Source organism: Sarcophilus harrisii, chromosome 1 (genome assembly GCF_902635505.1).
Source record: "Sarcophilus harrisii chromosome 1, mSarHar1.11, whole genome shotgun sequence".
Taxonomy (NCBI): domain Eukaryota; kingdom Metazoa; phylum Chordata; class Mammalia; order Dasyuromorphia; family Dasyuridae; genus Sarcophilus; species Sarcophilus harrisii.
Genome location: NC_045426.1, coordinates 584,515,992 through 584,660,170, shown reverse-complemented (window position 1 = coordinate 584,660,170; position 144,179 = coordinate 584,515,992). Strand labels below are relative to the sequence as shown.

The 144,179-nt window shown below is 37.5% G+C and overlaps 1 protein-coding gene and 1 pseudogene across 3 annotated transcripts; both read left to right on the top strand.

The window, feature by feature from the left end:
- Positions 1–29,023: 29,023 nt before the first annotated feature.
- KLF10 (Kruppel like factor 10) lies at positions 29,024–36,249 on the top strand. Of its 3 annotated transcripts, none has more exons than XM_031947067.1 (4): positions 29,024–29,514; positions 32,910–33,140; positions 33,247–34,171; positions 34,602–36,249. In XM_031947067.1, the coding sequence occupies exons 1-4, from the start codon at positions 29,398–29,400 to the stop codon at positions 34,859–34,861; spliced, it is 1,533 nt and encodes a 510-aa protein (XP_031802927.1). In that variant the 5' UTR covers positions 29,024–29,397; the 3' UTR covers positions 34,862–36,249. The 3 variants fall into 3 exon arrangements, with proteins under 3 accessions (XP_031802927.1, XP_031802928.1, XP_031802929.1); XM_031947068.1 differs by lacking the exon at positions 29,024–29,514 and adding an exon at positions 30,926–31,500 and having other exon boundaries at positions 34,602–35,083; XM_031947069.1 differs by lacking the exon at positions 29,024–29,514 and adding an exon at positions 31,471–31,542 and having other exon boundaries at positions 34,602–35,083.
- Positions 36,250–41,505: 5,256 nt separating this feature from the next.
- LOC105749365 lies at positions 41,506–113,581 on the top strand (annotated as a pseudogene).
- Positions 113,582–144,179: the final 30,598 nt, after the last annotated feature.

The window sequence follows — 144,179 nt, the reverse complement described above, 5'->3', positions numbered from 1 at the left end:
TTTCCTGTCATCTTAGCCAATCTGACAGGTGTGTAGTGGTATCTTAGAGTTGTCTTAATTTGCATTTCTCTGATTAATAATGACTTGGAGCATCTTTTCATATGACTAGAAATAGTTTCAATTTCTTCATCTGAGAATTGTCTGTTCATATCCTTTGACCATTTTTCAATTGGAGAATGGCTTGATTTTTTATAAATTAGAGTTAATAGAGAGAATTATTTTAAAACTTAGAGGTTTGGCTCCCATCTGGGATTTCCCTAAAAGAGAGTAGAAGGATGTATAATGTACAATGAAATCAGGTGAAGAAGAAATATTTAATTCTTCCACATTAAAAAGAAAATCTTATCTTTTCAACTAAATTGATATAGGTCAATTCCAATAGACTTGTGATGGAGAGAGGCATCTGCATCCAGAGAGAGGACTAGGGGAATTGAATGGGATTCACAATATAGTGTTTCCACGTTTTTTGTTGTTCTTTGTTGTTGTTTTTTTCTTTCACATATTTTTTTCCTTTTTGATCTCATTTTTCTTGTGCAGCATAATAAACATAGAAATATATATAGAAGAATTGCATTTGTTTAACATATATTGAATCACTGTCTAGGGGAAAGGGTGGAGGGAAAGGAGGGAAAAAAATCTGAAACAAGAGATTTTGCAAGGGTGAATATTGAAAATTATCTTTGCATATGTATTTAAAATAAAAAGTGATTATTAAAAAGAAATGTTTAAAACATAACATAGCATTTATAAAAATTTAAAATGGAAATAACTTACAATTCTATTATGTTCTCTTAGGTTGCTGAAACTTAAAATATTATTAAAATAAAAATAATAAATAAGGAACATTTAGTGGGCTGCTGATGAACTGTCATTTCCCCATCTTAACTCTTTACTCTCAAAATAACTTTCTCCCAAATTCTATATGTTCTGGTATTCTAAGCTATGTTTGGGCTCATTCTTCTGCCTACCTATGGGGAACTTCTTGGAGAAAAAGTGGTATTATAGAAGCTACTATGTACCAGCTGAGAGACTCAAGAGCTCCTCACCTCTCAAACTCACAAGGTCACTTCCAAGGCTGAAAACAGCTGTTTTAGAATCATGGTTTGGTTACCCAGATTCAGGGAAAGAAACACAAAACAAGAAAAAGGAAGAGACCCAGACTTAGGCTTGCCTAGGAATACAGTGCAAAGTGCAGCCACAGGTCCTGGGAAAAGAATGAGCAGAAAGCAAGGTGCCCCTCCTCTTCAAAAAAGTTCCAGAGAAAGAAAATTACATCCCATCTGCTCCTGAGAAAGGAAGGAAGAAGAGATTACTAGGGTGCAATCACTCCTACTAAGCCTGGTTACTAACACTTCACAAGATCTCTCGCACACATTACCTTTTCTCTATTCACTCAGACACACTAGTGCCCACCCCATCCCCTCTGCTCTGGACCGCTCATTGGCTTTTCTGCCCAATAAACTTGAGCGTCTCTCTTTTACTTCCAAGATCAATACAAATTCTCTGGCATTGAGAGTTCTTCCTATATTTTTGGTCCAACTTTTCTCCCACATACTATATGACCTAGCAACATTTGGCTTGCTATTCCTCACATGACATCATATTTCCTATCTCCATGCAAAGGCATTTTTTGTGTGATTATAATTATGGTATAGACATTACATGTGTAGACATATCATGTGACATAAAGCCAGAGTGTTGTGTAATTATGATTACACTGATTCAGTAGGAAAAAACCTCTGACCTTGGAGTTGGAGGATCTTGGTTCACTGGTTACTTCTTTCATTTGTGATCAGTGTGATCTTGGGAAAGTCACACAATCTCCCTGGGACTCAGTTTCCTCATCTGTGTAACTCCTTGAGAGCAAGACCCATCCTTTGTCTTTCTGTGTAACCCCAGTCTTTGGCACAGTGCCTAGAGCATGGTAAGTACTTAATTAATAATTGTTTATTGGCTGACTATAAAATTAGGAGGTAGCACTCAGTGGCTTCTAAGCTTTCTTCCTTCGCTAAATCAATGGTGCTATGAATATTACACCCCAAAGCCAAATTTCTCTAACAATTAATTTCCCTAAATCCTTTAGTGAGAATAAATCTCATACTCATCAACTTTTACTATCACTGCAGAAGCCAAGAGAACATAAGGGAAAGTGGGTCTGCCAAATACTTGTCCCTTTAACTCATTTCTGACCAATGACCATGTTTGCTATATACCAGAAAGAAGGGACCCAACTCCAAATAGAATGTGTCTAACACTTGAAGGCATACAGCCTGAGATATATACCATAGGCTATCCTCTAGCCAGAGCTGATCAGTGGCTAAGAAGGGAGACCTGGATTATATCCATTACAATGGAATCAAAGAATTTCAGGAAGTTGAATTGGAAGAAAGTGAAGTTATAGTGCATGTGAGCCAGCAAATTCTTTTTTACAGATATAAAAACAGCCTCAGAGAAGTCAGGGGACTTGCCTAAGAACATACAGCTCCTGAAAAGCAATTTTGAATTTTATTCTCCTAACGATATTGTAAAAGGAATGTTTGTGCCAGCAGGGAAGGCAGTCTAAACCAGTTAATCAACTATTATTAAACCTACCATGTGCTAAGTGCTGGGGATAGAAGAAGGCAAAAGACAATCTGAACCATTAAGGAGCTAGTATTCTAATAGGGAGGGAGAAAAAAAAAAAGCAAAATAAGAATAAATAAGCTTAATATAAATCCAGACTCTACAGATTCTGATAAATTTGAAATATCTACTCAGAAGTCTTACAAAGTTGCCTATGTCCCAGGAAAATGCAATAGGAATGACTAGTCTATCAGTTTATGGGCTGAATATTGAATAAACTTTTGTTTGCTATATTTGTTAACACATGTTAACTATGTGTACTTTCATCTTTGAATCAGTCTCACATCTATTTTGTACATTGATTCCATATGCAAGATGGAACTCTATTAATCATTTTTAGGGAAGACTCTAGACATGAGTCACATGTCTAAATTTTGTTTAAAAAAACTCCAGGATGGAAACATAACAGAGTCAAAGAATATAAAAGAAAGCTGACTTCCTCCCTTTGTGCCAAGATCTACTAAAGATGAACTAATTGAGATTCTCCTGGGCCACAGGTTTCTCATGCATAAATTATATATATAGCACATATATAGCATGTATACATATATATGTATATGTTCATATACATGTAAATGTATAGATATGTGGGCAGCTAGGTGGCACAGTAGATAGAATACCAGGACTGGAGACAGGGGACTCATCTTCCCGAGTTCAAATCTGACCCCACTGGACAACTTGCTTCACTTTGCCTCAGTTTCCTCATCTGTAAGGAAACTGAGAAGGAGGAGAAGGAAACAGCAAACCACTCCAGGAATTTTATCAAGAAACCCCAAAAGGGGTCATGAAAAGTTAGACATGACTGAACGATAACAGTAATGTATATGTGTGTGTACACATATGATTGTGTATGTTTACATATACATGCCAGCATGCACTATATGTATATATGTATGGATCTATCTATCTTTCTATAAAAAATTTCCCCCTCTCATTTTGCAGAAGAGGAAACAAACTCAGACAGTTGAGGTGACTAGTGATGATCATACAACTAGCATCAGAACCAGACTTTGGATCCAGGTCCATCACTTAGGCTACTCTTTCATACTCTGCTATCTCTCAAAAGATGTGACAAAAGGAAAGTCTCTTTCAAATCATGCTCCGTCTTACACTCCTAAGGAAAGCATGTAGAGGAAAATTAAAAACATATATGAAAATTCATACACTATCCTAAGCATGTCATGAAATTAGTTTCAAGATGGGGTGCTTGCAAACAGTTTTAAATAAAGGATGATGTTCCTGTTTTTTTTTTTTTTTTCTAGTCACCAATGGAGTAAAGCAGAGCAGTGTGCTTGCTTACATGCTTTTTATCATGATGCTTTGAGCAGTCTTGTCAAGATGCCTCCAACAAGGTCAGCTATCACACTAAATTATTTCACTTTTAATTATTTAAATTATTCAACTTGAAAAGGCTACAAAGCAAAACTAAAGTGGAGGAGCAACTGCTGCATCATTTTTTGTTTGCAGATAATTCTGCACGCAATACAGCCCTTGAGGCTGAGATGCCCCAGAGTATAGATCAGTTTGTCTGTATCTTGTGACAATTGCGGTCTGACAATCTACACCAAGAAAACAGGGGTTCTCTACCAGCTGGCACTGCACCATCCATACATGGAACCATCCGAGCAAATGGAGACATTTTGAATGCTGTGGAAAGGTCCCTTACCTTGGCAGTATAGTTTCCAAGGATATCTGCGTAGATGATAAGGTTAATTCTAGCTCGGTCTTCAGGAGACTTCCAAGGATAGGAGAAAAGAGGTATGATTACACTGACCACCAAACTGAAGGTCCAGAGCCATAGCACTGGCCTCCTTGTGTCTGCCTGTGGGACAGTGTCCCAGAGCCATGGCAGGAATCGGATACGCTTACACTTGAACTGCCCTGGGAAGATTCTGAAGATCACCAGGATAAGGGAGCAGATATGAAGGTCCTTTTCTTGAGCTAAAGTGCAGAGCCTTCAAACCCTACTGCAGAGGGGTTTGGACTGGCCGGGTTATCTGAATGCCAAACAGAGCCTTCCTCCGAAGCTGTTTTACAGAGAGCTCCCACAAGACAAGTGACCGGTGGAGGGTAGAAGCAGCATTACAAGGACATTCTCAAGGTCTCTGTGAACAGCTAATTGTGTGACACAGGAGACACTGGCAAAGGACATATTGTGCTCTGTGGCTGAAGCAGAATTGCATTAATTCAAAAGAAATGAGATGTACAACTGTAGAGACCTCTCTGTTCCAAATGTTTATATGGACTATTTGTGCTCAACCTGTGGCGGAGCCTTCTGAGCTTCTATGGGTCTCATTAGCCACAGTCAGACACACTGTACCTTGACTCCAACATAGAGAAGTCATTTTGGTCCTCTTCAAGAATGAACCAATCAACCAACTATGAAATTAATAATAATGATTGTCAACAAGTATATATAATGCCTGCTATGTGCCAGTACTTGAAGGTACACTACCTAAAGTGCTAAGAGCTTTACAAATATAATCTTATTTGACCAACCCTAAGAGGTAAGTGCTATTCTTATTCCCATTTTACAGATGAGGAAACAAAGGCAATCAGAAGAAAGTGACTTGCCAAGGTCACACAGTTAGTTAAGTCTGATGGGGAGGGCAGATTTTGAGATCTTAGGATCATAGATCTAAAGCCAAAAAGAATCTCAGAAACCATTTAGTACAACTTATTTTACAAATAAGTAAACTGAGGCCTAGGGAAATTGAAGTGTCTTATCCCAGATCACATACATAGTTGTTTTTTGTTTTGTTTTGCATTGTTTGGGGGGTTTTTTGTTAGAAATTAAGATTTAAACCTACATACTTCCAGCTCCTAGGTACTCTTTCCATGGGGCACAAATTCATATCCTAGCACACAGATCTTCTAAGTGTGTGAACTTTCTGGTCTATTCGATTACATAAGCAAAATTCAGTAAAAAGTTCAAATCTTATTTTAAATTTCACCCATGGCTTAAATGAATTCCTAGAATTGTAACATTTTAGAAGTGGGAGACACCTGGTTCCAGTAACTAGCAATAGCCTAAAGTGATACCTGTCCACAGAAAATCCAAATTTGAAATTGTACTTTTAATCTAAAGCTAAAGGGCACGAAATTCTAAGCAAAGAGGTCGAAGCAGTAATCTGGGAGCTAGAGAAGGAGCATGAGGCCTTTCTTACCTCTTGAAACCTTAGGACAATGTGCATAAGGCTCTCATTCACCTACTATTGAAGGATAGGTAGCCTGAGCATATGGGCAAGGAGTTATTTTCAAATGGCAATTATCTAGAGTACTAATGCCACTTGAGCAGCTGCCCTCCCTCTGTTTTAAAAGGTTCTGATTGTACTGTGGAATCAATTCCCTGCGATGTTGCTTCCCCTTCTCATGTTGTCCCCCTTTTTTGAAGCTCAGGGCTTAGACAGTGATCACTGAAGCCTAGGAGAGTTCACTGTTCAGCCCACATCTCCATACTAATAGGACAATGGAGTAATGATAACATTACCAGTCCAACTGGATCAGTGAATCTGTTTTAACCTTATTAAAATATATTTTAAATATGTACTAGTATAGTATGGGAAAATGAGGGCATGCTTGGTCCTGGAACTCAAAAGGTGAAAACTCCATATTTGGAAATGATTAATAGTAGAAGAACAAGTCAACTTCAATAGTCTCTTGACCCATTTCTTCCTGATTTCTAGCCAGGAACTGGCCCAAGGATAGTACAGCCTGAATGACCTCTGAATGAGAGTAAAAGCAAAGTCACTAATAAGAAATATAACCTGCATGTTTTAACATTTCATAACAAGTTTATAAACAGATTAACTCCAGAGTAGAAGCTTAGAAGCTATGACAGAAGGTACTATGTGGTCAACTAATTAAAGTCAGATAGTAAGTCAGCATGCATTTATTATCATGTGTCCAGCAGAACATCAGGGAGGATTCAAAATACATAACAAATTACTAGTTCAAGCAAGCATACACACACACACACATATGTAGAAGAAATCATATGCATGAATGTCCTTTACTTACTTGTAAATTGTTCTTTTGTTCTCTGCTGTATACTTTGTTTACTTTATTCTTTTTTCCCCTTTCATCCCCACCTCATCCTTAAGCAAGCTATAGTTAAGATATATTTATGTGTAAATCTATATTCATACACAAACACATACATATATACTCACACACTCTGCCCCCAAAACACACACACACACATACACACACACACTTTTCCTATCCCTGCTGATTATTTGCTTTAATTTTGGGTTCCTTAACTTGTCTTGGTATTAAGATAACCTCCCCCTACCCACAGACAGATCCCCTCCCTTGTATTTTTCCCTCAACCTTTGCTTCCCGTCTGCCCATCTCCCCTTTTATTCCTTTATAGATTTTTAAGGGTGCTATGCCTTTCATGGTATATATACAGTGTTGCCTATTTATTAACTCATTCCAGATGTGAATAGGTTTTCAGAACTGTAAGTCTTCCTCCCCCCTCTAATGCCTCGTCTATTCTTCTTCTGTAACTCATTTATATAATTACTATTTTTACCTTAACTCTGCCCCAATCTTTCTTTTAAGTTATCCTATTGTTGATGTGAATCTTAAATAAGTGATATACATTTCCCATGTAAAAAAAAAATTGTACATATTGAGTTCTTTGAAATTGATCTTTGATATTGGCTCTTAATATGTTAAATTTTCTATTAATTTTGGGTTTGATAGAAAGTCCTGAAAATTTTAAAGTTTGTTGAATGCCCATTTTTTCTCATTTTTCATAATTTTGCTGGATATGATATATTTGGCCACAGTCCTAGTTCTTTTGATTGTCACTAGATACGATTGCAAGATCTGTGGCTTTTTATTGTGGCTGCTGCTAAGTCTTGTACAACTCTAATTGTAGCTCTAGCATATTTGAATTTTTTTCCTTGTTCCTTGCAAAATGTTCTTTGATCTGGGGATTTCAAAATTTGGCGATATTCCTATGTGTTTCCCACAAAGGATCTCTTTGAGGTGGTGATCAGTAAATTTTTTCTATTTCTACTTTTCCCTCATGTTCTATCACTCCAGGACAATTTTCTGGGATTATTTTTTGCATCACTGTATCAAAGTTCTTTTTTTGGTCACAATTTTCAGGCAATCTAATTATTCTTATATTTTCTCTTCATCTGTTCTCTGGACTTGTTGTTTTTCTTATAAGATTTTTCACATTCTGTTCTAATATTTCATTCTTTATATAATGTTTTGTTATTTTTTTGGTCTCCCATAGTTTCACTGGCTTCCCCTTGCCCAATTCTAATTTTCAAAGAATTATTTTCATTTCTAAGACTCTGTATCTCCTTTTCTAGTTGTTTAACTTTTTTTTAAAATAATCTTATTTTTCTTGGATGGTTTTTTTTTCTTTTTTTAGTTTTTCCTCAATGTATCTCATTTGATTTTTAAATTCTTTTTTGAGTTCTTCTATAAATTCTCTCTGGGCAGGGAGCCATTTCACATTACTCTTCAGGGTAAAAGCTTTTTTTATTTCAGTGTCCTCCTCTGCAGATGAGCACTTATCTTCCCTGTTCCCACAGTTAAGTCTCCATGGTTGGAGTCTTTCTTCTTAGCTGTTTTTTTTTTTTTTTTTAAATAAGAGGTATGAGTGTAAATACCTCTAATTGTGGGATGGGGGAATAATGATGCCTCTAGTTTCACCTCAGCTCCCCCCTCTGACCAGGAATCCCAAACCAAAAGCTCTCCCCTCCTGTAAGTGCATACTCATCTCTGCCCCCCTCCTGCTGCATTCACCAGATGTGCTGATTCCTTCTTGCCCAGGGCCATGTCCTTTCAGCACAGCTGGGCCTGGTATTCCTAACCAGGTTCCCTCAGTCTTCCTAGACCCAGACCGAGACTCCTCAAGCAGTCCAAAAGGTATGTATATATTAAAAAAAAGTCAAAACTGTATACAGTGCCTTGTAATTATGCTTTTCCAGGAGTCTGATTTAAATTATGAAAACATAAGGAATAAAAAAATAAAAAAAATTGGGATCACTAGGTGGCAAAGTGGCTAAAGCACCAGGCCTGCAGTCAGGGAGGACCTGAGTTCACATCTAACTTCAGACACAGTGACACTGGGCAAGTCACTTAACCCTGATTGCCTCCTTAAAAAAAAAAAAAAAAAAAAAATTAAGGCATTTTTCAAGATAGATGAATGGGCATTTTCATGTTTTATTTCATCTCTGACATTGAGATTGAGCATGTCCCCATATGAATGGCATCTTCTTTGATTCAATAACTCTCTTGGCTCCAATGAGTGGACCCAAGTTCTCTGGAGCTAAAAGCATTGTCTTGAATCCCAGAAAAATCAACATTAGATCACTATTCAATCACTTATGCCCAGGGAAGGAACACAAAGGAAGAGGCAGTTTGAACCTCCTCATTGCTTAAAGCTAGGGGCAATAGATAGTGCAGAGATCTGAGCTTGAGATCAGGAAGACTCCTTCTCCCCCTCCCCCCAGTTCAAATCTGGCCTCCTTTCCAGCTGGGTGACCCTGGGCTAGTCACTTGACCCTGTTTGTCTCAGCTTCCTCGTCCATCACATGAGCTGGAGAAGGAAATGCCAAAATACATCTGCATCTTTGCCAAGAAAACCCCAAATAGGGTCACATAGAGTTTACATGACCAAAAGGAGTAACATTTAGAGTTGCCTCGGGACACAATTGCCATGTTTCCAGGGTTAGGGGAAGGGCTCTCCTTCCTCCCTTCTCTCACAGGAGAACTACATACCACTCTTCCTGGAGCATCAAAGGAGAGGGGGGAGGCAGAAAGAGCAGGAAGCTCTCTCTCCTTTTTAATTGATATAGCATCCCAACCCCTGCTGTTCTCACTCCGGAGGAGGAGGATCAAGGGACCACCCGGGGTTGGCTTTCTCATACCAAAGTGCCAAGGTCTTTTTAGTGTTGAGCCATTGGTGGTTAGCCTGAAGCAAGCATAGTTGCTTTGTATGTGTTCCATTCCTGTAAAACAATTATTAATACAGCAGTATCTATATCATTTGGAAATAAATACACATTAATTGGAAATGGATGCTAAAAAATGTCCTGATAAGGATATGTGATCAAAAAAGTCTGGAGATCTCTTCTCTAAAAATGGGATACTAGGAAATAGCTAATATCTGGCTCCATAAAGCAGGTCAGACAAATTCCCAAGACAGGAGGCCACGAGGCAGAATTTCCAAGGTAAGTGAGTAGTAGGCCACAGTTCTCTCTTTCCCACTTCTCTAAAATAAGTGTAAGACAGACAAGTGGATTCCATAAGAAGGAGGTGATGTCTGTTTGTCTTCAGAGGTAATCTGAACCTGCTGTCTTTATGTCAGCCATACCTGATTACACAGACTAGAGCTTCAATTTTCCTGAAAGATGACCCACAACGGTGGTGGGGACCTGCTGTTTCCCTGTAAAAGCTGCAGTGTCCTACAAAACTCAGCTCCTGTTTATCCTACATCCCTGAGAGCCATGGGAATCAAAGCATCCATGCATCAAAGATAGCTAAGTTTTTTTTTTTCCTTTCCATCCAATTATGTCTGTAGCATTCCATACTACCTAAAACCAAGGGAAAGTAGGAATGATGGCAGGCATAGAAAGAATAATATTTGAGGTAGCCCAACATAGTACTTAGGGACATGCTTAGAAATAAATGTAATGATGACATAACTCTAATGACTATTATTATAGCTATATCTTCTACCAGTATAGGGCAGCTAGGTAGATAGTGGATAAAATGTTGAGCCTGACATTAGGAAGACCTGAGTTCAAATGCAGCCTCAGACACTATATGTATGACCCTGGGAAAATCACTTAACCCTGTTTGTCTCAGTTCTTTGTGTATAAAATGAGCTGGAAAAAGAAATGGTAAATCACTCTGTTATCTTTGTCAAAAAAAATCCCAAAAGATGTTGCAAAGAGTCGGATAAGACTGAAATGACTCAACAACAACAGTGCAACAGTGTAAAGTGTCCCCTTATGGTAGAAAGAGAAGGATATTTGAGGGTCAGTGACCTGAACTCTGTTACTAACCAGCAGTATAACCATGCATGTCTTTTGCCTTTTATCTTTTAGCCTGGGTTTCTTCATTTTCCTTTTTTATATTTGGTAAGTTTTACCTTTTCCATATGGTTCACAGAAAGAATACACTCTAAAAAAAAAAAAAAAAGCTTTATTGATATTTTGTTTCTTATATTACCATAGTTATCCTATGTATGTATCCTTCCTTCCTTTTCCAGAAAGCCATCCCATATGACAGAAAGTATTTTTAGAGGAAAAAAAAAGTTAGCACAATTGATTGATGCATAGAAAATATCAATAAGCATATAATGTGTAATACTTGTAGATCTTTTGCCTCTATGAGAGGTAAATTAGAGGTTACCATTCTTGAAGAACTTAGATATAATTATAATAAAATTCAAATTCTCTATACTGAATATAGTTGCAGTATGGCAGCTCAATCCACACTGCTTTCCTCAGATGAGGACAGTAGTAAAGTGATCTTACATTAAATGCAATTAGCAGCAATGAGCTTAATCTATAAAACTGGTTATACCCAAATGTTATTTCTTCTACATATTTATGTGTGGCAGGAGAGAACAGAACTATAGCCACTATGTTCTCATTATAAATCAAGTAAAACATTTCTAACTTAATTTTCATTAAGAAACTGAAGTTCTTTTCAGTTTCCAGAAGAAAATGAAATTTTCTGTAGGATCCATTAAACCTGATTTTGTGTATCTACTACCAAACACCACCAAACCGCACCACCACCAAACAACAGTACAACAAAGCAACTCAAAGCTTTCCTTATTAAAAAGTAAGCTTCTTGAGGGAAGTAGCTGGTTTTTGTCTTTCAATTGTCTGTCAATCAATGGGCAGATGATACCCATTTGTGCCAATAACTATGAAGGCAGCTAAAGCAGGCAGGGCAGAGTACTTAGAGCTTGTCAGACATTGAAGACTCCAGGATCATCCACTGCATCCCATCTCCAGTCATCCTAACTTTTGTCTTGTTACTGGACTTGGAAAGAGAGGGACAACTTTTTACACTCTTGTCTCTCTTAAATTCACTTCATACACAAGTCAAGACATTATCCTGTGAGGTCATGGGTCCTCTTCAAAAACAAAGGACAAACAACAATAATAACAACTAAGTACTAGGCGCTTTGCTAACTGCTTTACAAATATCTGACTTAATCCTGGTACTGACCCTGGGAGCTTGGTGGTACTATTATTCCTATTTTACAGTCCAGGAAATTGAGGCAGGCAGCAGTTAAGTGACTTGTTCAGGGTCACACTGCTAGTAATATCTGAGGCTACATTTACCCAAACTAACAATAAAAGTCTAGGAAGACTGAAATGATTCTCTAAATGTAGCAGATTTAAGAATGGCAACTTCCATTTGTAGCCTAAGTAAGGGTCAGCCAATACTGTACACCTACATCAGACCTCATGACTCTCTCCCTACTACTACTAGCTTTTTCCCTATAAATTTTCATCCCAGGTTTTAAGACAATCTAAGGAAGTGTTCTGCTGTTTCCTTATAAATTAATAGAACTATCAATCTCATTATTTAATCAATTAGCTCTGACTTTCCATGTATATAACTGTATAAATAAAATAAAAAATGTATAAATAAAAAAGAGCTCTTTTCCTATAAGCATTTGTTCTCTGATCTCCTTTGTTCACAACCCCCCCAGTGGCAGAGGTTTCAACAAGATCAGTTTTTACAGATTATATAATTTATTAACAATTTAGTCATTCAGAAACTTTAAAACATTTTAATAATATATTCACTGTGGCTATAACCTGTAGCTGCTGGCTTCTACAGATCCTGGAACCACACCCCCATCATTTAATTCTCTTGGATCAGTTAAAGTTTCCCAAGAATTTTCTTCTGGAAGCCTCATTGTTTCTCTTCTTTATAGGATAAAAGATCAACTCAATTCTCTCAAAATTTCTCCAGTCTTTTTCAAAGTCCCTAAATTTATTCAATCAGGAAAAGAAGTTTCTTTAGTTTTCACATATACTCTCTTAGCCATGACAATTAACCCTCTTAAGGTGACAGTTAAACTGCAATTTCCCCAAGGTTCTGTTCTCTTTTGAGGTTATGGTAACGGGATCCATATGCTCCATGAGCAGAGCTACTGGTTATTACATAACTAACCTAGAGAGGACACACATATATAGGGTCATTGGTAAAGAGACACAGTGAACAGGATTATGGGAAAGCTTCCAAAATGTATCGTCTTATTTTATACTTTGCTTTAAGGTAGAAATCAAAATCTAAGCCCATGTCAGACTGAAGGATAGTTGTTTCCCATTTCCCATTGGCTGGGGGAAGGGGGGGGGGATTATTCTGGAAATAACCTTCACTACCTAAGCCTGATTTATGGGCTCAGTTCCTCTAATTTTCCTTTTGACTAAAGGGAGTAGTGGGTGGTAATTAGATGTCATCTTTGTTTCCTTAAATGATACAGTAACTAGCAAGTCACCATGCCCTTTAAGGGTTCTATGACTGAGTAGCAAGGTGTGAGCTTTTACATTAAACTTCAATTGAAGGTTTAAGAATAGAAAGACTCCTGGTATCACCATGAACATTTCAAACTCCTTCCTTTCTCCCTTACTTTCTTTACCATATATTAAATCCAGGTAAATCCTAAATTTGCCAATAAATATCTATAGAATGTTTACAAAATCTCTTTTGGGAAGAATGAAGGTGTAGGTGAAGGATGAGAGGACATGTTACCATCCTTACAATAGATAATTTGCAGCTAAGCAAGGCAGTTCATAAGAGTATTGAATTTGTAGTCAGGAAGACCTGAGTTCAAAATCTGCCTCAGACACTGAACGCTTTAGTCACTTAGCTGCTGTTTCAGTTTCTTCATCCTACATTCCAGGGTTATTATGAAGATCAAATGAGAAAATATTGTAAAGCACTTAACACAACAATATCTGGAACATAGCAAACACTCCCTCCCTCCCTCCCTCCTTCCCTTCTCCTTTCCTCCCTTCTTTCCTTCCTTCCCTCCACATGCTCCTTGGTAACACCTAAAAAATGAGTCTTTTAGATTATATGTTAATTGATTGGCCTGGCTTTCTGTGGGACAGAATATTATAAAGAAGAGACACTCCTTTGTGTTTGCCAACGGAAGACTCAAAGACTTGGTCCTTTTCCCTTTTTGATCCCCTTTTTCTCCCTTCTTTGGAAACAGACTGGTTCACAGCAGAATGATTTGCTTCCCACCCCCATCTTCTACCCAATCTACTCCAGGAGTCGTAAAATCCATCCTAGGGCAGAAGAATTTGAGAGCTTTATGTGCTTTCACTCAGCCTGAGGGAAAAGTTCTAGACCCTAAGGCCCTAACACCATCTTTGGAGATACAAAGGCTTTACTTCTCAGTCAGCTTTAGAGATGGTAGCCATGGAAAGGAGAGCCACCCAGCTAAGAGGTTAGTCTCTTGAGTCCCAGTCTCTTGAATAAAGGAAGGTTTTCTAAATAACGTCAGGCTTCTGAAGCCCAGATATCTGGATAGAGTAGGGAAAAGTTTTTGAATCGGGTAATTCCAGAATCCAGAATTTTAGTGGTGTGATAAGGGGGATTTCTTTGATAGAATGAACCATAATCATACATTCAAAAGCCCCAGAGTATAGCCTTTAAGTGAGAGCAGGGGATTTTCCCATCTAGCAAAATACTCATAAAAGTGGATGAGACACAATTTCTCCCAAACTGAAGCATTGGCAAGAGACTAAAGCCATCAGTTGGTACACAAAGAGGACTAGACTTTGCTGTCCATTACCATTAGTTATTAGGATGGCATAGGTACAATGGAAAAAGGATTGTCTCCTTAGCAAGTCCTAAGCTTGGGAAGTCCAATTCCCTTCTGGTGGTACTGTAAAGCTAAATGCCTACATAGATTGCCAGAAATGAAAGTGAACTTTGACGAGATATGTGTGGCGGGGGAGGGAAGATGGGGTACTGCTTGCCTATCCCAAATTTGTTTCTTTTTCAGAAGAAAACCAAACAAATCACATGGTAATACCCCAAATGTGGATGCCTACAATGGGACTCAGTTTAAAGAGAATCTCATTCTACCCAACAAAAACTGATTAAAATAAATGCTTTATGGCAGGCATTGTACTAGCTATTGATAAAAATATATATAAAATAAGATACCTCCAAGGAATGTATATATATAGAGAGAATAAATACAAATAAATTTAAGGTAGTTAGGGAGGAAGAACAATAGCAATTAGAAATATGAAGGGGTAAGACGACACCTCCCTAGAAAATCCAAGTATATCTTTAGGTAAGAGTCCAAAACACAAAGTGGTCCTAGGAATTTGAAAGATTTTAAGACCATGAGGCAAAGTGGAATTTACCATAGAGGAAAAATATATCAACTATGTATGGTTTATTAAGAGTCCTGTAGGACCCTTAGTTAGGACAGTTAACACTTACTAGCTGTGTGACCCTGGGCAAGTCATTTTGGCAAAAAAACCAAAGATGGTAGATAGTTTGTTATCATATAAAACATTTCCATATGATTCTCTGTTGTCATCTTTGGAGCTGCATGGGGGTTAATCCTAGTGCTTTGGACTTTGCAAATACTAAATAAATGTTTGTTGGAATTCAAGATAAAAGTGTATGCATATTTGTTGAGGGTTGGGATAGATGACCCTATTCTTTTTTGCTAGGAACAGTTATGAAAGAAATAATTCAAAAGGAAAAAAAAAAAACTCACAAGAAAGATTAAAGTGGAAAAAAAAAAAGCTTCAATCTGCATTCTCAGTCCATCATTTCTTTATCTGATTATGGATTGCTCCACAGAATGATTAGATCAATTCACAACTCCACCAATAATGCATGAGTCTCCTAATTTTCCCACCATCCTCTTGAGCATTTATTACTTTCCTTTTTTGTCATATTGGCTAATCTGATAGGTGAGATGATATTGTGGGTTACAGAGTGCAATCAGACTCTTCCCATATCAGGTGACCAGACTGATGGGGTGGGTATGATGTGAGAACCCAAAAGCATATTGGGGTTATGGGCCAGTGTCTCGAGCCATCCCAAAAGAATTTGTAGACATAGACCTCCAAATCAAGGGGCAAAGATTTTGTTGTACTCAGAGTGTGCCAAATCCAAAAGGGGGTTAATGTGGAAAGGGATTTTAGCAATTAACAAGGGGAAGACAAGTTCCTTAGTGAAACTCATAATTAACCTGGGTGAAGATGCTACTAAAGGGAAAACCCCAAGAAGTGAAAGTAGTCAAATATAGAAGAGTTACATTCATAGAGAAGTTAACAGAGTAACTTCAAAAGGGGGTTAGTGGGAAAGGGGTTTACACCAATTTTGAGTTAACTCTAAAAAAGATTTAGCACCCTAAAAAGAGTTAACAAAGATTTACAATGAAAGCAGATCTTTTATTGAGGAAATATAATCTCAAGGAGTTTGACATCAAAACTTCATTTTCTGATTAGATTCAAAAAGGTGGGGTTTCAAAACAACAAACAATTTGAATAAAAGGCCTACTTCAGAACCTGCTTAAGGCCACAAAGAAAGAAAACTAGCAGAGAAGCCGGGGAAATTCACAAGAGAAAAACAAAACAAAACAAGAAAAAAGTAATAAAACCAATGGCTTAAAATGTTTATATACAAACATTCAGTTTAGGCAACAAACGGGAAATTAGAGGGCCTACTGCAAGGACATAAACTTGAATTCAGAGATATTACTGGGACTTGGAAAGATGAAACTCATCTGAGCTGGGTCATCTATCCCAACCCTCAACAAATATGCATACACTTTTATCTTGAATTCCAACAAACATTTATTTAGTATTTGCAAAGTCCAAAGCACTAGGATTAACTCCCATGCAGCTCCAAAGATGACAACAGAGAATCAGCAAATAATTATTCCATCTATCTCACAGCTGCCCAGTCTAATTATGTCATGTCCTGACTCAATAAATTCTGGTGGCTTCCTTTAACCACAGGAGCAAATATAAACTAGTGTGTCATTTAAAGCCCTTCAAAACCTGACCTTAACAAGCCTTTTCAACCTTATTACTAAATTGCCTTATGCTTTCTTTCTTGGGATTTACAGGCTAGATTTCTTTGGAAAAAACTGTACACTTTAAACTCAAATCACAGCCCCTCCCTATTGGCCAACAATAGGTCCCAGGCCAAGCCCCCTTGGTTTTAGCTTGGGTTCTGATTGCCCTAGATTGAATGCAAATAGCAATTGTTTGTGCTTTGGTCCGAAGCCCTGAGGGTCCTTCCCTCCCAAATTGATTACTTTTTTTTTTTTTTTTTTGATTAGGCGAAAAGGGGCATTTGCCTTATTTCTTTTTTGCCTCGCCTTAATCACTGAATGGGTGGATCCTTCAGTCAAACTGTGACCTGTTAAACACCTAAACTTAAAAAGCCTGGGTCTCCCTTGCTTCCAGGGCCTACTCCAGTCCTGCTAATCTCTATGTGGCCACTGGACCCAGATGACTCTGGAGGGAGCTGGTGACCTTGCACAGCCCTCCTTCTCAAATCCAATTCACTTGCATGTCACGTTGTCCTCTCCCTGTTTTCTTCCAGAATGAAGGACAAACTACAATGACCACCACTAAAGTACTCTGACCTCGTTCTTCCGTAATTATGGCATTCCATTTCCCATCTCTATAGTCAACCAGCATTTATTAAGCACCTAATACAGGCCGGGTGCTGCAGGGAGCATTCTACAAGAGATGATGGGAGCCTGGCCCCAAGTGCCAAGAGGGACTTAACGGTGTCAAAATGAAATATAAAATGCCTGATTAGCAGTCTAGCAAAACTGCTTTCTGTTCTAATCGGATTAAGTTTTAGCCTCCTAGCAAACATAGTGTTAAGTTAAATTATTCTGTTAATTCTATTAAAGTTTGTTGTTATTCTTCTATGTTTAAAATTTCTATGTAAGAATAAAGTATCAATCCAATACCCAATTTACCTTTATAAACTGAATACCTTTTTAACTTTCTTTTTTTATAGGAAAACTCTTGACTCATAGATCATTACTAAATTAGCATGGTCCCATTTGGGATGCTTGGAGTTGGCAACCAAATTTATCAGTTTAAGAAATAGGGCCTCTGTCACATTAGAGACAGCCTCTGCCTCCCCAATCATTGGACCCAGTCTGCCAGCCATAAATGTCTGTGTACAAGAAAGGAAGGGGCAAGTATTTCAGACTCTAGGGACTCAGTCACGGTTATCTGGCTCTCCAGGTAAGCAGATAGAAAATTAATTCAAGTTAATTTGGGGGTAGGATGGAAAAGTTAGTAACTATAGGGGAATCAGCCAACTAATAAAACATTGTGAAACAGAATAGCGGATATAATACATTTAATGCTACACTAAATGCCAAATGGATCCTTGTTGCCCAGTTGAGGAGGCTTTTATTCCCCTTGACGAGGTGTGAAATTGCAGGACAAGTTTCTGATAACTATGTATTTTTTGCTTTCTCCCAGGTACTGATTGGTACTTTAACGGCATATTGATGATGATTGACTCAATTCAATTCAAGTCTATTCAACAAACATCTTTTAAGCAGCTACAAATTTCAGTTACACTCAAAACTCAGAAGGCACCTGTGTTGTACTCTTAAGACAGATAAGACAGAAATTCTAAAAGATGGGGATTAAAAGGGAGTTCAATTCAGATATGGAGAACTATCTTTGAAAGCATAAAGGAAAGAGATGGAAATGCTGTGTATGAAGAATAAATAATAGTTCTGCTTGGTATGGAAAATGCATGAAGGGGAATAATATGAAATAAGAATGGAAAGTTAGGTATGTTATATAGTATAGTATAAAATACTAGGGTGAGAATTTTATAGTTTATCCCATACTAATGAAGTGTTTTGAGTATAGAAATAGCAAAACTGGGCCTGTATTTTAGGAATATTAATTTGGCAGATGCATAGACAATCATTAGAGAGGGACTCATAGGTAAAAGCTGTAGAGGGTCAGATTTCAGTGGAGAGAGAACAGGACATAAGAGGCAAGAACTGAGTTCATATCCTATCAGCCTCAGTTTCCATATCTATAAACTGGTGATAAATAACAGCACCTATCTTTTGGATCAATGTGAGAATCTTTGAGTTAACCTATACACAATGCTTTGCAAACCTTAAAGTACTGGCAAGCTGGCCATAAAGTTGTCGCTGGTATCATTGAATCCTTTGAGGAAACTGAGACAAACAGGGTTAAGCACTTGCCCAGGGACCATGAAGCTAGATTTGAATGCAGGACTAGGAGACCTCCTGATTCCAGGCCCAGTGCTCTATGCACTATATCACTTACACTTACCAGTTGTGTGACCTTGAGCAAGTCACTTAATTCTGTTTGCCTCAGTTTCCTCATCTATAAAATGGGCTGGAGAAGGAAATGGCAAACCATTGCAGTATCTTTGCTAAGAAAACCCAAAAGGGGTCAGGAGAAGTCAGGACAAAAACCATCCAAAGTAGAATTGGCTTCCACGGGAAGTAATATGTTACTTTTCACTGCAAAATCTCTCAGCAGAGGATATAGGTGATCACTTGTAGGAGGTGTGGAAGAAGTAATTTTTGTTAAGGTTGACATGACCTCTGATATCCTTTCCAGTCCTAACATTCTGAAATTTTATCACTAAAAGAAACGACTATATAGTAATGGAAAGAAGCTAGGCCAGAAGCCAGGAAATTGGAATTTCTCATTACCTAGATGAATGACCTTGGACAAGTCACCTTAAGGTGTCTGTTTATTCACCTCTAAAATGAAATGGTTGGGACTCAGGTCACTAGTATTAACAAAATATACCTATACTTCCACCCAGGCCTGGTGTGGTTTTTCTGTGGTTTGGCCAAGGGAAGGTGGGGCTTCCTATGAAGATGTGACTGCTTACTGAGAAAATGAATACTCTGCCTCAACACTGCTTATCTCTATGAGCAGAGAAGAGACTCCTGAGGTGGTTGTTGAACACTTTAAGAAGTATTTTAAGAAATACAGTGTGGAAAGCAAAGCACAAATTTGAAATTGTTTTTTTCCCCAGATTTCATCAGAGTTTATTTTAATATAAATCAGGAGCCCAAGGCAAAGATAGTTACCAGTCACATTTCTTTTACTCCTGTCTAGGAGAAAGAAGGGACCTAGCCCCAGACTTTGAGGTGGAGGTGAGAATGGAAAAAAGGGAGCAGCTCAGCTCTTCCCACCCAAGGAAAGTGTCATATGCTCTGTCATTCTATTCAAGCTACCACCCAGGCCAGGGGACTGAGGGACTCAAACACATTTGTACCAAAAGCAGACGGACATATATCTACCTTTAGCAGTAATGGTGTGCTAGCAATATTGAAAGTCAGGGTAGTTCTGCCAACGATTTGTGCTGTGGTTCTGATTGGCAAAGTGGCTCTCTTAGGAGTACAGTGATATGGTATATGAATGTTATGGAATGAATGAGACAAGGCGAGATCTCTCAAGGCAGTTGTGAAAATTGAGTAAGTCTTCATCTCCTTCAGTTTGAGTAGGCTTGAAGGTCCTTGAGCATTGACTCGAGGGCATACCTAAATCCCTTTCCTGCCATCTTCCCATGACATCATTTTCTCCCTACTTCAATCAAATATGGGCAACTATGTACTTATTGGCCAAAGTTCAATTTCCTGGATAGTTCTCTCATTTAGTATGTAAGACCCTCAGCCAGTGGGGATGATGGTCAGTAGTGGGAGGGGTGTTTGCTTACGAACAAATTAAAATGTAAAACCTGTCCCAAAAGGTGCCTCCTCCTTTCCAGTGCTTGTTCCAGAACCTACAATAAACTTTTGCTATGCTCCTAGAGATCTCTCCAGCTTTTTATTAGTGACCACTCAACAATTTGAGCCACACATGGGATATTATTGTTCTATAAGAAACGATCAGCAGGGGATTTCAGAGAGGCTTGGAGAGACTTAAAGGAACTGATGCTGAGTGAAATGAGCAGAACCAGGAGATCATTGTACACGGCAACAAGATTATATGATGATCAGTTCTGAGGGATGTGGCCCTTTTCAACAATGAGATGATTCAGGACAGTTATAATGATTTTGTGATGATGAGAGCCATCTGCACCCAGAGAAAGGAGAATGGGAACTGAGTGTGGATCACAACAAAACATTTTCACTCTTTTTGTTGTGGTTTGCTTGAATTTTATTTTCTCATTTTCTTTCCCTTTTTGATCTGATTTTTTTGGTGCAGCAAGATAATTATATAAATATGTATGCCCATATTAGATTTAACATATATTTTACCATGTTTAACATATATTGAATTACTTGCCATCTAGGGAGGGGATAGGGGGAAAGGGGGAAAATTGGAACACAGGATTTTTCAGTCAGTATTGAAAAATTATCCTTGCATATGTTTTGAAAATAAAAAACTTCAATTAAAAAAAATTACTGTTAGTCCTGGATCTTGGCCCTGATCCCTTCAAGCATGGTGCACCTTTCCTCTCCCACCCTACCCATTCAATGTGACCCTCCCAAAGCACAACTTTGAATAGCTGTAGGGAACCTTTCAGAGCTGGACTGATTGATATAAAGGCCAGTCCTCCAATGTATCCCTTGACAAAGTTTGCAAACTTCAAGACTGATGAAAGCAAGTTTCACCTCAGTGTTCTCATTCTTTCTCCTGGTTTGAATTGAAGAACACATTGACTCTTGCATATTCTTTGGTTTCTTCTAGTCTTTATAACTTTCCCCAGGATTTTTATTTATCGTTTTTCTAGGTTAAATGAGTTTATCTCCTATTCTGATGAACTTTTGTGAAGACAGGGTTGGTAGGAGGGAGCTTAACAGGAAGTTAGTATTGTCCCTTTTGTGAGTGGATTAGGGAGGGTGCCTTTTAATTTGAAACCCAGAGGAGCCTAGACTTTAAAATTTTGCTGTGTGGTAAGTATAATTCTAACCACTTAGAGTCAGTCTTGGGTGGAAAGGAGTTGGGATGTCCCCTGCTCCCTTCAGTGTCATAATATTGTTATTTTTCTTGGAGAGCGGGCCAGATCCCAGAACAGATAGATGTCTGTTAGATTTCTGATTCATGCATGTATCTTAAAGTAAACTTGGTTCTAGAGAAATACTTTGAGGTGCAGTATCAATAGTGTAGGATGTTGTTGCACATGCTGTCAGACATGTTTGTTTTGTGAAGCTGTTTTTCTTACAAGCAAAGATTCAATGGGAGGAGTTATTGAGAAATAACTATAAAAAAGGTAAGCAGGGGATAGAATTATGGGCCTGGAGTCAGGAAGATTCATTTCCAAGAGTTCAAATCTAACCTTACTAGTTGGTGACCCTGAACCACTTACCCATGTTTGTCTCAGTTTCCTCATCTGTAAAATGAGCTGGAGAAGGAAGTAGCAAAGCACTTCAGTATCTTTGCCAAGAAAAGTCCAAATGCTAAAGAGTTGGACACAACTGAATAATGACTCAACAACTATAAAATAGACATCAATAAAACATTAAAAAATAAACACACTAAATTCAGGAAAAAACAAAATAAAACAATACATCCAACTGAAAATATTCTATTATTAAAAACACACTAGATTCAGGAAAAAATAAAATGCAAATCCCAACGAAAGTATTACAGAATTTTAGTGTCCCTTTTTAGGAGGGACTTCAGTGGCCTAATCCACACTACTAAAAGAATCCCATCTAGTTTGCCTAGTAAATTATTATAGCAGTTGCTTTTGAAAATATCTAATGAAGAAATCCAGTAGTTATCTCATATCTTGACTTTCCCCATTGAAGTTTCAATGTATCTTGGATCTGCATAAGAAATTTAATGGGAATTTTTTTTGGGGGGGGGGGGCGTTTTATGGAAGCTACAGACACACAAAGGCCAATATATGACACAGAAAAACTTTACAAATTCATTAATGCCTAAATTATATGTATAGTTTACAAATTTTACAAATGAAGTATTTTAAATATGCCATAAAAGAAAACATTAGAATTCTTTACTATTATTAGTACAAAGAGAGGGTCAGAACATTTTTGCAGATTTTCCAGAGTAGGCGTGAGGAGAGAACCTCATTTATCTCCTGGGATGTAGAGGGATAAATACTTCCTAAATTCAAAAGCTTTTACTTTTTAATCAATCCAGAGATTTCTTTGAAGCTTATTTAGTTCTTAATTGGTCACAAGACCCAATGTTTCCTCACTTCCATTGCCAATATTATTGAGGTTCAGGGGTGATGCCCCCAAAGGATGTTGGAATTATAAACTGTTGTTGAGAGTTGCCTCAAAAAGAATTTGTAGACAGAACTCCAAATCAAGGGGCAAAGATTTTATTAAACTGCTAAGAGTGAGCCAAATTCCAAGAGAAGTTATCAAGGAGTTTTAACATTTAACAAGGGAAAGACAAGTTCCTAGTGGAACTTAAAATTAACCAGCAAGATACCCTTAAAGCTTGGCAAGTGGGAGAACTATTAGGAATCTAAATTATTATGATGCTTAGTAAGTGGACTAATGGCAAGAAGTTAGCTATAACAAGGAGAAAGTTGGATTCTGCCACTAGCTGGTGGGCTAAATTCCCAAAGAAGTTTAGCAAGGATCTACAGTGAGAGCGTATCTTTTATAGCGGGAATGGAGGGGAGGGAGCATGGGAAAGGGTTAACATGACTTGGCTTTTTGATTGGATAGAGTAAAGATGAGGTTTTGGAGACCTCCACTTGGGCTAGAACTGTAATCCAAAATCCACGTGCACAAAAGGCCTATTTAAGAACAAAAGGCCCTTTTCAGGCTGAGATAATCCTATCAGTGCTCTTCCCTGCTTGCCTCAGGGAATATTTTAATCTTATCAGTGCTTCCAGCTTTCTCTGCTACACCTACCTGGATACCCAGGTCTTTCATCCATGTCACTTTTGGGTTTCCAGAAGCTAGCTGTTAGACGAGTTCTCTATTTTTTGATTCTTAAACCCTAGAAGAAATTAGATCCTGTCCAAGAGCCCAGAGGTCCTAATCCAAGAATATCTCATGTAGGGTTCATCATATCGGGCTTGGTGCTCCCTCCAACCCTGCTTCATTTTATACTTCTGCTATTTTCTTGAAGTCAGCTGGTTATTGCTTCCCTCCAAACTCTGCATAACTGTTTCCTTCGCTAGCCTTCCTATTTGAACCTTAATTAAATCACTACCTCCACAGTTACAGGAAAGGGTGTGTCAATCTGCTCCTTTGGGCAGTCATTCCAAACTAAAATAGCCTTCCCTGGCCAGTCCTCTCCTAATACATTGTTTTCCAGTTGTAGTAGTGCAAGTCCATTGAGGGCAGGAACTGACTTTAATTTTGCTTGTGTTTCTTAGTGCTTAGTAGTGTGCTTAGCACATAATAAAATTTTAAATGTTTTTTTACTATTTTCATTCACTGAATGTAATCATTGATCAAATGTTGGCTATCAAGAGTGGGTTCACTGTCATATATTAGCAATGAGGCTAACTTGTTCAAAGTAAACTGTAATGTTTAGAAAAACGAAACAAACTAGAGGAAGGAATGAATTGTATAAGTCAGGCATCAATTAAAGATACTTTGGTGGGTCTTATTAGTGTAGGCATACTTTCCATTCGTGTCTTATGAAATCCTTGTCTTTCCCATAAATCACCCAAAGATTGGTATTTTCTTTCCACTCTTTACCTGAATTGCTTCAGTTCCCAGTTCAAATCTTACCTTCTGCCCCCCTCCCCAAAAAGTGGCTTTCCAGGTCCCACTTAGTGCTAGTCTTCGATCTGAGATTAGATCCAATTTATCCAGTTTGTATTTTGTTTATACATACAGAGTTGTTTTGTATGCGGGCAAGGAACTGTTTTCTGAGTATTCCCAGCATCTAGAAGGGTACTGAAGGAGAGGAGTGAGATCTCTAAAAGACAGGTGTGGAAATGGAGGAAGGTTTCATCTTCTACCCCAGAGTTGGAGTAGGCCTGAAAGACATACCTACTTCCCCTTCCTGCTATTCTTCCATGACATCATTTTCTTCCTACCTCCATCAAATATGGGCAGCTATGTACTTATTGGCCAAAGTTCAATCTCCCGGGTAGTTCCCTCATTTAGAATGTGAGACCCTCAGCCAATGAGGGTGAGGGTCAGTGGTGGGAGAGGTATTTGTATTAGGAACTATTTAAACTGTTGACCTGTCTCTAGAAGTGCCTCCTCTGCCTGCACTGGAGGGAAGCTTCTGGGGAGAATGGATAATAAGCCTTCATTTTCTCCTAGAGATATATCTCCAGCTTTTTTTATTACATGGTGGTCACTCACCATTCTGAGCCTCACAGCACCTGGCACATAGAAAGGGCTTGTTGATGTGACCTGACAGGTACCCACCAGATGCCAAGTACTGATTTCAGGAAGTTTACATTCTATAAGCAGAAATATCATATTTAGGAATAAGCAAATGCAATCTAGCTATGAAGTAAGTACAAAATAAATTGCAAGGAGGAGTGATGAGTACTACCTGGGAGAATTAAGAAAGGGTCTTGTGTAGGAGGTAGCACTAGAATTGAACCTTGAATGGAGATGGGGATTAGATAATCTGCCTAAACTCTGCAGACCTTCCTCTGTTGTATTTTTTTTTAGACCTTCTGTGGGTATCACCATCTGTTATCCCTCCCACAACCCTTGAAAGATATAACCATATAACTGGAGAGTCTTTCCTACTTCAAATGAATATTTCTGGCATCTTAATTTACATTGAATACTAGTCCCTTTCTTGGATTGTGAGATCTGTTATAACTTGGTTGGGTGGTTAACCAAATGGAGTGAGGACCTTAAAAAGCATCTAACCCAATCCCTTCAGTTTTAGAGTTGATGAAATTGAGTGCCAGAGAAGGTTACATGGACATTAAGTGTCAAAGCCAAAATTCAATCCAAAATTTTAAGACCCCCAAATCTGGTGCCATTGCATCAGATACTAAGCTTGTTACAGAGAAGTAGGGTTGCCAGTCAGTTGGCTAGCATTTATTAAGCACCTACTATATGTCAGGTCCTCTACTAAGTCCCTGTTTTCAAGTAACTCCCAATCTAATGGGTAAGATGACATGTGAACAGTGTGTATAAATAGGGCCTATATAGGGTAAATTGGAGGTAATCTCAAAGGAAAGATACTAAGATTAAGGAGGACTGGGAAAGCCTTCTTGGAGAAGGTAGGATTTTGCTTGAGACTTGAAGCTACAAAAGATAGGAAACAGGCATAAGGGAGCGTTCCAGGTATGGGGGAGTACAACTCTCTCTCAAATTTACTTATCTTGAAAATAACCTAAAACTAAAAGATAAGGGATTATCTTTTATGAAATTGTGTTCAGGTCTTCTTGGACAACCTGATTCTAAATTGTGATAATGACTGAACTATAATGTCTTAGGAATAAATTCAGTATAGACAAGTAAACATAATTCTTTTATGTGGACTTTTGCCTTACCTCTCATGCAATATTTCTTAATATTTTTCTTTTATATTATACAGAAATATTTGTATGTAAACACAATATGGCTCTGCCATGCTGAAGGAAAGAGGCTTTAGAAGCAGGGGGCCTAAGATTGTAGGAGGAGGAAAAACAGTTATCAGTCAGTTATCAGAGAGGAGGAAACTAAGTCACTCACTGGATAAGACTATTGGACCAGGAGTCAAGAAGACCCAAGTTCAAATCCAGTCTCAGACAGTTACTAGTTGTGTGATGCCGGACAAGTCACTTATCTTCACTAGAGAAAGAAATGGCAAAACACACTGATATCTTTGCCAAGAAAACCCTAGATGGGATCATGAAAAGTCAGACGAGTGAAAAACAAAAAAGGTCAGAAAACCAAATGGGTCTAAATTTAATGTTTAATCACAGATTAGAGATTAGTTCAGGTACAGGAATTGGTACAGGAGAAAGCCTTGGGGTCAAAGATTAGTTCTAAGGAAAAGCTGGCAGCATGGTTTATCTGCCTATAGATCAGGCTTAGAGCCAGCAACTTTGAAGATTTATCAGCATTAGGAAGGGAAGGTCCATCTTTTTAAATATTGTTCACCAAATACTAAGGGTTTTGTTTTGCTTTGTGTGTTGGATAAGTAACTCTATCTCTGAAGCAATCATTGGTCCAGATTAATGGGAAAACATGAGGTAAAAGTTATCACCTCGGTCTATCCCAAACTAGTGTTCTCCAAGGTCATTGTTAGAAGCAGCAACTTTTACCTCTTCTTTTTTTCTTTGAACCTAGGGGAGGAAGCTCACTTCCAGCTTGGATATGTCAGAATACTTTTGGATATCTCAGAATCTATACTGCTCCTGCTCATTCAACTCTAGCAGTTCTTCTTACTCCCCACACAGCATAGAATCTTGTCCTCATTTCCCCTGCTTAAATTGTATTTCTACAGCATACTTTGGTGCAGAGGAGAAGGCTTTGCATTCTCCCGAAATCTAATTGCATTTATCTCTTGCAGGACAACCTGATGCTAAACTGTGATGTGACTCAACTCTATGGAACAGCCCCTGACAGGAAATAGTTTCTAGTGTAGACAGAATGCTTCCTCTAACTGCAGCAGGTGCTAAAACCCAGCTGAGCTGCTTTAGCACAGCCTGCTTATATCAACAGGATGGGGCAGACAGCGGAAGGAAGCCTGGAATAAGGGACAACCCTGCAGACAGAAACAAGGGAAGGGGGAAGGAAGGAAAAATTGCCTGGCACCATTTAGCTGGAAACTTTCCAGCTGATTCGGGGGAGGCAATGATAGAAGCCCATTCAGGTTTCTTCTGCACAGTTCCCCAAGCATCTTTTGGCACTGAATAAATGTATTATATTTGACTTAACTCGCATACTTGCTATATTCAAAACAATTTATAGATTTTAAAAATCTAATTTTAAAAAACTTTTAAATACCTAAATATCCCAATTCCTCTTCTCTCCATAGGCAGAAAAGAAAGCATAACATTTTAATCAGGCAAGTGAAAATTTGAGAAACTCAGTGATGTAAGCCAGTTTTAGAGCTGGAAGTAGAATGTTTATTTTACATAATGTTAAAAAATTTAAATATTCTATTGTAATTGTGAAATTGTCAAGCATAAACATATTTAATAAAAAAAAAAAAACAGAAAAAGGATGGTAGAGCACTAAACATTTCTATTACATACAGCTTTTTGTTTTTTTTAAGTACATATTAAATTTAACTTGAGAGCTGGAATACTGCCAGGCTAGCCTGTATTCCTTCTGGTCTTCCTTCAGAACTGGATTTCAAGTCTCAGAATTTGTGTGTCTATAGTAGATGTGCGTCAATATAAGGTCAAAAGATCGCCAAAGTGAGGAAAAACTCTAGGTACCACGTTTCAGGAACAGAAGAGGACTCACTAATTCTACTTAATCAACTCGCATTTACTAAGTAAGGTTCTCCAACAGCTGGGCACTGTGCTAAGCTCAGAAAACCAAGATTGATGAGACGCCTGTCAAAATGTGTGGGTCTGAAACAAATCGGAGATTTCACATACATGGATCTGCAGGGGTTTGGCTGACCTGAGGTGCTGTAAAATTTACCAGGGAGTTATTGTCCGATCAACGTGATAAGCCATACCCCGCAACCAAACACTCCCCACCGGGCTAGAGGGTCCAGGGAACACCAAAGTGACAGCCCAGGCTCACACCCAGGCGACCCCTGGGAGGTGGGAAGTTAGTTTTGCTGGGTCGGAACTTAGGTTTACAACACAAGGAGATGGACCTAGGTCTTAAAATATTGCAGTGAGGAGAGTGCTGCTGAAAACTGGGTTCAGTATGGACACGGCTCGCGGCGTTCAAAAATGGCGAGACGTTTCCCGCCAGTCCCCTCTACTCCCATTCTAAAAAGCTAACATCTGATCACTCTCCGGTAGCGCCGCGCGCTTCACCCCCGAATTCCTCTCCCTAAAAACTCAGAAGTTTTAAAGGGACAGACAGCGTGGTCGCGGCCCCTCTTTGCCCCCAGAGGTAGCGGGATCCGCCGCGTCCGGGGCACGGGCAGCCCCTGCACCAGCGACACTCCCAGCCCCCTTCCTCCCCCTTTCCCGAGGAGGACACAACTCGGCAAGCAGAAAATGCTTTCTAAATGAAACAAACGAGATCCTGGGACCTGGTTTCTGCCCAGCTCCTCACTAATGTAGAGCCAAGGCGCCTCTAAATGCAAATCACTCGGCTCCGGCCCCCTCGGCCGCAGCACCGCCGCCGCCCGCTCGCCGCCAGCCGAGCCAAGCGGCCGCCTCCCCGCGCCCCTACCCCACCCCCCACCCCGGCCTGCCCGACAGAGGCGTGGCCGGGGGCGGCGGGAGAGGGAGCGGGCAAGGGCGGGGCGGGGCATGGAGGCGGGCGGCCCGGGGCGGACAGACGGGGGTGGGGGCGGCTGGGCCCGAACTGGGGAATTCCTTCTCCCCACCCACGTGGTCCCCGGGAGCCCCGCCGCGGCCCGGCTGGCCCACCTCTAGAGCGAGCCTCCTCCCGGAGGCGTTCCCCCGAGACCCCTAGGCGGAGAGGACGGAGAAGGGGCAGAGAAAGGCGGAGGGGGGTGACATCGCCCCAGGTGGGGCGACTGCAGGGAGTCCCCCCGGGTAGCGCCCGGGGAACACGCTGCCCGGGATTGTGTACACGCTCCACTGACACTGGCTTCACGCTGCCGGGCAGCCGCTGATCACGCGTGGTCCCCAGAGCCCATTGGTCGGCGGCTCACACACCTTTGCAGCTGATTGGGCCAGCGCAGGCTCCGCCTCCGCCCCCTCCCGCGGCGCTAGGCAGGCTGAGCGGCTACCTGAATGGGGGGGTGGACAGACGGCGAGGAGCGCTGTAGCGGCGGGAGCAGTAAGCGTGTCTCCGAGGCGGGTTACCAGCCAGCCATGCTCAACTTCGGCTCTTCCCTGCAGCAGCCTTCGGTGAGTCGCCTTTGCAGCTACCACTTCTCCAGAGGACCTCAAGGGTGTACGGCCCTCGGACGAGCCCTTACTCCTGGCACGTCTCAGCGCAGGGGTTCTAAGAGTCCGAGGCTGGGGGCTCGCCTTCCTGCCTCTTGGCTGACGGAGCTAGCAGCTTATGGGGGACTGACCCGGGGAGGGGATGTTGGGAAGACGAGGGGTCTGAAGGAGACCAGTTTACGAAGAGAGGTATTGGGACTCTGGGGCCCCAGGTAGGCAGTTCGGAGGAAGGATGAAGGGGAAAAAGGGAAGGGGCTGCAGGCCAGGACATCGGGGAAAGTGGGGATGGAGAGAGAAACCGGAGGGGATCGCTTCCTGGGTCCTGTAACTGAGGGGGAAATTTGGGGGGTCGCGGAGCAGATAACTGAAGGGGCGGGAAGGATAAAAGGCAAGACTAAGGGTGCAGAGAGACCGGGGCAGGAATGAGGAGCGGGAAGGATGGGGACTGAAAGGGTGAGGGGAAGAAGCTACCCAGTTAGGAAAGGGCGGGGGCGTGGGGAGAGGTCCCCATTATTCCGGAGGGTCCGGGACAGGTGCATTGGCGGGGGGCGGTAGATGGGGGGGGGGGACTGAGTTAGTGTCTGGGAGGTGGTACGTAAGCCGGGAGGCGGTGGGGGTCTTGCAGGTTCAGGGGAAGGTGTAAGGCTGTGTGCCATTTAAGTTTTTTGGGGGGCGTCCTAATTGGAGCATATGAGGAAGAGAGGGTTAAAGAATGAGGAGGAGGGGGGGGGCGGACGATGAGCGGGAAGGGACTGCTGCAGGACATTTGGAGCGGGGAACAAGGCGGGGGTAGGAGTTGCGGTAGCCACAAATGGACTCCAAGCGCGCTCAGATCGGCAGTGGGAGACAGCGGGGAGCTGCCGTCCAAAGACGGAGCCTCCGGGCTGCCGCTCCGCGGAGTGCCAGAGGACCAGAAAGGCATTTGTAAATGGGACGAGATAAAACGGGGGATTGAGATGAGGAAGGGGGGACGTGGGTGGTAGGGAGACGCGCCGCGTGGGGGCTGAGCTCCGCTCCGTCTGGGAGGAGGAACATCTCTGGGGGCCGCTTGTCTGGGAAATCTTGTCAGGAGGAGTGGCGGGGGCTGCGCCTCCCGGAAATGGAGGGGAGGGGGAGCCTCGGAGTGTCTGGAGGGCTGCGAGGTGGTCTGAGGTCCCGAGGCGGAGGCGGAGGGGGCGGCGGCGGCTGGGCTCGGCGCTGCCTCAGCCCAGCCACGCCGGTCGGGGCGGGGGCGGGGGCGGGGGGAGGGAGGGGCGGGCGGAGCGCAGCCCGGCCTCTATCTGGGAGCCGCCAGGCTGGGCGTGGGGGCCGCGGGGTCAGCGCTCGGGCCGGGGGGCGGGGCTGAGGCGCGCCGGGTCCCCCCGGCTGGGGGGGTGGAGATGGTTTCCGCGGCGGCTGCTCTGGCCCCTCCCCATCGCCGGGGATTGAGGGGGGCTGCAAGGGCGACGGAGCTGAGCAGCTTCTCGTCCCCGGGTGACCCAGCCCTCGCCTGTTGGGCTGGGAAGTGAGGCCCAGCCCCTCTGTCGGTTCCTAAGGGAACCGCGGCTGGCTGGAGGCATGAAGAGGCGGGGGAGCCTCCTTCCCTTAGGCGCGGGGGGAAGGGGGAGGGGGAGGGTGCGGCAAGTTCCCCTCCCCCCGGAGCGGACTTCGGGGCGGTTGGCGGCTACTTTCAGTCCCCTCCTCCCTCTCCCGCCCTGACGCGGGGGCGGGTTGGGCCCCTGCGGTCTCAGGAAGTAGGTGAAAGGTGAACGCGCGGCAATTCCCAGTTCACGTTTCCTGCCAGTCCGGGAGCAGCCGGTGATCACGCTTTGTTCACATGCCTCTGGCCCCAACCCCCCACCTCCTTGCAAGTAGTTCCCGCCCCCTTTCTGGAGGCAGCCAATCCCCATCCACGCCGCCGGTCTTAACGGACCAATGGCAGAGGAGGGATACGGGGACGTGCGACCGGTGAGGAATGTTCCGCCCTGAATCACCCCTCCAGCCTCCGAGGTTAGGGCGGCCCCGTCTGGTTGAGCTAGCCGGAGAGGATCTCCCTCGTCGGCTACCCTCCCCCTCTCATTCTCCTCCCTCCGTCTGCCTCCCCTGCTTCCCTTTCCTGCCCCGCTCCCCGCTCCCTTTCCGCCCCCTCCCTGTCCTTTCCCTTCCCACTCGGGCAGTTTTGGAATCCCCGCCTCCCGCGCTTCTCTCGTTCTTCCTTTCTCCCTTTCCCGGGAGTTGCAGATGTGTTTCCCCTCCTTCAGCCAGCCTGTTTTTCAGTGAAGTTTTAAGCTGTTAAAACTAAGTATTGTTGGAAGAGAGTTCAGTCTTGGGACAAATAAGACATCCTTAATAGTAGTGTTAGGGAAAAATCACGTTTCAAAGTCAGAAACTTACATAAATTACAAAAGATACAGCAATTAATTGATATTTAAAACCAACCAAACCTGAAGAGCTGTACTAGTAAGTGAAGATTTGAAAGACAGCTTTCAGTTTTCCAAAGGCTTGATTCTATCTTGTAATGCTTAGTTTCTTGTGATCGATAAAGTAAAAGGTTACAGGTGGGCAAAAATAAGATGAGAGCCGGAACTTCCTGAACATTTGACCTCCTTTACCACAGATAACTTCCAAACTTTTGCTCTTTTTAAATTTATTCTCCAAGATTATTTAGCCTTTTGTGTCCTGGGTCCCTTTCTCAACATAAATGCATATCAAAGTTCATAGGAATGCAAAAGAAAGAATCATATTGTACTATAGCGTGAAAATCAAGGACATCCCTACCCCGATGTAGTCCATTTTCTCCATTTTAGATGAGGAATCGAAGCTCCATTATCTAAAATATACTTATAAAGCAGAAATATTACCTAGGACCCCTAAACCTTCAGTCCTCTTTCCATTATATATACCCATTCTGCTTCTATAAGAAAAAGGCATTTTTTTTTCTATTAGAAATTCACACTAGAGAAGAAAGCTCACAGAATTTTTGCACCTTTTTTTTTCCACACAAAAGGGTAATATTAATAATACCACGCATGCACCCTAAACTTTTGTCCAAGGCCATAGTGAGTCATTTGGTTTCAGATCCGTCTCTTGATTTACAAGTCCAGTTAACACAAATGCACACTTTATCTCCTGGACATTATATTAGTTAATATTTACCCCTGAATATCTACATGGTGAGGTTTTTTTATTGTATCTAACATAAGTTTTCAGTCTCCTGAAGATAGTAACCATTTCATTTGTCTCGGGGAAGGAAAGAATAAAAACTTTTAACATCAAGTGGTGTTCAAATAACTTGTTTTCATAAATTAAGCTGCAATTCTGTTTGCCCATTTAGTTGGGGAAAAGTAGTGATAATTTCTCCTTTTGTCTTTTTGTAGGCAGAAATGATTTTTGAAAAACCAAAAGACGGTAGATGTTCCTGGAACAATTCTACAGAGAAAAGTGATTTTGAGGCTGTAGAAGCCCTTATGTCCATGAGCTGCAGTTGGAAGCCTGATTTCAAGAAATACACTGAAATTAGACCAATCACACCAGCCTCTGATGTGTCCGAAGAAACTGAGGAGGGTTTGCTGCCTGGCACAGCCGACTTCCATGCCATACCAGCATTTGTGAGTTACCCCTTAACGTTGTTGCCTGTGGCAGATGTTTTGCAGGGCTGGTAACAGAAGAGCCACTTTGTTTTTGGCTAATGTATTTGTATTTCTCTTTCCCCAGTGTCTGACTCCACCCTATAGTCCATCAGACTTTGAAGCCTCCCATGTACCCAATTCAGCGGTGTCAGCGCCATCTACCGGACACTATAAGTCATTTGCTGACGCTTCAAAGCCTCTCCGAGGGGGGGATGTTGAGGAGAATGATAAGGGCCAGTTAGCGGCGCCGAGGCCTTTGAAAGCTCAGGCTACGAGTGTGATTCGTCACACAGCTGATGCCCAGCTGTGCAACCACAGAACCTGCCCCATGAAAGCCGCGGGGATGCTGAAGCACCAGAACAATGTTTTTAAAAGAAGATCTCACCTGAGCGTTGAGACGATGAGGAAAAACGTGCCCTGTGCAGCTGTGTCACCCAACAGAGCCAAGTGTGAGAGCACCGCGGGGGCCCACGCCGAAGAAAAGGCGGTGGCGGCTCCCGGTGACATTTCCGTGCCTTCCTCAGAGACTGTCATCTGTAGCCCCCCGCTACTCCCTGTCTCCCCAAAACAGAAGTCGGTGTTGGTCTCCCCGCCTGCTGCGTCAGCGAGCGGCGTGCCGCCCGTGCCAGTCATTTGCCAGATGGTCCCGCAGATGGTCCCCCTCCCTACAAACAACCCTGTTGTAACAGCAGTTGTCCCTAACACTCCACCTAGTCAGCAGCCAGCCCTTTGCCAGCCTGTTGTGTTTATGGGAACACAAGTCCCTAAAGGTGCTGTCATGTTTGTCGTGCCACAGTCTGTGGTCCAAAACCCCAAACCTTCAGTGATGAGCCCAAATGGCACCAGACTCTCTCCCATTGCTCCTGCTCCAGGTTTTGCCCCTTCTACGACAAAAGTGACCGCACAGATTGACTCGCTGAGGATAAGAAGTCACATTTGCAGTCACCCAGGATGTGGAAAGACTTATTTTAAAAGTTCTCACTTAAAAGCCCACATGAGAACACATACAGGTATTGATTGATTTAGGTCTTGTTTGCTTAGAAAAAGATTTTTAGTTATAATTCTGTTGACTGTCAACAGAGGCACATTTGTAGGCATGTTGTAATAGTACTGTAAGCATAGCAGTAACTCGTAGAAAATTTGATCTTTAAACTATGTGCATGATTGAAAAAGCTGATTTGTCTTAGCCTGGGGTCACTTATGTATAAGAAATACCTTGCAGTTTTACATGGCACATGTGATGGGATGTGATTAGGTAATCTGGAAGTTTTGCACCGGCAACATTAGTAGCATTTCTTTTTGAATGGGCTTTAAAAGCATCCGACCACATCATGTAGTTTTTCTATGTCACAGATACGATAAAATGCATAGATGACATTGAGTCATTCTAGGTTGTTTTTGCTTTTTTTTTTAATTATGATTTGTCTGTTTTTGTTTTAGGAGAGAAGCCTTTTAGCTGTAGCTGGAAAGGTTGTGAAAGGAAATTTGCCCGCTCAGATGAACTCTCGCGACATCGCAGAACACACACAGGTGAAAAGAAGTTTGCCTGTCCTATGTGTGATCGGCGATTCATGAGGAGTGACCATTTGACCAAGCACGCCCGTCGCCATCTGTCTGCTAAGAAGCTCCCCAACTGGCAGATGGAAGTGAGCAAGTTAAATGACATTGCTTCCCCGGCAGCACCTGCTACAGCACAGTGAAAGTAAGAGCACCTGAAGACAACATCAGAACTAATGTTGGTCACAGCCACTATCAGCAGTGATGTAAAAGTGCTTCCACTCCGGCCCAGATGCTTTAGGGCTCTCGGGGCTTCTGGGGCAAAGGCCCACTCTGGGTTAGAGATGAGAAAATGCAGAGATGCGGGCAGAATGGGGGCCGGGCATTCACAGAAAGGCAGATTCCATTTGCACACGAGGAGGAAGAGAGTCTTTCCTTCTTCTGAAGGTTTCTGATCAGGACAACAGACAGCACAGTTTTTGAATTGGTGTGCCTAATGTGTTAGCACATTTGATCCCAACTTTGAGTGGGATCCTTTTAAAATACTTTGTGGTTTCAAGAGAGTATAGACAAAAAAGAAACATGGTACAGAAGTAGACATGGAATGTTGGTTTGCGTTAATTACTGCAAATATTGTCATCTTTTCCTAGCTGCGTAATTATCTTGTTTCTTCGTATCTCTATAGTTAGTGAATGCAGTTGTCAACTTTTAACTAGTACTGGCCGTTTTCCACAATTGGCCAAAACAAAGCCATTTGTGGCTGGAGAGGACTACCTAAACTGGAGACCTCATAAATTTAATTCTATTAATGTATAGCTCCTTGTGTTTTACTTTTTGTCTTTAGTCATGAAGTTAAAACAAATGACTTTTTTAAGCATCTCATGATCTAAACTTTTAGTTTGCCTGCAATTTCCAGTGTAAAAATTAAAAATTGTTTATGCCATTGTGTTTTCCCTAAACTCTTGAGATACGCTGCACTTTGTGAAAAAATTATCTGAAGATGAAAAAAATCTTGCAGTTTTAAGAAGGGACATCAAAAATAAGTTACTCTTTGAAAAATGGTTCTATTATAAGTAAAAAATTCTTATATAATAAGGATATAATGTGTGCTGTATTGAACTAGAAAGTTTTAGTGGGGGGGGGGTGTTGTTTAAGTTAACAAAAGGACAACCAAAAAAATCTGTCCTGTTTTAGGAATTTTTTGGGTAGAGGGGAGGTGGGAATAATTAGTACATAACTTTCATTAACAGTATTTCTATTATATCCTGTTGTATCGTGGATGTTATACACAGTGTAGAGCAAAGTGAGCTGTTTGGCATATACAATGAAATTTTTCATTATATTGTTTCTTTAGCGTTTTTATATGTATCAGGTTTAGTTTTAAACATTCAGGTAAAGGCCAAAAAGCAATATTACCTCTTCAAATTTTTTCGTAATATACAGTTTCAAAACTTGGCCCCATGGGAAACATTATAGAGAAATTTCATTGTAATGTCAAATATTGTTGTGACTACTTTAAGATTTGCACAATATTTCTTATGTTGTACTTTATATCTTGTTTACAATAAATAATTTTCTTTGCTATACAGACTATTGATTTGTTTGCTTAAAGCGTTTTTCTGGGGGCCCAGTATCTCCAACATTATCAAATCCTTGTCAATTTGAATGAATGATATACTGTATCATTAGTAAGCTTAAGCCACTGTAAGTTGAAAAGGTGTCTCTGCATACATATGTTGAGATTGTGGATATAAGCACTTGAAATGAGGCTTTTGCCAAAGTCCTGTTGAATACTAGATGTACAATTGTAAAGTACAACTTTTACCCAGAGCAGAATGCCAAATGTTTAATTCTCACTGGTTTGACTTAAGTGATAAGCAAATCACTACCACCACCACCACCCTGTTCCTTCCATTTTTGGACAATTTCAAATCTTTTGCTTCGTCTGAATCCAAAATTTTTATCTTTTATCTCTTTGTTATATTCAACTGGTCCCTTACTGCAGTAAAGCAAACCTTTTAATTGAATCTCCAGAGTGAAAAAATACCCAAGTTTTTTCTCCTTAAAGCCTCATACTAAGCTTTACCCCCACCTGTCAGGACCTCAACTTAAGACTTGAATGAATTTGAATTTCCTTTTCTCTTTTTTTACAAATCAAAGTGACCTCTCTTTTCTTGAAATCTCTGAAAAACACCTAGCCTAGCTTTTTGCTGCTGCAGACTTGGCCATGTCTCCCCTGTGTTCTTTTTTTTTTTTGCTGAGGCAATTGGGGGTTAAGTGACTTGCCCCAGGGTCACACAGCTACGAAGTGTTAAGTGTCTGATGTCAGATTAGTCCTCCTTACTTTAGGTCTGGTGTTCTATCCACTGTGCCACCTAGCTGCCCCCTCCCCTGTGTTTAAAACCATTATTTAGCCCCCCAACTCTCATGCTGTTACCCATCTCCTTTCATACCCCTCCCCCCCAGAAAAAGCTGCATACCCTCTGCTTCCAGTTCTTTCACCTCAATTTCTACAGTACAATCTCTTAATTACCAAATCTTGTGGATAGTTTCTCAGTTCTCATCTTCCTTGATTTTTTTTTGTCACATTTGAAATTTGATTAATCTCTTTAAGAGAACTAAGACTACTTATTCCTTTAAATTGTGTTAGTCCTTTCTTTGTTGTTTTCAATCATGTCTGACTTTTCCTTGGAGTTTTCTTGGCAAAGATAATGGAAGATTTGCCCCTTCTCTAGTTTATTTTACAAACGAGAACTGAGGCAAGCGGGGTTAAGTGACTTGCATCTGAGACCCGCTTTCCACTATCTACTTTGCATTTCCAGTAAGGTATACCAGAGGCAATTCATCTTAGAATGTCCAAGATAATTTCTTTCCTCCAAGCCTATCTATCCCTTTTCCAAATTTCTATTAACTCTTGTGACACTGTCCTTCCACTCTCCCGGGTATCTTGGAACATCATTTCTCTTATTTCCCATCAGTTGCCAAGTCTTGCTGATTCTATCTCTGCTGTGTCCTTTGTGTTCTCCATTCAAGCATCTACCACTGACTGCACTTCAGATCCCTATTGCCTCTCCTAGCCCAGGGCAATAACTTCCTAATTGACTTCCCTGTTTCCATCTCTCCCTGTTCCAAGTCATGGTTCTCACAATTTGTGAGAGTATTGTTAAAGCATAGGATTGACCCTGTGAATCTGCTGCTCCCCAAGTTCCCATGACTTCCTTTTTTCCAGTGAATAAAACTTACACTCCTGTATTTGGTGTTAATACTCTTCAAAACATTATTCTACTTTTCCAAAACTTGTACACATTACTCTGGATTCTAGTCAAAGTCGATTGCTAGTCTTGCATGTCCGATGTGTATCCACGTGCACTGATTCATTGTCTTTCATACATTCTGTTATGACTTTTAGCATCTTAAATGATTGTGCTGTTGGTCAATGCTCACTGTGTTCAGCCTCTTCTAACTTTCTTCCTGCATAAAGTATTGATAGCAGGTAGGTTTCTGAGAAATTTAAATCTTTGGCCAACTTCATTTCTTAAACCCCAAACATTTTAAAGATATTTTGTTCTTATGCCCCAAATATCAATGTCTATAGTCCGATCCCATGACTTGATTCAGATAGTTTTGTCAAGTTATTCATAGAATTTCCCTGTTTTTTAGTTAGTTTTTTGTTTTTATTTTTGCTGGGGCATTTGATACTAAGTGACTTATCCAGGGTCACGCATCCAGGAAGTGTTAAGTGTCTGAGGCCACATTTGAACTGGGGTCCTCCTGACTTAAGGGCTGGTGCTCTATCCACTGCACCACCTAGCTGTCCCCCTGTTTTTATTCTTTACAATGGATACAGTTGCATAAGTCAATCAAAATCTTTTTCAAGATTCATTCTGACCAAACAGCTATTCTGAGGAAATTTAAGCAGGCCCTCTGGTGAGATAGAATTTAACCCTATTCAGAAAAGGATGAGCAACTGGACAAAATAAACTCCCCAAATCCAAAAGAAAAAATCAATCTCAAACTTACCCATAGGTTTAACTTTTATGCAGATGACTCCCAGATCTTTATCTCCAGCCCCAGTCTCTTCCCTGAGCTTCAGTTCTGCATCACTAATTGTCTATTGAATATTACAAACTATATGACCTAGGGATACTTCAGTTGAAATTTTAGATAATTGTTTTAATTATTTTTTCCCTGAAACTATCCCATCTTCCAAACTTCTCAATTTATACTGAGGACACTGATATTCATTCAAGGTCTCCATTTTGTAATCTTGCCATGATCTTATTCTTCCCCTCTCCCTCAATTAACTTTTCAATCGGATCTATCCTTACAATATCTGTTCATCTCTTATCCAGCCTATTCTCTTCATTCACACTATTATCAGTCTAATTCAGGTCTTTAACTCTTGAATGAGAGTCTTCAACCTTCAAGATTTTCCCTCCCTCCCTTCTTCCCTCCCTCCTTCCCTTCTTTCCTCCCTCCTTCTCCCTCCTTTTTTCCCTTCTTCCCTCTCTCCCTGACTCCTTCCTCCTTCCCTCAACTAACCTTCAAGATCTTCTTTCCTTCCTTCCTCCCTCCATTCCTTCCTTCCTTCTTTCCTCCCTTCCTCCTTCCTTCATTCCTCCCTCCCTCCTTCCTTCCTTCCTCCCTTCCTCCCTTCCTCCTTCCTTCCTTCCTCCCTTCCTCCCTTCCTCCTTCCTTCCTTCCTTCCTTCCTCCCTTCCTTCCTTCCTCCTTCCTTCCTTCCTTCCTCCCTTCCTTCCTTCCTTCCTCCCTTCCTCCTTCCTCCCTTCCTTCCTTCCTTCCTTCCTTCCTTCCTTCCTTCCTCCCTTCCTTCCTTCCTTCCTTCCTCCCTTCCTTCCTTCCTCCCTTCCTCCTTCCTCCCTCCTTCCTCCCTTCCTCCCTTCCTCCTTCCTTCCTTCCTCCCTTCCTCCCTTCCTTCCTCCCTTCCTCCCTTCCTCCCTTCCTTCCTCCCTTCCTCCCTTCCTCCCTCCTTCCTTCCTCCTTCCTCCCTTCCTCCCTTCCTCCCTCCCTTCCTCCCTCCCTCCTCCCTTCCTCCCTCCCTCCCTCCCTCCCTTCCTCCCTCCCTCCCTCCCTTCCTTCCTTCCTTCCTTCCTCCCTCCCTCCTTCCTTCCTTCCTTCCTTCCTTCCTCCTCCCTCCTCCTTCCTTCCTTCCTTCCTTCCTTCCTCCCTCCCTCCCTTCCTTCCTTCCTTCCTTCCTTCCTTCCTTCCTTCCTTCCTTCCTTCCTTCCTTCCTTCCTTCCTTCCTTCCTTCCTTCTTCCTTCCTTCCTTCCTTCCTTCCTTCCAATTAGAAATAAGGCAGAAGTTCCCCATGTGTTCCCAATTTGAAGTTCCCCATGTGTTCCCAATTTAGAAAGTTCTCTCTCATACATGTTCTGGAGAAAGGAAAAGACTAGTAGTTTACTAATGTATGAGGCACAGACAGGGAGTTTTGACCACAATACCCATACTCCTTACTTAGCTGCTTTTTTGGAATGATCCAGTAGGAACAAATTTTAGGAATGCATGTTAACCTAAACCGATGCCACATATGGGATCTGCTATTTTTTTTTAACCAAAAAAAATTTTTTTAATTAAAGCTTTTTATTTTCAAAACCTGCTCAGATAACTTTTCCACATTGATCCTTGCAAAACCTTGTGTTCTAATAAAACCACCTTTTAAAAAATCTGATTATTATCTGATTATCAAGGGCAAATATGCACAGATGAGGACTCTATACTAGAACAGTTTTATGATCAATCTTCTTTTGATTCTCCTTCATCTCCTTGCAAAGACCTTGGGTGGGAACTGTTCAAGCCCAAAGCTTAGCTAATACATGATAAAGTGCCTACTATCATGAGTACTTTGAAGCACAGGCTAAAAATGGTAAGCAGACACACCCTGGGACACAGAGAAGTCAGTGTCCTAGAGGCCATGGGATAGAGTGGTCAGTACAAGTGACTTCTAGCTTCCAGCCCCATACATACCCAGATCTCCAGGCCCTTATAATTCAAGAGCCCCCAGGCTAACTGAGGCAGAATTTCAGATAACTCCTAACATTCTCATCTTTTGCTAGTTTCAGCCGAAGCAATTCCACTAAATGAGACCTACTGTTGTCTTAAGCTTCCGTCAACTAGTTGGCATCCTAAACTTGGCAGAAGTTCCACATTTCAGGGCTGTCTGCCACAGGGCTGCCAGAAATCCCGGACTGACCTGAATTGACCTGGCTAACAGGAAAGAGATTAAAAAAGAAAAAAATCCGAGAATATAAGGAGGCTAACTCTCTACTCTCCTTTTCATTCTCTTGGAATAATAGAATTGTGACTCACTCTAAGCACAATTCAGGCTTGGTACATATCAGGGAGAACTCCTGAAGGATTCTGGGAAGAAAATGATGGGTGACTTTCCCCAAAAAATGTTAACTGAGAAGATGAAGATCCTGGAGTGCCCTACAATAGCAACTGCATATTTATCTATCTATCTATCTATATCTATATATATATATATCTATATATATATATATATATATATATATATATATATATATATATATTAGTTTGTCTTAAGCTTCTGTCAACCAGTTGAATTATTTGTTTGTGTTTTTTTTCTCCCCAGTTAGATCTTTTATAAATCAAAATAGTATAATTGATGAAAATAACACTAGCCTAAGGGATGTACATGACTTATGTTCAAATATCTCACTCCTCCAAACTCAAAATTTCCCATTAAATATGTTTGACCTTGGAATAATTGTTTTAAAAATCTGTGTTTCATTTTTAAAGGACCATAGGTCTAAGTGATAGAAAGAATCTTAGCTACTTAGATCTTTACAGGTAAAGAAAGTGAGTCATGAAGAAATTAAAGGACTTACAGGAAGATCCACAGGTAGGAAGTGATGGGCAGGGATTCAAATGAAGCAGAGATGCCAGTAATCTTTCCACTGTACCGTTCTGTCTCACCTGTTTAAAAACACTGGGGCTCAAACTTATCTCATCTGGTAGCATAAAGTTAGATATAAAAAGTCTGAATACTCTTTACAAATACATGGAAATCAGACTTTCAACTCAGCCCAGACATTTTTGTGTGCTCTTATAGTAATTCCTAATTGGTAAAGAAAAAAGCTAATGTAATGCTATGCCCCTGCATAAGGGGCAGAATTAGTACAGAGCTTCTTGAGAGAAAAAAGGCAAGGTTCTAGATATTTTAGAGCTAATTGCCTTCATTAATACGAAATAGTTCCACAGAAGCCAAAATGATCCAGCCTTCAATTATACTTTTGTGAGAAATACAATAGCTTCTCCAAACCTCTAAACTTTGATATAATAAACTTCCTTGAGTTTGTATTAACATAGCTTGCAATAAATGTCTTGAACATTTATTACCCTAGTGCCATTCATTATATACTTTTAATAAAGATAATTGAATTGTTTTGTCTTGAACTGTCATCACAAACCCTTCTGCCTTACCAGGTAACATGCATTTTTGCTTGCAGAAATTAAAAATTAAATCTAGATAGAGACAGACTCACTTTATAAATTCATGGGAAATGAATAAGTTAATGGAAAATATTGTGTTAATAGTGTTCCTCTTTCCAAATTCATTTTATCAGAGTACTTCCAAAAAAATTTTTTTTTGGAAAGGTCCCCAAATTTGTGTGTGTGTGTTGAAAAGCTATTGTGCATCTAACCAATTTAGGGAAATTAAGGGGAAGGGGAGATTAAACCAGGGAAATTCATGTAACCAGGGAAAACATACCAAAGCTAGAATTAGAAGACATGGATTATTGGGAGAATCAGATCACTTAACATATATAAAGCATTTTGAAAACTTTAAAGTGTCATTATATAAATATTATTATTATTATATGGCAGACACTGTGCTCATTGGTGGGAACACAAACAAAATGAAACAAAAATGTCCTTTCATTCAACAACCTCACATTCTATTGGGAGAAACATGCGCAAAGATAAGTACATAGAAAAGCCATATTTACTTTAGTAAAGACCAGATTATTAAAGGAATTTATATTAACATTTGAGAGCATGGGGAAAGGAGGTGGCACCCATGCTAAGCTTTGAAGGGAGCAACATATTCTAAGAGGCCGAAATATTCAGAAAGAGATTCTGTGCTGAGGAAAAGAAATGTCATTTATGAGGAACAGCAAATAGGTCAGTTTGACATTTCACAGAAGGTGTGGAGGGAATCATGTCATCAACCTGATAAGGTCAGAGCCAGATAGAGAAGACTTTAAAGGGCAGAAGAGTTCTTATTTTTCCTAGAGGCAATAGAGAGCCATTGTGAGGATTGTAGTGACATAGTCACTACAATTTTGAGTTGGGAATATCAATTTGGCAACTGTGTGGGGAAATGGATTGGAAAGAAAAAAGATCAGAGATAGTGAAGGTAATTAGGAGGCTATAGAAGTAGTGGCACACTAGCTAAAGTGCTAGATCTAGAGTCAGACTCTTCTTCCTAAATTAAAATCTGATCTCAGACATTTATTAGTTGTGTGACCTGTTACTTGTTTGCCTCAGTTTCCTCATCTACAAAATGAGCTGAAGAAGTAATGGCAAACTACTTCAGTATCTTTGCCAACAGAAACCCTAAATAGGGTCATGAAGAGTCACATATGATTAAAAAGTGACTGAACAACAAAGAAATAGTCTAATGCAACAATTCTCAACATTTTTCATCTAAGGATCCTTTTATATTTAAAAATTATTGAGGACAGCAAGAATTTTTTGTCAACATTAAGTTATATCTATTAATATCTAATGTGTTAGAAATTAAAACTGATAATTTAAAAACATTTATTAATTTTGAAATAATAATGCTACAATTTATTTTTGAGAAAAAACAACTTGTCCAAATTTTTAAAATTAGTGAGAAGAATGGCATTGTTACATATTTTTGCAAATCACTTTACTGTCTGGCTTAATAGTAATAATTAATACTTTTAGCAAAGTAATAGGATTTAAAGTAAATCCACATAAATCATCAGCTTTCTTATATGTCAGAAACAGAGCACTGCATGAAGAGAGTAAATAAAAAAATCCCATTTAAAATAATTGTAGACAATATAAAATACCTGGAAGGACACCTGCCAAAACAAATCTAGGAACTATATTAACACAATTCGCACCCTCTGTTAATTATTTCATATTTATCCTGTTTATTATTTATGTTGTATATGTGTGTTTGTATTTTGTCTTCCCCATTAGATCCTTGAAGTCCTTGAGGGCAGTAGTATTGTCTTTTGCCCTTTTTTGTATCCTTACTACTTAGTACAATTCCTGGGACATACTAATCGCTTAATAAATGTTTGTTGATTGATTGATCTAGTTTTTCCTGGGTTTTTGAGACTGGAGACTCCCTGAATCTGGACTAAGAATTTTCATACCTCCACAGAATATGAGACACCACCAGGATCTTTTGTGATATGGACTCCAAGTATTGACCAGGAAAAGGAGTGTAAGATCAATGCAAGTTCCAGAAGAATATCCATTGGTCTTAATTTTCTTCTATATCAGCCCACAAATATTAGTCACTGCTTGGCACATTAACACATATATAGTAAATTTCTCTAATCATGTAATCAAAAACATTGATAGGAATTATCAAGTAAATAATTGTTCTTCTCTCCTAGCATAATCTTGACCTGGACAAGAACTGGAAAAATACTAGAATTCTCTGGGAGAATATACTAAGAAGAAGATTGTACTAGAAATCATAAGTACTAAGTTAAAATTCTCATTTTTGCCACTTTGTAACATTTAGTGAAAAGTCTAATCTTTCCAGTTCTCTCTCCTAATCTGTAAAATAACATGGCTGGAGCAAATGGTCTCTAAGGTTCTATCTAAGTATAACATATGATTCCTTATCAACTGAAGTATACCTTGTTTTTTGTTTTGGTTTGGTTTTTTTCAATCTGAGGCTTTGAAACTTAGGATCTGTAAACTTTAAAAAGTTAAAAAAAATAATTTTAAAAAATAAATCTATTTTAATATGATTGATTTCCATTGTAATCCTATTTATTTTATTTTATACTTAAAATAAATTATTCTGAAAAGGGGTCTATAGGCTGAATTTTTCAGACTGCTAAAGGAACTGATGATAAAAAACCGCTAAGAACCTTTGTTTTAAATGCTGAATATAAAAATCAGTTTCTAATTTCCAGAAAGACTGTTTCTAATTATAAGCAGCTAGTTGGGACAGTGGATAGAATGCTAGAATTGGACTTCAAATCCTGCTTAAGCCATTAACAAGCTTTGTGATCCTAGGCTAGTCACTTAAACTCTATTTGCGTCATCTGTAAAAAGGAGACAATAATAGCATCTACTTCCCAGGGTTGTTGTGAAGATCAGATTATAATATTTGTAAAGTACTTTACAAACCTTAAAATGCTATATGAACGCTATTATTAGCTATAATTACTACTGTTACTCAGATCAACATATATTCAAAAAATTTCAGAATTGAAAGGAGCTCCAGAAGCTAACTAATCCAACTCCTTCTTATCTAAAGAAAACTTCTCCCTACCAAATCTTCTACAAATGGTCATTTACTATTACCTTAAAAATATGGGAAACATTATTTCCAGAGGCAATCTATTCCATTTTTGAACAATTTTAACTGTTAAGAAGTTTTCCCACATTACAACTAAATCTGCTTCTCTGTAATTTCTGCCCATAATTCATAATCTTGACCTCTGGTAACAAACAAAAGTCTAATCTTTCTTCTGTATTACAGTATTGCAAATACTTCAGGCATATTTGAAGTTATCGTGTTTCCCTTAAGTCTTCTCTAATCTAGGAATACTATCACAAATTCCCTTCCATTGATCTTGTGGCATTATCTTCACTGTCCGAGTCACCCATTTTTAGAATCTATTCTAATTCATCAATAAGCTTTTTAAAATGTGATGCCCTGAACTGAGAACCATACTTTTAGATTAGAGGTTAGCAACTTTTGTCCATGGACCACTTATGTTTGTATATAGACTGTGAGCTAAGAATGGTTTTTACATTTCAAATTATTATAAAATTAAATGATCACATTAAATAATATTAAATGCTTAATATATAAGTACTATATCAAAACATTATACTAAATTATTATAAAATATAAATTCATATTAAGCTATATTAAATATTAATATACAAACATTATATCAAAAAGTAAAATGATACTAAATTATCATTAAAACTAAATTATATTAATTAATGATATTAAACATTAATGGACAAATATCATACCAATGACATATTAAAACATAATACTAAATTATTATAATTTAAATGATCTAAAATTATTCTAAAATTGCCTAATTATTTTTAAGGCATAAAAATAATTATTAGCTTGTAATCATACAAAATGAGCAGCAGGCTTATTTGGCCCAAGGTCTGTAGTTTGCTAATTCTTTTTCTAGGTTATAAATACATCATAAATTTGAATTAGCACCTCCCTATTCTTTTATTTTTTTTATTTTTTTATTTAGTAGCCTTTTATTTACAGGTGATGTGCATGGGTAACTTTACAGCATTAACAATTGCCAAACCTCTTGTTCCAATTTTTCACCTCTTAACCCCCACCTCCTCCCCAAGATGGCAGGATGACCGGTAGATGTTAAATATATTAAAATATAAATTAGATACACAATAAGTATACATGACCAAACTGTTATTTTGCTGTACAAAAAGAATCAGACTCTGAAATACTGTACAATTAGCTTGTGAAGGAAATCAAAAATGCAGGTGGGCATAAATATAGGGATTGGGAGTTCAATGTAATGGCTTTTAATCATCTCCCAGAGTTCTTTCTCTGGGCGTAGCTGGTTCAGTTAATTACTGCTCCATTGGAAATGATTTGGTTGATCTCGTTGCTGAGGATGGCCAGGTCCATCAGAACTGGTCATCATATAGTATTGTTGTTGAAGTATATAATGATCTCCTGGTCCTGCTCATTTCACTCAGCATCAGTTCGTGTAAGTCTCTCTAGGCCTTTCTGAAATCATCCTGTTTGTCATTTCTTACAGAACAGTAATATTCCATAATATTCATATACCACAATTTATTCAGCCATTCTCCAACTGATGGACATCCATTCAGTTTCCAGTTTCTAGCCACTACAAAAAGGGCTGCCACAAACATTCGTGCACATACAGGTCCCTTTCCCTTCTTTATAATCTCTTTGGGATATAATCCCAGTAGTAACACTGCTGGATCAAAGGGTATGCACAGTTTGATAACTTTTTGAGCATAGTTCCAAACTACTCTCCAGAATGAGCACCTCCCTATTCTTATGCTGTTTTAATACACCTTAAAATTGCCCTAATTCTTTTGACTTCCATGGTACTTTATTGGTTCTGTTTGTTGTTTTTCCTAAAATCCTCAGGTCTTTTTCATAAAGATTATCGGATCATATCGTCCTATAATTATAAAGCTGAATTTTTGATCCAAATACCAGATTTAATGTGTTTTTCTGGTAATGTCATCTTATTCAATTGGCTCCATTGTTATAGTCTGTCAAAATCATTTTAGAACTTGGCTTCATTATCTAACATGTTACTATCTTATCTATTTTGGTGCTATCTGAAAATATGATACATATAAAAATGTGGGTCAATAAAGGACCAGGAACATAGACTTGGATCATTTTGCTAAACTGTCTCCCAGACCAACATTGAGGCATTAATGATTACTCTTAAGGTACAGTCATTTAAAAAGATTTTGGAATTCATCTATCTGTATTGTGTTCTCAAGAACAATACAGTATTCAAAGATGTCACTGAAAATTAGATGTATTATGTATTCACTATCCTCCTGGATCTGGATCTATCAATTTAATAACTGTTGAGTAACTGAAACCTCATTTTTTTAAGTACCTATTTACTATGTATGAAACACTGAGTTAAATAGTAGAGATTCAAAGAAAAGGCAAAAATGGACCCTGTCCTTAAGAGCACCAACATTCTAATGGGTTCATCTCCAATCTCAGTGGGGACATGTAGTTAATCATGGACGTACAAGATATATACAGAGTAAATTGGATATAATTGCAGAGGGAAGGCACTAGTGGAAATGGGGAAAAGAAGGACAAGGAAACTCCTTTTAAAGAAGGTAAAATTTGAGCTAAATCTTGAAGGAATCTAGGAGCTGGAGATGAGGAAAAAGAGTATTATAGGCATGGAAGCACAAATGAATTATAGTGTGTGTTGAATAAATGGATAATGACCAGTCTTGACTCTGGAAAATAAGGAAATGAAAAACATTTCCCTCCTCACAGTAAAGAGGTGGAATTCTACAGATGTGAACTGTCTCATATACTATCAGATATAGTTGCTCTATTGATTATTATTTTTTTTTTTCTGTGTTACAGGGAAGGATAAATGAAGGATAAGGAGGATGTGTTAGGCAACGACTATGATGGAAAACCCCCAAAGGCACCAATAAAATATTTTTAAAAGGAATGTGTTTTTTTTTAAGTCTTTTCCTCTAAATCTCAAATTCTCTAATCCCATAAACTGTTCTATGGTGTCTTACACATCCAGGCATTTAACAATCTTTTGTTATTAGAATTGAATTCTAGTCAGCTTAGTGATTACAGCTTCTTCTTCCAAATGCTGAAAAACTCTAGTGAATGGGAAGAATTAGATAGGAAGATAATCTTACTTCAAACATTTACTAATTATGTTACTCTTAGCCTCAATTTCCTCATCTGTAAAATGAGCGGTCCAACTCACTGACATATGTTACTTTCCAGCTTTAAATCTATGATCTTATCCTTTATATTGTATTCTGGCTCTTTGATAAGAACTAAGATCAATCTCATCAACCAAGATTTTATATATATAAAAATTAAGATGGCATTTGCCCATCCTCTGGCATATTTATTTACTGGTTGACTGATATTTCACCCATGCTCCAAAACTTTTCAAAGATCATTTCCAATAGTTTTTCAAAGTTTTAGTTAGTGTTGAGAATGGGAAGAGGATCCCAAAAGTTTGGGGCCACAGACTAGTGTTGCAAGGTATCTCAAAAGAATTTGCAGGCTTGAACCCATTTCCTTGTCAAGAGGCAAAGTTTATTGTAATTATAATGCTGATTACAAGCAGATTAAATTCCAAAAAAAGTTAGCAAAGTCCTAAGAGAGAAGAGACCCCTTTATCCAGCTTTCTATCATGACATACAAATTCTATGCCCAGAGAAGTGGTCTCTGGAATTTGGTTATCACTCAACAGATTATCTGAGAAGTGGGCTCTGAAACTTAGTCCCACTAACAAGATTATCAGTCAGCAATGAATTGAGGAGGGGTCTATTCGGAATCAGACAGATTGGGTGTGTGAGTTTCCTGGGGCAGACTCCAAAACCAGAAGATTTAAGATTAGTAAGAACAGAAGCTCCCCAAAATCAGGAGACCACAAAATCATTACTATATTACATCATTTCCTCCTCTCAAGCAGTTGTCCCCTTAAAGCATTTGGGACAAAGGGACGAAGGTCTCATCTTCTGGAGCTGCTTTGTGCTGATAAGGGGTGTAGAGCTGTCCCTGCCTAGTGGAGTCCAGACTGGGGAGGGGAGGCAAGATGGTGGCAACATCATTTAGTGGGATGCTGGATGTCAGAATCAGTAAGTCAGTGGCATTCAGGGTGAACGGATAGTTGGAAGTTCATAGCTTGGAGCCTGGAGGAAACTAATCTCACAAGTAGGTTAAAAATGCAGGGTCCAAATATGAGCAAACAATAATAATTAAAAGTGGAGTTAGTGGGGACAATAGCCAGGAACCCCATCCAGAGGAAGGCTGGGGAGGAGATGAGGCTATCATGAATGCCTCTGGTCCAGATAACTTTTTCTAGGGTAAGTACCAAAGAATGTTTTTCCCCAAATCCCTATTTTTTCCCCTTGAAGGAGTGAAGGCAATGTCTGAAGCAGTGAAAGGAGAACTCAGACGGAGTACAAGTACCATAATGTTTAAAAAGTGTCAAGCATTGGGTAGAGAGGATGACATACAGAGTGTAGATAATAATTTATCTTAAATGGGTTTGATCTTTTTTTTTAGCAAAAACCTCTGAGCCTTTACAATCTTACAAGGGAAGGCTTTTACCCAATTAGGGAAGGTGACAACAAAAAACAAAAAGCAGTTTGAAGTCCCTGAGAGAGGCCATGTGTGGAATCCATCTGCCATTTCTTCCCTAAGTATGTACCCTTCCTCCAGATAGACTTCAGAATGGGGCAAGGGTGGTGGGAGGTTAGCAGCCCTTTCAAAATTACTTGGGCACAAGCTGGGCATATTTGACAGATCTCTTTAATTGTTTCTCCTAGTTTGTGACCAATGAAAATAGATTTCACTAGGGATTGAAGAGCATTTTATTTCAAGTGAGTAGCTTAGTTTAGGCCATAGAGAAGTTCCCACTGGCTGGCTTCATAATTTGGAATATTAGTTCTCAGGAGGTTATGAAGAAGCTTCAAGGAAGGTAATATAGAAGCATTATGAGCAAGTTTGCCAGAATAATTTTGGAATGGATATTCTACAATTATTATGTGGGTAAGACATCCTTTCTGTCAAGGAGACAAAGGATAGTCAGTTAAAGTTATTCTCCTGAGGGGTAGCTAGTACAAATGGGGGGGGGCATCCAGGTGGGGATGGTGACTTTTGGGAATGGGGCCTTTGCAAATAATGCATCAGGTAGAATATATGGGCTGCCATGAGGATGCTGAGGGAACACCCAGCAATCCTGAATGCCCCCACCGCCCACAGAGTTCCCTAGTCTGACTAAGGAGTTATCTCCCCACAAGCAGGGACCATAGAGTGACACCGAGAGCTTGAGAGAAAATACTAAGAGCAAAGATCTTGTCCTCGGAGTGTTGTTATACTTGGAAAAAGTGGAAAAATAACAAGAAAGAAAGAAAGAAGAAAAAAGGAGGGAGGGAGGGAGAGAATAAGGAAAGAATGAAGGAAGGAAAGGAGGGAAGGAAGGAAGGAAGGAAGGAAGGAAGGAAGGAAGGAAGGAAGGAAGAAAAAGGGAGGGAGGGAGGAAGGAAGGAAAGAAGGTGGGAAAGAAGGAAGGAAGGAAGGAAAGGAAGGAAGGAAGGAAGAAAAAGAAAAAAGAAAGAAAGAAGGAAGGAAGGAAGGAAGGAAGAAAAAAGGAGGGAGGGAGAAGGAAAGAAGGAAGGAAAGAAAGAAGAAAGGAAGGAAGGAAGAAAAAAGGAGGGAAGGAGGAGGAAGGAAGGAAAGAAAGAAAGAAAGAAAAGAAAAAAGAAGGAAGGAAGAAGGAAGGAAAGAAAGAAAGGAAGGAAGGAAGGAAGGAAGGAAGGAAGAAGAAAAAGAAAAAAGAAAGAAAGAAAGAAGGAAGAAAAAAGGAGGGAGAGAGGGAGAGAGTAAGGAAGGAATGAAGAAAGGAAAGGAAGGAAGGAAGGAAGGAAGGAAGGAAGGAAGAAAAAGGAGGGAGGGAGGAAGGAAGGAAAGAAGGTGGGAAAGAAGGAAGGAAGGAAGGAAAGGAAGGAAGGAAGGAAGAAAAGAAAAAGAAAGAAAGAAAGAAGGAAGGAAGGAAGGAAGAAAAAAGGAGGGAGGGAGAAGGAAAGAAGGAAGGAAAGAAAGAAGAAAGGAAGGAAGGAAGAAAAAAGGAGGGAAGGAGGGAGGAAGGAAGGAAAGAAAGAAAGAAAAAGAAAAAGAAAAAAGAAGGAAGGAAGAAGGAAGGAAAGAAAGAAAGAAAGGAAAGAAGGAAGGAGGAAGAAAAGAAAAAAGAAAGAAAGAAAGAAAGAAGGAAGAAAAAAGGAGGGAGAGAGGGAGAGAGTAAGGAAGGAATGAAGAAAGGAAAGGAGGGAAGGAAGGAAGGAAGGAAGAAAAAAGGAGGGAGGGAGGAAGGAAGGAAAGAAGGTGGGAAAGAAGGAAGGAAGGAAAGAAAGAAAAAAGAAAGAAAGGAAGGAAGGAAGGAAGGAAGAAAAAGAAAAAAGAAAGAAAGAAGGAAGGAAGGAAGAAAAAAGGAGGGAGGGAGGAAGGAAAGAAGGAAGGAAAGAAAGAAAGAAAGAAGAAAGGAAGGAAGGAAGAAAAAAGGAGGGAAGGAGGGAGGAAGGAAGGAAAGAAAAAAAGAAAGAAAGGAAGGAAGGAAGGAAAGAAGGAAGGAAGGAAGGAAGGAGAGAAAAAGAGAGGAAGAAAGAAGAATGCATGCAAGCTAATTTTTAGTGCCTCAGCCGTCTGGGCCATTGTCACTCTGCAAAGAGCTGGGCAGGCCAAAAGAAGTTCCCAGTGGCTGGCCTCTGGGATTAGAAGCTGGCCTGAGGGTGTTTGAAGCCACCCAGAAGGAGAAAGGGAGTGTCCCCTTGTTTAGCAAAAGGCTTGTTTCTGGGAGCTGTGAAAGAGTGTAGGCCTTGGGGAGCTGGGGAGTTAAAGGTGCCCTGCTCAGGGGCAAACAGGGAGCAGCACAGGCAGTTGAATCTGCCAGCCTATTTCCCTTGCATATTTAATAGGATAATCTTTTCTGTCAGAAGTCCCCTTTCTTTCCACATAACCCCATGAGCATGAATCTCAGAAATGATCAGGTGGGAAACAAAGAAACAGAACTGGAGAACTGAGTCAGAACGATCCACCTTAAGCAGAGGCTAAGGTTGTCCTCCCAACTCTTGTCCGGATAACCCACCCCCCAGGAACTTACGGCACTTCTCTGGAAGGGTGGGCTACTGACTTGATGATCAGGCAATCAAATTCAGAACTCAAAAGAATTATCAGTTACAGTCCCAACAGATTTTCTCTCTAACAGCAAATTCTACCAATTATAGTTTAGGGCTAGATATATTGTTTTAAAAGTTTACCAGGACTGACACATGTAAGAGATTTTGTTTAACATGTTTTATATGTTTAAATTTATCCTGGAGTAAAGGATCAATCATTATACAGGCTTATAGATTCTTAGTAAATGCATTCCTCGTTTAGAAACTATAAATACTAAACAGGCTCAGTTCTCAGGGCAGATGACCTTGCCTATCCTGATGATTTCAAGAAAACTGGCGAACTTACAAATTAAGGGGAATTGACAGAGACTCCAGGGAAGGGGCTGAGCTTGCTGTTACCCAACCATTCTTAGTGCTTTTGTGGGCCGTGCTATTTGATACCTCCTCCCATTCTATGAAGGGGGAAAAAGTGTTACTTCACATTTGGAAGTAAACTGATAAGGTTTAACATGATGACAATGACTTCAAATAACTTAGTAAACAATTTTAGAATTTTCCTAATAGCCAAATAGTCTTAGCTGTAGTTTCTATTCCTTTAAATAAGTTTCCCTTTTGTTTTAGGGAGAAAATAAGACAATTCTTAAAATTGAGATAGAACAGATTTTAAAATTGACCTAATTTTAGTTAATGAGATTTCCTAAATTCTGATTAAATGTTCTAGAATGAGTCTAGGAGTCCTCAAACTACCCCAAGGGCCAGATGCAGCAGCTGAGGATGGTTATCCCCCTCACCCAGGGCTATGAAGTTTCTTTATTTAAAGGCCCACAAAACAAAGTTTTTGTTTTTACTATAGTCCGGCCCTCCAACAGTCTGAGGGAAAGTGAACTGGCCCCCTATTTAAAAAGTTTGAGGACCCCTAACTAGACAAACTGAATTGCAATTTGGCTATTTTCAAATTCATAGAAATTATTTCTCTTTTGTGAGCCAGGAAAAGAGTTAAGGTGCCAGTTTTTTACTGACAGGGCCCTCAGAATTCTGACTCTAGATAACTAGAAAGCAGTAGCAAACTGCTTTTCTGTTTTCTTAAAGTTCCAAAACTCTTCTGTTAACACTATCAATGCAAATACATTACAATTTACATATCCCTTTAGTGGGCTTTAATTAGAACGCCTTTAAAATTGCTTTTACTATCATACTTCAGAAAAATTTGCAAATTACTTTACACATACATAAAAATCATTTATCTATTGGTCGCATCTTTAAAAAAAACCCATAAAGTTATCAAATATGAAGCAATTATATCCAATAAAGTGGTTAACATTCATATAGTTCGTTGCATGCTAAGCACTTTTGCAATCATGTTTTCCCTGCAGTTCTGCTACCCCTATTTCTACAGTTGAGGCAGAATTTGAGTTTTAATTTGATCTGAGATGAGAGGGGTTAGCAAACAGAGGAACTTAGGATATATTGATCTTGCTAGAGTGGACTGGAGAGAATCTCTTATTACCTTCTATGGTGTTTTCCCAAAGGAGCAGAAAGGGACTCTGGACAAGATAGAAGTCAAGGAAGGGTTAGCAAAAAGTTGCTAATTACCTAGTTTGTTTTTTCCTTTCTTTTTCTTTCAGAATGGGGTAAATTCCTGGAATAATCCCCAGTGTTTCAGGAATTTTTCTTGCAATCTTAAAATGACTAATTGCCAAACTTCTTAATCATTGCTTTCAAAATTTTGAGAATCTAAGATATTATTTTAATTTTATTTAGCTAACTTTTTTGTGTGTGTGTAGCTCCCAGTTTAGCCAGAGCTGAAGTCCACAGAAAAAAGTTCGATTATTTGAGGAATTCCCCCAGAATTTTAACTACATCATAGTTTTTTTTTTTTTTCTTCTTGTTGGTTTCATTTTAAATCTTTCCAGGTAACAAACTAGCTCACAGAACAAATATGACATAGACATTTTGCACAGAAACACGTACATTTTGCACAGAGATGCAAACATAAACAAAATGATATGAAAGAGTACTGTCCCATCTTTGCCAAAAGCCATCCTGCAGCACTTTTTTTTTTCCTCTGGTGTAGCCAGAGGAGGTGAAAAGATGGCAAAGATTCCCTAGGAACTTTGCAGAAAATTGCAAAAATTTCTCAGTCTAAGTGTCCCCAGTACAGGAAAACTTGCTGAGCAAAGAGCTCATGACAACCTAGACAAGCCTTCTTCTAGACAAGGCTTGGGGTGTCCCTCTATAGAATTGTGGGAGAAAAATGGGGGGGCTTATCTTGACAAGGAGAGAATCAAGCCAGGGGAGGCCAGACTTTCTCTGTACCAGACTATCAAATATTGAGGTTGGGAAGGGAACCCCAAAAATTTGTGGTCACAGACCAGTACATGAGGTGTCTCAAAACAATTTGTAGGCTTGAACCTATTTCTTTGTCAAGGGGCAAAGTTTATTGTAATTGTAATGCCATTACAAGCAGACTACATTCCAAAAGAAATTAACAAAGTCCTAAGAGAGAGGAGACCCCTTTATCCAGCTTTCTATAATTGATATGCTAATTCTATGGTGGAGAGAAGTGGTCTCCAGAATTTGGTTATCACTGACCAATAAATTATCTGACAGTCAGCAATGAACTGAGGAGTGGTCTATTCAGAATCAGACAGATTGGGCATGAGAATTTCCTGAGATAGACTCTAAAACCAGAAAATTTAGGATTTACTGACTTATTGTTAGAACAGAAGCCCCTCTAAAATCAGGGGATCACAAAATCATTGCTATATTACATCAGTTAGTACTTTGGCATTCTGGACCACATGACTTCAACCTTATTGAGGGCAATCAGATGCCTTCCTATAATCTCTTCCAAGTTCTCAACTCTCTATTTTATATTTTCTTTTATTCTTCCCACTATGAAGATAGTTCTTGTTAAGTAAAATAAATAATAGTGTCAATAGTAGCAATGGTCCTACCTTTTATTTGATTGTCAATTTGACCATAGTACAGTTAAAAAAGACATTTGTATAAGACTCTTTTCGTTGATGGAGAAAATGGAATAATGATTCAGCGCTCAGAACTGGGTTCCAAACTTGTGTTCTATTTTAGAGATGACCCACAGGGAGTATCTGAGTTTCTTCAGTCAAATTGAACACTCTATCATGATCACTCCAATTCATCCAAGTATTTTTCACACAACCTAAAGTCTTCAACTGATTGAAATGTGTTCTTATGTGACAAATGTATTAGGACATGGAATATTATCATTTAATTTAAATTAGGTTAGAGCAATCCATCAACCTCTCATTCTTATACTAGCGTTAATTACACAACAAAGATTAATAACCTCAACCTTTTCTTTTATATTAAGAGAAATGAAGTGAGTAAAGGGAAGGATGGGATAGAAAACTGCAAGCATTCATACTACTAATTATAGAATAGAAATCAGTTTCTTTTGCTTTTAATTCTTCTCCTCAATTGGGCAATTAATAGGCACTGTTTCTTTCCCTCATGGATGGAGAAGGGAGAAGAGGAAAATGTTTTGGAAGGATTCTCAGAAGTCTCTTCCATTTCTCTTCTCCTAGAACAGCAAGGACACAGCAGCAATAGCAGCAGTGGGTGCCTTTCAAAGTTTCAAAACAAAATATCAGGGTAATATATGCCTAGAAACCTGGCATTGCATTCAACCCTTGTCTTCACAAATGGTGACAAGATGAAAAGTGAATTTTGATCTTTCTCCTTCTGATCTCCTTCTCCCAGAGATTCTCAAAAATATAAACCCAGAAGTCCAAATTCTAAAATATCATGAACTGATGGCCTCAAATAGTTTCTGCTTGATTTTTTTTTCAACTCCATAGTAATGCAGAAGATTGATTTAATCAGATCTGTACTTGAAAAGATAGGGATATGATTAAGAGTGCTTAATGCAGGGATGCAAGAAGAAAAAAAAAAGAGTGCAAATGAAATATTTAAAAATACAAATGAAAAAGGAAAAAGAAATTTAAAAGGGGAAATAGGCCAAATTTGTCACTATTAAAAATTCTATAGATTTTTTCCTTTATCTGATAAAGTACCAAAGATATTATTGACCACTACTTCCCATTTCCCTCTTTAATTTGTTTTTTACTCCTTTTTTTCTTTCCAATCTCTCCAATACCAGGATTTAGGTTTTCTTATTTTACTAGTCACTGGCAAGCAATTGAGAAGTACAAGTTATTTAAAATACTTAGGTTTTTTTTGTCTGAAAGACTAAATTGCTTTTCCTAGAATTCCCTGATGTGTATATTTATCTTTATAAAGTCCTCAAAGTCCATGTGTTTTCTCAAACCTCCATCTTTTGGTTTATTGCTATAACCTCCTATTTGGACTCTATTTCAGACTTCTTCCTATTCAATTCACTTCTCATAATTGCCAAAGTGATAGTTTAAACTTTTTCTTATTAATTTTGAACTTAATAATTACCTACAAATATTAATATTTCACCATGCAAATAACTAAAACAGAATTATATATACAAAACCATTAGCTTCTATTCCATGATACGTTTTTTAAAAGAGTATATATTAATTTAACACAATAGTGACAAATTTGGCCTGTTTTCCCTTTTGAATTTCTTTTTGCTTTCTCATTCTTAAATATTTCATTTGCACTATTTTTTTTTTCTTCTTTCATCCCTGTATTAAGCATCTTAATCATATCCCTACCTTCTCAAGTACAGGTCTGACTATATCACTCTTTTGGGTAAGAAGATCTAGGAGAAAATGCAAATGCTTCTGTTTGACATTCAAAATCCCTCACAATCTGTCTCCTGTCTGCCTTTAGAGACTTATTACATATCACTCCTCTTTATTGTACTCTGTCTTCCTTGCCATTCCACATGTAACATTCCATCTCTTATTTCCACATTTTGGTAGTCCATTTCCTATGCTTGGATGGGGTAGTAATTAGAATTTTTAAACTACTCCTAGTTGCCCCCCTCACACTGCTACTCATTCATTGTTTAAGTAGGTTTCCTGATATCAGTGATTCTTCTAGTTCTGGGAAATGATTTCAGAAGATCCCTAATTCTCTCTATATTTTGTAGCTTTAATCCCTTTTCCATAGATAGCACTCTCATAATATTCCTCAGTATCAGATCTGTCTCTTGCTCTGGTTTCTGCCTCCCCAATGGCTCCCACTGGTCCAGGGTGTCCGGTGTTCAGGTAGGACCAGCAGGATGTGGTGTGCAGGCTACCAAGCTCTCTTTCAGGGATGCTTTGACCTTTTGTGTCCACCTGAGTTACCCAACCCTCACCTGTGGCTCCAAGAAGCTGTAGCATGCTCAGTGGCCACATCCTGGCACAGTAGGTATATCTAGACTAGTAATGACCTGTGTTTAACACAGTTTATTAAAACAGTGCAAACATTTCAGACAAAAAAAGCAAACAGACTTTTCTTTGCCCAGAAGAACTGATAGAGCCTTCCCAGTTCCGCTCCTTTTGGGTCATAAGTTTGAAGTCTGCCACCCAGGCACAATTTGGGAAATCAGGGCTGTTTTGCAAGCCAATATAACATTGTTAAACTAAACCTTTAATTTCCAACAATTCTTCCTGGTACTGGCCTGAGTGTGTTGATAAATATTTACCAACTGGTTCTCTGAGGAAAAAATACAGGTGGAGTACATTTAAGTTTCATCAACAATATACACATTTTATCCATCATTTTCTTAAGCTTAGTCAATCACCAAAATAATAAATCAAGCTTTGATTTGTAGACTTGCTTCCAAGAATAATTTCAAGTTTATTCCAGGACACTTTTGGGGCTAGATCACCTTAACTTATGGTGGCTTTCTAGTATATTTCCCAAATAGTCATTTCTGCAGTTTTGGCTTTATCTAGGAAATGGTTATTTACTCAATAATTATGGGGCTTAGGGCTTCTCATTTTTCTTCTTCTTTTTTTTTTGCTAAGACAATTGGGGTTAAGTGACTTGCCCAGGGTCACACAGCTAGGAGGTGTTAAGTGTCTGAGGTCAAATTTGAACTCAGGTCCTCCTGACTTGAGGGATGGTGCTCTATCTATTGTGCCATCTAGCTGCTCCCAGGACTTCTCATTTTTTAAAACTGAAAGCCTTTCCTATTAATCCATGGAAATGAGTTTGTGGGAAAAAGACATTCTGAGCCCTAGAAGCATGTTTCCAGCTAATATCCTGGATTTATCACATGAAAATGAGGCACTTAAAGTTTCACATCCTTTACAAGGAAGATGTTAAAGGGACTCAAATGATGAGGGATTTGCCCATCATAATTTAGCTAATTATGTGTCAGTTCTGACTATAAAATTGGTGTTCTATCCTATATACAACAATATCTTTCACCCCATTTACTGCCTCAGGAACAGTAAATGACTTTCCTACAGTCACCTAGAAATTATCAGAGCCAAAACGTAAAACTTACTTTCAGGTCACCAAATCTATTACTTTTTTCAGTACTTTTGTAGCTATGTGTGTGTATGATATTGAGTAGATACCTTGAAATATTAAGATGTAAATGGATTGATCCTTGCTCAAAAGGAATTTTCAAAGTAGCTCAAAAGATGAAGTCATAATAATGCAAGTGGGTCTATAAAGAAATGGCAATTTTTTTTTCAATAAATAGTAGAACACAAAGAATCCTTATTCCGCCTTCCACTTGTACTGAAAATCCATGTCCCTAGGTTGTAGGATGTGGCTCTTATGTTCTTTGAAGGCTGTAGGTTCCAAACATGTTAAGGTTCCATCCCTGAGGAACTGGGGCAAAGAAAGCCTCAAATGGTATAGTTTGTAAGACCCCACCAATTTATTTCTCTCCTATAATTATCTATTGATATAAATTTGTTAGCCAGAGTTAATAAACTTTTAGAAATGGATATTTGCTATGATGGTAGAGTTGATATAATCTATCTCCCCACCAATAAAATATTGAGTTCCAAGAAAAGTCGTTTTAAGTTTAGAGAACAAATTAGCAAAGAGGCAGTTCACAGCTCCTGGAAATCCTTTTGCTAGAATCCTTAAGATGTTCTTTCTTTGGTAAGATGTAGCTTTTCTGCTGGATTCTTAGCAAAGTTATGAATATGTCTATCTCTTTCATTGGTAACTACCAGTATATATTCTAGGAACATTGCTAATACACTAAAGCCCCCATTACTTAGAAGCTCAGATCACTATACTCTATAATATTATCCAATTATTTAGGGAAATCCTTAATATGAATGGGGGCTTCCCTGTTTCATCCCCTCCACACAAATAAGCATTTTTAGCTACTTCTGTTTTATTCACGTGCAATAAAGAATAAGAAGAGGAGGCAGTTAGTTGGTGCAGTGGATAGAGCACAAGGTCTGAAGTCAGGAGGACCTGATTTCAAATCTGGCCTCAGACAACACTTCCTATCTGTATGACCCTGGACAAGTCACTTAACCCCAATTGCCTCAGGAAAAAAAAAGAATAGGAAGATTTACCTATATAACTAATTGACAGCAAAAATCTTCAGACACATGGACAACTAGTCTTTCTGCTATAGTATCTATCTAAAAGTTAGAAACATTCAAAATTGCTTTGTGGGTGGTTTGCTAAATGTGCAATTTCAATACATCAATAATAAGTACTGTAACATCAGTGATTCTTATATTGGATGAGTTTTCTTTTTCTTATTTACTGTGAGAAATCGATAGGCATTTAAGTTTCCACAATTATGAAAATTAAATCAGAAAAATGAAACTTAAATTAGAAAACTGAAACCCACAAAGACATCAAGGAATAATGAAAAGTGAAGTTTATCTTCTCCCAAAAGAATGTAAGCTCCTTAGGAACAGGGACTGGCTATATAAATAAGCTTGAGTCATGTCTTCTGTAAGATTCTGTAAGATACCCAATCAATAGGGAATCAAAGGAGGGACTTGTGCTTCAGATTAGGAAATAAAATGCTGGCTTTAGAGTTTCAAACATCTTTCAAAGAGTACTCACCTAGGCACCCATTCTTGCAAGAATGTAAAAATAAATCTTTCCTGCATTCAATAAACTCTCTTGTCTTGCTTATATTAGTTTTAGTTGCTCCAATAGATTTTTTTTCTTCAAACTGATAATGCATTTAATTGTATGAAGTGATGCTATTTCATTTTTAAAAACAAAAAACTGTAATGTTTTCTCTAAAATGTAATGTTAGAGACCCTTGGGGTCTCTGGAGGCAGCCTTTGTTGCACTACAAGTACAGCCAGGTGTTAAAGTCCAAATCCTTTATTATCCCTTTCAAAGTCTTGTCTCCTTTCTTGCTGCCCAGTTAGCTTTCTTATAGTTCAGATCCTTTATTATCTCCTTCCTGGGGCTGGGCAGCTTTCTGGATGGCCTTTCAGTCTGGCCTTGGTCTTAGTGGGGGAAGTGCAGGAGTCCAGGCCAGATCAAATATCAAATTAAATTTCTCCCCTTGGTTCTGAGAGCTTAAACTCCTGTCACCAGTCCTTTGCCTTCTCTCCGAATGTTTCTGAATCTCCTTGGCTGAGGCTTCTAGCTTATATGCTCCACACTGAGTACAAACCAATCATTATATCATTAGGAAACCATTATTTGTTGTAGGATTAAATCAATGCTAAACTAGATTTAACCATTGTCTCCTCAATTCCACTTAGTACCTTGTTTCAAGTTCTGGCCTATAATATCTCCTTGTAGGATTAAATCAATCATACTGAACCAAGCTAAATTAGATAACTATTGTCTCTATCAATTCCACTGACTTACTCCCTTGCAAGAATCCTTTGTTTCAAGTTCAGAGTTCTGGCCCATAACAAAAAACAAAAAAAATTTAGATAAATTTAACTGTTAAAAAGTTCAAACAATTAACCATTTTCAAGTCATTTCAACTATTTAAAGGTTGTAGGTTTGTTTGGTTTTTTTTTTCAACCCTAGCTTATTATGTTGTACCCACAACATATTGATATTGAAAAATATAACATATAATATTTTTATTTACCATGCAAAGATAGTTGAATTTTGAGTTTACACAATTCACATTCAAGTACAAAAAACACATTATAATACAACTCATCTGCCTTGCAAATTTATGTCATCCCTACTGTGATTCAACCTGAATTGTGCCAACTGAAATTTTGCCTCATTTGCACATACTGTATTAAATAATTGCTTTCTTACATTTGCTAACAGTTGGAATAAATTTAACCTGTTCTTTTTGGTTTGGTTGGTTTTAATTTGAATTCTATTTTCATTGAAAAAAAAAGATATATATTCATGCAGGCATTTTCCTCAAAAATATTGGGTATTGCTTCATGTACATTGCAACTTCTCATTTCCAGATTCTAAGGAAGTTATGTTCCATAGCTGAGAAAACTACCTTACAACTCTTTGTAAAACTGGCAAAGTCATATAATAAAAATGTGGGTGGTTCTTAACTATCTCTTAAGAATTATACTAAGGAACACAGACAACAAAAACAAAAACAGTGAACACAGTATTTTTTTTTCTTACTGGAAAAAACTAGTTGTGTTATAGTTCACAGGTTTCAAATTGAATTCTAATATAAAAAGAGAGCAAGATTTTTTTGCTGGCAAAAAAAGGAATGAAGGAAGGAAGAAAAGGAGGGAGGGAATAAAAGAAAGGAGGGAGAGAGAAAAGAAGGAAGGAGGCTCTCTTCCTTATATATTAGGATTTTGCTGCTGAAATATGTACAGATGTACAGAATGCAGAAATTGGTGTCCTAGGATGGAAAACCATGACTTTGGCTTCTTTTATTCTGGCTTAAAATAATTTTCATAGTAAGCCCAGAGAATCTTTGGACTATCTAACTCAAAGTTGGACAATTATTTGTAATAGAGGGCTTTGATCTCTGCCCCAAAAGACATACTATTCAAAAATGCATTTACTATTTATGCCTTTCTGCATTTGATTTTGAGGTTTTTATGTCCTAATATATGGTCTATTTTTGTATAGGTTTCATGAACCACTGTGAAAAAAGTAAACTCTTTTCTGTCTCCATTCAATTTTCTCCAAAGATCTCTCATATCTAACTTTTCTAACATTCTGTTTACCTCCTTAACTTCTTTCTTATTTATTTTGTGGCTCAATTTATCTAATTCTGAGAGAACAAGGTTGAGATCCCCCACCAGTATAGTTTTGCTGTCTATTTTTCTTGCATCTCAACTTCTCTAGGAATTTGGATGCTATACCACTTAGTGTATATATGTTTAGTATTGATATTGCATCATTATCTATGGTACCCTTTAACAAGATATATTTCCTTCCTTATCTCTTTTAATTAGATCTATTTTTGCTTTTATTTGATCCAAAATCAGCATCACTACCCCTGCTTTTTTTACTTCACCTGAAGTATAATAAAGTCTGCTCCTGCCCTTTACCTTCACTCTGTATGTATCACTCTATTTTAAATATGTTTTTTTTTGGGGGGGGGGGTAAATAATATATTGTAGGATTCTGGCTTTTAATCGAGTCTGCTATCTACTTCCATTTTATGGGAGAATTCATTCCATTCACATTCGCAGTTAAAATAATTAATTCTGTATTTCTTGCCATCTGTATTTACCCTAAATTTTGCTTTTCTCTTTCCTTTCCCCCTTTCGCCTCCCCAGTATTTTATTTCTAATCACCACCTCCCTCAAATAGCCCTTGATCTTTATAGCCTCTTCCCCTTTCTTACCTTTCCCCTACTACTTCTGTTTTCCCTCTATTAGCTTTCCCCTTTATTGTCCCCTTTCCCTTTCCACTTTCCTATAAGGTGAGACAAATTTCTCTCTGAAACCATATATGTCTGATATTCTCTCTTTGAGTCAGATAAGAGTAAAATTCACACAATGCTCATCCCCCTTCCTTCTTTCCTTTAATTATAATAGGTCTTCTTTGCCTCTTTATGAGATGTAATTTCCCTTATTTTATCTCCTTTTCCCTCTTTTTTTCAGTACAATCCCCTTTCCACCTCTGGTTTATTTTTCATATTATCAAATAAAATCAAATTATACCTGCATTCTCTAAGTATATCCATAACAAAAATATAGTTCTCAAGAGTTCTTTCCTTTTTACCTTTTTATGCTTCTCCTGAGTTCTGTGTTTAGAGATCAAATTTTTTGTTCATCTCTGCTCTTTTCATCAGAAATAGATGAAATTCACTTGTGTCATTGAATGTCCATCTTCTTCCCTGAAAGATAATGCTAATTTTAGCAGGATAGTTTATTCTTGGCTGTAATCCAAGTTGCTTTGCCTTTCAGAATATTAGATTCCAGGCCCTTCAATCCTTTAAGGTGGAAACTGCTAGGTCCTGGGTAATCCTGATTGTGGCTCCTTGGTTTTTAAATTGTTTCTTTCTGGCTGCTTGCAATATTTTTTCCTTGATCTGATAGTTTTGAAATTTAGCCAAGATATTGCTTGGAGTTTTCATTTTGGGGTCTTTTTCCGGAGGTGATTGGTGAATTCTTTCAATGGCTATTTTATCTTTGGATTCTAGGACATCAGGGCTGTTTTCCTTTATGATTTCCTGTAAGATAATGTCTAGGATTTGTTTATTTTTTTTTTCCTATCATAGCTTTCAGGAAGTCCAATAATCCTTTTATTGTCTCTCCTAGATCTATTTTTCAGGTCAGTTGTTTTTCTTAGGAGGTATTTCATATTTTCTTCTATTTTTTCCTTTCTTTCTTTCTTTTTTTTTTTTTTTTGTTTGACTAATTCTTAAAGTATTATTGAGTTATTCACTTCCATTTGTTCAATTCAAATTTTGAGTGTATTATTTTCTTCAGTTACCTTTTTAAACTCCTTTTGTATTTGGCCAATTGAATTATTTTGTTCATTAAATTTTTTTTTTACATTTCACAAATTCTATTTTTCAATGAGTTGGTATCTTTTTTTTAATATCTATTTTATAAAGAGTTATATGCTTTTTCCATTTCATCAAATCTATTCTATAGGTAGTTATAAGCTTTTCCTGTTTTATCACATCTTTTTTTTTAAGGAATTTTCTTCAGATAGTTTCTGTTTTTCATTTTTCCATATCCTTTTACAAAGATTTCATTTCCTTTCCTCATTTTTCTTCTAAGTCTCTTTTAAGATCTTTTTTGAAATCTTTCAAGAAAGCCTTGTGAAATGGGGACCAGGTCATATCTCCTTTTAGGACTTTATCTGGAATTGATTGACCTTTAGGAACCTCAGGGTTTGAGGTCTCTTTTCTCTCTCTCTCTCTCTTTCTCTCTCTCTCTCTCTCTCTCTCTCTCTCTCTCTCTCTCTGTAAAAGTTGTTTATGGTCAGTATTCTTTTTGCTTTTGTGTTCATTTTTTTTTTAAAGGGTTGACATCTACTTTTTTTTTTCTTTTTCTTTTTCTTTCTTTCTTTCTTTTTTTTTTTTTGCTGAGGCAATTGGGGCTAAGTGACTTGCCGAGGGTCACACAGGTAGGAAGTGTTAAGTGTCTGAGGTCAGATTTGATTTCATGTCCTCCTGACTTCAGGGCTAGTGTTCTAGAGATCTGCTCTTAAAGCAAAGGAGTGACAGCTGCTTTAGTTTGCCCTGGGGCCAGTGTTTCTGACTGACTTCTGGTACTGGGTAATCTTGACCAAGTCTCCTGTTCTTATGGGGCTCAGCAGCTTACAATTTTCCTTTTGTATTTGCTTTTGGGGGTTTTACAGCAAATGTGCTAATATCCCCTTATGATCAGGACGGAGTAGCCTAAAAGCCTCACAGAAGATTTCCGGTGATGCACACTACAACACTCAGGCTCCCCACCCCAGCAGCTTGCCCTAGGCTCCCTGTGCTGTAGTCTAGGCCCGGCAGACTGTCCCCCTGCCCTATTGTTCTGAGGTTCTTCCAAGGTATCTTCTTCTGGGAATGCGTTGTACTCCAGATATTTGTGGGTTCTGTGACTCCAAAACCAGTTTAGAGGCTTATTCTACTGTTAGTTTGAGAGAAGGTCAGAAAAGGTGAGATAGAGACACATCTACTCCCACCATCTTGGCTCTGCCCCTCTTGGCTCTTCCCCTGCTGACCCCGTCCCCGCTGACCCCATCCCTCTTGACCCTACCCCCTTGGGAGACTTTCTAACAGTAATAACAACAATAAAAATTAAAAACATTTACATAGAGTACTTCAAAGTTTGCAAAGCAGACTACAGCTGAAATGATTGGTGTAGTCCTAAAGAGATGAACTCAGAAATCCCAAGTAACCCCACAGGGGCTGTATATCCAGTTGTCACCATAATAGCAGCAAAGTATCAAACTTGATGAAATTACACTCTGGTAGTATTCAGAGCAGCCAGATGATACCTCTAGAAGATATCAATAGGCCAGAAGCATCAGCGTTACCTCCCTGTGCCTGCCTCCTTGCCAGGTGTGCTTTCTCCATGTATGGATATGGGCCCAAGGATAACTCATTCTTTTAACTATATACTTCTGGATGATGGATGGAAGATTCTAGTGTGACTTTTCTTATGATATTATTTCATTAAATTCCTTTGCTTTAAGCTTTGTACCCTCCAATCAACTAGAAATAAATATGTCTTTGGGGTTCCATGGACCCTAGTTTTGAGTGGTTGAGTTATAGAGTTATAGATATATATATCTATATATAGATGCTACCCTAGATTCTATCTTGAACCTAAAGAGTCCATGTGTTAGGGGTACTGTAGAACACAACTCTAACAACCATTATGTCTACCTCAAAGCAAAAAAGGAATTCCAACCACAATATATCTGACAAATGGTCATCTGGTTTTAATTTTTATTTATTTATTTTTTTTATTAAATAACTTTTTATTGACAGAACCCATGCCCAGGTAATTTTTTGCAACATTATCCCTTGCACTCACTTCTGTTCCGATTTTTCCCCTCCCTCCCTCTGCCCTCTCCCCAAAGATGGCAAGCAGTCCTATCCTGAGGTCAGATTTGAATTCATGTCCTGACTTCAGGGCTAGTGTTCTAGAGATCTGCTCTTAAAGCAAAGGAGTGACAGCTGCTTTAGTATGCCCTGGGGCTAGTGTTTCTGACTGACTTCTGGTACTGGATGATCTTGACCAAGTCTCCTGTTCTTATGGGGCTCAGCAGCTTACAATTTTCCTTTTGTATTTGCTTTTGGGGGTTTTACAGCAAATGTGCTAATATCCCCTTATGGTCAGGACGCAGTAGACTAAAAGCCTCACAGAAGATTTCCGGTGATGCACACTGCAACACTCAGGCTCCCCACCCCAGCAGCTGAAAGGAAATCCGCTACCTTTCAAGATTGGCAATTCTACTTTTACATCTAATTGTTAGAAAGTTTTTTCCTGAATCTTAGACCAGGAGAGCTAGAAGAAGCCTGAGAAGTCACCTCATCCAAACTCCTCATTATACAAGCGAGGAAATTAAGGCCCAAAGAGGAGAAGAACATTGCCTAAGATTATGCAACATTTGGCAGTGAATTTTCTCTTCTAGTGGACCTGAGATAGGAATCTATGAAATGTGACCTCAGATAGAAGGACTAAATAGAGAGTTCATTCAACACTTTTTATTAGGAAAACCCTAATCAAAATGAGAATGAACTTAGAGCATGTGGATTTCATCTGGGAAAGGCAAGCCTATTTATAGCCTTCAGCACAGCAATTACACACTTAAGTTGTGTGCAAATTAGACTTCCATGCACATTAGTGTAATCAGAGAGGGCTAAGAGCTCAGCTGAAAGATGAAAAATTGCTAATGGCCTAAATAGAAAGCCAGAACACACTATAAGCTAGTGGCCAGGAGACAGGATTTCATTTTGTTTCCCCTTATATCATATCTTATTATTATTATTATTATTAAAAGGAGCATAATGAGGAGTATATTTACATGTGTATAAATTTGTAGTATTCAGGAATCAGCACCACTCCCTCAAGTAATAGCTGATATTTATAAAAAACTTTAGGGATAGCAAAGAGCTTTATATAATTATCTTTTTATCAACCAAAACTCTATGAAATGGTTTACACATATTTACATATATGTATATACATTCATGAATATACATCCTTGCATTATATATATATATATATATACATTTTACAAGTGTTTCCCACTAAAAACAACAGCATTTATATACAAGTGGAAAGCAGGTTAATTACAGTTATTCCTTCTATCATAAGTACAACTATTCTCCTGCATTTTATAGGAGCTTGCAAACTGAAATAATCAATAAGTAGCAGAATCAGAACTCAAAAGCAAGTCCTCAGAATCCAGATCCTATTATAAGTTATAGAACTGAAAAGACTACAAAATACTATCCTTTATGAGAAGACCCAAAGAAAGCATTATAGCCCAGGACCTTTTGTTAAAAACAAAACAAAGCAGCAGCAACAACATATAAACCCTGTCTTATATTCATATTTTAGTTAAGCATCCACTCATAACCCCACTGATGTTTCTTTTACTAGAACAATGAGAGGACACCAAATTCAAAGAAAATGACATTTAATTAAAGAACAGAGCATGGTAAATGATAAGAAAAATTCCTCCTACATACTTGGGGGATGCTCTATATATTCCCATACTAGGGCTGGGAGGGGAAAAATCTGGGAAAAGATGTGATATTGGGTTCTGGTCAAGTAATATCTCTTGACATCTTTTGGTCCTCTGTGGCTGTTCTTTGGATTCTTTGCTACTCTCTGCTTCCATCTGCTGGGTCTTCAGGTGTTATGTAACCTTGTCTCTATTGGGGTAGTGGTTTATCAGCTCTTTCCTTAGAGCCAGGCCAAGGCTGGTCAAATACATCTTTAGGCAATAAGGCTGTCTTTTAAAATCCTTTGCTCTTGAGCAAATCATTTAGTCCCAATTGCCTTCCAAAATAATAATAATAATAATAATAACAATAACAATAAAATCCTTACTGTCTTTCACTTCCACTCCCCCAACTATCCCAGTCTACTATCTGCTCTGGATTTTTGAAAAATTTCCTTTGAAGACATATACATATATAGATATAGATATAGCTAGATGGATAATAATGAAATAATCAGAACTAGGAAAAATACACACAATGACTAAAACAATGTAAATAATTTTTTAAAAAATGAAATTGAATGCAGTATAATTTTAATTATCAGATTTTTAAGGGCTCAGATCAGAATTGAAGGAAAATGCACCTTTCTTTCTTTGCAGGATTGGGAAAATAGTGCATAACCTCCATACAAGATAGATATATTAGTTGGTTTTTGGAAATGTTTTTTACCCTTTCTTTATTTTCCTTTATATATATTTGTGTATATGTATGCATGTGTATGTGTATTATATATATATATATATATATATATATATATATAATTATATATTATATTTATAATTACATATAGATATACAAATATATAATTATTATAATAATAATACAGGCATGATTCCCTGTAGATTGGATGGGAGGGTGAAAAGAATGAGACAAATTTGGAAATAAAGGTGATAAATATATCTTTTTTGAATTTTGAAGACTTCCTTTTAAATCTTTTCTATTCTACTCATGCCAGATGAGGTCCATGCAAGTCTTATCCCATGTAGAAAATGAAAGTTATTTTGTGGAGCTGTCAGATTTTGTACAATTTCCTCACTGAAACCAAAGTTGCTACCCTAGCTACACTAATAAAGAAAGAAAAACCATAATAACTACTAACTCATGGGAGTAAGAAAAAGCAAATAATCAATCTATAAACATTTATTAATCACTGATATATGCCAGGCAGTGGGCTAAACCCTGGGACACAAGAAGAAGTAGAAGACAGTTGCTGTCCTCATGGGGCTTACGATCTACACTGCTATTGGGATCTTAGGTGCGAAACAGATTAATATCTCATAAAAAGATTCCTTTCTCTCATGTAATAAATGTCTCATAGAAGGATGCTTACAGAGCCCACCCTAAATATAGAATTGTTTTTTTTTTCCTTTGTGATTACCCCCAAAGCATTCTTCTACTTTCTCCTATAAATCTTCTCTTCTCAATCTATCTGCCTTTCTTATCTTAAGTTGCTACCATTAGTCATTCCTCCTAGGAAAATAACAAAATCTATCATAGTCTTCATTATTTGAACATATCCATCTCTTCATGAGGATTTGGGGACACATCTTGTAGATTACAAAAAACTGGGATTGGAGGATTCTGGGAAGATAGTGGAATAAGTCAGTAAGGTTCAAGCTCTCCAAATTTCCCCTACAAATAGAACAAATGTGTATTTTAAGATGAACATAGACTAGTGAAAAGTCAAAAAGACTTGGGGCATGACTAGGGACCTGCTGGTACAACTCAAGAACTTCTGAAGAAAGATCCAAGGCTGGGGATTAACCCACATGAAGTGTAGATACCTCCAGGCTAGCTCCACAAAAACACCAAGTGGAAAGCCATGGGACTAGATAAGTATGGCTGGAGCCTCAGCAGGAACCACAGAAATCTTCACATTACCTGACTGCATTTGGAGTTGGGGAATCTCAGCCCAGGAAGACTGAGAGAACCTGGGCTGATTAGGAACACCAGGCCCAGCTATGCTGTAGAGATGTGGTCCTGGGGTAGAAGGAATGGTGAATGCAGAAACAGTGGGGGCAGGGGATGCTGCTCTCTGCCAACATTTGCAGGATGGTGGAACTTTTGTTTCGGAGTTCCACGTCAGAGGGAAAACCTGAAGTGAAGCTAGAAATACCATTCTCCCCATGATTAGAGATGTTTTTATTAATATTTCTTATTTTTTAAAAATGAATTGGCAAAGAAGAAAGAATTAAACCATAGAAACTTAATATGAAAATAGGGAAGACCAGGGTTCATCTTCAGAAGAGGACATTTTAAATAAAAAGAAAATTAAAAAAAAGATGACTGGGATCTGGCTTCTGGGTCTGGTTCTGTAACTATCTGTGAGAACTTGGATAAATTACTTTGTTTCTCTGGCCTTAGTTTCCTCATCTATCCTCAATCCTCCTTTGAGGGTTGGATCAAATACTTTTTAAAGATAATTTAATCCAACATGCTAAATACCTACTTGTGCTATTCTTCAGTGACACAAAAGCCCCTGGTCTTGAGAGAGTCTTCATTCTATTAAAGGGGATTAAATGTACAAAAAAGATTCTAACAGAAGATGAATAATTATTTTCACATAATTAATATTTATATCAATGACATTTCTATACATCTTTGGGTAGTGATTTGCCATCAATATTTCATTTTTTCCAATTACATATAAAAACATTTTTTTTACATTTTTAAAAAATAATTCTGAATTCCATATTCTTTTTCCCTTCCTCCTTCCTTCCCTTTCTTCACCCCTCATTGAGAAGGTAAGCAGTTTTATATAGTTTATACACATGCAGTCATGCAAAATATATTGTCATTTTAGTACCAACCTTGCAGGAAGAAAACATTCACAGGTATGCTATAGTTATTTCCCATTTGATAAATATGTGAAGAAGAAAAGCTTTTAATTGAACTTTTAAATGAGATAAACAGAATAGGTAGATGGATTCGTTTTTGCAAGGAAAACTTTATTCAGTAATCTTGGAGTAAAAGAAGAAAGAATGTGTAATGTGATAATTAGATATATGGAGAAGTAGAGTTCATACTTCTTTTGCTTTGACCCCGAGTACAGATCCAAGAGCAAGAGAAATAGATAGCATAGGGAGAGAAAGGGAAGGAAAAGGAATAAATATTTATGAAGTAACTACTGTATTCAAAGCACTGGGCTAAGTACTTTATAATTATTATCTCATTTGCTCCTCATAATAATCCTTGAGGTTATTATGAGATATGAGTTATTATGACCATCTTTTTACAAATGATGAAACTGAGACAAATAGAGTAGTTAAATAACTTGTCCAGGAACACACAGAAAATGTTTTTTCCATTTTTTTTTTGTTTTAAAATTTATTTTAATTGAAAAAAAAAAGTAAGTTAAAAGAAAAACAGAAAAGGAATATAAAATGAAATAAAGCAAAACAAAAGAAAATATTATCACGAGCCTAGCAGAACATCAAGGAGGATTCAAAATATATAACAAAAAATGATCAGATCAAGAAAGTATATGCATTAGTAGAAGAAATTATATTTGTGAATGTCTATTTTTTCTCATTTCCTTGTAAATTGTTCTTTAGTTCTCTGCTATGCACCTTATTTATTTTATTCTTTCCCCCTCCTTTTATCCCCCTCTCCCAAGCAAGCTACAGTTAAGAAAAGATATATTTATATATACATATGTAGATATATACATACATACACATACTCACACCCACCCATGACCCACATATATACACATGTTTTTCCTGTCTCTGCTGCCTCTTTAATTAAATTCTACTCCATAACTTTCCTTGCTATTACTTAATCTCTCCCCACCCAAGGATTCCTCCCTTATCTTCTTTCTTCACCCTTTGCTTCCCTATCTGCCCATCTCTTCCCCCTCATTTATTTATTTATAGATTTTGGAGAATTCTATACCCTTCATGGTATATAAGTAGTGTTCCCTATTGAATCTATTCCTGATGTGAGTAGGTTTTCAGAACTATGAGCCCTCCACCCCCTTCTAATGCCTCTGTGTCTATTCTTCCTTTATATCTCATTTGTATAACATGATTACTATTTTAATCTTATCTCTACTAATCTTTCTTTTGAACTACCTTATTGTTGATGTGAATCTTAAACATATAGTATACATATATAGAAAAACATAAATGACTCAATGTTAAGTTTTCTGTTGTTTGGTTTACTTGAAAATCCTGAAAATCTGCAAGTTCATTGAATGCTCATTTTTTTCTCATTCAAAATTATAGATAATTTTGCTGGATATGACATTTTTGGCCATAGGCCTAGCTCTTTTGATTGTTGGTAGATATGATTCTAGAACCTGCGGTCTTTTATAGTAGCGGCTGAGAAGTCTTGTACAATTCCAATTGTAGCTCTACTGTATTTGAATTATTTTTTTCCTGGTTTCTTGCAAATTTTTTTCTTTGATCTGGGGGTTTCAAAATTTGACACTAGTATCCCTGTGTGTTTTCCACAGAGGATCTCTTTGAAGTGGTGATTGGAGAATTTTTTTTTTTTTCTATTTCTAGTTTCCCTTCATGTTCTATCACTTCAGAACAATTTTCTTGGATTATTTCCTGCATTACTGTGTCAAGGTTCTCTTTTTGGTCAGAACTTTCTGGCAATCCAATTATTCTTATATTTTCTCTTCTTGATCTGTTCTCCAGATCTGTCATTTTTCTTATGTTTCACATTCTGTTCTGTTTTCTCATTCTTTATAATGTTTTGTTATTTCTTGGTCTCTCATAGCTTCATTTGTTTTCCCTTGCCCAATTCTAATATTCAAAGAATTATTTTCATCTTTGAGATTCTGTATCTCATTTTTCACTTAGTTTACATTTTTTCCCCATTACCTTCTTATTTTTCTTGGATTTTTTTTTTTTTATTATTATTAGTTTTTCCTCAATGTCTCTAATTTGATTTTAAATTTTTTTTTTGAGTTCTATAAATTCTCTCTTGGTAGGGAGCCATTTCACATTATTTTGGGGGGTAGAAACTTTTTTTTATTTCAGTTTTCTCCTTTGAAGATAAACCCCAGCTTCCCTGTTCCCATAGTAAGTTTGTAAGGTGGGGTTCTTTCTTCTTTGCCAGTTTATTATTATTTTTTTTAAAGATAAGAGGTATTAATATTAGCATCTCTAATTGTTGGATGGAAAGGACTGGTGCCTCAAGCTTCCCTTCAGCTCTCCACTCTGACCAGGAACCCCAAACCAAGAGTCCTATCTTCCTGCAAGTGCCCCTGTCCTGATGTTTCTGCACTCATGGGTAATGCTGGTTCCTTCTCACCCAGGGCCACTTTTCAGGAGCACCACTGGACCTGGTGTTCCCAATCAGCCACGGTTCACTTGGTCTTCCTAGACTCAAACTCAGACCTATAAACAGTCCTGGAAGTGAAAGTTTCTGTGGTTCCTGCTGAGACTCCGGCCACAACGAGATAGACCCAAGGAATCCCAGTTGGTGTTTCTGCGGACCTAGCCTGGAGATTTATACTTAAGACAAGTTAATTTCTAGTCCTAGGGTCTTTCTTTAGATCTTGTTGAATTGTATCAGCAGGACCCCTATTCTGTCCCAATTCTTCTAGATTTTTCACTGGTCTATGATTGCTCTGAGGTGCAAATTTGTTCTATTTGTGGGGAAAATTGGGGGAGCTTGAAATTTGCCAATTTACTCTGCCATCTTCCCAGAATCCTCCCCCAGATAATAAGTTTTTAAAGCTATATTTGAATTCAGTCTTCCTGATTCCAGGCCCGGCCAGTGATCAATCCAATGGGCCATTTCGCTGTAGAAAGGCAGATTTAAGATGCGATGAAAGGAAAACTTCCTGGAAACTTAACTCTTAGAAATGTTCAGTAGTGCAGTAGGTTTAGAAGAAAACTCTCTTGAGTAAATTCTAGAAATCACTAAGTAAAATTTTTATGGCATCTCGTTGAATATCATAGAGGGAGTTCTTATACAGGTATGACTAGGAATAGATGGCTTCTGAGGGTCCTTTCAATTTTATGTTTTTGTGATTCTGTGATAATAAACTTCAAATATATGTCCCTGAGGCATAGAAGAAGTGTGGAGGAGGAAGGAGAGAAGCTGGGAAGAGGATGTGGGGGATAACTTTTTCTTGATTAATTCATTATTTGTACTTTAGTCTTAAACACTGCCCAAGTTTTTCACCCTCATAGCACTCCACCCCAGCTTCGTTTTACAATTTAAACCAAGGCACTAAGTTCTTTCTGATATATATATATATATATATATATATATATATATATATATATATATTTTGGTGCTAGAGCAATTTACATGTCATTCATTGTGTTTACTAAATTGGCTACTACTACCTTTAAAATGAGTTTTCTTAAGCATGTTTTAGCTCCATGGAAATCTGACCATATTAGAATTTTCTGAAACCAACAGCTGCTTGCCCATTGTCATGAGCCCCTCTCCATTTTTATTTTTCTTTGACCTCAGCATTTCAGATTCAGAACTAAAATAAACAGTTGAATACTAAGATGGCTCCAGAAGGTCCAAAAGTAGAAGAGCAAGCAAATTTAGGGATTAATCTGGATTTTTAAGTCCAGATGCTTTTGTGTTCTTTAGTCAATCCTCCATTATTTGAAGTATTGATCACCTAGTCTGAATGTTATATTTAGGCAGAATCTCAGAATTTTAGAGTAGGAAGGGACTAGATTATTTAATCTACTCTGTATCTGAACATTTTCTCTCTGAAGCATCCCTACCAAATACAATTCTTTTGCTTTGACCCAGAGGACATATCCAAGAACAACCAAGATAGATGCCATAGGGAGAGAAAAAGAAGGGAAAGGAACAAATATTTATGAAGTAACTACTGTATGCCAGGCACTTTGCTAAGTTCTTTATGATTATTCCCTCATTTGATCCTCATAACAACCCTTGATGTTATTAGAGATACAAGTTCCTTTTTACAAATGAGGAAATTGAGGTAAGTACATATTAAATGATTTGCCATTTGACCATATTTGAACTCAAGTCTTTGATCATGTCTTTGACCCATTCTTTGATCAAAAGGGCATAGATTTAGATCTGGAAGAGACCTTAAAGGTTTTTGCATCCAAAACCCCTCAACTTACAGGTGAGAAAACTGAGGGCCAAAGAAGCAAAGTGACTTCCTTATATCATATAGCTAATAAGTATTTGAGATGGAGTTTGAATTCAGGCCTTTCTTATTCAAGGTTGAGAACATGACCATACTCTGAGGAGAAATCTGGACAAGTTCAGAGAGATTCATCCCCAAGTAGTAGTTACTGAATGGATTTTTTTTTTTATAATCACAGCAACTAATGAAGATTTTTCTCTGACTTTCTGTGTTTACTGTCTCTTTTTCCCTCTTTTTCTTTCTTTGTCTAGTTCTCTTTATGACTCAATTTTTTGGTTTCTGTCAGGGGTCCTCAAACTTTTTAAATAGGGGGCCAGTTCACTGTCCCTCAGACTGTTGGAGAGCCTGACTATAGTAAAAACAAAACCTTTGTTTTGTGGGCCTTTAAATAAAGAAACTTCATAGTCCTGGGTGAGGGGGATAAACGTCAGCTGCTGCTGCATTTGGCCCACGGCCGTAGTTTGAGGATCCCTGGTGTGGAGGGGGTCACAGCCTGTTTTGTCAAAAAGTGTACCCCTACTAATAAAATCACTTGAAATATTTAAAAATTTACCAAGCCTAGAGAACATTGAACTTGAAATCAGGAAGACTTGGATTCAAATGTTGCTTCAAGACATTTTCTTTCTATATAACTCTGGCAAGTCACCTGCATACTTTTAGCCTTAGTTTCCTCATCTGTAAAATAGTAATGATGATGATGATGATAATGATGTCTATCTTTTAGAGTTATTTTGAGATAACACATAGAGGGCTTTGCAAACCTTAAGTCACTATGTAGGAGGAAGAGGAGTAATTAAGAGTATTGTAAAACAAATAAACAAAGAACACCAGAAGAGAAGGGTGCCTTCTGAGACAGTGGAAATGCTTATTTGTCTCATGAACATGGGAGCTAGCTTCTGGTACTTTGACTTCTCACTGACCCAGAGTCACAGGTACCTGGCATGAAGAGTGACCTTAAAAAGAATCTTGGCGAGGAAAGAAATGAGAGCAAGAGCACAGGGAATAAACACGTCTGGCACTGTCGGCCACACGCTAGCTTCTAAGGGGGTCAGGAGATTCCCTTCATTGACCAAAATAGCCAGACAAGTTAATCACTTGAAATCAAAACAGCGGCCAAAAGGCTACTAAAATTCACAGATGCTTCCTGGAAGCCAAAAGCTGTCAGGACTGGAGAAATGGAGAGCGATAGGGGAAAACCTTTCTTTGAGGAAAATCCCTCAAAATCTAATTTGGGTTAATGAACAAGTTGGGTCTTTCTCATGATTTGGATTATCAAAGTAGTGTCAGAGTTATGCTCAGTGGGAGGGGACCAGAGGATCTTAAATCTAGAGCCAGAAGAGACCTCAGGGACCATCTAAACTAAGGCCCTCAGTTTACAAATAAGGAAATTGAGCAGAGCAGGATTAAGCAGGTAGCCTATTAAGTCACAATGATAGTGTCAAAGGCAAATGACTTTAATAGGCTTGTATAGGACTCAAAAATTGGGAGACTAACAAAAGTCCATACATATTCCTAAAATGACATTTCACTCATTGCTTTCTGCTTGTTTAATTGAATTGAATTCTCCATTATTAAACAGTGGTTTTATTGGTACATTTAAGGGAGCTCAAGAATTGCAAGGCTAGTTAAGTTCAAAGATAATATAAATATAACAAGGCTTCTCCATCCCAGACTCACAGGTCAGAATAGATAGCATTTCCAGGATCTCCTCCCTCTCACCCTTCTCCCAAAGAGACTAATTTCTGCTAGGAAGCCAAATTCACTATAAGCAAAGTGGAATGGCTTATAATGAGACTCCAACAATAAATGTCCAGATAGTCAGGGCTAGGCTACCTCTACAACCTGAGTGACTCAGGAGCAATCAATCACAGGACCCCAGGTCTATACGAAACGTTTCCAGGGAACTAGATTGTTGCTCCTTCAAGTGTAAACAAGTGGTTTATCCCACCTTAGGCCACTGGGCCAATGTCTGATTGCCCTCTGGGGAGGTCTAATGCTAACAGAGGGATAGCTTGTGCAACAGTAATAACCCCCAGCTAATTGTGTGCTTTACTTTCTTAGAACAAAGCTAGTGGGTGAAAGGGAGCCTATTTCTATAGAAGGAACCTATTGCTTCAGCAAAGTAGGATGGGCAGATGTGTCACAGGGCCCAGAGACAAAAATTGCTATTTTGGGAAATCTGCACAGGTTTTCAGAAAGGGAAAGAACGCAAATAACAGACTGTAGGACCCGGTGAGCACAATCTGCATTCGATGACTCAGCTTCACTTCCTCTGAAATGTGGGGTGCACCTATGTCCCTATCGCCCCAGGTATTTTTATGAGAGGGGAAGTTAAATATTAAGAGTGCACAGATGTCTCAGCCCCCGGTCTGAGTGTTAATGAGATGCTCAAGCAAAGTCCTTTAGCTTAAGGAAGAACTGAGCTGTGGAGGGAAGGGATGTACGGACTAGAGATTCTGGCCTGAAAAATAGCGTTTCAAATGACTCACATTTAGGGCTTTAAAAATATTTTAATAATATTTTAAATATTTAAACACTAAAAATATTTTTAAAATAATATTATTAGCAATTATCTGCCTAATTTGAGCAGTCTAGACAGTCTTCCTGGATATATTATGCCTACAAAAGCATCTGGGTCAGCTGTCAAATAAGCTGAATGATTAACAGGATCAATGGAACAATTAAATGAATCAGCTTAACTGAATAATTGCCCAATTTCAAACTTCCCTGGGGTGGCTCCAGCACCTTCTGCTGAACAACGTGGATGAAAGAAACAAGACTATTCACAGGTGTTTTATGTGCTCAGACCTGACTTTTCTCCACCCCCTCTGCAAAGAAATAGTTCCAGGAAAGAAGGAAGCAGACATGAACAAACAAAAAAAAGTTCATGACCTAGGACTAGCTGAAGTTTTTCCCTTTGTTGTTCAGTCATGTCTCATTCTATTTGACCCCATTTAAGGTTTTTCTAGCAAAGATACTGGAGTGGCCATTTCCTTCTTCAATTCATTTTACAGATGAGGAAACTGAGGCAAACAGGGTGAAGTGACGTGGCCAGGGTCAAGTAGCTAGTAAGTGAATGAGACTGATTTGAACTATCGCTCTTCCACTATTGAGCTCTATTACCCCAACAATGCTGGAATATATTATAGTAGAGTAACCAAAAAGCTCTCAGAAAAGCCTAGATCATTTTCCATGAGTAGTTTTGAGTCCCTTCCTACCTGTGGTTTTCTCTGAACGCTTTCCTACTAAAGAGCTAAAATCACAACCCTGCTCCTTGCTTCCATGACTCTATCCATTTTATCCTCTGCCACCCCTTTCTCCTTTTGCTTTGAATCTTTCCCAACATCATGGTCTTTTCCAGTGAGTCTCATATTCTCATTATGTTCCAAAGTATTTAGATTTCAGCTTCCGTATTAACTTTCAATGAATAGTAAAAGTTGATTTTTAAAGTATTGACTGTTTGGATCTCCTTGCTGTCCAAGGGACTCTGAAAAGTCTTCTCCAACACAATTGGAAAGCATCTAATTCAAAATTATAAAGGTTCTTAACCTGGCTTCTGTGAACTTGGCTGGATTTTTTCCCCAATATTTTGATTCCTGTACCACTCTGGCACCTTTGCTATGGACAAGATGGTCCATGGGATCACAAAGAGTCAGACATGACTGAAGGACTGAACAACAACTGATGTTATAACTTTGTGAAAGGAATTTCATTTTATTCAGAAAACACAAGAGGATTTTAGGAGAGCATGGGCACACTGATATAGGCCTAGAAGGGATCTCCATCAATTAACAGATAAAGAAAATGAGACACAAAGCCATTATCTGAGTGGTACAAGGGGACACAGGTAGTGACAGTGAGGATTCATACCCAGATTACTTGATAACAAATTGTATCCACTACAGATGTCTCCTTGTATCATTAGTTTAGAGCTGGAAAGGACTTTCCAACCTTGTCAATTTATCAGTGAGGGAATTGTAAGCTTGCAGAACACCTTTCCTTCAACAACCCTAATGAAGTGGATATTGCAAGTATTTTATACCAGTTCTGTTGAAGAGAAACCCAGGGCTTAAAGAATGTAAATGCCTTGCTTGTGGTTGCTTAAATCCTAGAGCCAGAATTCAAACCCAGAGTTTTCTTACTTCAAGTTCAATATTCCTTATTCTTTAATTTTTATTTCATATTGATATCTTCTGTTTTAATGTCATTTACACATATCCCTTCCATGTACCTTTATCTAAGTCTTCATTTATAATAAGAGATTGTCTTTAAAAAAGCAGTTCAATAAAACCAACCAATAGATCAACTCTATTTGATGATACATACATTATATACCTCTTGAGCCTCTCATTCTGTAAAGAATTATAGTTTCAGAGCTTACAATTTTAGAAAACCTTAGAGATCATTTCATCCAAACCTTCATTGTACATTCTTTCCACACGGTTTCAATTCTGGTTTAACAAGAACTCTTTCTGGAGAATGACAATCTCCACTAGAGGAAATAACATCAGTTGTTGTTCAGTCATTCAGTCGTGCCCAACTCTTTGTAATCCCATGGACCGTACTGTCTATGAGATTTTCCTGCCAAAGATGTTTGAGTGTTCTGCCATTTTCTTCTTTAAATAATGTCACTTCGAATCCTAGATCAAACAGATGCAAGCTAAGTTCCATCTCAAGGGCTTAGAATTGGTTAAATACAATTCAGGATGTTTGTGACATTTATTGATGAAAATTTCATTGTATAAACACAAGGTCTAAATGACTGACACCTGGGAACCAAAGAAGAAACAAGATATATTTACCTAAGGTATAATTCATCTTCAAGATTTATTCCTTTTTTGCCCCTAATCAATTCAACAATTGCTTTTGTTTTGTTTTCTTTGTTTAAACTGCTACAACAACTTGACAAATTTAAGTTGTTACTTGGTAAAATTCCCATAGGTCCATTTGGATTCAGTGGGATAATAATAACAATAATCAACATTTATGTGGTATTTGATATGTGCCAGACACTGTGATAAACATTTTTCAATTATTATCTTGTTTGAGCATTGCAACAATTCTGAGAAGTAAATGTTGTTATTATCTCCATTTTACAGGTGAAGAAATTGAAGCAAACAAGGGTTAAGCAATTTGCCCCAATCATACACAAATATTTAAAGCCAGATTTGAACTCAGATTTTCTTGATTCCAAGTGGTCCAACCATTGTACCACTGAGTTGCCCTTTCTATGTAGTAGAAAGTATGTCAACCCTACCTTTAGGAGAAGCCCTAAGATTATAGCTTTTGAACTGGAAAGAACCATTGAGATCCTCTAGACTAGAAGTGTCAGCTTCAGCCTAGGACCAAAAACTCCTAACCAGATTAAAATATAATTGGAGACTCTTAAACAAACAAAAATATAATACAATTTAAATAATATTGATTTGTGGTTTTCTAAGTTAATGTGTTTTCTATTTGAGTTTAACAATTTAGTACAATCCCCTCAGTTTACAGCTAAAACATAACATAACTGAGGTTAAAACGCATATTTTTTGGTGTCAAATCTAGTAGCCTTTTGGCTATGCTAATAGCTAGGTAGGGCTTAGATAAAGATAATTAAAAACATTTTTAGCACAGTGTCTGGCAAATATTAAGTGCTATAAAAATTGGGTAGCTACTTAGCTTAGTGGATAGAATGCCAGAGTGGTCTGTAAAGCTGATCTTCTCGAGTTCAAGTTGGACTTTAGACACTGTGCGACCCTGGGTAAATCACTTAATCCAGTTTGCCTCAGTTTCCTCATTTGTAAAATGAGGTGGAAAACAAAAGGGTAAACCACTCCAGTATCTTTGCCGAGAAAACCCCAAATAGGGTTATGAAGAGTCAGACAAGAGTGAAAATTAAAGAATAAGGAATATTGAACTTGAAGTGAGAAAACTCTGGGTTTGAATTCTGGCTCTAGGATTTAAGCAACCACAACCTAGAAATAGGTAGGAATCGTGGTTCGTTTAGTAAGACGAAGTGGATTACTCGTATGCTGTAGTGAATAATAACAATAGAAATTTTAGCTATTAATAATCTTACCGATATGTTAGGATTGTTGTGAGGATAAAATGATATAATATGTGTAATGTGCTTAGCTCAGTGTCTGGATCATTTTTTAAGGACTTTATAGTAGATAATGTTCAGTCCCTTTCCTAGCAAGAACAATGAGGATAAATCTCACATATAACAAGCTAATGTAGACTCTTGGGTTGTCTACTCTTCCTCGTTGATTGTCCCTCAGCTTGCTACCTGACTCATCATCATATTCATTAAAAAATATTTCTTTTGTTTTAATCAGCAAAAATTTGCCTTTTTATCCTACCACTCCAATTTCTCCACTCCCAAGAGCAAAAGAAAGCCAAAAGGCTATTATAAATCTATATAGTTAATCAAAATAATTTTCCACATTGGTCATGTCTAAAAAACATTGTCTTTATTTATTCTGCATTCTGAGTTCTTCTTCTTCCTATCAGGAGATATGCAGCATGAAGTTCTAGAATTATAATTGGTCATTAAACTGATCAGAGTTCATATTTATTTCATAGTGGTTTGCCTTTACCATATTGTTATCATTGTATAAATTACTCTGGTTCTGTTCATTTTATAGCATACATTTACATTAAATACATATTTACATATAAATTATATAAGTCTTTCCAGGTTTCTCAGAAACCAGTCATTTAGCATTTTTTAAAATAAGATCCTAGTATTCCATCACATTTATATATTACAAATTGTTGATCTATTTCCCACTGGATGAGTACCATCCTCATATTCTTATTCTTTGACAACTCGAAAAGAACTTTAAATATTTTTAACATTCTTAGTTTATTTTATTTATTTATTTTTAGGATTAATCCGTGTCTTAATCTATTTTCCTTCTAATTTCCCTACTTTTATTCTTATTTCCTTGTTAAGGGGAAAGGGAATATAGTATCTATTATATGCTTTATATTTTGGAAAAATTATCTCATTTGATTTTCAAAACAACACTGAGATGTAGGTGCTCATTGGGGATTTGAGGTGTTCAGGAGAACTAACACCTCTGGTGTGAAAATGTGCTGCTCATTTTTCAGGGCTGCTCATTTTCTTTTGGTATCCACTCTATTCACCCAACTCTCACCTATGGTTTAAAGAAACTCTCCCATATAGTGACATAACCCTGTAAACCATCTTGGCAAGGGGGCTAAACCAGGTTGAGGGTCAGTTATCCTCAACATGTCAGTGAGTGAAGGGGATGTCTACCTCAAATACGTGAGACTTTTCCTGGCAGAATGGATAGATGAGTATTACTTGTGCCAGTGGCCATGAAGCAGAAGTATGAGGTGCTTAGAGCTTTGGCAGACATTAAGAAATCAATGTTATCATCCTGGTCTTCTCACTGGACTTTGATGACTCAGGAAGGGAGAGACTGATGACTTTGTACAATTCTCCCTCATTTTAATTCAATTCATACCCAGTCAAGATGTCATCTGCTTTTTTGGCTTTTTTTGAAAAGGGAAAAAAACACAATTGAGGAAACTGAGGTCCAGGGCCATATAATTAGTATGTATTTAAAGACAAATGAACTTATCTTTTCAGACTCTGGGCCCAACAAGCTCTCTATCCCCTGAACTACCTAGTTGACTTAAATGTTTTTTTGAGTGAAATATATTTCTGTGTGTGTTCTTCTGTCTTTTGACCAGTTCAGAATAAGGTTTAATTGTCAACAGCTCCCATTAACCCTTTTCTCTTTATTTGTATAAATGTCTTGTTATATGAAATAATTTTTCCCTTACTTTCCTTTTCTTTTTTCTCACTCCCAATGTATTCCTCTTATTTTTTTCCTTTTCATTATTCTCTTAAGATTATCCAGATATAGAACTCTCCCAAGCCTTCTCTAATTAGGCTCCCTTTCTGATGCCTGATGATAATAGGGTTCAGAGGAAACCCATGTAATCTTCTCCCCATATTTGAATGTAAGCAGTTTCTCCTATTTAATTCCTCATCTTTGTTCATTAATGTTTACCTTTTCGTAGTTTTTTTCTCTTAATGCCTATGTTTAAATTTCAAAGAGTCTATTCAACTCAGGTCTTTTCATCAGGAATGAGTGGGAGACTCATCCATGCCCCTTCTCTCTCCAGCTTTATACTCAATTTTGCTGGCCAAGTTATTCTTGACTATAAGCCTGCATCTTTTATGACTGCTATCAGTGGTTCTCAAACTTTTGTTTTCAGTATATTTATCCTATTAAAAATTATTGAGGATTTCTCCAAAGCGTTTTTGTTTATCTGGATTATATTTATAGACATTTACCATATTGGAAATAAAAACTATTTTTTGAATTTGTAGACCCTCTAAAAGAGTTTCAGAGATCCCTAGGATTCTCTAGATCATACTTTGAGAACCACTGGCTTAAATCATGAGTGATCCTGATTGTAGCTCCTTAGTACTTGAGTTTTTTGTTTTTGTTTTTTCTTTTTTGACTGCCTGCCATATTTTTTCTACCTGGAAATTCTAGATTTTATCTACAATATTCCTAGAAGTTTTCATTTTGGTATTTCAGAAGTGACTGGAGGATATATATATATATATGTATATATATATATATATATATATATTTTTTTTTTTTTACTATTTCTACTTTGTTCTCTGATTCCAAGAGATATGGTCTTCCTCCCCCTCCATGCCCAAGATTTCTTGAAACAGGATGTCTAGACTCATTTTTGATGATGATATTTAGAGTCCAATGATTCTTAAATTTTTTTTCTCTTTAATTCATCTTCTAGATCAGTCAATTTTGCTATGAGATACCTTTCATTTTCTTCCATATCTTCAGTCCTCATTTGAATATTTCTTTTTCTTTCATGAAATTACTGGTTTCTATATAATTCATTCTAATTTCTTGGGAATTTGTCACGTGGGCAAAGCTTTGTACCTCTTATTCCAAGCAATTAATTCTTCCAATTTTTTTTTACTTTTTTTCATAGCTCTCTAATTCTTTTCTAATTTCTAATAAGTCTTCAAGTGACTTCCTTTTTATTTACAAAAATACATTTTAACTCTTTTTAAATTATTGCTTTATTTCTTCTAGTAATTCTAGTTGAACTGGTGCCCAACCTATGTTTTCTTTGAAACTTTACTTGTAGGTATTTTGCAATCATTCTCTTCTGTGTTTGTGTCTTTAGCTCCCCTGATAGTATAATAGATCTTTATGATGGGATTATTAATTTTTTATTAGTTCACTTTTCAAGACTACTTCCTGACTTTGGTGTTAGAACTGTAATATTAGATCTGGCCCCTGATGTACTTATGGAGGGAAGGTTTAGGTTGCTCTTATTGCTTTTAGGAGGTTCTGAATGTTGCATTACTCCAGAATCTCAAAATAGTCTGGGGACTATGAAAGCTTTCAGTGTTTCCAGAGTATCTGATCCAGGGAAAAATCTGATTCCTGCCCCTCTTGTCTGACTTCTGCAAGTTCCTGACTTGGGTTAGGGTCTTCATAGTTGTAAATGCTGATGAACTCAGTCCCTGTTGGACACTTGAAAATCTCTGCCGGTTCAATGAAGGAACTCTAGGCTCTCCTTTGGACTGTGATTCTTTCCTTTGTTATTCCTCTGGAGAACTGGCCAGGTGATGAAACTTAGACCCCATTCTGCTCCTGGAGTCACAGGCTTCTTTCTACTTATGCAGACCCTAGTTGGACAAATCACTCATTGTTTCTTTTTCTGGAATTTTCCCATAAGGATTTGATCTGGTGCATTTTTGAAATCTGTTTGGAGAAATTTTGTGGAGGGAGTTTTGGGGCTGTGAATCTGGCCTGCTCTGCTTTTTTCAGAGAGGGGAGGGTGGATTAAAACTAATTTTTTTTTTTTTTTAATATCTCTAGTCTAGGGGAAATGATTTATAGATGCAAGCTATTGTTATGGTCATTATCTCTCCTCACCATCTTGACTCTAAGAACTATATTTACTCTTATTATTTTGAATTTGAAGATACCACTGGAATGTGCTTAGATAATGTCTATTTAATTTTTTAAATTACAAACTTTTAAAATTAACTAATTAATTACCTCATAGATCCCATAACAATTTATTGGATAATATTTGATAAGCTGGAAAAATCTCTTTCTCCATAAATAGTTAATCATATTTCTTTACATAAAAATTCTTAATCTCCAAGGATTACTTTAAAATCAAAGTTATAAATGTTTATTGACACTGGAAGTAACAAATATACATAGACAAATAAAATCTCTTCTCAGTAATTATTTTTAAGCTCTTTCTAAGACAAAAACAAAAATAATAATATTAATAAAGATATCTATTCTCTTTTTCTGTCTTCTCTAGTTTCTCTCTGAGAATGACTAAAAAAGTTTCTTAAAAAATGTTTTTGCTTTAAAAAATTAAATTTCAATAAAAGAAAAATTAAAGCCTCATTATATATATATATATATATATATAAGTGGAGCTCACAGAGAAGCATGAATAGATATCTCTGAAATATTCCCCCCTTCTTCATGGAGACTTTGACTCTTGCTAAAGGAGAACAAGAGACTGGGGCTGTGAATCTGGCCTGCTTTGCTTTTTTCAGAGAGGGGAGGGTGGATTAAAACTAATTTTTGAATATTGCTAGTCTAGGGGAAATGATTTATAGGTTCAAGCTACTTTTATTATCACTATATCCTAATAAGGAAGGAGTATCCCAAGCTATAGCTAAAGTTTGACTCATTTCAAATTCAGTTTATCAGGTTATGCAAAGACCATCACAAATAGTGCAAATAGTCGAGTAGAGAACAACCCCATTTATCTAAGCAGATAGCAAGCAGAAATTAATGAGGTCATACAGATTAGAATATATTAGGCAATATGCAGAGTGAATGAGAATTCCACACGTATCTCATCTAGATAGAGCTAAAAAGACAGAGAGAGAGAGAGAGAGAGAAACAGAGATTCTTTTTACTCAAGATCCAATTTCCCAAAGTCTTTAGGACATGTCTGCTTTCCCCCAAAATCTTTCTCTTTATGCAGGAGCCTCTCCTTGAAAAAAAAAAAAGCCTACAGTTACACATGCCATTTCTTGAAGTTGGAATCAAAAAGAAAGATCTCTTCTCCCCAAATTTTGCCCCTTACACATGCACAAAACATAGGATAATGATTCTCTTTTATTTGGGAGTTTTATACAAATAAATGTGTGAGACTTGAACTCCAGGTAACATTTGTTCAGTGAAGCAAAGGAAATTGCAGCCCCTTGACTTAATCATTTCTTTGTCAGCTAGTGTATTTATCTTTGTTTCTCTGGAATTGTGGTTAATCATTACATTTCTTAAACCTTTAAAAATTGTTTATCTTTTAAAAGTTACTGTGTAAATTGTTCTGTTTTTGTTCTCTCTCAATTAGTTTGTACAGATATGCAATTTTCTCTGAAACCATTTCATAATTTTTATGATATGATAATATTCTATTACTCTCTACAACATTTTTCTTTTTTTATCAACTTTGCCAATCAGATGAGTATGAGGTAGGATTCTAGAGTTGTGTTAATTTGTGTTTTTTCTAATTATTAGTGATTTGAAGCATTTAAAAAAATATCATTGTTGGCAGTTTGGATTTTTTCCTTTGAAAATTGCTTTTTTAAAGTCTTTCATATTTTATCTTTTGGGGAATATCAAGGAGTCCCTCTAAATAATCTTTCTCCAGACTTTCTGCCCATAAAATTCTCTTTATAACATATCTCCATAAAATAATAATTTAAACATTTCCAACAAGAAAGAAATTTCTCCTCACCTGCCTTTTCTCTGTCATCTTAGTTTATCTAATATATCTTCATAAATTGAAATTTGTCAGAGGCAGCTAGGTGGCACAGTGAATAGAATACCAGGCCAGAAGACAGGAAGACTTGAATTTGAAATAATGGAGATTAAGAATAACACCTCTCTCCTGGGGTTGTGAGGATTAAATGAGATACCAATTGTAAAAATGCTTAGTATACTGCTTGGCACATAGTAAGTGCTGTATAAAATGTTGAAAAATTGATTGAAAAAAATTGTTATGATGAAAGCTGGGGAAGCCAGAAGGCTGAAATGAGGAAAGAGAATTCCAAGCACAGGAAACAACTAATGAAAATGCAGAGCTGGGACCAGGGTCTTTGTTTCTTATATGTAAGAACAGCTCTGATGTTCTGATTTTTCATGCATTCCTAGTACATAGTTAGCCCACTGGGACCAAATTGCAATATGCATAAGTTAGATGCTTGTAGCAAAGATCTAGCAAGATTTTGGGAAAGATGAAAATTCAGCAAATCCCACTTTTAGCTTCATTCCATATAGCCCTTGGATAGAATTTTGTTTGTTTGTTTTGCCATGGTTTCCTATTTTAACTGCTAATAATTTGGGATAGTAGAATCTGGCAAATTCACACCTCTGACAAAAAAAGTCCACCTGAATAATCTTTTTTGGTGCATTTGCAAAGAAGTAACAAATAGGAAAATAAGTGTCTTCAGTCACCTACTAAATGTTGAAGACAGCAAGGTCATCTATTACATCCTGAGCCATCCCAGTCCTCTGGACTTCTATCTCATTACTGAACTTTGATGTATCAGCATTAAAATCCAATTCAGCGGAAGTTAAGACATCACTACATAAATATCACTGGTCTTCTTTGGAAAAACTGAAGATTAACAACCACAATTATTGATTAATTTTGACAGATATAAAGATGTAAAGTCCAATTTTTGGTACTCTAATGGGCTTTAATCCACTCAAGGGAGGGAGAGGGGTATCTTAAGGAAAACACCAAAAACTTAGCATCTTGTTAACATATTAATGCCTCATTAAGTCAATTTGGGATATTTGGAACAAAAAAAAAAGTGCCCTCTCAGATTTGAGTTGATTTCAGCCTTTGAGTAGCTCATTTCCATATGAAAGGTCCAACAAAATAGTCCAATAGCCTTCAGTCAATGAATTTTCTTGCTTTGGTACTTTTCCTTATTCATTTACATGGACTAAAAGGAAAGATTTGAGAATGTTTAAAACTGGGGAGCCCTGAAACTCAGAGCTGTTTAATTATTGCTGAATAAATAATCTTCCCTGGTTGTAGCCTAGCCTGCAGATATGAAAATTTGGGGTAACGTACTGGATGGTCATCAATAAGTTAGGGCGACCCAGCCCTTGTGTGAGAGTTTTTGAAAAGGAAAGCTTAAGCTTGAAGGCATTAGATAGTCCTGCTATCCAGCCTCTTGCTTAGGAGATGGTGGGCTCAGAACTAAGACCCCAAGGAAGCAGCCCTGGGAAAGCTTTTTGTCAGTCCCAGGACAAGGGTCTCTGCTCTTCCTTTGTTCCAAATGCCTGGGAAGATGAGTGGAAATGAGAGCAAAGGTACTCATTACTAGGAGTCATTACTAGGAATGGCTCATTGACAGAATGGAAGTATTGTTACCAAAGACCCAAGCAGGTATTGTGTAGTTCCTTTCTCCTTTTAGCTTCTCATTTGGAAGCCTGGAGCAGTCTCCTCAAAGCAAGAGAAAAGTCTGTTTTTGTTTTTTGTTTTTTTTTTCTTGTTTTAAATGTTTAATTTGCCTAAATGAACAATTTTAACTCAGGGCTTTGGTTAGTCTGAATGAATTTATTGGGAATGCATTTTGGAAGTTTTTTTCAGTGGGAAGTAGGTTATTTATCCTTGAAGAAGAGAGAGAGAAATTTTACAGTAAAAGGGGCCAGAGGAGAACTAGACACTTATAGAAATAAATATGAATGAAGATAAAGTATAATAAAGAGCTTAGGTAAAGAATTATAAGAAATGTACCAGATAGATAGATAGATGATGGTGTAATGCCAGAGAAACTGAGGCAAGATAGAGATTAGAGAGTTTTTAATATTTTATTTGAATTTCTGAGAGGGAGAGATTGTCTTGGGGCAGAGCAGAATCCATTTTGCCCCCAGGGCTGAATTGGACTTTTGTTTCAAAGAATTCAGTATCCAATGTAAGATTCCAATGATTTTTATAGGGCTTTAGTGATCAGGGAATACAAAGGCGGGGGAGAGGGGATAGAGTGAGCACTGGTGAGTGGGAATTTCCAGGAATGGACTATAAATCCGGTTCTGACAGGGTGGGGGGTGAAGACCATAAATTCTTGATAACTTAGGAGGATTTAGGAGCCAGGATGCTTGAAATAGAAGATCTCCCCCTTATCTGAGATTAAACATTTACAGTTTATGACCCTAGAGTAGCCTGTCCTAAGTTATATCAGTCCTAATAGTCAGAAGGTGGGGTTGCAATCAGGGGGATTGAGGCAGAACAATTCAGGTAAACTGAAGTAGAACAATTTAGGGAAACTGAGGCAGGACAATTTAGGGAAACTGAGACAGAATAATTTAGGGAAGCTGTGGCACAACACTAGGAAGATTGATAGATGATAAATAGATAATTGAGCTATGAGCTCAGAGCTAGGAAATTAAAAATGTAGAGAATTATGAACCTCTTTTTCATAACTTATGAGAGTAATGAAAAAGTGTTTATGTCAGGAAACTCATCTAGGCAATAATTCTAAAGTAGAGTAAGAGGTCAAATAATAATGGTTGGACAGTGAGGTGATTCGGGCCAATTTCAATGTTCTTGTGATGGAGAGAGTCATGTGCACCCAGAGAGAGAACTGTGAGGACTGAATGTGGATCACAACATAGTATTTTCACTTTTTGTTATTTACTTCTTTGTTTTTTTTCTTTCTCATCTCCCCCCTCCCCCTTTTGATCTGATTTTTCTTGTGCAGCATGATAAATTTGAAAATATGTTTAGAAGAATTGCACATGTTTAACCTGTATTGGATTACTTGCTGTCTGGGGGAAGAGAGCAGTGGGGAAGGAGGAAAGAAAATTTGGAGCACAAGGTTTTGCAAGAGTGACTATTGAAAGCTATCTTTGCATGTATTTTGAAAAACAAAAAGCTATTATTACTTTTTAAAATGGAATTAAAAACTATATGAAAACTGTTTTTAAAAATAATAATTGTTGAAGAATCCTACTTACTACTTCATCACTGCTAGGGTAGAAGAGATGGTTCAGGTTGTATGTAATCACCAGATTAAACTAATTGTAAAGGTGTAACTAGGTTCCCTGATCCCTTTATGAGTGTGACTATTTTTCAGTGGATCAAAAGGAACTTGCAAGTTTTGTGGAGAAATCTTTGCAGGCCTGAGGAGAATAGGGTGTGGAGGAGGGGATGGAGATTATAGTTAGTCAACACTTTTTGGGACTGGGAATTAATTGTTCAAAAATCAACACACACAAACACATACATCTTGGTTTTAGTGATTCTAGTGATTTTGTTTTTGAAGGAAAAAAGCCAATACACTCTTGAAAGGTCTATTGTAAGAACAAAGTCACAGTTTTATATAGTTAAACTGAGTCTCTGCAGCCATGGGTCAATCATATTTCTCTAGCCTTCTGACATAAAACCTTTATTGGCAAGAAGGGAAATGATGCTGCTAAATCTTACCTCAGTCCCTCAGTAGCCCTTTAATGAGTCAGAACACAGAATTTATTAGACTGGGCCATCTTAAGAGCACCATAACCATGCCAAGGACATGGTGACCTCAAACCTTGACCTTGGCTCCCAGAATGGAGAGAGCACAGTCTTGGTGCTATTGCCTCCAAAGCTGCTAGTGCCTACAACCAGGTCTAGACAGCCCTAGGAAAAGTAATGCAATAAGCAAGGTTCATTTTTGTTACCCTCCCTTCTCTGCTTCCCGTGTCCCCATTTCACTCCCTCCAGTCACTCTCAGGCTATTTTTCCATGGCAACATTCAGAAATGTCTGGGATGTAAATGGAAGAGCGCTGAATTTGGAATCAGGAAGCTTGGATTTTAGTTCGGATTCTGGTCCTTTCTCAGTGGATGACCCCACACAAGTAATTTCTCTTTGGCTTTCTTCTCTGCAAAATAAAGGGTTGAAATATATTATATTTAAGGTCCCTTCCATCTGTAACATTCTATGAAATTGAGAAATACGAGAAATATTTATTAGTTAATGTTCTTGACTGATGGTTTTTTACATTGCTCTCTCATCCAAATGATACCCTATATATTACTGCTTTACCTCCAAATTCCCCCCCCCCCCCCAAAAAAAAATAATTCTTCCAACAGTGAAGAAAAGGCAGGCCGGTATCAAACATTTATTGAATTTACCATGTGCCTGACACTATATCCGAACAAAAAGAAAGATATCCCTGCTCTCAAAAGAACTTATTTTCTTTTGGGGAAAGTAAAAAAAAAAAGTTCTATAAAGAAGGGGAAAGGAATTGGGGAGAGGGACAAATAAACATATTGGCTATGGCTGGAATTGTCTATCTCATTCCCTGCCTGCAGTTCACTACTTTCCAGATACATTTAACACACTGCTAAGACTTTATTCCATGGGTGGTGGGTCATGGCTGTTCTTAACTAGTGGAGCAATTGTCTGGTTAATTCTGATAAGGAGCAGACTCTGCCATGCTAACTCTCCTAAATCCCACTTTATACTAGAATCCTTTCCTAGTCTCTCCTTCCCCATCATGTTAGTGCTTTTTCTCTATTTGATTCTCTCCAATTTATCCTGTGTGTACCTTGCTTGTAAGTGGCTGTTTGCATGTTGTCTCCATGGCATTGTGAGCTCCTTGAGAGTAGGGATTCTTGCTTTTCTTTGTATTCTACAGTAAGCACTTAAAAAAATACTTAGTATTAGCCAACTGACCTCTTTTCCACTTCACTGCTTACCTGGACTTCACTAAACTCATTTTCCTGAAAGATAAGCACACTGCCTGGCACATAGGAAGTGCCATATAAATGTTAGCTGTATCATGATGATGCTGGTGATGAAACGATGATGAAATTAGTTCTGAAACTCTACATCTTCAGGATTTCCTGACCTTTGGGTTCCTCATTCCTTCTGTCTGAAGAGGCTGGAGGGAAAACTTCAGATAGTTCCTCTCAGATGTTCTATTCATGAAGAAAGCTCAAGGCAGATACTTCATCATTTCCCACCTAGCTATAGGACTTCATCATGCTCTCAAGCCTAATGCTCTACCCTCTCTTCCAAACCTTTTCAGCTTAAAAAAAAAATGTATTGTCTTTCTTCATCAAACTAGAAAAGAGAGGAGCAGAAAAGTGACATAGTCACCCTGGTGGATTAGGAAAATTATTTTAACAATAGTATCAAGGATAAATTGAAGAGAATGGATGTAAGGAGACCAAATAGGAGGCTGTTATCACAAGCTAGGCTAGAAGGTCAGAATTAGAATTGTGGCAATATAAATATAGGGCAGGATGGATATGATAGATATTGTGGAGATGGAATTTAATAATAATAATAATGATGATGATGATGAGTAGTTCTTATCAGTGCTTTAAGGTTTATAGACTATTATAATATAATTCATTTGATCAGTTGATTTGGTAACTCATTAGCTGTGGAGGATAAGAGACTGGAAAGAATTAAAAATGACTTCAAGATTTTAAATCTGTGTGTCTGGGGGGAAGGGGAATGGCAATGTCATTATCAGTCATTAAGCAGTAGAGAGGAGGTGAGGTTTAGGGGAAAATATGGTTTTTCTCTTTGGCACAAAATGCTGATAAGAAGGATTTCCAAGGATGTCCATAGTCAAATAGAAATTCAAGTCTAAAATATGGGAAATATGCTTAAAAGGATTGCACACATTTAATCTATATCAGATTGCTTACTATCTTGGGGAGGGAGGATACAAAGGAATGAGGAAGAAAAATTTGAAACATCAAGTCTTACAAAAAGAATTTTGAAAACTATCTTTACAGGTCATTAGAAAAACAAAATACTACTGAGGAAAAAAAGGAAAGAAATTCAAATCTGGAGTTAAGGAGAAACATTAGGGCTATATTCATATGTTTGGGAATCATCTCCTTAGAGGTAATTGAAGTAGCCGGGTTACATGAGATGACCTAAGAAAGGAAGTGGGAAACAAAAGAAAGAGTACAGAAACACAGTAAGAGGGTCATCACATCTTATATTAAATTCTGGCTCTGACACTTTGTGTGAACTTTGAAAAGTCATTCAACCTTCTTTGAGCCTCTTGCATGGGGACATTATACGTACTACATGTCTATAAAAGCTATTTTGAGATAAGTGCTTGATAACTCTAAGGCATTGTAGAAATATGTTCTTATTACTTTTATTAGAAAGAGAAGCTAAGATCATTAGAGCCGGGGGTGATATTCCTACTTGTACAGTCAGAGAAGGAAGATGAACCACTCAAAGTTGGTAAGGTCCCAGGATGGAATCCAAGAGAGAGCAGCCATGAAAGCCTATGGAAGAGAATCATTGCAAGCTCATCATCATCATCATCATTATCATCATCATCATCATCATCATCATCATCATCTTCCCTCATATTTGTTTCAGCTTTAATGTCATAGCAGTTGCTTCACATCTCTGTGAGATTGGTAGGACAAGTGTGATTGTCCAGATTAGATTTCTATCTTAGAAAACAGGCCCAACATGATTGGGCTTCTCTAATTGACTTCTCTAATAAACACACTACCTGTAATACCATAGAGAATCAAGGAAAATGAATACTGAGAAGAAATAATGATTTGGCAATAAATAAGGCTCAGGAGACTTTGGAAAGTGAAATTTCTTATTATTTATTTATTTATATTCTGAACTTAAACATCAAATAAAATAGACATCATCATATATATAGTCAAATAGAAGAAGAGTTCATCATATTGAAAATGTTGGTTCTATACAACTTGTCTTTTAAAAATATACTAATATATTATTAATGATAAATGAACACAATAAATTCAAATTTAACATGCAATTTTCTTTTTAAAAATTTTTATATTTTATTTTTTCCAATTACAAGTAAAAATCATTTTTAACATTCATTTAAAAAAAAATCTTAAGTTCCTAAAAACACTTCTCACACAAATAAAGTCAGATCTAAACAAGTGGGAAAATATCATTTGCTCATGGGTAGGCCAAGCTAATATAATAAAAATGACAATTCTACCTAAATTGGTCTACTTGTTCAGTGCCATAAAAATTGAACTGCCAAAATATTATTTTATATAGCTAGAAAAAATAATAACAAAATTCATCTGAAAGAACAAAAGAGCAAGAATATAAAGGAAATTGATGAAAAAATAATACAAAGGATGTGGCCTACCAGTATCAGAGCTAAAACTATTATAAAACATCAGTCATCAAATCCATTTGCTACTAGCTAAGAAATAGAGTGGTGGATCAGTGGAATAAGTTAGATACATATGACATAATAATTAATAAGTAGAGTAACTTAGTATTTGATAAGCTCTTAAATTCCAGCTTCCGGGATAAGGACTCACTATTTCACAAAAATTGCTGGGAAAACTGGAAAATAATATGTCAAAAAATCAGCATGGACCTACATCTCACATTACATTCCAAAATAAGGTCAAAGTGGATATACGATTTGGGCATAAAAGGTGATACCATAAGCAAATTATGAGAGCAAAGAATAGATGCTTTGGAAAAAAGGAATTTATGACCAAAGAATTAGTAACATTATGAAAAGCAAAATGGACAGGGGCAGCTAGGTGGTGCAGTGAATAGAGTACCAGTCCTGAAGTCAGGAGTACCAGTCCTGAGTTCAAATCTGACCTCAGATACTTAACATGTCCTAGCTGTGTGACCTGGGCAAGTCACTTAACCCCAATTGCCTCAGGGGAAAAAAAAGGCAAAATGGACAACTTTGATTCCATGAAACTAAAAAGATCTTTACAGCCAGTGTTTCTGATAAAGACCTTATTTCTAAAATATATACAGACTGTGTCAAATTTGTAAGAATGTAAGTCATTGGCCAGTTGACAATATGAACAATTTTTTTCCCTTCCCTCTCTCTTCCTTGAGAAGGCAAGCAATTTGATCAGATTATATATGCATAGAAATGCAAAGCATATTTCCATATTAGCTATCAATATATACTTTTCAAAGTTTGTCTTATTTGACTATGATATTTTCTGATTTCTGTACTTTTTGTGTATTTTTTCTCCCCCCAAAATATATCAATAACTCTTTTTCTTCTTTTTCCTTACCCTCTTACTCTCTCCCTATCTTTCACATAGCTGGTTCCATTGGAAGCAAAGGAAAACAGAACCCTTGTAACAACTATTCATATTCAAGCAAAATAAATCCCCACTTTGTTCTGAAAATGTATGTCTCATTCTTCATCTTGAGTCTGTTACTTCTCAGTCAGCAGATGGGGAGTATCTTTATCATTCCTCTGGAATTCTAATTGACCATCGCATTGATTAAAGACCTTATTTCTTTCAAAGTTGCTTTCCTTTATAATGCTTATTGTATATAAATTGTTCTCCTAGTTCTGCTTTCTTCACTTTGCATCAGTCCTAGATTTCTCTAAATCCATCTTTTTCTTCATAAAATACATATTATTGTACCATAATTGTTGTACAATACAATATTGTACAGTACAATCTTATATTCTATTAGATTTAAATAATCATAATTTATTTAGCTATTCCTCAAATAAGGGACGATCCTTTAGTTTCTAGTTTTTCACTACTACATAAAGAAAGGATAAAACTTGCTTACATGTGTTTTTTTTTCCTTAGTTTCTTTGGGAGTATAGACCTGGTTTTGGTATTCTTAAAGGATATGAGCAGATTAGTAATGCTTGGAGCACAACTACAATTTGGGAAAGTAAAGTAGTTTGAAGAATAGTGACAATAAAAGTCAGGTAAGTAGGTAGAAAGAAAGTGTTTATCAAATATGGACTACTCTTTCCAAGATTTTAGTAGTGAGGGAAGAAGATAATTGCAGTTAGCATTTCTATAGCACCTACTATTTCCCAGATACTGTGCTAAGTGCTTTGCAAATATTATCTCATTTTATGCTCTCAGCAATGCTAGGGGATAGGTGCTATTATTGTCCCATTTTGCAATTACCCAGTAACCTCTGTACCACTTAGCTGCCATTCCTTCTTGAGAACAGATATAGTATGATAGCTTGATAGCAAAACAGAAAAGATACAGAAGCTGGTTTCCTATTTCCTTCTCTCATTTCACAGATGAGGAAATTGAGGCAAATAGAATGAAGTGACTTGCACAGAGCTAGCAAATGTTTGAGGCCAGATCTGAACTTGAGAAGATGAATCTTCCTGATTCTAAGCCCACTGTTTTATCTACTGTGCCGTCTAGCCATCTACATATAAATCAGATCAGAAATGCTTAGACAGTTCTGCTATATTGCACCATATGCATTCCTTCTAAAAAAAAGTGCTATGCAAAATTTACAATGTAAAAAGCTCAGGACTTCTGGAAAAAAATGGGGTTAGGAACATGATAATTCCAGCCTTTGACTTTTTTCTGTTTTTGCAGCATCATCTCTGCAAGTTCACAATGTGCCTAGTGCTTGGGAAAGAAATTCACACTTCTTTCAAAAAGCTTTATTATTTTAGGCTTCTCGGTACTAAAAACTTTTTTTTTTTATAATGGTTTATATTTTGAAAGCAAGACACAAACCTGTTTGAGATGTGCAATAAGTAATATTATTATTATTATTAGGCATATGGATTTGTACAATTATCTCCCTGCACAAGAAGAATAAGATCAAAAAGGGAAAAAAAATGAGGAAGAAAATAAAACACAAGCAAACAACAACAAAAGAAGTGAAAATGTTTTGTTGTGGTCCATACTCAGTCTCCACAGTCCTCTCTCTGGATGTAGATGGCTCTTTTCATCACAAGATTTTTGGAACTGGCCTGAATCATATCTTTTTTCTTTCTTTTTTTGGCTGAGGGAATTGAGGTTAAGTGACTTGCCCAGGGTCACACAGCTAGGAAGTGTTAAGATTTGATCTCAGGTCCTCCTGACTTCAGGGCAGGTGCTCTATTACTGTACCACCTAGCTGCTCCGAATCATCCCACTGTTGAAGAGAGCCATGTCTGTCAGAATTGATCATATAGTATATATGATATGCATATAACATTCATAGACCATAACTTATTCAGCCATTCTCCAATTGATGGGCATCCACTCAGTTCCCAGTTTCTTGTCACAATTTTTTCCTTAAAATCTGCAAACAAAATTGTCTCCTCTTTATCAACCAGGGCAGTATTTGCCAAAGAGGGAAACCAGGAACTGTTATCTCCTTCAAACTCACCCAGGTGGTTTAGGCTTTAGGCACAGGTAAATATATACGAATACCAAAGTTTTAGAACATTGTTTCAAGGTTACTCCAAGTCTCCAAAATATCTCTGACCTGCTTGCTAATAGAGGTAACTAAAATTTGCACCATCAGATTCACTCCTTTGGGGTAAGACATTATCTCCAAAATGTAACATCTGAAGCATAACACATTAAGAGAGCAGCGTCTGTTGCTCAGTCATGTCTGACTCTTTGTGACTCCATTTGAGGTTTTCTTGGCAAAAAAACTGGAGCAGTTTGCCATTTCCTCTCTAGCTCATTTTATTGGTGGAAAAAACTGAACCAGACAGGCTCAGTGATTTGCTAAGTCACACAGATAAGTGGTGAGGTCAGATTTGAACTCAGGAAAAGGGGTCTTTCTGACTCCAAGCCCATTGCTCTATTCCCTGCACCATCATGCATGGGGAGACATCCCCCTGTGGAATGGGTGGATGAGAATAATTTTGACATTAGTCCATGAATTCAGCTGAAGCAAGGACTTTGGAGGAGTGCTTAGAGGCGGTCATCCACTGCATCCCAAAACATGGTCAGTCATCCCAGCTTTTGTCCTGCCACTGGATACCTATGACCTTGGAAGAGAGAGTGAAACTGAGGACTTTATGAAATTCTGCTTCGCTTAATTCATGAGCAAGTCAAGACATTATCTGTCATTGATGCACTTCAAAATCAAAGGACAAATAACAGCTGCATATTATGTGGGACAGGGACCCTTACCCAAATTAAAAACCAGAGGTTCTCAAGTTGAAAAAAAAAAAAGGAAAAAGGGATTTATTACTCATGAGAAAAGGTAACTCCTAACAGACAAGGTGTCAGTGGAGGAATGGAAAGCACAAACTGCAAAACACAAGATTAAATAGATCCTGAATGCAGAAACCTCTCCCCACTTTCCCCCCACTTTTTTTTCTCCCATTGTCTGGCTTATACCCTAAACATGGAAATCTATCCCAGAATCAAAATAATATTAGTAAATAACAAACTCTTAATTTAAATTTCCTTAGAAAACAAGCAGATATTCTTGGATGTGAGAATTGTTACCTGAATTACTATTGCTTTTAAAAGAAGTATTTAAATGCTAATTAAAACATGGGGGGGAAACAGAAGGAGAAAGCTTCATCCAAGACAATTAAATACCTGCAACTTTTCAACTGTAGCTCAACTTGTTCTTGCAAAGTCTCAAGTCACAATTAGGGTATAGTTCAGAGTCACATTCCCATGAAAGATCTTCACTCAGTTTACTGCATTCAATATGATGAAGTAGGACCAGGAGTAAAGTCCTGAGGGACAGGACAAGATGCTTTTGATGTGATATTAAGAAAGATTTGCTGCATAATGAGTAGACTCTTTAGGTGAAATACTTGAAGCCTGTGTCCCTAAGGAGCCCCAGAGCTAGTAAGATGATGAGGAAAACCACTGAACACAGTTCAACAAACACTTTAAGAGTCTCACAAGAGTTTAATAATGTGTTAGGAATATAAAAATAAATTCAGAAAGTCTTTGCTTTCAATACAAGATCATTCAAGATAAATTCTAGCAGTCACTATTAAATGCATTCTGTATATAAGACACTGTGCTGGAAACACAAAGATGGAATGAAAACAAAAAACCCCAAACATCTCTGCTTGTAAAGAGTTCTCATTCTACTGGGTGATATAATATGTCCACAGGTTAAAAAAAAATACAAAGTAGAATTTAGGGGGCAAAGAAATTCAAACCAGGAAAATTTAAGGAGAAAAAATTTTCAGTCTGCAGGTAAGAGTCTTCTCCACATGGTCTATTGAGGTGAAATTGGGGAGGAGTTATATATTTAAACTTGGAAAGGAGGAGGAGGGAAGGAGAGGAACAGCCTGGAGCCAGACTGGAGTTCTCAGGGAGAAAAATTTAGGCATTATTTCTTTGTGGTGGGTTGCTCCCACAAAACAACTGCTTCGAGTTTCTTTTCCTCTGCTTAGTTCCCATTTTCTAGTTAACCACACACCATTTCTGCCCCTACTTCCCCTGAATGTGGGAGGTGGCAGCTGAGAGTCCCCAGGCCTGTTCCAACAAGCAGAGACCTGCCAGATGTCTCTTGCCAAAGATGACTGTCTCATTGGACTAGGGGCAGGGAGAAACCAGATCTCCACAGGGCTAGCAGCCCCCTTCCTGCCACCAAGAGGCAGGAGCTTCCTGCAGAGCCCCTGACCTTAATGGGGCCCTGGGTGAGAGAAAGTGTGGGGTAGGAGGAGGGAAAAAAGTAAATGGGGTCCCCAGGCAAGTGGGCAGGTGGGGAGGCCTGTGGTTTCCTTCATGTGCTTCCAAATCTCCCTGCAAGAGCTGGCTGGCAGCAGTGGGGCTGGGGCTTTCTCTCTGCTCTGGGACCACCCACAGATTAAGAGCGGGGGACTTTGGAATTCTCCCACGTGGTGGAGGGGGTGCTGCTCACACTCTGCTAGCAGAAGTACATCTGGACTTGACATCATCACTGCCCCCCACCAGAAGCTTAGGGTCAGGGGTGTGCTGGAGACAGCTGCTAACTGAAAAGAGCAGACTTACATTTTCAGTATGAGCATCTACACTGCAGAAATCTGCTAAGCATACAAATCAGGGTTTGATTTATATTGTGGTGATTGTGTAGACTCAAAAAAGTGATGGAGAAAATACTGGTAATATAGGTTTAACTTAAAAGTACTTTTTTTTTTCTTCAGAAAGCCAATTGTTGAACGTTTACCAGAACAACCCTATTAAAGGCTCACAAGTTGAGGGAGGTAGGGAACTGGGAGAGAAGGCAGGAGGGGAGGACTGGACCTAATAGTTAAAATGGACTGTCCTTTGCCTAAACATGGTCCTAAGAAGAGCTCTGAAAATTTTTCCAATAAATCCCAGCAAGCAGAAAGTGCTGGTAGGGGTTATAAAAAGTTTAGTTCCACTTAAGCAGTTGTTTTTTCAGTGGTACTAAATACATGAGGCTATGCCCTGGAAGATTCTGAGACTAGGCTGGTCCCATTTTGAAGCTATTTTTAAATCATAGGGTCAAGTTACAGACTGGTTAATTAACAAATAGACTGAGCTGCTCTGGATGCCAGGCAAACCAGCCTGGCAAGAGTCTGGAGGGAGGACCAGCAGCCAGCAGATTCTTAGGGCATGGACACTGCCAGGGGAGGAGAACAGCCAAGCCAGATGTAGAAGAATTAAGTTTAAATATCATAGACTAGTGAAATTGCTAATACTCTAAAAAATCTGCTTTGCTTTGTGCCACCTCCATTTTAAAAGAGCCTTCTCAAGTGGTCTTCTCCCCTTCTCCCCCCAGTAAATTCAGCACTCCAATTTAAAAAAAAATGTATTTGATATCTTTTATTTTAACATGACTTTATTTCTTAATATATATCTATCCAAGGAACAATCCTAATTAGCAAAGAATAAAAAAGGAAAGGCAAAAAAAAAGTAGTTAAGCAAAATGAATCAGCATGGCAACAAAATTTGATGCAGTGTTCTGCCCCCCATCTATGAAAAGAAAAAGGCAGAGGTACCTTTTCTTGGGGGGCCATGGTTGGTCACTATCATTTCATAGCATTGCTATTGTTTTTCTTCATTTCCATTGTTGTAGCTATTGTACTTTTCTTATTTCTTCTTATTTTAGTTTGTATCAATTCAAATAAATTTACCCATGTGCTTCTTCTTTTTCCTTACATTCATCATTTCTCAAAAACAGTAATAATCCATTGCATTCATGTAAACCAATGTGTATCATCCATTCCCCAATTGACAGGCAATCTTTCAGTACCTCTTTTCTAAGAGTATCATAAATATTGACTTACTACAAAAATGTCTGATAGGTTAACAATTTAATTGTCTCATCTTGCCCCTGAAATTGGGCTTTTCAAAGTGAATTTTCATTCCTTTGGATTAAGAATATGAGAAATGTTTATAAGTTTTAATGCAATGTAATGTAATTTAATGTAAAATTTTACAATATTTTCATATAACTTGAAAGCCTGAGAGACTTTTATTAAAAGATCAAGAGGAAAAACTCCAATCTATTGGATAGATCTTCCAATTCATCAATGGTCAAGGATTATTCTGGAGAGAACAGGAAAGCTCACCCCATTGAGTTCAGGTTCCATTAAACTTCTGAAAGTCAAAGATATATCATCCCTTTTTGTATATGCAAACACAGAGACTATTCTGCAAGCTCCTCATGTCCCTAGTATTTTGAAGCAGTTGGTGTTTACTGGGTGCAGTAGTCCTTGGGTGGAATGAGCTCCTTGAGGACTGCTAACTGTGGAATTTGAGTTTAAATTGAGCCTTTGTTACCTCCGGCAAAGGGTTGGACTAGTTGATCAGTGAGATCCCTCCTGTCTTTACATTTGACCTTATGAATATCACCATATAATCATAATCTGAAGGTAAGGACTGCCTTTTGTTCTATTATCTATTATCTATCTATTATCTATTGTTCTATTATCTATTACCTATCTATTATCACTGCCTGGAAGATGGTAGAGATTATACTGGATTGAATTGGATTAAGTTGGAGTGGTATATTCTCCCCCAATGCTATAGACTTATATTCTTTTATTTTGGATTTTTCATCACATTTTTCTATTCTAGCAACTCATTTTTGCATTAATTGTCATGATAGCTTCTTGCTATCAATCCAGGAGATTCTTTAACTCTTACTGTTTGTTTCTGCTCTATTTTAAAACATGATTCTAGGAACTTCATGATGACCTGCAAAACACTTTCAAACAACCTTTCCTTTATCATGTAACAACTGAACATCTTTTTCTCACTAGGGAGCGCTTCCATGAAAATGGAATTAAAAGCTGGGGGCCTCCTTATTCTCCACCCGAGATCATAATTATTTTGTAACCTCACAATTTCTTTCATTGCTGTCTTGTTTGTTCAAACTTAATCCTTTTTTTAATGCTATTTTCCCCAGTGATAGTGATGCAATGGAAAATTGGTAAACAGGAAAATACATGCCAGGTAGAGAAAACTATTTCTACATAGGATGTTTTTCTTTTTTATTATCTTTACTGCTTTTATAATTTAATAAGCAAATGGGATAGTTGGATTATATAAATAATGCAATAAAACTACATTGCAGTATTAACTATAATATATCTCTGTGCAATGACCATAAATTCTATACTTAAAAACAGAAAAAATATTAAGGACAAGGTTTTATTATTTCATATTTTTATAAATATGTCAAAACGATCATGATTTTATTTCCTCCACTAGCATCCCTCATATAATAGAGTAAAAATGTGCTTAAATTCTTCAAGACTGGGAGGGGTGAGCTCAATCTCACCCAATAGAGAATGTAAGCACCTGGAGGTAAGGTGTGTGGTTTGTTTGTTTGTTTTTTAGGGGGGAGGATTTGTATTCCTAGTACCCTACTCATAGCAGACACTTAACAAAAACTTGTTGGATTGAATTGGATTAGGTCCTACGGAACTAAAAAGAAGTTTCAGTTTTAAGTTTAATGTCAGACTAATTGCACTAAACATCTGAGGACCATCCTAGGTAAGTTTGCAGAGGCTGTTCATCAGAAGGATTTCCATTGTGTAATATTTTTTCTTTAATGACAGAAACCCATGATGCTATCTACTATGGCATGAAGGGAATATAATTTTTTGTCATCTATACCAATTAAATTGCTGGAATTTTGACTTAACATTTTCAGTTTTTAAAATACAGAATTAGAAAAAGATCCACGTATTTCTGTGAAATTTAGAAGTCTTGCCTACTAATTTTACACTTGACTTGTGAAATTGGTTATTGATTGCTAACTGATTAAGAGTTTTAGTAATCATTGTACCCAACTTCTAGGACTTTGATTTGCATTTATTTTGTATACACCTTGGTGAGGAAGTTTGTAAAAGATTTTGAAGGAGATTATGAACGCAACTGAAACTGAATCTTCCTGTTGAGGGAAAGGAAGAAGATGGATGGAGGATGACTTAAACTGGTCAGGAGATTTATTTTTCTAGAATTGAGTCTCTGATAAAAGGAAGGGATTAGGATAATCTGGTTGGGGATTTTGTAAATGTTCAACTCTGTGTTTTCCTTGTTAGTATAGATTCTAGAAGACCGTGCCCCCCTACTTGTAAGTCAGCATAGTTATGGACCAATAATAATCCGAGTTTAATTGGCACCAGTTACACTTTATATAAAAAGTTTATATAACAAACTGTATAAAAGGTGGCTATGACTGTAAAGTATGTCTTTGTTTATTGAGAGACCGCTGACCTTTATTATTGGAATTTGCTAACCTTGCCAATAAATAGATTTTACTTGGATTTTTATGCCTCAGTTTCTTTTTATTGAATGTTTTTTTACTGCAACATTAAAGCTTATTTTTATTAGAGGAAACAGATTAATTTCTTTTTTGCATTTTCTTCTCAGAATGTCTTATATTGATAACTTAGTATACATATGTTTTGATAGAATACATTTATCCTGGTTATTATATAATCTTTAATCAAAGAATAACTTTTTTTTTTTTATTTCCTGGAAAATATAGCTAAACAGTCTTTTTCTCCTCTCTAAGTAACCCTCCTCTTTTTTTTTTTTTTTTTTTTTTTTTTTTGCTTCAGAATAGCAATAACATTAATACAAATTACCCTTCTCAAAGTCAAACCAATTTTTTACACATTTAGGGAAGGGATAGCAAAGCAAAGTTGAAGGATGTATGCCATTGTGAAGATCTATTAGGAATCTTGCAACACTGACAGAGTGAACTCTGAGGATATCACTTAATGGACTAGCACCTGCATCAGTATGATGCAGTTACTTTTTTAATTTTAATTTTAATTTTATTTACATGTAAAAAACCTTTTTTTGGTTACACATGTACATTCATTTTTTTATTGATACAAAAATATTTATTATAATATATTGGCAAAGAACCTAAAGTAACATAGACAAAATAATGTTTGTTATGATTTGGTTGAATTTGTACTGCAAATGCAAGGCTGAATTATGTTTATTAACATTAGAAATAATAGACAACTAATAATAAAATTAGCAACAATATAATTATAACAACAGACAAAGGAAAACATGTTAAAACCATGAAAAAGATAAGAATAAATGGATCTTTCCTTAATATGCCAATATTATCTTAATCAAGAGCTAGCATTATCCATAATGGAGAAATCCTAGAGCTTTTTCTAGTAAAATTAGTGGTAAAACAAGGCTGGTAACAATTGTTACCTTTATTATTTGAAATAGTTCTATGACATTCTTTTTTTTTTTTTTTAAACCTATTTCTTGATGGATCATATTGGGAGAGAAAAATCAGAACAAAAGGGAAAAACCACAAGAGAAAAAAAACAAAATAAAGAAAAAAAATGAATACAGAATGTGTTGATTTAAATTCAGTCTCCATAATCTTTCTCTGGATGCAGATGGTATTTTCCATCCAAAGTTTATTGGGATTATTTGGATTGCTAAACTGCTGAGAAGAATCAAATTTGTTATAGTTGGATCATTGCACAATCTTGCTGTTGCTGTATACAGTGTTTTGCTGGTTCTGCTTGTTTTGCTCAGCCTTAGTTCATGTCAATCTTTCCAGACCTTTCATTTTCATCATTTTTAATAGAACAATAATATTCCATTCCCCATTTGATGGGCATCCAGTAATTTTCCAATCTTTGTCAACACAAAAAGTACTGCTGCAAAATATTTTTCACATGTGGGTTTTTTCCCCTCTTTTATGATTTCTTTGGGATACAGACCCAGAAATGATATTGATATAGTTATTTCTAAAACTCAGAGAAATAGGATGGAATACGATAGGGTGGGAGGATGACTCTGTTCCAAACTATCGTCATGATTTGTTTAATATGGAAGACCAGAAAGCAAGTGATGCAGGTTTATTTTATGGCACCTGCTAAGAGCCCAGAATTCTTGGTGGCTAGAAGCAGCAGTAAAAGATAAATTTTGGACCTGGATTTAGGAAGATCTGAATTCAAATATGGCTAAGGACAATTATCAGCTATTTGACTCTGGGCAGAAAACTGGACAAGACAGAAAACCACTGAAAGGAAGAAGACATTTAGCAATGATGGAGGCTATTCTCAGTGCAGGTGATATATAAAATAATAAGACCTTCCTTGGCTGAGGGTCTTACATTCTAAACACAGGAACTACCCAGAAAATTGAACTTGGCTAATAAATATATAGTTGCCCATATTTGATTGAAGTGGGGAGAAAATTATATCATGGGAGGATAGCAGGAAGGGGACTTAGGAATGCCTTTCAGTCAATGCTCAAGGACCTTCAAGGCCTACTCCAACTCGGAAGGTGATGAAGCCTTACTTGATTTTCACAACTGTCTTGAGATATCTCACTGTCTTGTTCAGTCCCCCCTCTTATTTATACACTGAGATCTCTTCAAATTTTTGTAACATAACTTCACATTTCCTATCGAATTCTTCATATCCTTCTGTCTCCTGTCAGTCTTCTTGGGCCACTGGCTCCCACCCTTGTCCTTTTAACACCATCAAATTAACAGACCCTTTGATTTTCCCTTCCAACTTGATCATTCTGGGTAATGAGTTTTGGACTATTCTAGTTACCAGTCGGATCTAACAAGGTATGCAGGTAGGGAGTAATATAACACCACTAAGCTCTGTTAGGTCAAACCAAAGAAGTTGCTTCCCCCAGACCAGGACTACCCAGAAGTACTGAATGGTGAGGTCCAAGTCTGTAAAGGAACAGCAAATTTTCTAATGTTCCTTATACAACGTTGATAATTTTAGTTTTGCACAAATCCCCCCTTCTGCAGCCAACAAATAGTCCAGCACAAGTCTATGTTGTAAAATGCCTTCTCTGGTTTGAGTAGCTTGGTCAGCCAAAGATCTAGTGCCTCAGTTGTCTGATTGGTGATGATCTCTGCAACTGCTTGAAGTCTAAATATCCTACATATATATTGAGGTTCTATATTCCCAGCTTCCATCTTGAGCCTAGGTGGTTGGCCCATACTCATTAATTATTCTTTCTGGGGGCTAGGTGTCACCCCACCATTTGCATCTCCAGTCTGGGTAATAGAGGTATCTAAATTCCATTTCCCTCTTCCCAAGTCATTGTACAACTGAATCCCTAAAGATTTGTCTGCCTGTTCAGGAAGAAAGAAAAAAATTTGGCTTTATTAATCCAATAAAACAGATCCCTGTCCAATTCAGAGGTAAGTGAATACACTGTGAGGTTAAGGTGAAACTCCTAGGGGAAAATATATCAGCTCCCAAACAGGCAAAGAGGCCCAATGTAATTAAAAAACTAATAAGAAGAATGATACATAGACAATTACAATGCACTGGATTCAGAGATTGTGTTCCCTTCAGTGGAGGCCCCCTCCTCAAATGTAATTTTGGGTCTCCCTTATCTTCAACTTCCCACTCTGATAAAGGTGGTACCACAGGCCCTTTTGTTTTGTATGGTGGGTCCATATTGTTCCTGGGTTCAAATTGCAGTGTCCATGGTCAGTATCACCTGGTAGGGTCTATCCCAGCATGGAGTCAACTATTCATCCTTCCAAGATTGGATCAATACCCAATCTCCAACCTGAATTCTATGAACAGGGAAACCCAGAAGAGGAGTCTGAGATATTAACCCTTTTGTTGTAGTTCTTGTAAATGTTGTACCAATGATTTAACATATCTCTTAAATAAATCCTTTGTCTCTAAGATAGGGTCCCAGTTTCCCATAGGACAAGCCTGGAAAGGATGACCATACAATAATTCACAAGATGAAAGCCCTCTATCTCTATGTGGCTTGCTTCTGATTCTGACCACAGCAAGAGGAAGACATTTAGTCCAAGGTAGTGGGGGTCTCTAAAGATAATTTAGTCAGTTGTCATCTTATTTCTTGATTCATCCTTTCTACTTTCCCAGAAGAAGGAGGATGCCAAGGGGTATGGAGATCCCAAGCAATTTCTAAGGCCCCAATCAGATTCTGTAATACTTGGGCCAAAAATGTGTTCCCTGAGTCTACCCTCTCCACTCTCCATATCTGGGAACAATTTGTTCTAATAAGACCTTACTTACTATCAGGCTGAGGGGAATGCCTTCTCCCATGAGGTCAGATGGTCCACTATGACCAGCAAGTATTTGAAGCGACCCACTAGTGGCAGCTCAGTGAAGTCCACCTGGATGCTTTAGAATGGTCTGATTCCCGGAGCTCATCCCCCTTTTGGGATCTGGCATCGAGCAGCCTTGTTAGTCCTTTGACAAACGAGACAGCCATCCACCAGTTGTCAGGCCATAGTACATAGGCCAGGGGAAACATAGCTTGTCAGCACAGCATCACACAGGTTTTGGACATCCCAGTGACTGCCCTGGTGCAGTTGCTGAAGGACCTGCCTCATACTTGCTTTGGTCAGTACCTCTCTGCCATCAGGTAAGAGCCATCGTCTTTCCGAGTTCCCAACTGCTCCAAGAGTTGTGGCCTTCTCTTTTTCCTTCTGGGTAAAACTGGGAGAGGGCAGACTAGGGGAAAGTGTAGGTATCAAGGCCATTATATGAGAAATCTCCTGGTCTCCAGTTCCCTTGGCCTCCTCATCTGCTGATCTATTTCCCCCTGCCTCAAAAGAGTTTCCCATCTGATGTCCCTTTACATGTATTACTGCTACATTTCTGGGAGCAAAATGGTTTCTAGTACCTCTCTGACTAGTGTATGATGGACCGGTTCTTTACCCTTACTATTTACAAACCCTTTACAAACCCTTGTTCTTTCCAAATTTTCCAAATATATGTCCACACTCCAGGCACATTTCAAATTGGTGTATATGTTCCCATCTTGGTCCCTCAATAACTTCAGCACTTGATTTAAGGCATTTAATTGTATTCCTGCAATTTCTCTTTTGATACTCTAAATCCCAATCCTCCCAGGAAATTTAATAGATCAATAGTACAAATACTGGTGTGTTCTCTTTTATCCCCCCCTACTAGTAGATCATCTATATACTCTAACACCCAAGTTCTCATTACTGGTTGGAAATCTCCCATGCAATTTTCAAGGATTCAATGAAACAAATTCGGGGACTCAGTATAGCCTTGGGGCAAGAGGCACCACCTCATTTGCTGCTTCCTTCCAGTCTCTGGATCTTCCCATTGGAAGGCAAAGAGGTTTCTGCTACTCTCCTCTAAAGGGCAGCTCCACAATGCAGCCTTCAGATCCAATACATTGAACCATTCTGCACTACTAGGAATCTGGCTCAGGATGGTATATGGGTCCAGAACCACAAGGTGGGAAGCTAGCAGGATTTTGTTAATCTCCCTTAGACCCTGAACTAAGCTGTATTTCCCATCCTTCTTCTTGATGTGAAGTATGGGTGTTGTGTCCCGCTTTCTTGAGCCCCCAAGCTGGGGAAACAAAATGTGCCTTTTCTTTCTAGAGCCCCCACACTGGGGTGATTAAAATATACCTTCCTAATGGAGAAGTGATCTGGTGAGACTCCCTAGGATGGTGGGAAAATGGGGTCCGTTTATTTCAAGGACTTTCTCCTTTATATAATGCAACAAAAACAACACTGTGCACATGGAACCATATAAACAACTTGCTGTTGTACGTAGTTTGCCTCTTGGTATCACTCTGCTTCAATCAGAACACAGGCTGTCACTGCCCCCTGACTTCTCAGGAAGGCTGAGTGTCCTTAGGGGGAGATGGGGAGCTGAACCAGACATTGTCAGCAGGTTCCCTTTGGGCTGAAGGCTCTTATACCTCACCCAGAGTTTCCCCACGGACTGTGACCTTCTACATATGGGTGTGTTGAAAGTTGAAATGCAGGGTTCTATTAGTCCATTTCTCAATAAGCCTTGTATCACAGGCTATAAACCTCTCCTTCCTTCTAGTGAAATTGGGTATTGATTGACTCTTACCACCTCCCTAGGATCTTTCAATGTGATTTTTTTTATCTGGACTATGTCTGCTCTGCCTGGATTGTCAGGTCCTGCCCAAACTCAGAGTTTATCCTAGTCTACTCTTTTTAGTGCCATTCTACTGGGGTATATGCTGGGTCTGTGTGGAATCAGCACAATTTCTAGTTTAGTTATTACATCTTTGCCCAGCAAGTTTACTCCCGCTTCTGGAATGAGCAGAAATCAACCCAATGTTTCCATATAAATTTCCCATTTAATTTTACAGGCCATGGTCATAGATATAAGAAAATTTTCTCTTTTAACCTCAGAAATCACCAGGGTCTCCTTATTTAATTTAACCCCATCAGGTCACTGAAGACAAACAGGTCACTGAAGATCTCAATGCCCTGTGTCTACTAAGAACACAAGAGTATCCTGGTGGAGTACCACCTTTAAATTTACCCAGGGTTCCAGGTGGGAGTCTTTCAAGAAACTCCTGACTCCCCTAATCTTCATCAAGCTCAACAAGGGAACATATCTGCTGTTTCATCCTCTGCTGGGGGCAGTCTTTTAGTATATGGGCATTTTGACATCCCCTACATCTCAAAGGCTTTTTGCTGGCAGGGATAGCAAGCCTTCTGTTCTTTCCTGAATATCTCTGTCTCCTTTTCTTGGGGCTTTGTCCTATTGGCTTTTCTGCATTCCTTGCAATTCCCTGTACCATCTGGACTAAAATTTTGGCTTTGTGCTTTTGTTTCTCATCATCCCTTATAGCATACATATTGGTGACCTCCTCCAATAAATTGGAAAGACTCCTATTATTCCATCCTTCTACTTTCTGTAATTTCCTACTGATATTTATCCATGCACTGGTCACAAAGTGCAATTTCAAAGTATCATCTACTCCTGGGTCATCAGAGTCAAACCCAGAGAACTTCCTCATGCTAGCTTTTAGTCTATTCAGATATTCAGCTGGTGACTCATCCTTCCCCTGAGTCACCCCAAAGGCCTTTTTCATGTTCTGTGCCTTTGGCATTGCATTTCAAATTTCCCTAATCATCAGTTCCCTAAGATCCCTTATACTTCCCTGATGTGTGGAACTATTGTGATCCCAATTCAGATCTACTAAAGGGTATTTCTGGTCAGCTGGGACTATTCCTGCTGCTGGAGGGTGTCTCCTGTCTCACTCCTTCATAGCTGCTCCTTTAATTAGCCCCCTCTCCTCTTGTGAGAGGAGAAAATTCAAAAAAGACTTAAGTTCTCCCCAAGTAAAAAGATTAGGGCCCAGAAATTGATCAAATTGCTCTGCTAGCCCAGTGGGATTTTCTATTAAAGGGCCTCATTTCCTTCTTAAAGGGTCCTGACTTCTGTGGTGCTCAGGGGAATCATTCACATATCCTATACCTTTCTGAGCCAAGGGAACTTCTCTTAAGGGATACAATTTAGGACAATTTAGAGCTTGGGGTCTTGGGCTCTAGAAGAGGGTAATTTTAGATATCCCTTTGAATTTGTTCTGATTCCTTCCTTAGTGAAGCAAATGGCCCTTTGTGGGGCCTGGGTGGGGTTAATTGAATTAAAATAGTAAGGGGTAAAAGTAGTAAAGGAGTAAGGAGAAGCTTTTGGACATTGGCAGGCTGCCTAAATCAGTTTTGGGCCACCCCGCTAGCACCCAAGAGTTCGCCTACTCACCAAGTCATGTGATCCCAGACAAGCCCCCAAAACTGTGTGGCTCAGAAATGGTGAGGGGTCACCATTTAATAAAAAAAGCTGGAGAGATGTCTAGGAGCAAAGCAAAGTTTATTGTACATTCTCACAAGAAGTGGGCGTCCCTCCCATAGAGCAAACAGTGGAAAGGAGGAGGCACTTTTTAGGACAGGTTTTACACTTTAAATAGTCCCTAAGACAAACACCCCTCTCAGCACTGACCATCATTGTCATTGGCTGAGGGTTTCACAGTCTAAATGTGGGAATTACCCAAGAACTTGAACTTGACCAATAAGTACATAGCTGCCCATATTTGACGGAAGTAGGGAGAAAGTGATGTCATGGGAGGATAGCAGTAAGGGCATTTAGGCAAGCCCTTGAGTCAGTGCTCAAGAACCTTCAGGCCTACTCCAACTCTGAAGGAGATGAAGCTTTACTTGATTTTCACAACTGTCTTGAGAGAATTCATCTTATTCAGTGGGAATGTTGCTCCTCATCAGCAAAGGGATTGCTGACAAAAATATAGATTTTTTTCATATGGAATTTTTAGTCTAAATCATGACTTATGGGACAAGGGAAGCCTGGGATTTTTTGCTCTCCTAGGAGAGGAGAAAGAGGTAGAGCAGAAATGTATTAGTAATGAAAGGATGGCAAGGAAGGATTCTGCTACCCTAGGATGAATCTAATTATAAGCATTGGAGCCTTGTCAGATTCACTTAAGAAGTAGTATTCTATTTGCCACGTGGGGGATATGATGCAGTTATCCTTTCTCCATTCTCACTTCCCTATGTCATTGTTACATAGCAATAAATGTCATTATCTTCTTTCTTTAAGCCTTGTTTATTTACTGTCTATAATGAATTTTGTACCCTGATAAAAATAAATTAGTGAGTACTTACTATAAAGAGTAGAACATGCAAGGAAAAGGTCAAAGAAAACAAAACTGAAAAAATTAGATTGACCAAGACTCAAAAAACAAATTAATTGCAATTAATTTGCAGTACATTACATTTGGGTGGGTATGTATGTATATATGTGTATGTGTGTTTATTTCCTATATTTGAAGCCTTTCTTGCTTACTGCCCAAAAAGAGGTGTCAATAATTTATTTATTTATAGCAATAGAGGAAGTCATAATGGTGATTCAAGATCAGATCATTCCCATCAGAAATTATTAAAGAGCTATCTTTAAGCAGACCAAATGTATTGGTTGATGAGGATCATAGAATAAAGGGGAAGACATTTGGCATCTACTGAATATAAAGAAAGACAGAGTCATATAGCAAGAATCATATTGCAGAATCATTCTCCTTTATAAACAACTTAATCTCCAAATATCCTTGAGAATCCAAAACATACATTGCACTGAATCTGGAACATTTTTACCATTGCCCACAGTCACTTGTACATAGCATTGAGCCATAAAAATTTAAGAACACTTTTAATATGTATTACCATATACAATAATGATAATCTGCAAACTATATGAAGTAAAAAACTTTCAAAATATATATATCTGATAGAAGAAATTAAATTCATGTGGGGAAAAGATGAGATACATGTCATACTACCCAATATTGAAGTAATCCCAAAAATGTTTTAATTTTAAGAAAATGAAGTTACAGCTTGGTAATCTTATTTTTCAAAGGCAATAATTTTATCTTTTTGCACAATACTCTGAAGGATATCAAATATAATAGAAGCAATAGCAGGGTAGGGATTTCTTTTATTTCTAGCTGAACCCTATCAAAAAAATGGAAAAGAAAATGACAGCAATAACTGACATTTATGTAATGCATTGGAGTTTGTAAAGTTCATTACATAAAAATAAAATAAAAATTTACTTAAAATGTTAAAATTTAAATTTTAAAATTCAGGCAGCATAAATAAAAAAAAATGTTCCAAGGAAACAACTGCAAACACTATTGAACATTTAAAATACTTAAACAAGCCTAAATGGCACAGGACAACACTGGAGGTCTCAAAAGTGGGTAGTTCAGATATCCAAAGGCCACCTTGTAAGAAGAAGAAAAAAGGAAGGATCACAAGTGTTGGGTTTACTTTAAGAAGTCAGAGGAGGAAAGAGGAAGAGAAATAATTCTGGAGATATAGATACATTATTGATATCAAGTTTAAAAGTTAAGAAAAGCTCTTTGATGGAAGAAATGTTAAAGAACATTCAAAAACTGAAATGCCAAAGGATTATAAGACCTTAGAAGTTTCTACTGCAGAGGAGAAAGATGCTGGAGATATAGAAGACAGATCAATAAGAATGAAGAAGAAGAACCATAGGCAAAATGGGTAGAAAGTCAAATTATTCAGAATACTACCCAAGAGTGAATGGATGGAATTGAAAAAAGAGTATTTGACTCTGCAGAAAATTAGTATGTCTTCTTTTTTAAAAAAAATCCTAAATAAAGCCTAAGAATTTCGAACAGATGAACACAGATCTTGGAATAAACAAACAAACATGCAAATATTGGATTCTGTCATCCTCCTGAGGAGGTTAACATAATGGGACCCCAGTTTGTGAGTAGATTGATTGTGAACATCTCCAGGCAACCTTGACAATGATATCTGAAATTGTTTATGTTGATATGTTAGAAAGAGTTACAGAGTGCCATCCTAGCTTTAAAACTCCAGAGGATGCTCAAGCAGTGATCAAAACATATAAAAAAATTTAAAAGAAATATAAGTGGAAATTTGAGATCCTCTTTGGTGAGGATCTCAGATATCTTGGCAGAAGATTTTAGTAGATAGGATGGCTATATTTAATAAGCCTGGTGGAATCAAACAAGAGACAGAGAAGTCGATCAACAAAGCTGAAAAAATTACACTCATCAAAACTCAAAAAACAAATCAACACATTAGGCTTTCACAATATGATTGAAAAACTTGAATTTTGCTTTACCTTAAAAACTTTTAAATTTATTGAACATTTTTACCATTCTTAAGAATGGAAACAGAAATTCTGTTTCCTTTTCATCCTGGTACTACAAAATGTTGTTTTAAAAGCCAACCCTTAATTGAATTAAATTTAACTATTTTGAGGCTATAGATAAATTTTTCCTTAGGAATATAGCTTTTTAATCATTTAGCATTTTTAATTAACTGATCAAATGGCAAATTAACAATTAAATTGCTTAGGGGAAATAAAAGAAAGAAATTAGAGATTCTAAGAGAAAGTGAATATATTCCAGGAATAGGAAAAAGCTTGTTCAAATGCATAGAGAGAACAGATGAAATATCATATACTAGGGATAATTAATAGACTTGTTTGGATAAACCAAAGAATTTATGAAGGAGAATACTGCAAATTAGTTTGGAAAAGTAGACTGGAGCAAAGATTGTGAGGGAGGTTAAATACCAAGCTGAGAAATTTGTATTTGATCTTAGAGGCAACAGTAAGCTATCACAATATCTTGAGCCGAGGAGTCATATGGCCAGACCTGGGCTTCAGGATTATCCCCTGGACAGATGTGTATTGGATGGATTTGAGGGAAGAGTGACTTGATTCATGGAGAATAATTGAGAGGCTATTGGAATAGTCCAGTCAAAGAATGATGATGGAAGTCTGAACTCTTACAACTAGAAAAGAGTAGATGGAGACATGAGAAATGTGAAGGTAGAATCTATGAGACAACTGGTGGGATAGGGAAAGCAAGGGGGCATGAGGAATCATGCTATGAACAAGAATAACTGGAAAAAACAGTTCTTTTTGCATATATGGAGAAGTTTGGTAGAACAGTGGGTTTGGAGGAAAATTAATGAGTTTTGCTTTAGAATTATTGAGTTTGGGATGTCTACAGGATATCAAGGAGAAATTATCCAGTAGGAAAATTGGGGATATGCGACCAGATCTCAAGAGGGAGAGAGACTAAAGCTGGAGGATATAAATATATGTATATATGTATATATATATATATAACTGGGAGCCATTTGCATAGAAATTATTATTGAATCTATGAGAGCTAATTAGATCACAAAATAAGAAAAGAAGGCCAAGGCCAAAGCCATGAGGATAGACCCACTATTAAACAATGGGATATGGATAATAACTTAGTAACAGAAAATGAAAACATTGCTATAACTCTCCATTATTATTGAACTAGAATCCCAGTTGAACAGTATTAACAGAGTTATAATGACTCACTGCAGAGGGCAAAATAGTATGATATCTAAAAAGTTCAAGAGACATAATTTCTGGGTAACTAGTCATTTTATTAATAATGTAATATAAAAGAAGTCATACCACTCATGATTGCCAAAGACCATCATGGCAGTGGGATCATAGCTTATCTGCCTTTGGAAGGGGTGTTTCTGAGGGTAGTAATCAACTCTGATTAATGATTAATGAGAGAATGAATATTACAATGAAGAGCTAGACTTATTCTAATGTTCTTTGATTATGTCATTTACTTCTAAATTACTCCCAACTAGGGGCAATCTAATAAAAATATTTATCTCCACTTGTATCTGAGTAGAACACAATGGCATTCAATTCCATGCAAGATTGAAGAGAGTTAATTCAGTTTCCTTCAAGAGACTGAACTTTGAAATGAGGACTATAGAAAATGGGGAGGATCTCCCCAAATCATTGTCTATTAATAACCATTTCTCTCAATAATCAACTTCAGTATAGTCATCCATTGCCATCAAGCTGCCCTGGAAAGAGTGAGATAATCATACTTCATTAAACATCAAACACCCAAACTATTGTTCACTTATTACCAACATTTGACCCAAATAAGAGACACCGGGCCTCTTAGTGCTGGTATCTCCATACTTTTTTCTTTTCCCCCTGAGGTAATTGGGACTTGCCCAGGGTCACACAGCTAGGAAATGTTCAGTGTATGAGACCAGATTTGAACTCAGGTCATCCTGACTTGAGGGCTGGTGCTCTATCCACTGCGAGTATCTCTACACATTGACGAATCTTGCACAAATGTATTTCTGAAAAGTGGACAAATCCATTTTTGGGGGGGAAGGAACTAAGTAATTTCTAAGGTCCATTTTACTTCTAAAAACTGTGAGTGCATGAATCTACTAAAAGAATTTCTACAGTAAGTCCATTTGTAAAGCAAAAAGTAAATTTAATTTTATATTAGCCATTAAAGAAAATTATCATAGAATCATCTCATCCAATCACTAAGCAAAAACTTCCTTTCCAATATTCTTGAAAAGTGGTCAACGAATCTTCACTTAAAGGGCTCTAAAAGTTACCTGTTCAGATTTTGGATAGCTCTGCTATTAGGATATAAATGTGTAATTGTGGATCTTCGTAGGATTAAAGTTAGAAGAGACATCAAAGTAGCCCAGTTGTTCAACTCCCTCATTTTATTGATGAGGTAAGTAAACCCTAAAGGAGTAAAATGACTTGCCCAAATGCACCCAGATAGTAAGTAGCAGAGCTGGCAATTGAAGCACTACATCAATGGTTAATATTGGTCATACCCACAAAATAGGAAAATAATTCTTCTGAAATGAATTGAACTCTGTCTCCTTCCCCTACTGTGATGATTATATTATAGAGTTAATGTTACACTTACATTTTCTTATTTGCTAAAAAACCCAAAAAAACAAAACAAACAAACAAACAAACAAAAAAATCTCCTTTTATGGGTCCAGATAATAAAGACTCAAGGGAATATATGTGAGGGAAACTCACAGGTATGAGAGAATTAGTAATCATATCTTTTCTCTAGTTCTCTCATCCTGAGATTTCATGCCTCTTACTCATCCTAGCTCTGCTTAGCCATTCAGGAAACTGAGATGGTACTGTCATCCCTAACTGATGGCTGTGGACACATACCTTTTGCCTTAGTTCAGAGGAGGGAAGATGAAGGTTTTGCAAAACCAATTCAATTAGATAGACAAGGAAAATAAAACATATTAAAAGCACAATATTAGATGAGATAGCAGGATACAGATAATTATCTTAAGATAATTACACACTATAAATAGACAATGTGGTAAATCCAGAATTGAACACGAGGAAAAGAATATGCTGTATTGCCATTGGGAAACTGTAAAGTTCTTTTAATAACCTCGAGCTTCTTCCCCAAAACAAAGGCTTCTCTTTTAAACCTCAGCATCCTACAAATTGTGTTGTATGTTAATGAATCATGTAACAAAATAGCCTCTGGAGGATTAAAAATGAGCATGACTTATGAGTAGTGGGAAGGTACATTGTGAGTATGAGGAGGCTACAGAACTTTATAAACAAAGAACGCAAACTAAAATACAAGATGCCATTGAAGAAATGTATTAGTGAAAAAAAAAGGTAGACAATATTGTACAGAAGAAAGATGGGATCTGTAATCTTCTAGTTTAGCTTTCTGGAGGTCTTAGAACCAGCCTTCCTTCAGCAGAATAATCACTACTGCTGGGGATAAAGTCCAAAGTCTTTATTGTCTCCTTCACAGTCTATCTCCTTGCCTGGGGCTTGGCTAGCTTTCTGCAAACCTTTCAGACGGGCCTTGGTCTCAGTTGGGGAAGCAGGAGAGCCACCACGAGGCTGATGAAGATAGAATCTCTCTCTCTAAGTCCTTGAGCTTGAGCTCCAGTTTATATATTCTATTACAATTAAATCCATTCATCATACTGAGTCCAAGCCAATCATTATATCACTAGGGAACCATTATTTGTTGTAAGATTAAATCAATCATATTGAACAAGAGAACTCACATGCAAACTAGATAACCTTTGTCTTAGCAATTCCACTGAGTTAACACCTTGTTTAAATCAATCATACTGAGGCTTAAGTATATTTCTCCAAAGTTCCTGCCCTTTACATCTCCCACTTTCTTTTGTTTTAGAACATAGGTGGTCATGCCCTCCCTGACTTCTCAGAAAAGGGAGATGAAAACAACAAAGGGAAATGGGGAGTCAAACCAGATTTTGTTAGCGGGTTTCTGAAGGGTCTCACTTGAAACAGGTATACATAAATCCATCAACATGGGAGGTATTACACAAGCACTTAGCAATATAGCACAGGCTAGCAGTGATGTAACAAACAACATGAATCAATATGAGGAATTATACATGTCCATAAGTCCTAGAAATAGTCCAAAACCAATCTATTGTCCATTACTTCATGTGTCAGGGAATTCAATGATTCCTGCTACTTCTGAAGTTCTGTAACAGTTTCATTATCAGACATGCTCTTTCAGTGTCAGATGTTTCTTAAGTCTTTTCCTTTGTTTTGAGGTTGTTTTTCTTTTTTTTTTTTTTTTTCTGTCTCTCTCTGATGGACAAGGCGAATATTCCTTCTCCATCTGTAGAGATACAAGCAAACCCTTTCTCCCAAGCAGTTAACCTATGTGGTCCCTTCTATTCACCACTTTCTGGATCTCTCCTCATCATCTGGTAATTACATTGGAAGTGCTCGCACTAGACTCTACCCTTCTGTCGGGTTAAAAAACCTGCATTCTCCCCAATTGTAATCCCTTTCTCCCATCTGATTGTTTCTCAGCTGATTGATGATATCACAGTACTGAAGTTCTAAAGATTCTCTGGGTATAATATTGGCTGCCATCATGCCCCAAGTGTTTTTTGCCTGGGCCCTGAAGCTGGGTCCTGCCTCTCATTTCCCTGAGTCAATCTACATTCAGAGGCCCAGTGGAAACCCTTGTTGCATTTTGGACATGGGGTTTTGGGTCTTATTCTCTCACCCTGTCTTCTCATTCTATCTCTATGCCAACTTTGAGCTTGTGTTTTTCTATATTATTTTCACTGTGAAAATTGATTCTCCTACTTCTGCTCACTTAACTCTGTGTCTTCCCATTTTCAGAGAAACTATTCATTTTGACATTTGTTATGGCACAATAATATTTCATCATGTTCATATGTGACAGTTTATTGTGCATGGAGTTAACATTAAAAAATGCTATAAGTATTTTTGTTCTTGCAGATCCTTTTCCTCTTTCTCTGATCTCTTTAGAGTATAGTGGGTCAAAAGCAACATTTTGGGCAGAATTTCAAATTGCTTTCTAGAATTGTTGGACTAATTCACAGTTCTACCAGCATTGCATTTATCTCTTTTTTTTCTTTCCCAACATGATAGCTATGAGATAAAAGCTCTTTTTTGCTCTCATTTGTATTTCTTTAATTATCAGTGGTTTAAAGTAGCTTTTTTCACTTGGTTATTGATACCTTAGATTTCTTCCTTTGAAAAGTGCCTTTGACTATCAGGGAATGATTTTTAGGTATAAATCTTAATTGATTCCTTATATATCTTGGATATAAAGCAGAGAAATTTACTACAAAGATTTTTGTCCCAAATACCTATTTCCCTTCTAATTTTAACCTCCTTAGATTTGTTTGTATAAAAACTTCTCAATTACATACCACAAAAATTACGCAGTTTATTTTCTGTGACCCTATAATTCTCTTAGTCATAAAGTCTTCCCCTTTCTATAAATGTGAAGGTAACTTCTTCCTTGTACCTCCAATTTGCTTATGATGTCATTTTTTATGTTTAACTCATGTGTCCATTTGGAGTTTATCTTAGCACATGGTGTAAGATGATAGCCTATATTAAATTTCTGCTAAATTACTTTTCAGTTTCCCTAGCAGTTTTTGTCAAATAGTGAGTCCTTATTCCAGTAACAGAGATTTTTAGGTTTTTCAAATATTGTGTTATTATAGTATTTGCTTATTTTAGCATATTGTATATTCCATTTGTTCCACTGATTAGATTCTACCCTTTTGTTTTAACTAGTGTTATTGTTTAGTCATTTCAGTTGTGTCTAACTCTTTGTGAGCCCATCTGGAGTTTTCTTAGCAAAGTAATTGGAGTAGTTTGCCATTTCTTTCTCTAGCTCATTTTACAGATAAGAAAATAAGGTTAAGTGACTTGTCCAGGGTCACAGATATTAAGTGTCTGAATCTGGATCTGAATTAAGGCTTTCCTGACTCCAAACCCTGTACTCTATCTAGTTGAGTTGTCACTCAACTGCCCTGTTTTAATCAAAATATTGTGACCTAGCATTTTGAGTCATTATCTTGGATTCCCTCTCTTTTATCTGCCCTTTAATTCTCTGAAAGTACTGCTCACATTTTCATATCTCTACTCATTTTAAAAACAGCAGGCCATCTGTATACCTTTAATTCCATGCAGCATAGATCCAGAGCCTATGTACACACACACACACATTTTTGAATAAGGGATATATATATCTATATATCCCTTATTCAAAATTCACCAGAATCCCTTCCTAATACAAACACTAAATTCTATAACAACCTTTATGATTTTAAGGATTTTGTATTTACATTTTAATAAGTACCCTTTTATTCACAACCTCGAATCTTTATAATCACTTTCTGGTAAGAAGTGCCTTTTGTCACACATATATACACCAAAGGTCACCTAAACCTATTTTCTTTTCCACATGACTTTGCAAAAGCACATTCTCTTGCTTCTCAGGCTTAATAATAAGTTTTCAATCATTATCAAACAACAAAGAAAAGGCCAGTTTCAATTGTTTTGTGCATTATATAACTGGTGCCATAGGAATTGTGATTGAATATAAGAAGTGGGCTTTGACCTTTGATCCAGCAATAATACTACTAGGTCTGTGTTCCAAAGAGATAATAAAAATGGGGAAAGGACCCACATGTGCAAAAATGTATGTAACAGCTCTTTTTGTGGTGGCAAAAAATTGGAAATTAGGAGGATACCTATCAATTGAGGAATGGCTGAACAAGTTGTGGTATATGAATATAATGGAATATTGTTGTACTCTAAGAAATGATAAGCAAGTGGATTTCAGAAAAACCTGGAAACAGTTGCATTAATTGGTGTTCAGTGAGATGAGTAGAACCAGGAGAACATTATACACAGCACCAATAACATTGTGCAGTGTTCAACTATGATAGATTTAGCTCTTCTCAGCAATACAATGATCCAAGACAATTCCAAGGGACTCATGATGCTATCCATATCCAGAGAAAAAGCTATGGAATGTGAATGGAGATTGAAGCATATTTTCACTTTTTTGTATGTGTGATTTTTACCTTTTGTTCTGTTTTTTCTTTCACAACATGACTAATGTGCAAACATATTTTCATGATTGCACATGTATAGCCTGTATCAGATTGTTTGTTGTCTTGGGGAGGGGAAGAGAAAGAAAAAAAATTTGAAACTCAAAACTTTATAAAAATGAATGTTGAAAACTATCTTTACATATCATTGGAAAAAATAAAATACCATTTACAAAACAAAATAAACTAGAAAAAAATAAACAAGCAAACTAACTAAAAAGAATTATTAGACATTTAGAAATTTATTTCTGTTTAGAACTTAGCAATTTGCTTTTTTTTCTTTTTTTTATTATAGTTTTTTATTTACAAAACATATGCATGGGTAGTTTTTCAACATTGACATTCTGTTCCAACTTTTCCCCTCCTTCCCTCCACTCCCTCTCCTAGACAGCAGGTAGTCCAATACATGTTAAATGTTAAAGTATATATTAAATACAATATATGTACACATATTTATACAGTTATCTTGCTGCTCAAGACAGATTGGATCTAGAAAGAAGGTAGAAAAACCTGAGAAGGAAAACAAAAATGCAAGCAAACAATAACAGAAAGAGTGGATGCTATGTTGTGGTCCACACTCGTTTTCCATAGTTGTCTTTCTGGGTGCAGCTACTTCTCTTCATTACTGGACATTTGGAACTGGTTTGGATCATCTCATTGCTGAAGGTGGTCATGTCCATGAGACTTGATCATCATATAGTATTATTGTTGAAGTATATAATGATCTTCTGATCCTGCTCATTTCACTCAGCATCAGTTCATGTAAGTCTCTCTAGGCCTTTCTGAAATCATCCTGCTGGTCATTTCTTACAGGACAATAATATTCCATAATATTCATATACCACAATTTACTCGACCATTCTCCAATTGATGGGCATCCATTCATTTTCCAGTTTCTGGCCACTACAAACAGGGCTGCCACAAACATTCTTATACATGTGGGTCCCTTTCCCTTCTTTAGTATCTCTTTGGGATATAAGCCCAGTAGAAACACTGCTGGATCAAAGGGTATGCACAGTTTGATAACTTTTTGAGCATAGTTCCAAATTGCTCTCCAGAATGGCTGGATGTGTTCACAATTCCACCAACAATGTATCATGCCAGTTTTCCCTCATCCCCTTCAACATTCCACATTATCTTTCCCTGTCATTCTAGCCAGTCTGACAGGTGTGTAGTGGTATCTCAGAGTTGTTTTAATTTGCATTTCTCTGATGACTAGAAATAGTTTCAATTTCTTCATCTGAAAATTGTTTGCTCATATCCTTTGACCATTTATCAACTGGAGAATGGCATAATTTCTTATAAATTTGAGTCAATTCTCTATATATTTTGGAAATGAGGCCTTTATCAAAACCTTTGACTGTAAAAATGTTTTCCTAATTTATTGCTTTCCTTCTAATCTTGTCTGCATAGGTTTTGTTTGTACAATCCCTTTTTAACTTAATATAATCAAAATTTTCTATTTTGTGATCAATAATGACCTCTAGTTCTTCTTTGGTCACAAATTCCTTCTTCCTCCACAGGTCTGAGAGGTAAACTATCCTATATGCTTCTAATTTATAATCTCATTCTTTATGCCTACATCATGAACTCATTTTGACCTTATCTTGGTGTACAGTGATAAGTAATTTAGCAATTTATAAATGAAATAATTACATGAGGAAAAAAGAAAAGGGTTTTGATATGCTATTGATGAACAGAGAGTGCTTGTGGGTAGAGGATGAGTGGAGAGGAAATCATTATCTTCCTAATACAATGGGAACACCCTAACTATATTTTAGAACAGAGTCTGTTTTTTCCAGCATGCTGCACTTGACATGTCCCTTTTCTTTTGATGTTGAAATACACATTTTAAAAAATAATGGCAAATGGTTCCTGCAGATGTATCCTTGAGCATGTGGTGAATATAAAATATTAATGCTAATGCTACTTGGGAGAGCAGTGTGCTAATTAAGGTGTAGGGACATTTTTATTATTGGCCTTGTTTTGGGGTACTTCCATAGAACTATTAAAGTTGTTCTTTAAGCTCAAGTGTCTCATATTTATTTTTAGCCCAAAGATATTTTGAGGGGAAAGTAAATCATGGGAAAACTTAGAAATTGTTTAATTTTGAAACATTTCAGTAGGTAAACTAAGTTTTCCATTCATTAAAAACACTTGTACATACATAAAAACGTATTTTTATTTCTATTATTCTAGCCTTCCAATTTGTCTTCTTACCTGAAGTTTTCTCCACATTCCTATATATCTTGCACATGGTCACCAAATAATTTTTCTAAAGCACAGGTGTAATTATGTCACTCTTTTACTCAGCAAATTCTAGTAGCTCTGTATTGTCTCCTGGAGCAACTCTTATGAAGAGTTACAACTCTTCACAAACTAGTACCTTCCAAACATCCTACTCTTATTCATTAATTCTCTTCACCTTTTGTACAGCTTAGTCATATTGATTTACATGCTGTTTCTCACACAGCAAGCTTCAACTGCTAGGAATTTCCATTCCTTTGCACTGTTTGTCCCTCTATTCCACCCCAAAACCCTAGAATGCTCATTCACCTACTTTGGCCTTTTAGAATCACAAGGAGGAAGGAAGGAAGGAAGGAAGGAAGGAAGGAAGGAAGGAAGGAAGGAAGCCTTATTCTATTTTAATCAGTATTAATCAATTTGATAGAATAGTATATTTTTATAATTTTAACCACCACACTATGAGCAATGGAGAGGTATTAATGGTTACTTGGTATGAGCAGGATATGATCAGATTTGTGCTTTAAGGGAGAAGAACAAGAAAAAAATTGTTGCAAAAGCTCAGGCAAAAGGTGATGGAGGCCTAAATCAGAGTAGTGGTCATGAGTGAGGGGTAACAGGGCACAGGTGCTAAAGTTTTGTACCAATAGATTGGTAAGCTCTTTGTCTATAAAAATGAATGAGAGTAAGGAGTAAAGCATGAATCCAAAGTTCTGAATTTGCATTTTGGAAAGTATGGTGATGTCCTTCATAGTGATGGGGAAGGTTACAAGAGCTGTCGGCTTACACTTTGTCTTTGGGAAAGACAAAGAGTTCTGCTTCGGACGTGCTGAGTTGTGGACAACTTGAGGACATTCAATTCAAAGTGTCCAATTGAAACTTGGTCATGTAGAACTAGGGTTAGCAGAATATATAACTCTATGTGTCATCTGCTTTAAAGATAGAGATAACTGAAGATAACTTAGAAGGTAATGAGATTACTGAGAGAGAATGTAGAGTGGAAAGATCATCCAGTCATTTGGGCAGTGTTCCTATCCCTTCTTTGTTCATCTCCCTTTCTCAAGTACAGTTGAAAACTTTGTATTGTTCATGTAAGGAAGAGTGATCCTTGGCAGTTCACTTGTCCAAAACAGGGCTTCTTAAACTTTTTCCATTCACAACTCCTTTTCTCCCAAAATAAATTTGCATAATAATGAGATGGATGTGCTTGGTTATTTTTACATAAAGAATTAAATCTTGGTGATGTATCTTTTACAAATTTTTCATGATCCCTACAATTGATTATACAACTAGTCGTGATCCACAGTGTAACAAACTTTGGTCTAAAACATGCCTGAATGATAACAGAACTTTATAGACCAGGTTTGAAGCCAGAATTTATGAATACTACATAAGAGTTGAAAAATGAATGCAAGGGTTTCTGCAAAGTCCTGGAGATATAAAGACAAAATAAATTAGTACCTATCCTCAAAGAGCTTATAGAGGAAGGACTTGAAAGCAGAGAATCAGAGAAGTCACTATATGGCTCAACTAATTGGACCAATATCATGGCCAGTGACATAAGTCCATCATGTTGTTGTCCATGTGTGTCCAATTCTTCATGACCCAATTTGAGAATTTCTTGGCAGAGATACTAGGGAGTTTTGCCATTTCCTTCTTTAGCTCATTTTACAGTTGAGGAGACTGAGGCAAATGGGGTTAAATGACTTGTTCAGGGTCACAGACTCAGTAAATGTCTGCAGTTGAATTTGAAGTACTTCCTTACTTCCTAACTCCAGACCTGGCACTCTATCCACTTTACCACCTAGTCACGCATAAAATGGATCAACTCAATTTAGCAATGGAAGCATTTGCTCAACACAGAAGCTACGTTTGTTAAAAAATGTGCTTTTGGACAATTCCTGAGACAAAGGACAATAGATTGTATGGTTCTGAATTGCGAATTCTTCTAAACATATGGTTTTTCTCACTCAAGTATTTCCTTGCCAGATTTTTGAAGTTTGTGCCCATTCTCCATCTTAGATACTGAGTACATTGTTGGGAGAGAATGATTCAGGTTTCTGTGTGGATGGATATGTATTTCTTATCCTTGCATTTGCCTTAATAACATGAATAACTATGGTGTTATTTTCAGTATTTATTTTGCTTTGTTGCTAACAAAGTGGTTATGCTTAAGATTTAAATGTTCCATTTTAGTTGGATAACTGATTTTGTGTAAATGAAAATACATTAGTGGAAGCTTAAACACAAAAATGGTTAGCAGGAGGGAGCGTATTCCCCCGTAGCAAGAGCTTTGAGATAGTTTTAAGTGATACTACATCACAGCAGTCCTTCTCTGGACCAATGTGAGAGGTTGGAATGAATGAACCAGCCTATAGAAGAAATAGGTATTAATATAAACTGTGTGAGAATTAGGAGGAGCTATACAGAGAGTTTGAGACATTCCACACAAGTTATATTTAACTTTTCTTGTGAACTTCAGTATTTTTCTGAGCTTTCTTCCTTTTGATGTTATTCTTTTAGAACAATGCCATATTTCAATGTTTATCATCTATTTGTTCTATTTTTTTTAACATATCTTCTTAAATTTAAATTGGTTGGCATTTCCCCATGCATTCATATTATTTTCCTTAAACAATTCTCTTTTCATCTGAATTATTTTTCTTTGTGGCTTCAGAATTTCAGTCTTGAGAGCTTTGCATTTGGAATCCTACCTATTCTTTTTTAAATCTTTTCAAATCTGTTTTGCACCATGCCAGCTAGCTGCTTGATCTCTACTGTAGTGGACATAATTAGTTTTTTCCCTTCTGTTCCCTTTAGTGAAAGGCTCTTTTGATTAGATTTTACAAATCTCATAGACAAAAAAATTTTTACTGGTCTATATTAGGTATGTACTCTCCATATCCAGGAACTTGTGAGAAGTTCTTTTACAATCTTCCCATTTTTCTCCAAAATTCAAATCACACAAGGATAGTCAAAGTGCTGGAAGGGGGCTAATTCCTGAACCATTCCTGAATAAGAAGTCCTTCTATGAAATCTCCAATAAATGATCATCCAATCATCCAGTTAGAAAATCACAATGCCTTCTGGGGCAAGTCATTCTACTTTTGGGCAGTTATATCTAATTGTGATCTTTTTCTTTACCATAAGCCTAAATCTGCTACTTTGTGGCTTCCACATATTGTTTCAAGCTCTGACTTCTGGGGTCACATAGAAGAAATCTGAAGCCTGTTCCAAATGATAGATATTCAAGAACTTGAAGATAGTTATATCTCTCTAAAACTTTCTGCTTCTGGCTCTGCCTCTTCCGCTCCTTTATTTAATATTCATATAGTATGTCTTCTAGATTTCTCAACACTTGGGGCTTCTTCTTCTGACTGTACTTCAGTTTGTCTATGTCTTTTCTAAATTATGATTTCCATAACTGAGCAGTTGTTGGCTGCCCAGAGTGAATATAGTTGTACTGTTCTTTTATATACTATGGATTGGCAAAACTGCCCCTGCTTTATATGGAAATTGAGATAGCATTACCCATTTTTGTGATTATGTCATATAGCTGATTCAGATTTTGAATCCTAGGTCAAAATATATACCCAAACTCAAAGATTCTCTTCCTTAATGCTCTGAAGTGACAGCAAACAGAAATCAGAAAAGATACAGATGAGAATATACTAGACAACATGCAAAGAGTGAATTTGCTTTCCCATTGAGAGCAAGATAGCTCAATCAAGAAAGAAAGAATCCCAAATTTCATTGAGAAACTCTATTCTATCAAACTTATCAAGATCTTTGGGGATTTTGATTTTTATCATCCAGTGTGTTAGCTAACTACAAACTTCATGTCAACTGCAAATTTGCAAAGCATGATTTCTATGCTTTCATTCAAGTAAATGAATTTTGATACCTTTTTTTTTTTTAAACAAGTCTTCTGTTAACAATTTTTGTTATTTACAAAGTACAATTATCTTTGGTAGACAAAACAGAACCAAACTAAAAGTTGACTAGTTCTGTTTTCTTTCTGTAAATCATTATCATTCCATCTATCTTTGATCTTCCCCTTGACCCCAATATAGGGGATATGGTTGTGATGTTGTCAGCATCTCTGTGAAACTGAGAGTCTTCAAGAGTTCCTTAGAGCAGTGAGTGGGTGGCTTCTCCACAGTCACACAAATATAATGAGTCAGAGGAATATGGGTCTTCCTGGTTTCTAAGCTGGCTCTTAATTCACTATACCACAATGTTCCAACATAGTTTTTTTTTTTTTTTTAAGTTATTTATACATTTTATCTTGGTACAACAGATTCTTACCCTAAAAATGTATCCAAACATACCCTCTTCCATTTTTTTTTTATTACTAGAATGGATTTTGCTATGATCTCAATGATATTTCCAAAGATCCTATTTCCTATTAAATTGTCTGTAAGCTTATTCTGGATTGGAACTTTTCAGTCCCTATTTTTATGAGACTACACCACTCTTCTCTGATCATCTTCAGTTATTTATCCTTTTCATTGTTTGTCTTCTAAAATCTAAGCTAAATGCCTTTAATTCATTTTGTTCTACACAGCTTCCTCTTTTCTTTCTCACTTTTTAGTGTTTTCCTGAATCTCCATATTTGATGACAATGAAAAAACAGTGGTCATTTTAAAATGCCTAATATGTGCCAGCCTCTAAGATGGGTAAAATACTAGGGACATAAACACTAAAGTGAGACTTCTAGTCTGCTCTTGCTTTCAGGAATCCTACTTTCTATTGGAGTATACAACCCATGTAGAGAACTTGGATCCAGGAAAGGGAACTTTGGTATGAGAAGAAGTCAGGGATTGTGAATGGAACTGATGAAGTTGGGGAAGCAATTCCTAGTTTGAAATAAACATGTGACAAATTCACAATGACCATTCTCTTTGCCAAGAGGTAGGTTTATTTAGGAGAAAAAGTTACAGACAAAATAAGAGGTAAAACTGGCACTAGGAGTGGCAAATATGAAATAGAGTTGGAAGACCATATAGTTAGCAAGGAAAAAGACAAGTTTCCCAGGGGAAATTACAATTGACCAGGAGAAAGGAAAGAGTCCATGAGATGGAAATAACCCATTGAGTGGCAGGTTAGATCCATAGAGGAGTTTAGCAGACTAAGCAGAGTTAAGTAGAAGAAAAACGCTATTAAAGGGAAGACACTATGAGGGAGAAAAGAAAAACCCCATAGTGACTTAGTCCTGAAAGAACTTAGCCAAGATCTTTATCATGAGTAGATCTTTTTTAGGGGAAATACAGCCTTGGGAATTTCTCAGGGAAACCAAAGAAGTAAAGACGGGAGGGGTCAGGTGCCAGATGGAATGCACCTGTCAGACCAGGTCTCAGATCTGTCTAAAGGTATGTTAATCAATATCTCATAGGTTGTTTTAAGATGCACAACCGTTGGGGGATGGATGATGGGGGATGATAAAAGGATTCCATCCTGACATTCAGTCTGGGAATTGGTTATGCTTGATAGTAGCTGGTTGGGCTTCTTCCTGACAAGGGAAGAGAGTCAGTTTATGCTTTGATTTGCAAAAGAAATCTTTCAAAAAATGTGTGTGGTTTCTAAATAGAAGGGGATTTAGGAGACAAATTTTGAGACCATTTTGGAGCTCAAATTCAAACTTGTTATACTTAATAAGTACAGAACCTAGGAGTGAAAACACAATAAGGAGAGTGTTATAGAGATAAATTTAGGCCAAAGGAGACAACACTAGTTGGTTACCAGAGCACAATAATGGAGATTAACCTAGGGTGAGTTTGTTCCTTATTGGGGGACTGCTGAGTAGTATTTTGCTGATACCCCAATAATTAGTTTTCCCCCAAACAAATGGGGCCCAAATTTTTTGGGGATATGGGGTGATGATCTCATCTTCTGAAATGACTTTTTGTTGGGAATGGACATGGAGCGGGATAGACCAGGAGCTGATTGAAGCAGCATCCAGTATGGATCTGAGTCAGATTCCTGAAGCTGGTCGATACAGCTGTCTGGTGCTGATCATTTGAACTGACCAAATCCTAGAAGAAAACAAACTTAACAGAAGTTAGACACAGTAGCAAACAGTCGTTTGGTGATCAAGGATACACATGCCAAATTGTTCAAAAGGACTTAGACATTGAGTAGAGAGGATAACAGACTGAGATCAGGCTTTGTCCTAGTCTGACCAAAAAGTTATCCTCCCACTGACAGGAGCCCACAGGGAGGGACAGGGAAAGCTTGAGAGAGAACACTAAAAGCAGAACTCTCATCCCTGGGACATATGGTTAAAAAAGCAGGGGAAAAAATGGCTTAAGATGTGAGGGAGAAAGCAATTGACCTGGAGAGAGAATCAGTTTTCTCCACCTTCCTTGAAGACTGAGGATGCCAGGGAGAGTGGAGATAATAATCAGTTTTAAGTGTCTTAGCCACAGTTTGGATTATTTATGACATGAAGGCTTGTCACTCTGTAAAAAGCTGGGCAGCCCTAAACAAAATATGATCTCTTTTAAAAGAGATTTTGCTGTTCTTGTGCTGACCTGGCTCTTCTTCCTGAGGAATTTTCTCTGCATCAGGAGTAAAAACAGGTTTAATTGGGAAGATATGATACCAGCAGGGAAATATAACCTAAGGGGTTTGACATCATAACTTGGCTGTTTGGATAAGTAAAGGAGAGGTTTTTCCAGAGGTCTTTACCTAGGATGGCACTTTAGTCAAAAGTCCATTGCCTACTGAGGATTAAAGTGCGGTGAATATAGAAGCCAAATAAAGAGAGTGGCCAAGATCCTCATGAAGAAGATTGCTTTGGAAAACTGGGCTTATATTTAACTTAAAAGCAATTTTCAGAAAGAGGGATCCCATCAAACTAACAGAGGTATCCGGCCCTTCCTTCACAAGGATCTAGGAATAAATAATCCTCTGGCAAAAGCAGGACACTGAGACAGAGAGATTAACCCAAACTTTTATATAAAGCATATGTGTAAAGCCTCCCTCTGTCAGTTTTTTCTTAGACAAGTATCTCTCCTCTGAACAGATTTTATTTTTATGGGCACAAAATATCAGCTCTTGGGCATGTCTGATAATCCTGCCTAATAGTTTTTCCTATCTTGTGACCAGTGAAATACATTTTCACAAGAGACCAAAGGGCAGTCTTTATAGCCAGGTGGAGGTCTCAGAGAAGTTTCCATTGGCTAGTCTCTGGAATTAGAAGCTGATCTGAGAGTGTTTAAAACCACTCAGAAAGGGAAGAGTATATTATCTCCTCTTTGCTAGAGTCTATTGGAGATTAAAAAGGCAAATGTAGTAAACTGTGTGTATCAGCAAGCCAATTTCCTATGGCTTAATTAGTGCTATCAAATAAGTTATTTTGAAAAAAAAAATCATGCTTATGCCACAAAGCAAATGGGACAAAGAGATGTTATTTCCACATTAACTTAAATAAAATTGACATTTTGCATGGATGTAACAAAAAACTAAGTTACATTTCTTTTTTTCTTTGTTGTTTTATTTTTTCTTGTTATACATGAATGTTAACATTTTAAATATACATTTCTTTATGAATCATCTTGGGAGAGAAAAATCAGAACAAAAGGGAAAAACCATGGGAGAGAAAAAAAAAAACAAAAAAGAAGTAAACATAGTATGCATTGATTTACATTCAATCTCCATAATTCTCTTTCTGTATGCAGATGGCATTTTCTATCCATTTTATTGGGATTGTCTTGGATAAGTTACATTAAAAAAAAGCTGTTTGTACTAACATTCTCTACTCTAAGTCACACTGCATGAGAATAGCAGCTGTGTCTCACAAACAGTTGCATCAGTAGTTAAATGTTCTTACTTTTTGAAAGATTTAGAGGCCTTATACAAACATATTTCAATTAAGATCTATCTCTAGTAACATTCCAATATTAGGTCAAATATTTATCTACCCAATGATAGAAAACAGTCATTTATCTAATAATCACACATTTTCAGATAGAAAACAACAAGATTTTATACTTGCATTTTTTTTTGATCTTGGCTTTTAAGCTTTCTTTAAGCTTTAAAGCTTAAGCTGACTACTTACTCTGAATATAGTGATTTCTATAAGAGAAAAAAACAGACATGATTACAGGAAAAAAACATCTTTAGCTATTTGATTTCAGCTAATAGGCTATGGACAACCAATCTTGTAGTAAAAATTCCACCTCATAGCCAGACTCAGGAATAATGAGGTGGAAAACATTCCAGTTTAAAGGAACACAACTGGGAAACTGAGTCAGAGAGATTTGACCTTAAGCAGAGACTAAGGTTGTCCCAATTCTTTCCCAGACAAACATCCACCATCAGGAGTATCCCTTTGAGTAACTTATGGCATTTCTCTTGAACGGTAGATTACTGACTTAATTATCCATCAGACAATTATACCCAAATTCAAAACTCAAAAGAAATAGTTGCAAGAGATTTTTCTCTCTAATAGCAAAATTCCACATCAAAGGCTTCAGATCTAAAAAGAAAGTTTACAAATCATTCTACAGAACTTAAGCTATCTGAGCACACTTTCACTCGTGCCATACTTTCTTTTCACATGCACATGAACTTGAAGATAGGGGATTTCATTTTCCTTGTGTTGTGCAGAGGGGGACAGTCAAAACTAGGTGTAAAAAGAAAAAATGGAAATATAGATGTTCTATCAATACTATACACTAAGCAAATATTAAATAATTTGCTGAACAGCCTTTTTTTGTAGTATCAAAGAATTGGAAAATGAATATATATCCATCAATTGGGGAATGGCTAAGCAAGTTGTGGTAAGTTGTGGTACATGCAGATAATGGAATATTATTGTTCTATTAAAAAAAACTGATAAACAAACTGATTTTAGAAAAGCCTGGAAAGATTTACACAAACTGATGCTGAGTGAAACCAGCAGAACTAGGAATACATTGTTCAAAATAACAACAAGAATGTGTGATGATCAACTATGAAAGACTTGGTTCTTCTCAGTGGTACAGTAATCCAAAGCAATCCCTATAAACTTTGGACTGAAAATGTCATCTGAATCTAGAGAAAAGAACTATGGAGACTGAGTATAAATCAACACATGCTATGTTCATTTCTTTTTTTTTTTCTATTTTTTTTTAATCTCTCCAATGGTTTTTCCCTTTTGCTCAGATTTTTCTCTCCCAACATGATTCATAAAGAAATGGGTAATAAAAATAAATAAATTTAATAAAAAACAAATAATTTGTTGAAAATAGATGTTAACTATGTCAGACATAATCATTTTTAGAGAACCTGCAGTTAATCAAAACTAAAAATATCTAACAAACTTCTCTTAAATGTTCCTTGCATTGCTAAACAGAACCTTTTGATACAGCATGTTATCTAGGTAGATGTTAAACATAAATGACTTTTCTCTTAAAACAACCATAGATGTGAAAAATAAAAACAAATATTCAGTTATTAATACCATGCAAACATAGATTATTCCTTTAAAAAATAAAAGCAATTCAAAGTTAAAGAAATGTTATTTAATAAGCAGGGGGCCCAGAGAAGGGCTGAATTTGTTGCCTACCAGCTCACCTCAACTATTCTTAGGGTTTTTATAGACTGCATTCTTTGATACCTCCCCCATTCTGTGAAGGGATAGAGGGAAGGGCAGATTATGCCCTCATATTTCAACTCATCAAAAACAAAACCATTATGCAATTTTCAATCCCTAGTTTCAGAAAACTCCCAAAATTGTAATCAAAAATTTTTGAAAATGATAGTCAAATTGTCACCAGGATTTTCTTTCTAACAAGGTTTGCTAACAAGGTTTGAATTTTTTCCTTTTACTTCCCCCAGTGAAGGGGGAGGAAAGGATAACTAATTTCGATCCAGATAAAGTTTTAATGCCTATTAAAAATTTTGCTTAAAATCAAATTAAATACAAATTTAAATTTTCAGTAGTGATACTTAAGTATTACATATTAATGCATCTTTTTTTTCTTTCTTTCCTTTTTTCCTTCTTTCCTATATTAATGCATCTTTCTTTTTTCTTTCTTTCCTTCTCTCTCTCTCTCTCTCTCTCTCTCTCTCTCTCTCTCTCTCTCTTTTGCTGAGGCAACTGGGATTAAGTGACTTGCCTAGGGTCTGAGATCATATTTGAACTCAGGTCCTCCTGACTTCAGGGCTGATGCTCTATCCACTGCGCCATCTAACTGCCCCTCATATTTCTATGCACTCATATTTCTAAGAGCTTGTACTCAGAATAAACAAGTTCACAATTTTAGCACGTCCCAGTTAATAGTGATTATCTTATACAATTCTCTCACGCAGTTTTATTTTTTCTATTTTTTTATTAAAGCTTTTTATTTTCAAAACATATGCATGGATAATTTTTCAACATTAACGTTGCAAAACCTTTTGTTCCAATTTCCCTCCCCTTCCATTCCCCCCTCTCCTGGATGGCAAGTAATCCAATATATGTTAAACATGGTAAAAATATATGTTAAATCCAATGTATCTCATGCAATTGTAGAATTAGATTTCCAACTTAAATGCACACAGCCCCAAAATTTCAAGGTGGCAGAAAACTGCCCTTCCAAATTACAATAATTTTCTATATTTTTCCATCCATTCAACCCTTCTGCAGAGAGTTGAAGGATTGAAGGGAAGAGCTTTCCCATAAGGTGAAGGATGACTGGGCCCACAAGTCATACCCTTTTACACACAGACACATACACAAATAGGAATATTCCCCATTTTGGGCACAGAGCCCCAGGACTAGAGACTTTAGGAAATTGGTAGACTTAGAATTTTGGGATACCAGCATAAACTCTAGAAGAATTACTACCCCAATCTTATCATTTAGCCTAAGAGACTGAGACAGACAAAACAAAACAACAACAACAACAACAACAAAAGAGAGACAGAGAGAGAAGAAAAAAGATATGACATGTGCATGCCTTAAATTAGATGGCCAAATGTCTCAAGAGTTCCCCTGGAAAGCCAAAAATTCTGTATTCTACAGGCTTCGCTTATTTCTATCCCATCCCATCCTTGTTGCTGATACCCACAGATTTAGCATCTAGAAAAGTAGGGTTCACACCAGAAATGGCAAAACAATTAAATTCAAGGCATCTCCTAAATAGTTGGATCATATAGCTTTCAGTTATGCTAAGTGATCAAAGCCTTAGAGAAAAAACAAATTAAAAAACCCTCAACAACTGGGGATTCACCAAGGACTTTGCTATAATGAGAAATGAGACTTAGAAAGTGTGGGCAGGGGAGGAATCCTCTTGTCTTCAGGTGAAGGAGAAGGCCAATGGGTTTCAGAGCACTAGATGTTTGCTAGGCTCCAGGTCACACTTTACCTTAGTAGGAAAAAATATTGGAGTATTCATTTCTTACCTTTGGGAAGAAGACCATGGGCTTCAAGTATCAAATGATGAGACTGGGGTAGCCGTTCCTGGTTTGAAATAAACATGTGACAAATTCCCAATGGCCATTCTCTTTGCTAAGAAGTAGGTTTATTTAGAAGAGGCTATAAAATTATTAAAATTAATTATTAATTATTATTATTAATATTTTAAAGTCAAAATAAGAAGTAAAATAGGCACTAAGAGCAGCAAATAGGAGAGTTGGGAGAGCATAGAGTTAGCAAGGAAAAAGACAAGTTCTCCAGGGGACCTTAGAATTAACTAGGAGAAAGGAAATACTTGGTGAGATGGGAAGAAGCCATTACCTGGCAGGTTAGATCCATAGAGGAGTTTAGCAGACTGACCAGATTTAGTTAAGAGTAAGGAGAAAGGGGCCTATTAAGGAGAAGGCAGTGTGAGGGAGAAAAAGGGAAACCCCATAGTGGGCTTAGTCCTGAAAATAATTTAGCAAAAATCTTCATTATGAGTAAATCTTTCATAGGGAAAAATACAGCTTTGGAGGTTTCTCAGGGAAATCAGGAAAGTGAAAACAGGAGCTCAGAGAGAGGGCTCAAGAGTCAGATAAAATGCACCTGGCAGACCAGGTCCCAGACCTGTTTAAAGATATGCTAATCAATGTCTCAAAGGTGGCTTAAAGATGCACAGAACTTGGGGGATAGACATGAGAGTTGATTAAAAAAAAGTTCCATCCTCACAATCGGTCTATACACAGGATAGGCTGGGAACTGGTCATACCTGATAATAGCTGCTTGGGCTTCTTCTTGACAAGGGAAAAAGAGTCAGTCCACATCAGAACCATAGGAAAGTTGATGGCCATACCCTTTCCAGTAACACTGGTACCACTGATGAATCAATGTTGGCAAGGGACCTCAGAAGCTGGAAGTGTGACTGCTCCAAAAGTCATTCAATCTTTTTGTATTTCAGTTTTCTCCTTTGTGAAAGCTAAGAACTATTTGTTACTTGACAAGCTTTTTGAACAACTTTTCTTAGAGATTTTCTAAAAGCCCCAAATCAGTATCAATAGCACCATTCAGAAACTCTGGGCCTTATATAAATGAACAAAAAGAAATAACATCTTTGATATTTATAAAATGCAGTAAATGTAAAAAAATAATATTTGAGTCTTACAACTCTATTATTATTTTAAAAATGAGGAAATTGAGACTCAGATTAAAATTATTATTAGCTAGCATTTATGTAGCACTTCAAGGTTTACAAAACACTTTATAGATACTATCCCATTTAATAGGATGTCATCACATACTTCACAACAACGCCAAGAGATAAGTGGTATTATTATATGCATTTTACAGTTGAGGAAAGAGAAGTTAAATGATTTGCTCAGGGAGGAAGGGAGGGAAGAAGGAAGGAAAAAAATGGAAAGGAAGGAAGAAAGAAGGAAGGAAAGAAGGAAGAAAGGAAGGAAGAGGAAGGAAGAAAGGGAGAGAGGAAGGAAGGAAAGAAGGAAGAAAATTTCTCTAAGATGACCATTAGATAAAAGAGGTGATTTCATGGCATGCAACTGAATTGGATTTAAGTGAGGGAGGGCTGTGCAAAGTCACCTGCTTCACATTCTTCTCTGAAGTCATCTTGGTTTTGTGGCAAGATATAGATCAGGATGACTGGAGATGGCCCTGGATGCAGTGAGAGATCTTGACTTTTTAAACTTAAGATGTTTAATAGATATCAATTTGACTGAGGCAACCATCCATTACATTACCATAGTTAATGAGTCATGGAATTATTAGTGCAAATTTTTCAGAAGTCATTCAGTCTTTTTAAAATCTCATTTCTTTTTTTCCTTTGTGAAAGCTAAGAGCTGTTTGCTACTTGACAGTCTCAAAGAATATTGGAAACCTAAAGGACAGCATCAGCACCCAATATCTCTCTGGCTTCCTGTGTGTTCATAAAAGCCCCCAATTTAAAAATCCTTGTGGTCACTTTCCACCATGAGCTAAGCAGCCAAGCAAGCAACGTCCCGTTGGGGTTATGTAGGGACATAGGACAGTGAGCCCAGTTTCCAGGAAAGTTGACAGGGCAAAAGCACACCCTCTATTTTAGGGCTACCCAGCTATTACCAGTTAAGATAATTGGCCACTACGAAAATGTAAACAGGAATGCCATGTGTAGTATTTGTCACCAAACACAGGTGTTTGACAGACTGAGATCTGCTCGACAGATTTCCTCTCCTATACTCTATCATTCCAGCACAATATTGACCTTTCCCAGCTATCACTGAGCAAGGCTGTAGAGGATGAGAGGAATGTTTAGAGGCTAAGAAAAAAAGACAAAATAAAGTCAGGTAGAGGATAGAGCTTTTATTATATGGTATCCTTAACCAAATAGCACAATGTTTAAAGTAGTAATAGCTACTATGTGAAATTCTCTTCCCCTGCCCACTTCCCTTCCCCTGTCCCACAACCTCTTTGTCTTTCCCCTAGAGTGTTGGGAATACTTATCTTTCTGAGTTCAAATATTACCTCAGACAGTTATAAGTGTGTGACCCTGAGCATGTGACTTAATCCTGTTTGCTTCAGTTTCCTCATCTGTAAAATGAGCTGGAAAAGGAAATGGCAAACTACTCCATTATCTCTGTCCCACAAATCCTTAATGGGATCATGAAGAGTCGGACATGTCTGAGACAAATGAATAAATGAACAAGAACAAAAAGCAGCACTTACATAACTCATTAGGGTTTGCAAAGCACTTTTCATATATTGCATGTGTTATATGTAGCTTGATGCTTATAACAACTCTGGGAAGTAGGTGCTATTACTAACGTCATTTTACAAATGAGGCTGAAAAAATTAAGTGATTTGTCTGGGATCTTGTTATAAAGTGTCTGAGGCTGGATTCAAATTTAGATATCTATTACAGATATCTAGTGTTCCATATTACATCTTGTATCACTTAAAAGTTGTTCTGGGGTGGTTATTCTCAGGTTCCAGTTCCATTTGCCATGTCTCCTCTGACACTAGGACAATTTATGCTTTCAAGTTTTTTGGGGTTGTTATTTGGGGTTTTACATCTTTCTAAAATCCAATACTGGAGAGGGTTTAATTTAATGAATTCCATTTTGGGAGCTATAGTAGTCTGAGATTGTTTTTTTAATTGTCAGTCATGTTTGACATGATTCCTATTTGGGGTTTTCTTGACAAAGATGCCAAAGTTGCTTGCCATTAACTTTTCCAACTCATTTGACAGATAAGGAAACTGAGGCAAACAGGACTAAGGGACTGGCCCAGGGTCATACAACTAGTTATGTGTCTGAGGCCAGAATCTTGACTTCAGGCCTAGCATTCTATCCACTGAACCACCTAGACACCTAGATGCTTGCAATATACTTGCTATATATAATATATTAATATATATTATTATATATATTATGTAAAAGACCTTTGACAAACAACCTAAACTCCTTTAGATGTCACAGGATCATGGTTTTAGAACTAGAAGGGACCTCAGAGTCCATTTAATTCAAGAATTCTTAAGAGATCCATGAAATTTTTTTAACGTGGATAATTTATTTCAATAAAATTGGCTTCCTTCATGATCCTTTGTATTTTACTTTTGTTCATTTGGAAACATTAATCTGAGAAGGGGATTCATAAGGCTGCCAAAAGGATTCATGACATAAAAAAAGGTGAAGAACTAGACTGACTCCCAGCCCATTTTTACAGATGAGGAAACTGAGTATCCATGTTAAGTCACCTACTCAAGATAGCGCTCATCAGATGTGGTATTTGAACCCCTATCTTGGTTTTCTAGACCCAGCCCTCTTTCCATCACACCAGAAATGACTGGGTGGAATTCAATCTTCCCTAAGGGATCATCAAGAACAAAATCTCTGCTCTTATGGTCTCAGCTTCATCACTGACTGCATCAGTTTTCCAGGCGACCAAGACCATAACAGACTTGGCCACTAGATGGTGGCTAAAAACCTCCAATCATCCTTCAGACTGCAGGCTGCCCCAGGGCCACCGTAGCCCCAGGTGATTAAGAAGCCCAACCCCATGACGAAAGCAAAGCAAGTCATGCAACATTTATGAGAGGAACTAATGGAAAACATATTTTACATTTGTGTCCATTGGCAATGAAGCAAATTTCTCACATGCACACCAGTGCCTCAACCAGAAGACATCCTAAAAGAAGTCATTTGTTTGGAGTCCTTCATAGCCCATTACATAGTAATAAACTCTTATGACAATATGTTTTTAGGGATCCTAAATGATTCCATAACAGGGAAGTCAATCCCATTTCTCCCCTAAATAAAACACTTTTGAAAGAGCTAAAAACTAAAATTAAAATTGCTTTATCATTTTTGACGCCAAGTAACAGGTTTTATTCTTTATATTTGTCCCGTGGTTGAAAACTGTACTTAGAAACGCTGGATGCCCCAGCTCAGTCTGACAATTTTCTGTTTATTGCTTCATTACCCTATTTCAGGGAAACCTACGAACTCTCTCTGGGTGTTTCCTTTCATAAAAAGCACGCGCCACCCAGTGGTAGAATACTCATGGAATGGAAGAGAAACAAAGCATCAATTACTTAAAAGCTTGACAATCACCTCCTTATGGGTGCAGCAGATTTTGTCAATAAAATAGTCCCTCCAAACATTAGTAGGTGGTCTTTGTTAATATGTCTGAAAAAAATTCATTACCCGGTGGCCTACGCTCTGATGAAGAGCCTCTCTGCAACTGAGACAAATTTGCCTTCAGACCACTGTTACTTACTGCTGGTTTCATCTGCAAATTATTTAATTTCTCAGGATCTCAGTTTCTTCATCTATAAAATGAAGGGGATTAGATTAGATGGCCTTTGAGATTCCTTCCTGCCATAGAACCGTGCTTCTGTGATATAAAGAAACCTCTCTGATTCTCTGTGGATATGCATGTGAACACCATATTGGAAAGCAATTTGTAATTAGGCAGAAAAACTGACTTAAAATGTCCATGTCCTTTCATCTGAAGATTCCTTTATCAGGGACATAACCTAAGGATATCTTCCATATATCCACCAAAACAGAGCAACACCTTTCATAACAGCAAAGAACTGGAAGCAGAGATGTTGTCAGTTGGGCAATGGCTAAATAAGTTGTGGTTCATGAAGGTAACAGAATATTAATGTATTATATAAGGAATTATGAATATGAGGAATAAAAGAAAAGCTTAGGAACTTATATGAGCCAAGGCCAAGTGAAATAAGTAGAACCAGAAAAACAATATATACACTAGCTAAAAAAGAAGGAAAAAAAAAGAAGAAAAGAAAGAGGAAAAGACCTGCCCAAATTTGTAGAAATGATTCAGAAATTTAAGGCCACTTCTAATCCCTGCTGAGGAATCAGGATAGGACTAGAAAATCCCTAAGTAATTTTTCTTTCAGTTCTACACATATTTTTTTTTCTGTCAATAGTTTTTCATTTATTTTCCTGTATCTTGAGGGAAATACTCCATGTCGATGTGTGACATGGTATTGGGAAAGGCTTGAGTTCAAATACAACCTTAGATTTTTAATAGTGTGACTCTGTGCAAACCACTTGTGCTTTGTCTATTCCAATTTTTTCATCAGTAAGTAGATAATAATAGCTTTTACTACCTCCTAGGGTTATTGTGAGGATCAAATGAGAAAATATTTATAAATACAACCAATCTACAACTTTTATGAAAGTTACATTCCTAGAAAATTATGTGAACCAAATGTTAATATATTGAACTTAAGGAAAAACAAGGGGTTAGGTTCCTGTGATTACCAAAAATTATAATCTTTCCCTAAAAATTGCTAAAACCTTAATTTTTGGCATAATTCTTTATTAAAAAAAACTTTAATTCTGATAATGCACACTTTTCCTAACACAGTTACTATGAAATAATCCATACAGTATACAAAATAAAATTGGTAACATGCAAAACAGTTTTTCTCACTAATTTCCTAAAGTTCTGTGACCTTTTGTGCTAACATCTTAATTTTAAAAAAACAACACATTGATTTGGGAGTATATTCACCTTTTATAGCACATTAAATCAACAGTACCATAAATACCATAAATACTAAAACTTTTTTTTAACCTAAATCTTACCTTCCACTGTGTCAGATAATGTTATGAGGGTGTGTATACCATAGTACTGTAAAATTTTACTACAATATCTGAAAACCAAGAGAGAGCTTATTAACATTTTAGTTGCTGCTGTCAGAAGACCTCAAGACTGATGAAGTGTCAATATCATTTCTGTCTTTCACAGATGGTGAAGATGTAGATGTAGATTTAGATGCAGATCAGGAAGGATGCACCAACTTGAGACAGTCTATGAGCGACATCTACTTCATGAGCCATTTGAGATTCTTGGGGGTTCTCACAGTATGAGAGCAAAGTAGAGGCAAGATGATGTTTAACCTTGAGGCTGTCATCGATGATGGGACTGACAGCCTTGATGTATAGCCAGATGGTTGATGACACAATTTTGGGAATTTATTTGCTGCCATTGTTTTTGCTGTACTGAAGACCTTCCTGAACTATTTCATCTACCTACCTCATTTGTCAGCTGCTTCACAAACTTGCACTCATTTTTTTCCTCTACTATGCATATCTTTAAATGTGTTAGATTGTCAACACAAAAGTGAAAATGAGGTTACTAATAAACCATGGGAAATGTTTGAAGTCTCAAAAATTAAATATAGGATTGTTGAGGATTGACTATACTGGTTATCATTATTAGTATTATTAATAGGAAGATCCACCCCTCTGCACTTATCCCGGCTCTCAACTTCTCCTGTCTTCAGCTATCATCCCTACATTTTCTAGAATCTGCTATCATTCCCACTTTTTCTCTCATCTTCAGTCTTTCCCTAGATGGCACAAATTGGATAGACTGTTGGGCCTGGAGTCACAAAATCAGAAAGATTTGATTTCAAATCCAGTTGTAGACACTTATAGTGTGTGTCTCTGTCCCAGTTCCCTCAACTATAAAATAAGAATCATGATAGTGCCTATTTCACAGGTTTATTATATGGATCAAATGAGATATTTATAAAGACATTTAGCACTGTGATTGATATATAGTAGGTGTTTAGTAAATACTTATTCCCCCTCTTCCCCTCTACCTACTAGATCCTTCCCTGTTGCCTACAAACAAGTCTCTCCTAATCTTAAAAAAGCAAAAAACCCAAACCCTCACTGGATCATAATATCCCTGCAGGATATTATCCTATATCTCTCATTCTTTTTTTTGGCTAAATAAATTGAGAAAGTTCAGTGCATTTATTCATTCACTTTTCCCCTCACTCTCTTCTAAATCCTCTATAATCCAGCTTCCATATTCATGATTCAACAGCAATTGCCCTATCCAAAGTTACCAAATAGCTATTAATTACCAAATCTAATTGTGTTTTTTTTCAGTTTTCATTGTCCTTGACCTCTCTAAAGCCTCAGACACTATTTCTCTTGGATCCTATCTCCTTTCTAGGATCGTGACCCATTCTATCTTGGGACTGAATGACTGATGTTCAATTTCCTTTGCCAGATCATCATGTAGGTCCCAGCTTCTAAAACAGTGGTTCAGGATCTCAGATGGAATCTTGTAATTGAATGTGGGAGTCGAAAAATTATGATTTCTTATCAATAAAGGTTTGATTTGTATGCCTATTTTATATACCTATATACCTAGAATGATATAAAAATTTCTCAGATAAAAAGGGGTCATAGTAGAAAAAAAGAAACCCTGCTCTAGGTTAAGACTTACTAACCAGTGGGCAAGCCCCAAGGTTTCCTGGACCTTCTCTTTTTCCTCAATAATATACCACTTGTTAATGTTACATGATCCTATGGATTCAGAAACGTTTTCTTTGCAGATATTCCCAGACCTTATATTATATCTAATCATAGTCTCTCAAACTCCAATCCACATTACCAATCTCTTTTAGGATTTCTTGAATTAGATATCCTCTAGACATCTTAAACTTCTTATGTCCAAAGCAGAACTCGTTATCTTTTCCCCAAACCCTTCTTTGAAACTTCCCAATTAGTATTGAGGACACTATCATTCTACTGGTAACACAGGTCTTCAGGCTTTGTATCATACTCAACTTCTGACTTTCACTCATTCTACTTAGCAAGTCCTTTGCAAAATCTTGTTTCTGCTTTTACATCTCTTGAAATACGTTCCCTTCTCTTCATTCACACATCCACTACTTACTTCAGGCTCTCATCATCTGCCATCTGGACAATTGCCATAACCTTCTGGTTAATCTTTTTGCCTCAAGTCTTTCTCCTTTCCAATCACTCTCCACCTGTGACAGTTGTTTTTCTAAAGGGTACATCTGACCAAGTCTCAATCTCCCTCCTCTAAAGAATTCTATTGGCTCCCTATTAACTCCAGGATCAAATACTCTTTGGAATTTAAAACTCTTCATAAACTGGGCTCTTTTTCACTTTCTAGTCTTCTCATACTTAGTAATATTTACAACAGTGAACATTTTTATTCTGCTTACTATGTATCAGGCACTGTGATGAGCACTTAACAATGATTATTTTATTTGATCTTCATAACAATCCTGTAAGGTAAGTATTAAAAAAAAATAATAAAGGACTTACTCAGAATTCCATAATTAATAAAGTCTGAGGCTGAATTGGAACTCAGGTCTTCCTGACTTTAGATTAGGTGATCTATCTACTGGCCCTACCTAGTTGCCCTATGCTTTATTTTCTTTGCATACAATTTAGCTATACTGATTGGTCCATTTGCTCATCCCTGAACACAACCCTCCATCTCTCAATTCTATATTTTTGTATTGGCTGTCTCCCATCCATGGAATGTTCTCTTGCTCCTGCCTTTTAGTTTCTCTGACTTCCTTCAAGAAGGAAGGCCTTTCATGGTCCCCCAAGCTTTTTCCCACCATATTTTCTTATATCTTACATGCCCTCTCCCCCCATTAGAATGTAAGCTCTATGAGGGTAGGGATTGTTTATGCTTTTCCTTATATCCCTAGTATTCAGCATAATTCGAGCATATAGTAAACACTTAACAAAATGCTTAATATAATGCAATAGATAATGTGATAGATAATATAATAAATACATGTCTGTATATATACATATTTATACAACATATATATGAATATATATATAGATATGTATCTACATATATCTATTAAAATGTTTTGTATGTTTGGTTTTCTATTAAAATGTGAAGCTTAAGGACAGGAACCATGGAGTTTTTTCTTTTTTTTATATCTCTAGTATATAGCATGGTATCTGGCACATATTCAATGGTTAATAAATAATTATTAACAAACTAGAAAGCTATGGGATATATATATATATATGTCTGGGATTTAAGAATTGTAACTTAAAAGCAAAAGTGGTTCAGAGAGACATCTCCCTGTCCTCTGTTCCTCTCTGTTTTTAATTGTGCCACATAGCTAGCCATAAAGATGCTCAAGGATTCACCCAAAACCTCCTTGTAAATCCAGACTATCAGTTTGCATCTCCCCATCAAATCCCAGACCACAGTTTCACCTGGTTTCAGTTACAGTGGCCCTACAGTTACTCATGCCCCAGCAGGGGCAGCAATAACAGCACTAGATACCAGCCATACACTACCCAAACTGTTTTCTATTTATTCTTTTCTCTCAATTTCCCAGCATATAATAATAGGCATCTGAATGATTATTTTTTTGTTCAGTCATTTCAGTTTTATCTGACTCCTTATAACCCCATTTGGGGTCTTTTTGGCAAAGATATTGGAGTGGTTTGCCATTTCCTTTTCCAGCTCATTTTACAGATGATGAAACTGAGGCAAA

Bases quoted from the DNA above. Each gene is read 5' to 3' on its own strand.
- KLF10 (XM_031947067.1), top strand. From the start codon at position 29,398: ATGGGGGGGTGGACAGACGGCGAGGAGCGCTGTAGCGGCGGGAGCAGT. The intron at 29,515-32,909 runs GTGAGTCGCCTT...GTCTTTTTGTAG, and splicing joins CTTCCCTGCAGCAGCCTTCG to GCAGAAATGATTTTTGAAAA. The intron at 34,172-34,601 runs GTATTGATTGAT...TTTTTGTTTTAG, and splicing joins CCACATGAGAACACATACAG to GAGAGAAGCCTTTTAGCTGT.